Source organism: Coturnix japonica, chromosome 1 (assembly GCF_054131305.1).
Source record: "Coturnix japonica strain WE chromosome 1, WE-NBRP24, whole genome shotgun sequence".
In the NCBI taxonomy this organism is placed as follows: Eukaryota; Metazoa; Chordata; class Aves; order Galliformes; family Phasianidae; genus Coturnix; species Coturnix japonica.
The window spans coordinates 81,212,106-81,356,284 of record NC_140663.1 but is presented as its reverse complement, the minus strand read 5'-3'; the positions used below and the strand labels follow the sequence as shown (position 1 = coordinate 81,356,284).

General features: G+C 39.9%; 4 protein-coding genes and 1 long non-coding RNA gene across 19 annotated transcripts; 2 read left to right on the top strand and 3 right to left on the bottom strand.

The window, feature by feature from the left end:
- Nucleotides 1-57,924: 57,924 nt before the first annotated feature.
- C1H3orf38 (chromosome 1 C3orf38 homolog) lies at nt 57,925-64,226 on the bottom strand. The gene is made up of 3 exons (XM_015878610.3): nt 64,020-64,226; nt 62,061-62,281; nt 57,925-59,408 (listed from the first exon to the last, which is right to left on the bottom strand). Exons 1-3 carry the CDS (start codon nt 64,216-64,218, stop codon nt 58,836-58,838), a joined length of 993 nt encoding a protein of 330 aa, XP_015734096.1. The 5' UTR covers nt 64,219-64,226; the 3' UTR covers nt 57,925-58,835.
- A 358-nt stretch (nt 64,227-64,584) lies between these two features.
- On the bottom strand, nt 64,585-102,197 carry ZNF654 (zinc finger protein 654). Of its 4 annotated transcripts, none has more exons than XM_015878594.2 (9): nt 102,012-102,197; nt 92,855-93,000; nt 85,404-85,485; nt 82,588-82,723; nt 78,342-78,544; nt 77,421-77,560; nt 72,780-72,921; nt 69,119-71,417; nt 64,585-68,689 (listed from the first exon to the last, which is right to left on the bottom strand). In XM_015878594.2, exons 1-9 carry the CDS (start codon nt 102,141-102,143, stop codon nt 68,682-68,684), a joined length of 3,288 nt encoding a protein of 1,095 aa, XP_015734080.1. In that variant the 5' UTR covers nt 102,144-102,197; the 3' UTR covers nt 64,585-68,681. The 4 variants fall into 4 exon arrangements, with proteins under 4 accessions (XP_015734080.1, XP_085403059.1, XP_085403066.1 ...); XM_085546945.1 differs by having other exon boundaries at nt 68,548-68,689; nt 71,123-71,417; XM_085546933.1 differs by lacking the exons at nt 82,588-82,723; nt 92,855-93,000.
- A 428-nt stretch (nt 102,198-102,625) lies between these two features.
- CGGBP1 (CGG triplet repeat binding protein 1) lies at nt 102,626-108,932 on the top strand. 9 transcript variants are annotated; one of them, XM_015878574.3, is made up of 3 exons: nt 102,626-102,707; nt 102,922-103,279; nt 104,712-108,932. In XM_015878574.3, the coding sequence occupies exon 3, from the start codon at nt 104,741-104,743 to the stop codon at nt 105,242-105,244; it is 504 nt and encodes a 167-aa protein (XP_015734060.1). In that variant the 5' UTR covers nt 102,626-102,707; nt 102,922-103,279; nt 104,712-104,740; the 3' UTR covers nt 105,245-108,932. The 9 variants fall into 9 exon arrangements, with proteins under 9 accessions (XP_015734060.1, XP_085403021.1, XP_085403005.1 ...); XM_085546895.1 differs by having other exon boundaries at nt 102,922-103,284; XM_085546879.1 differs by having other exon boundaries at nt 102,922-103,342.
- Nucleotides 108,933-112,913: 3,981 nt separating this feature from the next.
- LOC107321527 (uncharacterized) lies at nt 112,914-124,258 on the top strand. Its single transcript, XM_015878524.3, has 5 exons — nt 112,914-113,114; nt 121,251-121,286; nt 121,798-121,932; nt 122,741-122,787; nt 123,906-124,258. Exons 1-5 carry the CDS (start codon nt 113,045-113,047, stop codon nt 124,230-124,232), a joined length of 615 nt encoding a protein of 204 aa, XP_015734010.2. The 5' UTR covers nt 112,914-113,044; the 3' UTR covers nt 124,233-124,258.
- Nucleotides 118,613-141,492, bottom strand: LOC107321533 (uncharacterized). 4 transcript variants are annotated; one of them, XR_001558589.3, is made up of 6 exons: nt 141,352-141,492; nt 140,582-140,656; nt 132,809-132,897; nt 130,206-130,460; nt 128,498-128,761; nt 118,613-120,215 (listed from the first exon to the last, which is right to left on the bottom strand). It is a non-coding gene; the product is annotated as an uncharacterized LOC107321533 (long non-coding RNA). The 4 variants fall into 4 exon arrangements; XR_014945901.1 differs by lacking the exons at nt 140,582-140,656; nt 141,352-141,492 and adding exons at nt 122,435-122,515; nt 128,308-128,398 and having other exon boundaries at nt 132,809-133,016; XR_014945895.1 differs by lacking the exon at nt 141,352-141,492 and having other exon boundaries at nt 140,582-140,769.
- Nucleotides 141,493-144,179: the final 2,687 nt, after the last annotated feature.

The window sequence follows — 144,179 nt, the reverse complement described above, 5'->3', positions numbered from 1 at the left end:
TGGAAATGCTGTAGATGATCCTTGTTATCTGACACCCCTGAAGGGGAATTTCTTTGTCCTGGGAAATACTCTCATCTCCCATTTGGGACTTGTGGATAAATGGGCTTGCCCTGCTGTTTTCACTGAATAAATCTGGTGGAGTTACAGTCCAGTGATGCCTCTTTTTATTAGAAGGAACAAGAAGTGTTTCTCATGTCACCCTGAGCTGAACATGTTCCCCTTTACCCCTCGCCTCCTTTTGGCAGAAGACAGCACTCAGTGCATCTATAGAGCATCCCCACACAGCCACCTGGTAGTTCACAAGGGACAAGTTGGGAGGGCAAGGCCAGATCTGATGCATGGACTTCACCAACACAGCTTGGTTCAGAGGTATTCATCCTTTTTGCTATACTGACAGAAAACAACAGGCAGTCACCCAACATTCTCATTGTTCATTCAGGAGAAAAACTTCAGAATGGCTACAAAAGGAAAAATATGTATGGGTACTCATAGCTCAACATGTGCTTTGTCTGGTCAGCAATACTGCCAAGAAAGAAGTGGCGTTTGGCCAAAAAGGCTCGGCACACCAACGAAACACACTGAAAGCTCAATTATGAGGTGGCAAAAATGGTTATGGGTGTTTGTGATGATGTGACTGAGCATGGTGATGTATGATATGAGCACACAGAGCTGCTCAGGAATGACCGTGTCCATCTGTCAGAGGGTTGGATACATGACGGGATGACAGGCAATACTGGTCAGCGTGACAGACCATGCTTTCAGCACTTCATCAGAATTGCTTTCAAAGTGCTGCCTAACAACTGTCAAGTATCACAGTATCGTAGGAGTTATAAAGACATTTTCAAAGGACAATAATGAAGTAGCTGTGCGAATTACTAGGAAGAGCTCCACTCAAGCATGAGGGGCTTGGCAGGGAGAAAAGCATGGAGAAGAAAATATAAAAAGCAGGTGATAAAAATAAATCCCATCCTTCTACCAAGGGGATCTCATCCTGAACTGTGAAGGAGATACCAAGCAATCAATGTGAGCAGCCTGTAGCAACAGAGTAAGTCAGAGATATCCATATATGTGGCATGCAATAACCACAGACCTGCTGGACCGTAGAATTTTTTCTAGTCACTAAGAGTGCTTTTGTGGGAACTGCTGGATTTAAATGTTTTCATTAACACTCAAAACTAAAAGAATGAATGCTGGATGTCCCACTGCCTGTGACGCTTGCATTGCTCAGCAGTAAGTCCTGCCCAACCTGGCCAGGACTGCAACACGGATAGTCTATGCCCATTCAGCTCAGAAGTGAATTTCAGCTCCAACTTTTTGTCACAATCCTAGCCTGCACTGCGCTGTAGGTAGGCCTCTGCCTGGCTTTGGACCTGTATCATCATTTGGGATGCACCAGCTTGCTGCACAGATGTGGTTACTACTGGAGAAACCATCTCACTCCCCTCACCAGCATGTTGCAAGCCCACACCCTGCCTCAGCCACACTACTGTCCATGCCTTTGCCAGCCTCACATCCCAGCTCACCTGCCACAGCTGCTCCCTGGCAGGGAGGGCTTCAGCCTGCACATGATCTTTGGGATCACAGCAAAACAAGTTCTGTTTCAATTGATGGATAGCATGCAACAGATGAGGAAGCATATCAGGCTTTATTGCTCCAAGAATACTCACAATCCAGCAAGAAAAAAGCCTAATGCAATGGCAGTATTCACAAAACCCTTTCGCCCCTATAAAGAATTGGCTGGTACAGCCAACACCTCATTAGTCATCCATTAAATACTTTCTACTATTACAGCCAAAGGTGAAGCAGAGCCAGTGATCTAGAGGTTAGCAGATTAAAAGCATTCTTAGGGTCTATAACTATCCATTCCTTCTATAGTTTAATTTCTCTACTCTATCAGCAACACATAAACCATTTCCATAACCTTATTTATTAGCTTCTTCTATTTCCTGTATGCATGTTTTTATTTCTTAAATCTTGCTCTCATTCTATTTGGTTACAATCTTTCAGATGACTCTTTTGTTACGTCTACTGAAGACAGGGAAAAAAAGTTTAAAAAAGCTATACAGGTGTAGAACTAGGGTGAAATTGCAAATCCATAAATTTTCCCATATAAATGCCATTTCATTAGGTGCATAATAAAAAGGTAGTCTACTCATGTCAAGCTGCCTCACTATTCAGGCACTACATGAAATTTACAGTTTTAAATGGTTCAACATATTAAAACATTTATATGAACACAACTATGTAAGGCTGGCCAAAATATCAGACCAAAGAAAGCATTTGATGATAAATATTAGTTTGATAAGTTGAAAAATCATTTCATACTGAGTTATAGATTGGGGCTGTGGTTTTTATATCTCTTTCTTCCCCTCCAAGTGTTGTCAAGAACTTCATAGCTGTCCCTTCTGACCAAGTCTTTAACCTTCTTGAAATTCACGTAATACTTAGGAAAGTAATTCAGCACCTGAATATGTTACTCTACCTCTCAAGGTGTAACAGAAGAGTCAGTTTGCCAACAACAACAGCTTTCACAAAATAAGTTACTACGTACTTGGAACAAAATGGTTACAGAGCAAATATTTGTATGTGTGCTGTGTTACACTATATTAACTACACTATATTAACACAAGTATGCACAATATATAAATATTCTTGCACACGTGAAAGTGAAGCTTAGCCTTGAGAATCTAAAAGTCTACCCAACAGCTTTGGCAGTTGAGTGGACTGTCTGTTCTAAGCTTCTGCATAAATCACATAGTCCTGACCTCTTCAGGTTATTTCTAAAAGCTTAATTTTCAAACGTTTCAAATGAAAAAGAACTTCTGTGAAGAAATTACTACATATTAGTCACATTCTGTAGGAACCTGCATTACTGAGTTAGTCTGTAGGAACGCTTAGTTTGAAGTCAGGAATACACTTCCTTTCCAGCTCATCACAGGATGGCTGTGAGGTGAAGAAAGCTAAGTTACTCAAGTTGCTACATGAAGAACAGCAACTGCAATTATAGATTGCCATAATGACATGCCTTCATCTGACTCTCTCCACCCAGATATCCTTGCATTGCAGAAGTTCAAATGAATCAGTCTGACTGTGGAAATGGAAAGGCAAAAATAAAACACAAGATCAACAGCAGAAACCCAAATAAAGATGGAGAAATAGAGGAGATTGTACACCACAATCTTACAGAAAGGAAATGAGACTATAGATTGCTTAAGAGTCTTGATCCACACTAGAATTCATCTGTGAATGTGCTGTGAATTAAGTCAGCATCCAATCCTAAAACCCAAAAGTGAATGCTTGTTAAATCAGCCATAAGTGCATCCTTCTTGAGGAAATAATACATTTTCCGGACGGAAGCATTACTCAATCTTTTCTGTGTATTGGGTCATTTCTGATCACAAGCCCTATGAAACTTCTCTCCCTAAGGAGAATTTAAATGCTCAAAAAAGGCAAAATAAGTTTTCTAAGAAAGCATTTGTTGTGGTTTAACGCAGCAGGTGGCTCAGCACAATACAGTTGTGTATATATCAAGTGATGCGCAAGCAATTGCTCATTACCCACTGGCCAATGTCCAGCCAGTACCCCCTGAGCAGCAGAACAGAGATAGGTGAACTCCCAACCCCTTGAAAACTCCTCTACATGATGTCATAAGGCATGTAAAATCTCTTTGGCCAGTTTAAGTCAGCTGTTCCAGTTCTGTTCCCTCCCAGCTCCTCAGGCCTTTCAGCAAAAATGGCCTCAGCTCTGTACAACACTGCTTAGAAGAAACTATAAACATCAATGTGTTACCAACACTGTTTTTCTCCTAGAACCAAACACACCATCATACCTGACACTGAAAAAAGTAATTCCATCCCAGATGAAACTAAGACAGCACTGAACACAGATATATCAAAATAACATTCCACATGTCTAAACCAGTAACTCCAGATATTATGTTCTCTCTTACTAGATCAATGTGCCCTACTCATAGTGGATGCATTAAAGGGAAAGATAAATCATCTAACATAACAAAATTAAAGTAACCATCGTAGCATATTGTCACTAAATTGGTGTCTACACAAGAAAGTGCATCACTTATCTCCAGCTTTGCCTTTCTTTTATTTTTATTAAAGATCTGCTGCATGTGTTCCTTTATTTGTCCAATTGGAATAAGTTGCTAATCTGCATGCTTACTTGATTCTGTACATTGGAACTAATCTACAAAGTTTACCATCATTTATTTTTGAAATAGTATGCCCTAAAACTGAAATAAATTTGTAATATTTAAGCAAATGCATTATTTAAGGAAGATAGTGTTGCTATGGTTTTGTGTCTCATACAGAAATCTTAGTGACATTTCCTTTTATCAATTTTATCAAGTAACTCCACAATTAATAGAGAAACCCTTAATATGGTTTTCATGTGAACTGGTAAGGTGAAGTGAACACTTCAGTGACATTTAAAGAGAATTCACCAGAAATCAATTTTAAGCATTAAATTGGCCAATGTATCATATAAACTTTAAATGAATTGATACTGAGTTATGGATTACTATATAATTCTGGCTTGACAGCCTCCAGGGATGTCTCAGAATCTTACTGTGCTTCGATGCTCATGCCCTGATATCATGTATCAGTGAATGTCATCAGAATGAGTGTATAAACTTAAAACAGCAAAGCTGCTGCATGGTAGACAAACTGAAATTATTATAGACAGTTTGTATCAATTAAAAAGTTCAGCCAGTTAACTAAATACCTGAGGCTATCTTTCAGCCTTCAAAGTTGGAGAAAAGGTCTATTTCAGCACTAAACAGTAATTATATCCAGTCCCATGATTGGCAGTTGAGTTTACAAAAAGGTTAAAAAAGCCCTACAGGTCAGCATAGCCAAATAACACTGAGGCAACCACACTGAGATAGCTTAGAAGTAAACAGTAATTGAGGAACAGAAATGTCAACACTTAATCATAGCTCTTACAGTTTGATGCCAAGCTACCAAACAGCTTCTGCAAACCAATATCAGCTACATTTTGAAGTGATGTACATGTTATAATTTTTGGAAGCGCATTTTTTTTTTTTTTTCTGCTTTCTGACCACAACAGCAACAGAACGTGATTACACAAGTAGCAAAGATTCCCAGGTGTATAGAACTTCTCCAACAAAGTTACCTTCTAGAATTATGTGAATTTCATTAAGCTTTTTCTTACAGGACCTTCAGAAAATCTTAGAGAGGTTAAGTCAAATACGGGATGAGGCCATATAAAAAATATTTATTACTTTGGAGCAATCTCATCACCTCAACAATCATTGTCCCCTTGCTGCTTTATCCTAAAGGAAAAGCCATACCCTAAATGCTTATCATAAGATTTTGGAGAGAAAAGAGATTACATACTGAGCTGAAAAATACAGGCCGCAAGATGTCGTCATTTCAGCACATCAAAAGCAGTGACTGGATAAAAAGCAGTCATAACAACACACAAAGTATGTTGTCTTTGCACTGCTCAGCAGATGAATCACAACACAAAATGTCCCCTTTTCCTTCTAGCATGTTGGCAAAGGGGCACAACACTTGCTAGATATCCATGTCATTCCAGAAGGGCCAAGACTGGAGAAGGGAGCAGTGGCTTAAATGATCAGTGACACTTTCAAAACACTGTTCACACAATCAGGAAAAATAAAAGTAGCCTCTTCTTGGCTGAGCAGAAATTATTATGAAGTCACTGAAACATGCAATCAGTACCATAATGGTAACAGAATCACAACAAATATTGCCTTTCACTCATTGAGATAACATGATTCTATCAGCCTCAGAAAGCTGAACAGAAATACATCACTGTGCAATTCTGGAAACAGGAAGTTCAGTAGCATATTGTCTGGCCTAGCAAGCTCAATCCATTTACAGTTCTGAAGGGAGGCAGGGGAGAAGATACCTTCATGCTAGATGAGGAAATTAAGCAACAAAATTACTATTAAAGAAATAATTTTCATCGATCCAATTCATGATAGACATATCAGTTTTCAAGAGTTTACTAACTGTGAATTCCTCCTTCTTTCTCTATCCTTCCTCATGTTTCTTATGTATAAGAAATGAAATTAAAGACTCAAAAATGGGGAATATATTTAACATTTCTCTTAAACTGACAATTAGCACTCCTCTTGGGTCTCACATTGTTCAGCCTAAAGTATCTGCTGGATAACAGTAGGAGGACAGCATCAAAATAATTCAGAAAGTCACTGCTGGTACAAGTTGCTGTGGTGGAAATAAGGCATTCCTTCCTCTTTATTGACTTTTTAAAATGCTTTGAAGGTATCTCAATCAGTTTTATATGAATACGGAACTGCTGAATGAAACAGTAATTATCAATATTAAGGTTTCATGATCTCTAATATTGATTACCTAAAGAATTTACTTTTTTAATCATCATTTTACACAAGTGATAGCAGTTGTTCTTTACTGACTGCATATCCAGAGGCACAAAAAACTGGCACCATCAACTTAATTTAGCAGGCATAAAATTTGTATGTAATACCTGAACTAAAAGCAGAGGTTTTATTCAAAACAGTTTAACTAATCTGTAAACGATGCAAAACGATGTGAAACTGTTGGATGTTGTCCCCAACATGACTGCATGCCCTACCAACAAATGCATTCCATAGTTAGTATTGTATGCACAACACATGTATGAAGAAACAGTTTGAATACGGTAATATTTTTTCCACATATTTAAACCCTGAGTTCAAGTAAAGCCAATAGAAAACCTTGCCACCATTGTTGTTTCCAACTAGGTCTTGTTAGATACCTATAACTCATTTTAACTTGCGTACATTGCCATCTTGCATTGTCCACCTTCAGATACAGAGGTAAGTCCACACGCATAAGCTAAAGAGTCCATTTCTTGATTCTGCATCCATTATTTCTAACACATGACATCAGCATGAATGTTTTCTAAAATTCTCAGCTCTTGAGAGCATAAAGTCACAGAATCATAGAATCACTCAGGTTAGAAAAGACCTTAAAGATCATCAAGTCCAACCACAACCTAACCATACTACCCTAACTAACAGCCCTCTGCTAAATCATGTCCCTGAGCACCACATCCAGACAGTTTTTAAACACATCCAGGGATGGCGACTCAACCACCTCCCTGGGGAGCATATGCCAGTGCTTAACAACCCTTTCTGCAAAGTTTTTCCTGAATACCTAAATATGGGAGCAAGGAAATCTTTGCCATACAGTTTCCCATTTTCTAAGAGCCACTTGCTTATTAATAGAGCTTGGATAATTCATGTTTATTTATAATATTTTTAGCCACATCTGTTTCAAAGAAGAGCTTCAAAATGTAATTCAGATACAATCTCAATATTAAAACAATAAAAATAAACGAAAAGAGATCATGAATTCTATCTATTTCATATCACCATTTCTGAATGGTCACTATTTTAGAGGAGGCACAGGGCTAGATCATGGGTGAGAGCTTTGGCTTAGTGAGCTTTTGTGTTTTATTTTGTTTTGTTTTTTTTTAAATCCTTCAGATTTAACTTTTTACTAACTTACTTTCATGAAACTTTTTAAAACTTTCTTTATCTTGAAGAACACAGAGGAAGAAATTAGTTTTTGAAGTTATAAGATGTATTAAATATACCTGTAAAGTTTCTTGCTTAAACATACACAGATGTATAAAATGCAGCTATGGAGCCTATTTGTACATAAGAATGTGAGGTGGTAGCAACAAAAATTTAGCATCACTATGGCTATGTGAAGACTTCAGACAGACTTCTGCTCTCCCTCCTAGCCTATTTTCATCAGAAAACATTGTGCAAACACTCAAAGGTCCAAAGCGTTAGTGGACAAGTCATCCACTACCTTGCTCACAGAAGGCACCAGAGTCCAGCACACTTTCTATATTGGCAGTTCTGATTGGGAATCTTCAGAAAGTAATGAGAGGCTGTATCCAGTGTGGAAAAATGTGTGCCTCACATAAATAACACATATAAACCCACTGAGGTTTGTAAAATTCAGGAAAGACTATGCCTAAGGAATGTAGGTTGTTTACTAAACAGAGCAGTGTGTTGCCAGAGTACAAAGAGATTTTTCAGGCTCTAGTTACTACCACAAGTTTTGTTTCTATGCTTACAGTTCACCTGAAGGGAGCCCTTCAGCACAAATGCAAATATAAAAAGATTTAACACTGAAAAGAATTCAAAACCATGACCTATGCAGTAGCTCTACCTCTGTAATGGACAAGCTCTTTTCTAATTTATCCAGATGATACAAAGAATATTTTAAAAGTTCATCCATCTTCTCCACAGCACATGAAGCTAAAAATAATAAGCCAAAATAGCAGGAAGGACTTAAGAATGCAAGAAATTTTAGACAGTTAGATCCCTTATTTCTATTTCCAAAATCAGATGCCCTCATCGTAATTATGGCGCTACCTACATAGATGTGGCATTTTAAAGAAGCAAAGAGCTCAAGAAATTATATGATCAAGCCCCTCTTTAAAGTGTCTGATGGATCCAACCTCTTTACTTCCCTTTCAGATACACACACATTTTTGCTTAGACATTGCCCACTTGCTGACAGACTGATACATCCATCATGTTTTCACTGTCAGACCAAAGATTAATTCCCAGGTTCAGCTTGTTGGATTTAACGAAAACCTGAAAGATTTCAGCATAGCATCAATACTTGGACCTAAGAAAATCCCTGATAAAGAATCACAGTACAGTTAAAAGTCAAGCTGTTACAAAGCTAAATAACATCTCCTTTCTGCTGTGCCTTCACCTTATTGATTAGCAGCATCCTGCACATTATTCACTTAACTTCAGATCACATCCTGTGAAAAAAAAGACATCAAGTACTTCACTGCTTCTGGTAGCATCACTAAAAGCAATGAGGTATCTGATAGACACAGCAGTTACTTCGCATCCAGATGCTTTCTGAGCTGAAGCCACATGAGACAAACTTCAGAATAGATCTCCCACTCTCCAAGTCCATGGGTAGGGTCCTCTGCATCTGGAGAACCATTTAAGGAAATTACCAATATCAGGCAAAACATTGAACCAATCATAAAAAAGGCCTCCAGTCATGCAGACTAATATGGAAGCCCTTCTCTTGATTAATTCTTCATTAACCAGCAGGTCCAAGCCAGCCAACCACAGAACAGAAGTGAACCTTTAAACACAGTTCCCTTCTCACTAGCTCCAAATCACTGCAAATACCAATTTGCAGTATAGAATCATAGAATCACAAGGTTAGAAAGGACCTACAAGATCATCAGTCCAACCATCTTCCCTCTACCATACCTACAGAAAATCACTAAACCATATCGCCTAGCTCTCTATCCAGACACCTCTTGAACATCACCAAGGATGGCAGCTCCACCACTTCCCTGGGCAGGTCATTCCAGTGCCTGACCACTATGAGAGAAAAAAATCCTAAAATCCTTCTTATGTCCAGTCTAACCCTCATCTGATACAACTTGCGGCCATTTCCTTGGGTCCTGTTTGTTGCCTGGCAGAAGAGGCCAAGCCTGTCTTCATCACAACCTCCCTTCAGGAAGTTGTAGAGTGCAAGGCAGGAGGTATGTGGCAGGAAACAGACACTCTTTTCAGTGCATCCTTACACCAATAAATTCATAGTGTGAAACTAAATTTGGGCAAAATAAGTTTTTCAAAGCTGCATCCTTATGGAAAATCATTTTTTGTAACACATTGTTTCCATGCATCAAACTGCTTCTGAAATAAACGAGACACATTATGAAACTGATGACATTTAAACGAAAAATATTGCCAGATATAGGGATAACAAGAGGTCATTTTGAGTATAAATTAAGATAGTTACCAATGTTTAAGTAGGATGGCAAAAGATCTTACTGCTTTTTCTTCTTTTTACTTTGTGTACTAAGGCAGTGCTTTAAGTGACTCACTTGAAATATTTGGTATTTGCTCGTTAGTATGGAAGCATTGTATTTGTACTTCTATCATTGACACAGCACATGAACTTCAAAAGTGAATCATACTTCACCATGACCATGTTTTAGATATGAAAACTTGTTCAAATTCCACACATTTTCTCCTCTATTATTTTTAAAACTGCCCTATTCCCTCAAGAATTCTTCTTGAAAGCAGTTTGATCTCTAGAAAAATAATTAGTGGAAATCCAAGTCTCAAGCGAGTGTGGAAAGATGTTCACAGAGTTCAGCATTTGAAAAAACTTATGAAGGCTGCTGCACATTTTCACCCTTCTAATAATAGCAAACAAAACAAAAGAAAACAAAAAAAGAAACAACCAATCAGAAGAAAATCACCAGTACCAGACTATTGGCTACCTGCATACCACATTCCATTTGGTACAGTAATGAAACTAATTGTATTCTGACAACCTAAAGGCTCCTGTGAGCAGAACCATCAGCTCAAGAATTTACTTCATGGGGTATTAACTAGGATTCAGTTTTTGCAGCAGTGGTTTGATTCAGAATATATATGTATACTTTAAAAATATTTCAGTTTCCTAAGAACCTTCCATGCCAAGGTATAGAGAATTTGCTATAATGGCTACATCTGTCTTTCCTATGGAATACATGATGAAATTATTTTAGTGTTTCAACCCATTTTAAAGCTCAGGGGGAAAAAAGAAAAAAAAAAAAAAAGAAAAAAAAGAAAAGAAAAAAGAGAAAAAGAAGGGTGAGGAAGGAGTAAAAGTAATAGGAGTGCCATATAGCAGATTGAACATTAACTGCCGAGCATTGAGAAGAGAATTACTAATTGTACTTAACTCACTGATGGTGGCTTTGGTTTCTAGTTCCCCATCTCTCTCAATCAACAGCAATTCTGTTCAACTTAGTCAAATTGACTAAGGCGTAATTGGTGTGAGATCAATAACCAACTCAAGAACAAATCAAACATACTATAGAGTTTTTGTAGGGCCTTTTGTTTTTAGGGAAGAAGGTCAGGATGGGAAAAAGTAGCGATTCCTTGCAGAAATTTAAGACTTGGCTCCAGTTCAGTCCTTTACCCATAAAATATCAGTAGAAAAATTGATGTCTCTTAAGGAGCACCATTTTTTCAATGTAGCTTTCAGGACTTCTCATTGAAAGTTTTTGTTATTGTTTGTGAGGCGGGAAGAAATGATTGTGCTGTTATTTTGTATAGAAACTCCATGATTTCTTAACATTTTAGATTGGAAATGAAATCTGAAGAAAATGTATTTTAGCCTGAGGGCTTAAAAGCAGTTATTGAAGAAGATTTTAATGCCTTAGCATAGGAAAAATACCATATGTTACACAACAAGCACATTATCTTCTCTTTGTAATTTTATGTATTTATTTACTGGAACAATTTAATGCATAGTTGGAAAGAGAAAACAGGGTCACTTAACATAAGTTTTGTGTTTGCAGTGCCAGAGTACTTCTGCCCACCCAAAACCACAGCAAACAAGCCTCCTTCTAGCAGCAGGGCTAGAACTAGATGATCTTAAAGGTCCTTTCTAACCCAACTATGTTATGATTCTATGAAATGCCATGGCTGGAGGCCCACCTATCTGCTTCACCAGTGTTTCCGGCAGATAGCCAGAATCTTGCCATTGCCAAGAGCTTACTATGTCTCCCAGCACATTAGAAAACCCTTATAAAGGTTGTACCAATATCTAGATTGCATATCTGAGCTAGCTTTAATGCTGCAGTGTGAGTGGCTTCTGAACACCTGGAGCTCACCAGAGCTGCTCAACCAAAACCAGACACTTCCCACCTAACAATGGTCTGTGACAGAAGTGCTCTTTCTTACCCACTCACAGCTTTCCCAGCTGTCCCATTTACTGGTACGCCCTTGAGGAGCATGCCAGTATGTTCAGCTGCATTTTGATTGCAGGCCTGGTTCAGCATGCACACCTCTAGTTGTACACACAGGACATCTCCCTTAACCTTTGCAGAAGGGCTCCACAGCTTACAGTTACATACTTTCAGATATAACTTACAGCTGGGTTTAGAAAGCTCTATTAGGCATCCTTTTAGCATATTCTAGTCTTTTCAGTGTATTCTAGCATGACAAAAGGAAAAAAGAAATAAAAAAGAAAAAGAAAAAAAAGTCACACTCTGGGACTTGCAGCTTCTTCCTCCCTCCTTCTCATCTACTCAAGTGCTCACAGCTCCAGGTGCCTCCAGGGGAGCACCTTGCCCATCCTGTATCCCAGCTGCCCACCGTGGCTGAGCCCAGATCCCTATGAGCCTGGCAAATGCCAATGCCACACTGAGACAAGCCACAGAAGTGTCACCTACGCAATCAGACCTGAACAAAGCGCCTGGAGCAATCATGAGCAAACTGTCATCTGTCTCTGAAGCCATTACCAGACAATACAATTACAGGAGTTGAGTCAGCTCAGCGGAAAAAGGTACCTAACAACCCAGCTGTCTAAAGGCCATTTCACATTTACAAGCACATTAATGTCTGCCAGTATGTCCATCTATTCACGCTACAGCACTCTGTGATCACTACATACCTTCCTGAAAATGCTCACTTTTTTCTCACGTACTGTGTCTCCTGTTTCATTTTCCAGTTTTGAAAAGACACACATCCAAAAAGTTCAATTTGCACCTATGCACACACACACACTAAAGCTGAATGTGCAGAAGATGACTAGAGACAGATAAATAATACTTTCACGCTAACTTATATAAGTACTCCTGGAGATACCCATATGTTTTTCAGACATATTTCCAAAGAGGTAATGTGATGAGACAGGCAGTGCTATTCAACATTGATATATTTTGATTCAACTCATACGAGCAATTGTTAGTATATACAGAAATTACTGTGTTTGCCAGATACACAGCCATGTTTCACTTGCATCAGAGTCTCTAGAATATCTAGAGATTATCAGAATAAGATGGCATGTCTCATTCTATGGCATCTCTTAGATTTATTCTAACATTAGACTATCATTAATGATAGATAAGAGATGGGCTGTCAAAAGAGGTGGCAAAACAACTCACTGAGCCAAACCTAGAGCTAGTAGCTTGAAAACACGAGTTGTGATGCAAAGGTGAAGACAGACTGCCTCATTTATCCTGGACAGATTACTTCAGCTCCCTGTCATCTTCTTCCTTGATAAAAACAACAGACAGCAGTCTGAAATATAGGTTCCTGTGAATCCCTCTTAAAATGGTAGATACAGTTACTTTCCCACATATATGTGTCTGGAAAACCACTAATTTCTGCTCTTTGGTTCTCCATAGAAAATTGATATATTTTCTAGAGGAATCTTGTTTACCAGGCTCATACTTTCCAGACAGTGGTCACTGTACTAGCATATAATTCAAAACCTTAAGAAAGCACTGAGGAGAGAAAGCACAGAACAATAGCACACATAATTCAACTACCTCTACTGTACATGCTTTGGTTATCCACAAGCTATCAATATTTTGATCCAAACTATCTTCAAGATCTAGGTATGCAAAATTTGGATTCAGAAAGTTAAATTAAGTCATAGATTACTGCTATAATAAAAAAGCAATTGAGCTACTCAACTACTCTGCATTGGATGACCCTACAGCTTGCTTGTTTTGTTGAGATTCAGTATGCTTTTTAAGCATGCCTCATGTTGTTGTACATGGTATGACTAATACTAAAAATGTCACTTCAAAGACAAGTGAGGACTTTTAGAACTTCTGACAGATTCTGACTACATTAAGTCCTCAGAGGGCAGGGGTTTCATAAATGACTTCATAGTTCTGTTTTATTTGTGGGTTTTTTTTTTAGATAGGAATGAGAATCAGAAATCTTTTCTCCTACAATAGTGCTAGGAGGGTGTATTTGTTAATGAGAAATACTGGAAAATACTATCATACCAGAGAGCTGAGTCTTCTCATTTTCTTTTATATAGGAGATTGATTAACATTTAGCTAATTGGCACATGCAAATAGGGATTAGCTGAAATTTTTTTCCCCTGCTACAACTTGACAACTATAATTTAGATACTTATTTAGATTAAAATCTGTTATTATTTTTGAAGGTAATCATCTGTCTGCTGTCAAAAATAAAGCAGCAAAATATATTACTAATTGTATCTTATTTATGCTTCAGAATACAGTTAATTAATATTACTAAAAAAAGTAAGCAGAAAATAAACAAGGATTATCTTCACAATATTGGAGTAGGGTCTCTAATAAGAGAATAGAGAAGGTGAATTTTATCTACTGAAGCAAGGTCAAATAATTAGAGGCTAAATAGAGATGCAATCAAATCTGAAGTCATGAAGATCACCAGTAGAACACATCTGCAGTACTGCTAGCAGTAGGTATGGCAGCAGCCTACCTTTTGATATTTCCACACTAGATAACGGATGGGCAGCATAGTTTCACTAGTGGTGATTTATAATAATTCAATTGTTCCTCCCTCTCCCCCCTTCCTTTCCTTCAGTAGAAGTACTCCAAAGAGCAGACTAAGAATTACTGAGATGGGGGAGGAGGGCATTTAAGGCATTTGGGGATTCTGAATTTTCCTTTTCTGTGGTTTTTGATGGTTTGAGTGAGAACAGGCAATTAAATGTCAGTGTTCAGAAAGCCAGCATTACAGGTGCACAGAGACTTCACAGCAGCAACTGCATGTGGCACAGTTCACTTTATGACTTGGTGAGCAATGCTGCCTGACATAAGCATTGTTCTGAAAAGCTCTCTCTGCTCTATTCCTGCACTATTACTGGAGAAAAATGTGGTGGAAGGCCCGCTTAGGTGTAAATCATTCCTTTTAATATTTCTTATCTCACACAGCCAAAGTAGCTAAAGCAAGTATAGTCTACAGATACATACATACGTTAGCAGATATAGATGTATAAATATTAGCAGCTCCCATGATTTATCCTAAATTTTTCATGCATATTTATCTATTTTAGTAGGGTTTTCCATTAGGTATCACAAAATATTGAGTAATGACCAAAGCCAACTCTACTCATCAGATTATAAAATAACAATTTAGAATTAAAAGCTAGTACAGGCAGCATATAATGTCAGTAGGACAGAAGAAGACAATGTAAAAAACAGGCCAAATTACATTATTTGAATGTTTGTGATATGTAGTTACTCTCATACCACTTTCTCACATGACATTTTCTACAAGAAAGCTCAGCACTCTGTCCTCCAGATGAATATATCCACCAGACTAAATGGCGACTATAATGAAAGCACTATGGGACTTGACTCAGATTATTTACTCCACACTTGACCAAACCCCCCCACAATGCCCTTCTCAAATCGTAGCAAGCAGCAGCAGAATATCCTCTAAAATTAATCTCCCCAGAGTATTTTTTTTCTCTGTCAGGATTCAAGCTATGGAAGGCACAATGGTTTTCACAAGCAGAGCAGCACACAAAAATTGCATTCTGCAGTTATCATTGCAAACAAGCTGCACATCCTCTAGCACACCCTTCACCACACGAAGCAGAGACTGCTCATGCTTGTTCCAAAGGCAAGGTTAATGTCTCACCTTCTGTCCTCTGAAATGAAAACTTCTCTGAAAATTAAGGGGGAGAAAGCTGAATGCTCTGTGTGTTTGTCTACCTTTTCTGCTTCATACCTTGTGTTTGTCTGGATACCTTGAAGATGGATGTCTACACATCATTCTGAGGCATACTGAAAAGAGAAATTAGCTCAGACTAAGCCACAGACCTTTATCCATCCCTTTCTCAGCAGGATCTTGTATTAGTAAGGTATAGCAGCTCGTGCAGAGTTTCTTGCAGCCATCCTGCATTTAACACTGAGGCTATTGGTATGCCATCAGGACACTGGATATACCTTTATAACACCCTCCTAAAATCAGGCTTTAAAAGCACAGTACTGAGATAACTAACTGGAAGTTGTTTTATGTCCAAAATAAGACTGGAAGGCAAAACGCAAGAACAAAGAATTGTACTTCCTGAAACAACTTCATAATTCCCTCTAGAGCTGTACTTCTCTTCCAAAGTTTAGCATGAATTATTTTCCTAAGAGCCTAATCTAGTAGTTTAAAGGGAATGCAATCACATCAAAATGGAAGCATCATCTACAAACAATGAACTAATTGAAAATGGAACTCATGCTGTAAATCAGGAACTACTGCTGACATTAGGAGTGGCTACGAGAGAGGCCGTGTCTGCTCCCAGGCAGAGCAATTCCTTGAGTGCTATCAAGTCAGAGAGGTTCCCACTCAACTTCTGCTCATACTACTTAATTTTCTCAGTTTAACTTAAAATTTCTGAGCTACAAGAATATAGGACAGGTCACAACCAAGTAAGTTCCACGCCAAATAGTATGAAAGGGTTTCCAGGAATGTAGAGGAAAAAAAGTATGCACATTCTCCATTAAAGTCTAAAATAATTTATAATCTTTAGAAAGTCAGCATGTGTCAAGAAATATTAACTCATATAACAGTGCAGCATTTAGCTTGCCAGACAGCTAGTATGCCAAGTTTCTATGATATGACTTCATGCTTTTCTAAGTGTTCTTACATGACTACAATAACTCAGCATGATTGAGACAGCAGTAAATTTTTTCCTGTTTAATTTTCACTTTCCATTTTATTCTACAACTGGACATGGATATATTTGGTTACACTACCAAAACTGTAATGTCTTACATTAAGAATGCTTGTTTTCACATTTTGAGACTAAGTCTTTAAGGAGTTGAACACTTAGGCACTCATGCAATCAAATAGTTCATAATTCTATACCACTAACTTCATTATACATAATCTTATATAAACCTTTGCACCCCTGCATGCCTTGAAAAACTAAACATCAAATCAACCACCTTCTTGAGGATCCAACTCCATAAGGAGTTCATTCTCACAAACACCTATTAGCAAATCTATGTGTCTTCAGGGGAGCCAGTGCCAAGATCATACAACATTTTTGATGAATACTACAAAAATAATGTGTTAAATGTGTGTTCTTTCCTCCAATGTAAACACAAGACTAAGCCATCTGGACCTTAAAACCTGGCAAAGATCAGACAGAATTCTATTAAGAAGAAAATATTTGTGAACTAGCTTTGATGTAAGAAAAAAATCAAGTACCTTGGCCACATTCTGCTTTTCAAAACCCATATAGAGCTGACTGCAATTCTGTAACCAATATTAGAAATAAAGTACACTATGCAGATCTATCCTTCCCATTTACAAAGACCTACTGTATTTTTAATTGTACACCATACGTGCTTTCCAAGCCCAATTTGAAATTTTTCCCTGTCTGGAAGGAAGGATGACTATAAAACAACCAAGCAGCAGCAAAGATTGAAAGAAGGCTCTATCTGAAAAGGCAGAACCTGGATAACCATCAATATCCATGGCACAGACACCAAACTCCTGGTGCCTGCCAGGATGATCGCTTGATAAGTCATGCTCTTTAAACCTGGTCATAATTTATGTCTGTTTTTCTGGGAACCTGAATCCTGTGGCTGCATTTTAGCTCTCATTAACTGCAATAAATTAAATGAATAAATGGATAGTTAAATAACTTTCTAGGAAGCCACTGAGGCCACTAACTAGATAGCAGGGTTTGCAACCTTTCCTAAGCCACTGGGAATACAATATTAAATAACATTTTTATTATCTCTCAGCTTGTTCGATATTTATTCAGCTTTAAAAAAAAAAGTGGTATTCTAAAGGCTGTCAGCAAGCCAGAAAAGCACAGTCAAAGCCAGCTGCATTCAATCCACATTCAGAAAAATATACAAGACCTAAATTCAATTGATTTTTCAAATATTTGTAGTCTTCCTTCCAAAGTGTATCAGATAATTAGATATTTCATATTTGTTTTTTAATGGGGAATTAATACAGTATATGTGAAGTAATAGCCTGCTACAGAAATAAATCCATCCTTAACTGAATTTTGCTTTCAAGTTACCAACAAGCAAAAGGTTGGAGACTAAGAGGGCAGAAATTCTTCTTGGCAGCGCTTCAGCTATAGGTTAAGTGAGGATGAGAAGTCAGAGCTAGAAATTCCAGACACAGCTGCAAGTGGGTCTGTGCAAGCTGGTGCAAGCCTATGCATGCAATCTGCTGCTGCTCTGAGGGCTGCTGGGTGGAAACAAATGGACAGATTTTATATTAGCAATATTTTTTTACACGGCAGCACAGCTACCTGCTTTCTGTGGAAGGCAATAAGAAGAAGAATGCTGTTTTGTGACCATGCAACAAAAAAGTGAACATTTATCCTGCATTTTTGGAACATGAAGGAAGCTGAAAGGGTGGATCAGGATCTTGAGCCACGAACCACCTGCAGGTTTTGTGGGTAGCTCTGGGCTCAGGACTGAGGAGGAAGGCTGAACCTATAGGTCTGCTGCCTTAATGCCTTGTCGTGTTCCTACACAGCACACCAGCAGGCATGTCATTGGTGTTTCTGCTTTTACTCTGAGCACCACTGACATCCTTTCTATTTTTGGGCTACTCTCTTCATTATTATTCATCAATACACTTCTTGCCCAGTGAAGGAACCCATGCATGAAACAATGTCTAGTATATGGCAACAATCATATTACTTCAAGAAACCATCTAACTTCAGCGTTTCTACTGCTGTCAAACTCCAACATTAAAAAAGTATCAGGTAGAGATACATGAAAATCTGGGCTCAATTTTAAATGTTTTTATTATTATTATTTTCTTTTTTCTTTTGGATTTGCTTCCATTCTTACAAAGAATACCATGAACCCAAACAGGTCTAGAAATCTACTTGAAGGAAAAGTAGAAAGAGCATCTTGCCATTCCTGGTCTTCCAAACTGGAATAGCTGAACCAAGTTAATTCACTCCTATGTGGAAAGATTTCACTTAGAATTTATTCCTCCTTCATTTTTGGGGTGCCTAGGCTAACGTTAAGGAAGGAGACCACAACTGCAGCCTGGCATAGTGCAAATGGGTCACTGAGCTGCAAGGATGGTGCATGCTGCTTACAAGTCGGTTAATAAGGGAGTCATTTGCAGTTCACAAGAGCAGCAGCTTGTTGAACCTGCATACTTATAAGCTATGACACATTTTCCTGTGCCAGTAGATTTCCATACAAGACAGATGTGTGTATGTAAATAGTTAATAGATCATGTCCTTTCTATAAAGGCAGCTCATCTGACAATAATAAACAAAAACGTGCAAACACAGCACATGAGAAAATGCCTGAAGATAGTCCAATTTACATTAAAGACAGATGTTCTGACCATAAACATATTGCCTTCCTAGGGACCATTTTTCTTTTATTCAGTAAAATATGGAATACCTGCACTTCTTACACAAAATAAACAAACTGATGAACATAGTTAGAACCTTCTATTTCTCATATATGAGACAGGGGGGAAGAGTAAAGTGACTTGACAGACCCTGATCAACACTGGATGCTTCAAAGAAGTTGTCATAAACACAACAACATTCCCATCACAACAATTCATTTTAGATACTCCTTTTAATGGGCAATTTCATTGTACTTGTACTATGCTCTCCTCTTACGAGGACTGTGCAGAAACCCTCAAACACCCATTCCGTGTATGTTTTATATTCCAGATATATTTGAGAAGCTGAAGGACAGGAAAGCCACCACAGTTTTTGCAAAACATTCATGTTTTTGGAAAATAACAAGTTGGGATAGTTTTTCTGGTTCAGCCAGTCCTACTGAATATTATCAATTCCTATGGTCCTGACCGCCACACAGAGGGGAGGTGAGCATTCCTGTGTTCCCACAGAACACAGCTCATGGGAAGCACTGATGCTGGAAGCATGCTGTATGCTGAAGGCTCCCCACCTCCCTCCCATGGCAGTGTCCTGATGCCAAAGCCATGGAGCTGAAGCCAGAGATTGAACGGAGGGAAGCAGCTGCTCTCAGTGGCACAGCTCCCAAGCTGGGAGCATCTTCCCAGCTCCTCCACCATTTTTCCTGGCTCACAGCAATGCACACAGCCTGGCTCCCAGAACCCTTGCCTCTAGCTTTCTTCTTCTGAAGCTCCTTTCCTACACCACCTTTCCCTCCTGTTCTCTTGAAATTTCCAAGCGTGGCTTTTCTCATTCTTTCCCCCTTTTCACTCACAGCACTGCCAGCAGCAGCTGCAGTCAAAGTATTCCTTCACACATCAAAACTAGGCTATATTCAGACACCACTTCACTCAAGAAAAAAAATAAAAAAGAAGAAGTTCAGAAAACTCTGTATTCAGGCTATGTAGAAGAAAATATGTCATACCCAACTGCACAAAGGAACCATATTATGGGCACTAGCACAGTCAGAGGTCAGAGGCACATTGTTCGAACATTTTATTCCAGAAGTAGAAATAAGATTTTTATACTCCTGGGCATATAACTTAGTTCACGTCCCCAGAAGACAATCCCAAGGAAATCCTATTGAAAGAACTAATGAATCATATGACAGCTCTTCCTATTTTGCTTCCATCTACAGTAAGTTGACCACATAATAACTCAGCTGTGGTGTGCAAGTTACCATTCATGCATTATAATTTTACTTTCTGTATGCGTTACCAGATCACATTTCCTCCAAAGCTTTTTACCCCTCCTCTTCCTGCAGAGAGGCAAAGAATGCTTTAAGAAGTTTCAATTTTCACTCTTAAAACTGTTTAGTAGAAATTAAATTCATCTTGCTACTTTACGGGATTAAATCTCACAATCTTTTTCAGATAAAAAGAGTTTATCATTTTGCACTTCAATAACAGCTGAAAGAGCCCAAAGCTAAAAAAGAAGTTGTCATACTGATGAGAAAATGATCCAGAACCATCTTAGACAAATATCTTAATAAGTAAAACGTTTCCTCGCTCGCTTTCGAAACAGAGATATAGAACCAGCCAGATCCTCATTAAAAATTTACTTCTGAGGAAGAAGGGAAAGAGAAGAGCTGAGGCATATAGCTGCAGTGATATCTCAAAGAAACTTCCAGGCGGCAGCTTACAGCCTGAGAAACATTGGCTTTCTCCCATATTTAAAAGAGAAGTGCAAGTTCTGTGTTCTAGCATGGATTTTACATCTGACAGCAAAGACCACACACAATTTCACAGGCATTGGCAGGAGTTCACAGGAGCCCACGCATTTCTGGTAGGGGGCAAGAACTCAGCATGTTGACCTAAAGAAGGAGAAACCCTTAAATGTGTTGTAAATGTGCAGGACAAACTTAGTCATGCAAGTTCTGAAGGTAGGGTATTTGTGCACTAAAACAAAATGAGGGAAAAATCTGTTTTATAACAGAAGTTTGGTTGAAGTGCCCAGGAACACTAGAAAACTGTGGTAGCAATAGAGAGTCTGCTTGGCCAAGAGCCTGTCAGCATAGAGGAAGCAAAATATTTCACCTATTAAATAGTTCCTGTTACATTTCTCTCCCTGAGCAGAACTTTAAGAGGTCTGCTACTCATTCCAGCTGCAGAATCTCTCCTTCTTTGACCCATTTTCAACTTCATTTCATAAACCAGCCTTATAGACATTCAGAATTATTTCTAGCATCACTTATATTTTAGTATTATTATTATTTGGGGGGAAGCCCAGTGACAAATTTTGCATGGCCAAAGGAGGAATCTACAAGAAACATACGCAGTTACATAAATTGTGGTCAAAGACTTCCTGATATTGAGTTCTATTAGACTGTGGAATATTCTCCCAAAGCAAGTGAAGGAGACTCTGCCATATGAGACCTCTGAAACATGTACGAACAGAAGAGCAGCAGACATTAACTCTGTAGTAACTATAGGACTATCACTTATAGTAGCTACTTCCAGAATTTAGATTTTGCCATGGTTACTCTCAATAGAAAGGTCAATTAAACACTGTAAAATCCAACAAAAGACCATATAAATCTATTTGCATGGTTTCCTCAGTATTTAATAGGTTTTTGCAGTGCAGGAACCAGATGTACTTTTATTGAACTGGGAACTTAAATATGGTATAATCCATATGGCCAGAATAACTAGGTAATAATAGTGAATTTACTAGGGGACCATAATAATTATAAGGTATTTCTCTTTATGACATGTAAGCAAAAGTTAACCACAAATGTCATTTACAAACTATTATTTTCATGTATGAAATAAGCTATGCAGTAAGTGGCAGTGAGACCGCACTGATTGAAAAAAAAAATTAAAAAAGAAGAAAAAAAACCAACAACCCTGTGCTCCAGGAAGAACAGATGATTATTACCGTGGTTGGGTTCTGGTTGTTTCCCAACTGAATAGCAAGGAAGAGACCTCCCTCCAAGCACAGATCCCCTTCCCGTTCAGAGGAAGGAAAAGAAATCCTCACCTCCCAGCATCATCCCTCCCTAAGGCTGAGCCTTCAGGAACCACTATGTTTTGTTGGAGATCTGCAGCCCAAGTGCTCCCAGGTTTCAGCTGAAAGATGAGAAACTCCTTGCCACGTGGAATAAGTCTACATGTGAAGCTACACCCAGGGCTGTTAACAGAAGCCTGAATAGCTGCCCTCCTACTCACATACTTAGCACAGGATGGAACCTGTTAGACAACCAATCCTAGTTTTTTTTGTCCCTTTACATATTTAATAAAAACTTTCCCAGCCATATATGCTTTGCTCCTTCCCCAGACTCTTGTCCTTGCAGCTGCCTCAAATAGATGTGTCTCAAATATAAAGAAGTCCGAGCCCTGACTGCTAGCCACTACTGCCTAGGGTATTATTATTCATTGTGCAAAGGACTGTCTGGGTAAATAATGCCTATCATTTTCTCCCTCGCTCCAGTTAACATTGCTTTTGAAGAAAACTGCTCTAATACAGAATTTCTCATCCAAAAGTAACAGGATGACACTTAAGTCTAATTGCACCATTGTCTCCTTTTGATATAGACCAGAACAAAATATGAGAACAGATTTTAGACTCGGCTAAGGGTAGCGAGTTGTGGGACATGCAGAGAATCTCAACATCTCAAACTTCAATATCTTCCTTTATGGGATATCCATAAAGTTAGCAGGAAGTTGGTACAACCACAATCCACAAATCCATTAAAGTTTTTCATTTGCATTTCAAATGATCACTAAATGCTTTTAGTGTTGGGCAGAGTTTTTCTCCTCCTATCCCTTTTTTTTTTTTTTTTTAATTTTTGGAAGGGAGGTGTCCTTCCTAGATTTTTAAAAAATTATTTTTACTTTCAGTAGAATTCATTTGCAGTGTATGTCTATGTAAGAAAGATCGAATTTGGCTCTCCAAGTTGTATTCCACAAAAGAACATCCAAGAATCATTTGACAACTTTAAATGAATTCAGTTTGAAATAATAAAAAAGCTTCTGCTGTAGAATAAGTGACAAGTAAAGTTTCTTATCCATATTTTAAATGAGATACTACAGTATGTTAAAGCTGTTTTCTTCATGATCATTCTGGTCCCTCTTCCAGTTCTCTTGGGTTGACATCAACAACAGACTTCCTTCTCTACAAATAGAAATGCTTTTTCCAAGGTTTGGTACATTTTGCCAGCAGACTGCTTGCAAACAACATTTTTTTCCCCACTTGTGGTTGCACGAATTCATATCTGTAGTCTCTAGAGACAACTAGACTAGAAGTGAAGGACTTGGAAGAGGAGTTGAGGAGGACACAGCTCCTTTATCAGCTCGCTCATATCAGCTGACATTCTTAGCTTCTAGCAAGTGTCTCTTCCAGGACATACGGATTATTCTCTTCTGGAAAGCTAAATTTAAAGCACGTACCATTCTCAGAAAAAGGGGATAAACTATAGTGACCCAATCCCTTTATTTAGACACAGAGCAGAGGATATGGGCTCAGTAACCAAAAACACATCTCACAAAAACAACAAGATCTTACTGTTGAAGACACAAAGTGTGCACCTCATTATGTAAAACAGCATGCACAAAGTCTTAGTGTCTGCAGTAGGAGTCTGAACAACGTTTGCGATTTTTAAGGCACAGCTACACAGCCACTGCATCTAAGCTTGCTGGCATTGAATCCGTTCATCGGCAACAACTTTGTCATCTCAACAACTCATCCAGCTTCAGTTTAAGAAAGTGCCTACAGGTGAAAGGCTTTGTACTCCATCACCCATCACATGCCACCTGCTCCTGCCAACATCCATATATTTAATTGTGCAGCATTCACATACAACAACTTGCTTCTTCCTCACCGTTCAAAAATCAATTCTGCAAAGAGCAACTAGACCTTAACAAAGAACAGCTAATAATTAATTATACACCAGCAGTCTTCCAGCAAGCTTGTATACATCACTGACTGTAGGATGCTTTTAATCAAAGTGCTTCATTATCATATACTAATGTATCATTTCTTTTTCTTTTCTTCCAAACACAGGATGACATTTTTATAGCAGTAACCTAAAACTTTCTAGCCATGTATCTTGTTACTTTAAAAATGTCATGAAAAACTACAGGTACAATAGCAAGCTATTCTTTACTTCAAAAGTGACATCCACACAGCTACAATGGGGAGAGAAAAAACAAGCATCAAATTGTTTTTCTCCATCAGGACAGTTATGAACATAAGCAACTTTATGTTAGTTTTTAGGATTTTTCCTCCCCACCATCTAGCTGAAATGGTTACCCACTCTGTTAGCAGGGTGTGATGCTAATGAATTCACTGATCCAGTGCTCCAGTCCATATGATACTCTTCATTAAGCAGTGTTATTCAACACTAAGAAATCCATTTTGCACATCTGTACAATGATCATTTGACCAATTTTCATGTTCTTGTCAAATACTTTAATGAGGAGGAAGGGTCAAAGGGAGAAGAGAGCACAGGCACCACAGCCTGGAAAGTTTAGTTATAAGATGATCACCAGTTACAAGGCAAGTATCATATCTGCCCACCTACGTCATTTAGTTTGAAATGCAGTTTCTTCTCTTAAAAAGCCCTGAGTCCTTCCCATATATTTTAATTATATAGGATTGACTAGTGCCCAAAAATGCATAATAAATGCTGTCTCAGAGAAAGAAAAATCCCTTTTAAGCACTCCCAGAAGTAAACCTCCACCCTTTCCTGCCTTCTCAAAGTTTACTCTTCTCTATAAGTATGTGATCTCAATGAGCAGGTCTACAGCTTAAAAATGTAGATAATTTCTAAATATATATATATTTTAAAATCAATTGATTTTTTTTTCTTTTGTTTTTCATGTATTCTTGAGATGCTTTTAATCTGTGCATTTTTATGGAATTTACATATATTATGGAACCTTTGTGTTTTGAGACACAGTAATAATCTGCTAGCCTTTAGTGGAAAATTAATCACACAAACCCTGATACATATATAGCCTGTCTTCTTTTAAAGGCCAGGAAAAATGGCATGCAAGCAGCAAATTCCAAAAGCATGTGGTCAATTCTATCTTGATTATCTAATTCCACATCAGTTCTCACATGAAGCAACATACAGAGCTTTAGAGATCCTAAACAGCACAGTGAGTAAAAAACAAGTCTCAGGCTAGACAGACATGATTTACTGGAACAAGGCAGGTGACACAACTTGAATGGTTTCTGCATGACTTCTCCCATCTCTTTCTCATGGAGGCAGAAGGCAAGGATAACTATACCTACACACAATGGTACATGGGTTAAAGATTGCACTGTAAAGGCAACTCATGATGAGGTTATGCGCAGCCTCCATCTGCTCCTGTAAGCATGGGGCCTCTGCAGCCTATTGGGTACCCAGTGTGGGTACTGCTACAGCAAGGGGCCCATGGAGCATCTATGGGGCACAGAGCAGCTCTTGGCTATCCTAAAGGTCCCAAAGAGCGTCTTGTAAAGCCTTCTAGATTCACAGGAATATAAGCCTTTGGCCCACTTCACTGCAAAGGTTTTAGGACTCAGCAAATGTATCATCAGGATACAGGTGTGTAACTATGGTATGAAGTTCAGTACTGCTTTTCTTCATTGTAATGCCCTAAAATCTCATCATTCTGGTTTCCTTAAAGAACGTCTTGGAAATCTATGGAGAAGACATACCATAGGCATGTCAGATAATTCAAAAGATGTATGGCTAATAAATGACAGAAAAGGGTCACAAACCTGCTAGCTTTTTTCCTGCTAGCTTTTTGGCTACCTACAAAGCATAAGAACACAAAAAAAAATAAATTTGATACCCTTCTCACAATATGAGAAATATTAAGGTCAGAGACTTGATTAAAAAGAATTAAAATCTCGTCTATCTTGCTTTTCTTTTCCAAAGAGTATCCTGGCTGTATCTGCAGAATGCACACCACATTAACATTGCTAGAAATGCAAAACATCATAACCTTATCAGATCCCATTTTCTCCAAGTTAGAACTCCTTAGGTGTTAGCTCAGTTTATCACTGACAAGCCCCTCCTCCCAAAGAGCTGCACAGAAATTGATAGATTGCTCCAGTGAGTGGTGTTTCACAAGCAAGAACAAACAGTTCTCAGCTCCAGAGTATTTTAAATGGTGTAAGGCAAACTCTCATTTAATGCACTTCTGAGACTGAATAAGCAGTTGACATAAATCTCCATGGCACCATACACCCTTGCTGGCACCAAGGCCGTAATGCTTTGCTGCTCCTGGAATGCAAGCGGTCACTCAGGCTGTTCCAAGAGTGATCTAGATGTAACATAAACAGGAAAATGACTTCATGGAAGCTTTTGGGTGTCCCCTGCCCACTGTGAAACACTAAGTTTAAAGTTGTCTTTTCAGCACAGATTATTTTAACACACAGAAAAATGCATGTAGGTATGAAGTAATAGAACAATAACAACCGGACAGCAGTCTGATGCTATGTTTAAATATGTCCAAGCATGCTGAAAGCAAACGTTTTTACCTTCCATCCCAGTGAAAGAAAGAACTGATACCATACAAGCTGATTTGAAAAACCCTTGCAGAGGTGTTTTTAATTAGTTCAGCTCTATTTCTCTTTTTACAAGTAATCTTCTTTTGAGTTCTTACAGAAGTCAGTGCTCAGACATTCATTTCCAGAATTTTATTTACAGTTCAGCTTCCTGCAGCACTAAAGCAAAGTGCAAGCAGCCCAGAAATATGCTTTCCACTAATGGACATTCAAATAGGAATTAAACAATATAATTAAGCTTGACTGCCTAAGCTGCAGCGTCCACAGCATTTCTGCGAGTGTGACAGGCAAGCAAAGTCTCGGCTCATTTGAATTCACTAATTGCCTATGAGATGCATCATTTCCTAAGCTTATGTTCACAGAGATGCTTTTATATAAAGATCTCACTACGTTTCATTAGAACTGGTCGGTAAACGTTGATGGATCACATTTGCCCAAGCACAGTGACTGCTACTAGCACAGCACACAGCATTATGATGTGTGTAGAACAGCACCCCTCTCCTCCAACAGCAGCAGCTGGGGCTGACCCCGAGAGGGGGTCAGGTCAGGCTGCATGGAACAGTGCCACTCAGCCATCCTCTAGGTGCTGGCTGTTGGAATGTTGTGGCAAGACATCTGCAAGAAACCCGGGGTATAAAGAATCACTTTCCCTCAGGCAAACATCCCTCTCATCCAGCATTTCAGTATTAAATTGTTCCATGAATTAGCAGATCTCACCATGATGAATCCAGCTGATGGCACTAAATCTGCCAGGGAGGGGAGGATGCTCCCTCCTTTGTTCTAGAAAATCAAACACAACCCCCCAGCCTTCTGCTCTGCCTGCTAGGTAAGCCATCCCACTTCTGCACCAAGCACAGACCTGCCTGCTTCCCCTTCCATGAGTACCGTTACATGATGGAGCAGCTGGCACAGGAGGGCACACAAGACAGGCCAAATCCCTGAGCTTCAGTGGCTGGAATCCATCTCCAAACATACTTTGCATCACTCAGCTCACCCAACTGACGCCTTCCCCCAGCCTGCACACTGTGACTGTGCAGGAGTCTTTAGACTTGAGATGTGATACCCTGTCTTGGGCACTTCATTGACAACTCTGGAAAATCCAAGTCTCTGGCAGTACGCAGTAATCCCTAAACATCATAAAGACCATTGGTTCCTTCTCAAAGAAACATTTGAACATTCAAGAGTGATGCAGTACTGTGCCAGGGCACACTCATGCTATAGTCACAGCTTGGGCGTGTATCAAGGCCTCAGATCACTGAGTGACAAGCTGTCTCAGACATTTCCACTCCAGGCAGAAATGTGCTTGCAGGGAATAGCCCAGTTCCTAAAAATGGTTTCCTTCAAGTGAGAGATCTGCCAATCTATAAATGTCATTATTCAGAACAATAAGCTCAAAAAGATGTGCGTTGATGGGGGGAGGGAGTGGAGGAAGAGGGCGGTTTCAAGCAAGAGTAAGAAGTTACTGCCACAAATGAAAGGTCATTTCACCAATTATCTCCTCTGCATATTTTGCATTAAATGCTGCATTATTCATAGCTTTTTCCAGGCTTTCTTCTGATTGTGATATGGAGAACTGAGTATTTACATAGAGCATAAGGTTAATTTACAAGTCATTTAGAAATTATGATGATGGATTGCAGTTTAATAAGCAGTAACGTAGGGAAAACTATAGGTATGTACATATATAAAGTAAATACAGTGTGTTTAATTGACTGAAAATGCTGCTTTACTATTCTGTGTGCTCTCCACACTGTACAAGTAAAATGGCATGAAGAAGGATTTCTGGTCTGAATAAGCATTGCCCAGCAATTAGGAATTCCACATTAAGGCAGCTTAAAAGAGTTTAATTTCCTTTCTGACTTGATGTTCTGACTGATAAACTTTTTTCTAATTACATTGTGCTAATACCAAACTGCCTCCATTTACAAATTTTAATACTGAACAGAAGCCTCTGAAGCCACACTTACAGCAAGCTCTTCTCCCCCCACATGCACAGCCCACCCTCTTCTTTCCCAGTACCCTGTTGACTCCCAGCAGAGAGGATCTGGAGGGTACCAGTCACCCTCTCAGCTACGACTGATGGAGTCTGGGTGGAGGCCAGGCGTGAAGCCCACGGGATGCTACTGACAGAGACAGATGCCTCTCAGAAACAAACGCGTAGCTGTACAGATGGCACCAGCAAGAGATCCTTGGCTTCTTCAACTAAGGGATGTGATCCCATGAAGAAGTGTTTCTGAAGAGATAAGAAGAGTATGATAGGAAATAACGGCTTGCCTATCAAGTGAGAAAGATTTTAAGTCAGATTGAATAACAGTGGATATCGAAATTCTTATGTTCAAAAAGCAATGATCTGGCCCAGAGGGCTGAAATCTGGGGAAGTGATAAGAAACTGTAATAGGGTCTATCAGATGATGCAGCAGTGAGTAACTTTGTGAAACTTATTTAATGTCTATATAGTAACTCTGAGTGCGACAAAGAAGGAAAGAATTCAAAGATCTAATATTTGAACCAGTACTACAAGAGATATTCCTGGACAAATTCTATATAGCTGAATGCAGATTATTTTTGAGGAAGACTGCAGAAGAATATTCAGTTAAGTTTCAAGAACATATATAAAAATCAAAGGAGAAAGAATTGTGATGTCTTTGTCACAGTCTTATTGTGCAGAGCTCAAAGATTAGATCAGAAAGCACAGCAGGAAGGAAGCCACCATTCCCTGGTGCACAGGGTAGAGAACTTCAGCTATGTTATGTTGGCAAAACAGCACAGTGCCACACAGACAGATTGGAATTCCATGGGGTAACCTCTTGAAGGAATCGCCTTCTGTTTACTCCCTCCAAAATACTGAAGGGAATCTATTTCAATGCTTGTCCTGACTAACAGGAATACCAATGGAGAATTTCACATATGGGGATAATAAATAACACTTTAGATTAGAGCAATAAAAAAGTAGGCGCATATATATACATGATTATTTTAAGCAAAACATCTCTTCTGATACAGAGAGGAACAGAATGCATAGCAAGACCACCAAGGCAGGCCAGAAGTTATTTAAGCACTTGAAAACAGAAAGGAATATAAATCATACGTCAAAAGCAAGTATACATGACCATGGAATACAAAAGAACCAACATCAATCATAGTGCATTAAAGACAAGATACAAAGATAACTAGAAACGGACAAAACACAGCAAGAACCACTTCATCAGCTTACAAGTAACAAAGGAAAGCAAGTGCTTCTTCCCAAAGAGAAAAAGATGAAGCTCCCTTGTGCCAAAGATTCCCCCAAAATCAAAAGCAGCACCTTCAGCATCTAGGGGTAACAAACGGAAGGAGGAACACACACACCACAGCAGAAAAAGGACTGGGTTGACCAGATTTTACTCAAGCTATCAGACTTGGACAAAATTCTCCTCAAATACATTAAAAGCTGCAGGCAGTAATCTTTAGAGCAGGTGAGAGAATCCTTACAAAACATTGGAGGACAGAGAGCCCAGGGGACTGTGCACAGCAGCTACTTTTGATAAGGAAAAAGCACCTCCTGCTTGCATGAGAAAAGTCAACTGCCCAGGAACCACCCTCACTTTATCAAAACCTGTGGATAAGATGTGATCAAAAGGGTCCAGTTTCCACAGGCAGACTCACGTTTGCCATAGAGGCGCATCACTTAGACAAAGAATGACTGACTCATCTGTCCCAGCCATTCATAAGGTGGATGGCTTTGCACAACTTGCATTCCTAAATTAATTGTGACAATAGGATAAAAGTCTCATTTACAGTCTTTCCTTCCTCTCTGCTTCTATATAAAAATATAAAAGGATAAATAGGTAATTCTCTAGCTCCTCAGCGCCTACTTGATCTCCATGGGAAGTTCTCCATTGACATGGGATAATTAGGAAATTTCATACTGCTCAGACCTGTAAGAGCACACATCTCTTTAGCAGTGAAGAAGTGGTAGATTTGCTCCAATAGAACCTAAATTAGGACAGCATTCCCCTATCATTATCTTTGACTTCTCTGGGAAACCAAATCACAGAGAGGAAATGCTTAACTGCCATCTCCCATCCAGCTGTGTTTGCACAACTGAAAAGGACACCAGGCAATCTCCTGGCTGTGCTCAGGACTGGGGCCCAAGCCCTGCTTGCCTCATAAACACACAGTATAGTGCACATCTGGAAAACAAAGAAGAAAGTTTTAAATGGAGCTGGAAGGTAAACTACAACCAGTAACAGTTCCTTAAGAAAGTTATGGTCATAGGGGACATGTGAGAATGCACAGTTCAAGAGAGCAAGAAGTTGCTTTGAATCGTGACCCTCACTGAACAGTTACCTGTTGCTCTGTTTATGCACTGCATGGCCTGGGAATATCCTGTAAGGATTTCTGAAAGCACTCCTTAAATTTTCAAACATTAAACCCTTTGCAAAATGGAAATGACGGTGGGTTTTGCCCGCACTTGGTGTTTGGAAACCTTAGCTTAAGTCAGTTTTCACAAGGGAAATATACTTTCATGACAGTAGACAGAAAATAAAGGACTGAGTTTATGCTTTAAGCATGCTTAACAATATTTACTGCATGACCGATGCCAGAAGTGCACTGGAACAGAATTTCTAACCATTCACAATTTAATAAATTTTAAACCCTGATTACCAAAACGATAGCTGCAGTCTCTTTATACATATTATAATTGTCTATCTTTTTAGATAAAATATTTCATTAAAACATTCTAGCTTCATTATTTTTGAAAACGTATTAAAAATTATTACATCAAATATCAGCCTTTCTTCTGCACTTGAAAAGATTTATAAAAGGCTCTTCTTCTGAAGAACTTTTGCTATTTATTCTTTTTTACCCAGGAAGGTACAAATAAAGCCTTGCTGTGAACCACAGTGAACCAAGGCCCCTAGGCCACTAAAGACCTGTGGCCTAACATGAGCATGCTAGACAAAAACAAACACTCAACAGATCTCAGCCCATCTTCCTGACACTTTTCCACTACTCTGGGACTAGGGGAGGTTTTGCCATGCATTTCAACATTCAAACCAGTCTTAGAGAAACATGTCGTGGCCATCTTTCACATTTCTACTATGGGATAGCATATGCACAATTCTGAATGTACAACAGTTCATGACGTACATAACACTGCATCATTTCTGAACAGCCCCTAAGAGTTGTCTCATGCAAAAGACTTTTCAGGGCACGTGGTCTATGCATTTGATGACAGAAACACACAAATCAGATGCCAGAATAGAATACCATAAAAACAAGAAAAAGCTAAAAAGTCAGATCAAACATCCATCAAGGATTATTTCGGTATACTTCATTGCACTCTCATGGACTACGTTTTTTTTTTTTTTTTCCCAGGTATTATCCAGTCTTGCACTTCCATCAATCTGTCTCAATACTTAGAAATCAAGCATGAGATGTTACGGCTGTAAGCCACTATTAGGCATGAGAGTGGTGACATATGGGAATTGCTCATCATTATTTGATCTCAAATGATTTTCAATAATGCCTTGCTGTCGCAATAATTTGCATTCTTATTAAGATGAATTAAGATCATCACGTTGTATCATGACACACATCATTAATACAAAGCAGCTTTGTGCCGTTATCAGTTATACATGTTTCCACAAAAAGCCCACAACGCCTTTGCACTATAAAGCTTATAATGTTAAATGACCTATTCTATACTTTCCCCACATGAGCAAGACAAATCTTTTCTATGGTTTCTTTGTATATTATGAAGCATTGCATATACACTGAGGCAACATTTTGCCTGACGTTGAGTGGAAACACACATATTCCATTAATATCACCCTGTACTGTTTCTGGCTTTTATACCCAAGTTCAGAGATAACACACGCAGAGTACATTAACACACTCCAGTGGATTTAGGTTAACAACCGAGTAATGAAAAGATAAACATTTATAAAACTCGATATGATATTGCATCCAGGTGGACCAGGACCAGGTGGTAGATGCCCTACATGAATGAAAGGAGGAGACATTCCTTTTATCCCTACACACGACTTTATCTTGACTTTAGAACATGATATAATTTAAAATACATGCTCTTCAAGTAGCATGATGGAAAAATTTTGTTTCTTAAAAGAGGAAGCTATTTTTCAAATGCTATCTTTTAATTTTGAAAAAGACAGCATTCAAGCCAGACTATCAGATACCAATATTTTTTAAGCAAACTGAAGCATAGAAAGCTTAGCCAGCAACAGAAAACCCATACAATCTATCCTTTATTGTCTGAGGGTTAATATGGTTATACAAAGCCTATTACTTCTGAGTCTCCTAATGAAAAATGTTCTATTTAACAAAGTGAACATCAACATCCTGAAGAGGTTCCTCAGCTATCTGTCTTCTACCTTTAATTTTAATTAACAAAACAAATGGATAGTAAATTCAAAGCAAAGAATCAACATTAATCTCTAAATCAAAAGGATTTATATTGAGATTACAATTAATCACATGCATGAAATATCTTATTTAATAGGGTGATGCCCTCAGTTACTTTGTTTAATCACTAAAACAATTCAATTTCCAAAATTAGAATTTGGAATCATTCCAAGCATATCCCATTAAGATTATCAATCCAGTAAGAACAGTGACACTGAAGCTCTGAAAGAAATAAACTCTTCAAAAGTTTTTCTTCATATACTGAAGAATGTAAAGTATGCTCAGAGTGACCCTCGATTAAATAAAGGAGGGGTAAAACCCTCTAATTGAGGCGGCAAAACCAGGACATCTGCACTAAAACTTACTGAAATTATTCAATCCTTTTTCAAATAAAGGTCATTGAGGCCATATTTTAGCAACTCAACTCCACTATACTCCTAGATTTCTCTCCAGATACACTGCCCACGAGTTTGGCTAATTAACATGGAAATGATATTGCCATCATCCTTAACAAAGAGGAGAGAGGACACAGTCTTACATTTGCACTCAGAATTGCCAACTGCTGCGTGGGATTATTGCACAGACATCAGGTCATGGCCTAGATGCATGGACATGCTGTCATCAAACTGCAGGCTCCTGGGCAGATGTCAGCTACAGCTTCCACAGCTGGCTGCGTCTTTTATTCATGTCAACTTTAAACCTGCTTCTTCAGCCATCATATTCAGGCAGATGTAGCACAGTTGTTTATCATGTCCTTCTGTTGTCGATAAGGGCAATCAAATAACCCCTAAAACACTAGAAGTGGTGGGATTTAATAAGGCTGGATCTACCTCTCAGCAAAGCACTACAGTTGGTCTGGATTTAACCCGGCCATAATGTTTTAGCACTCACATCAAAACACGGCAAGAACGATTCACTGAAACATGAATTTACACACACACGTCTTTCACCTCAAGTCAAATACTATAACTCTTCGTATATTGCCTCTGCAAGATGAGCACAACACTATTTGTAATATGATCAATAAGCCTGTCTTCCTACTGGCTCTTTCTCACTTGCCCCACTCAGCTCCTATTCTGTGACAGGGTGGATTTCTTTTAAACTAAGGTACATATTAGTTGAAAGTTGCCAAATAATTTCTATTTTTTCCTATTGCACCCTATCTTCCTCCTTAAAAAAAAAAAAAAAGGGAAAAAAAATAAAATTGAGCTGTGCCAATTTGAAAAGTCATTTTTCAAGTAGGTTTCCTTGCTCTATGTGCTCAGAATTGTGTTGCCAAGACAGAACAAGTCCTTCTGGCTCTCGACCCCCTCCACCTGCCAAACCTCTTCAATCACCTTCTCCCTTCTCTCTTTTCTCATGGTTCTAGTCATTTATTGCTTTTCAATCTCAGAAAAGCAAAGCACCTGCACTGGAGGGTCTTGAAGCCAGACCTGTCCCCGAGAGCTCACTACCATGCTGTGGTTGGCAGGAGCCACATGCAGGGCAGTGAAAATCATCTCCCCTTGTTCATCCTGTCTTTAACCCCAGTCCGCATCTCCAACCTGCACAGAAACCTTCGGTCAACACCCACAGGCCTGGCTGCCAAGACCTCTGCTAGGAGACACAGATCCACAAGACAGAGCAAAATGTAGTGTTACCCCTCAAGCTCACCTTGCCACTCTGGACAGATAAGCAGCTTACCTCCTTCCTTTAGCTCTCAGGAAAACACAAGCACATCCATTAGAGCAAAGTGCTGCAGGACCAGCACCAGAGAAAACAGATATCAGCATGCAGGAACACACTCAGCACCTTACCTAAGCACACAGTAAAACTGGGGAGGTGTGATGGAAGAATACGAGGCCAGGGCCACCATGCACCATCACAAGTAGTGTCATTCTATCCATTGTGATGGAGGAGGCAGAATGAATTGCACCAGGCAACTCTTCACAGCCCCTGTGGACCTCATGCTCAGCAGCTGCAGCTGTGGAGATAGTGGCTGAGGACAAAATATGCCGAGTAGTGGAACAGCCTTCATAGCACAGCTCCTCTTGGGCAAGGCAGCAACTGAAGGGCTATGCAAATTACGAGTGCAAGTCTTCACTGACTGTGAAATTGGCTCAATATTAACAAAATGCAAGCTCCATAATTATCTAGATAAAGCTGCAGTACAGTAAGAGACATGACAACAGCCAAGTGAAAGCTTAATTAAAACACAGACATTTTGCTGTCACGCTCAATATTTTAGTTCTGTATGGTACTTTGTGATTTTTATGAAGTTTTTTTTTTTTTTTTTGTCTAGGTCTTTTTCTCCTGAAGCTTATTTAGGGAGAAATGTTAATTGGTTAAACAATCTAATTCTCTGTAGAAGTTTGCTTTAAAAGACAACATTTGCCACATGAGGGATTGAAATTAAGACTTAAACCTTCTCCAACCTATTATTCCTATTCAAACAATTTCAGAAAGATGTAAAAAAAATCCAAAGACAAAAGATAGTGATGAGAGCCACACCAAGCACCTGGTCCTGCTGACCACCTGTCCTGCCCACTCTATAGGCATATACCACACACTTGTGCCAGCTACAGTCTGCACAGGGCAGGGGCATGGGGCTGCCACACAGCCTGGTGGTCAGCCTTCCAGACCACTGCCACCCTGCAGAGCATCCTTGGGCACGTAGAGCCAGGGTGGGCTGATTGATTGCGTTTAATGGGGGAAACAGGAGACCTCAGGTTGGGGAAAACTGATCTTTCTCCATGGCAGTAGAGGCCTGCCCAGCACGGCACCAGTGCTGAGCAAAGTGAAGTGGTTAATGGAGAAGAATTGATCCACCCAGTCCTTGTCAGACAGCCAACTGCTGCCTCAAACAAAGACGCCTATGTGTAACACTACCAGGCAGTCGCTTAAATCATGCCACAGTTTATAATTCCTCCCCTTATGTCCCCCACCGAAATCCACCCTTCCTTTTTAACAGCTACTTATGCCCTGGACAAGCTCCTTTTCTCCACACTTTGAGGACTGATAGTGGAAAAACACCCCTGAGGCAGGGCAGCCTTACCCCTCAGATCCCCTCAGGCCACTTGTGCTTTCTGTCAGAAGCAGAGCCAGAAAGCACCTTCAGAAAAGTCAGAGAAGTCAAAACTGAAGAATCTCCTCCAAAGAAGATGAAAAGATGGAGGGAGACCTTGTAAAGCTTCCCCCATTGATGCTGTAGCTATCAAAGAAAGTAGGCACATTACACGTAGCCTTCAGGGCTGAAATATGTTACACCAAAACCTAGCTTAGATACACCGAAGCATTACCTTTTGGCAGCACATGTCACATCTAAGAAGTCTATTTCACATCTTGAAACATTGTCCCACATTAACTCTTTATTTAATTCCTTAGTGTTTTGGAGCAAGAGAGTCACGCCTTCCCTTTGATGGATAGAAGTATACCTCTCCTTCAGATTTGACCCTCAAAAGTCATTAATTGCAGCAGCGTCAGTAAGGCTCAATGTTTGACCTTAGAAAGAGAAGGCAGGAAGGCAATCCCACCCACAGCAAGCAGACATCTGCTCCACCCAGCTCCCTTCACCCCACTGCAGAAGCCCCCAGGGCAGAGCTCTGCTAACAGCACCGTAGCTGAGCGCAGTTGCACATTCTGGTTTTGGCATCTGTTTATCATTAAGGATAACCTCACCTGAATGGCTGGGGAAATGGCCCACCTGTTTTTAAAAACAGGTTTCAACTCTTTCTCACGGCACTATGCCTGTGCTGAGTGATGCTTTAAAAATATACCAAGACACAGTGTTAACACTGCAATGTTTCCTTACTCAGCCGGGCAGGGATACGATCTGCATCTCACAAAAGGCCAACATATGGTGCTGATAGCTCCCTGATTATGTCAACATTTATTAGGTAAGTAAAAATCTCCAGTATTCTTTAAAGGAAGGAGCTCAAACGCCTACAATTAATACTTCTCCACCCCACTGAAGAAACTAACGTAACGTAATTCCTTATGTCTCTACTTGAAAAGGCTCAAAACTCACAAATTGTGTCATTAGAAACAGCAGCGGCTAACAAGAGGTTCGGTCTAATGTATTTTCATTAGCTGAGGCTAATTGGAGCCAAATGAGTAAAACAATGCTGTAAGGGCAAGCAGAAGAAATCCTTGGGTCTTTAGGAGACGAAATAAATGAGGGTAATCAGTGGCGTATGCAGAATACGGCATGTTCAATTAATATAAATAGGATAGCAGTCAACTGCAGCGCTCCACCGAGGCGCAGACGAGTGCTGGTGGGCAGCAGATGTCTTATTATATTGTACAAACACGAGCAGTATGGCAGACAAAACCAGTGAAAACACTCGGGTTTGAGGGACAACCAAAAAAAATTAAAAAAAAATAAAAAAAAAATAGAACTGGGGGGTTTAAGAGAAAACATAATTTGCCACAAGGGGAGATGCTGCCAGGCTCAGTGCAGCATGCACTCGTAGAAGCCAGCACGGTCGCTACTGCAGGGAGCCAGGGAGAGGATGGAGAGCGGGGAGGAGGCAGCTGCCTGTCACATTAGAGACAAGACAGTCATGGCAGCTCTACCCTTGGCAGCTCTAGCACTTGCCACCTGCACACACAGATATTTTGTGGGGGTGGATTATCTGAGCCATCCTCCTCCTCCTCCATCTTTTCATCACGTCAGTTTAATTGTTACAGTAACGATAGTAAATTGATTTTGCAATTTCAGCTTTCAGACCCTCCTGAAGTGAGAACAACCAACCTTGTCTTTCACTTCAATCTTCTTCTCAATAAGATCAAGGCTGCTGTCCCTCAATTTTCTCTTCTTTTACAAGAGGGAATAATGAGATCCCTCTTCAGCTTTCACCTCTGATCTGATCTGTGGAAGAGCCTGATTTTTTCATTATTATTATTTGTATTTTTCTCTCCTCACTAGGCAACCTCCTTTCTTAATCTTATGCTCTGAAACATATGGCCTTAGGGATTGTTATTTCATGCATGTGCCTTTTTTTTTTTCCTCCCTTTTTTAAAGTTACTGGTATTTAATTCCTGGTTTGCCCGAGGCTTTCTATGCAACTCCTGAATAGGAGTTGCCAGTAATTCTATTATTAATCTCCAAACACAAAGCTCAAAGATTCATTCCCTGCACAGCCAAGAAAGACTGATAGGTACCATACAAAAACTACCAAATTTAAGTTAGTTACATCAAAACTTAGAGAACCATCATTTGAATCCAAAGACATTCTGCAGAACACTAACGACATCCCACAGCCATTAATAACATCAGAATTTTATGATTAGGTCCACACTGACTTGGCTTTCATCATCTAGCATCACTAGATGATGCTTCAGTGACTAAAGCAATGAACAATAAAATCAGTCTTTGACTGAAAGCATGCATCTTCTACCAATTTATTAACTTGTTTTATTATTTGACATAGGTTTTGGAGTTCCTTGTCTTACTCCCAAGATCTCCCTCATTGTTCTGCTCCAGAAGAAAGTAGCCTTCGTGTTAAAGAAACTTACAGAAAAGAAGGATGTTAAACACCAGGAAGCTCAAAAAATTGTTTCATTATGAAACTGAGGGCAAGTTAACGTTTTTATTTTGTGCTGCACTGCATGGCTCTTGTCAAAAGATAAAGGCATGCAGCAAATTATGCAGGAGCTATTTATGCAAAATGGCCACAAGAAAGAAAGTTTGTCAAGCATACAAGATGGCATATCAGGAATGGCTTAGGAAAGGATTGCATGCAATAGCAATGAATTGGAAGTGAAAAACCATAGTAAATCATGTAAATTACCGATGAGCAGTTGAACACTCATATCCATGAGCTGTTAAAATACTTTCTAAGTTCCTGATATTTGCCCAGACTTTTGTCTCCTTGCTGGATTCGTTGGTGCCAGGAACCCACTTCCTGGGGACTCATTATCTGTAAGTTCTCATACTGATTTTCACAGTTAACTTCTCAGTAGCAACCCATGCTCAGCCTTTGGGATGGCTTAGACATTGATTATTTCCTTCTTTCAAAGAGTATTGAAGTATAAGACTCAGATGTTTGAGGTACTTTGTACCTTGCTTGAATTTTGTGAACATCTGATCATCCTTTAGATTCACATCTTACCTAAGGCAGGTCTCAGCCATAGAAGGGTCTTGACTGAGTATCCATTGAGCCTACCCAACAGACTAGAGCTATTTGGCTTTTTGCAGTTACGGGACAATTGGTATAAACAACACTTTGACAAACAAGTAAATACAGCAAAATTTGTTGTCACAATTGGACAGGTGCACACAATCTTAATGGAGGTGGCTCCAGGACTAAACTAGGTGTCTTTCTAACACCATTCTGACAGTTCTGTAACAAAAATGCCTTACAAACCATACCAACATAAGAAGATGCATACTTCTAATTAAAAATAAATAAATTTTAAAAATTGCTGGTATAAAATCAAACTGCCCTAACATTTGTAACAATTTTTAGGAGAGGCTTAAAGCCTCCAAACAGTGCTTTCAAACACTATTAGAGGCCAACTTACAGGTCCTGCTATTGCTGGATCTAGAACAAGTACATGAAATCCTCTGCAAAAAGTCAAGCTAAAAGAATGAATCCAAGTAATCCACTAAATGCTTCACAAGCAGCAGCTGCTGGCTAGCAGCCTCTCCTGATGCTATTTTATTTATTCTGCACTAGGCAAATTGTGCTGAGTTATTAACTTTTCTGCTGTCCTATGTGGAGGAAGTAGAATGAGTTCAGGCAGAACACACAGATTACTTGAAATTAGTTAAAATGCATGTCTGAGCTGACAAAGTTTGTTGGCAGCTCAGACAGAGAAAAGACCAGTTCCATGGATCACTGGCAGACTCTAAAAAGAAGCCTGATTCAGATTTAGTACTTTTTGATTAAAAAAAATAAAAAGAAAAAACAAAACAAAAAAACAAAATCACAGCTATCTGTGGTAACTCTGCACGTCTTTTTGCTCCTGAAATTGTTTTACTGCCATTAAAAACAGAATAATTCTGCTTCCTTCATTGCTCAGAAAACTGCGGCAAGAAGATGCTTGGAGAAAGAATCCTTACACTAGAGAAGAAGTGCTTAACTCAGGGGTTGTTTGTTTGTTTTGTTTTTAAATAAACGTTTCCTGAAAATTACCACATAGAATTAAAGCAGACAGTAAAATTGCTAGAGTGCATACTTTCAAAAGCATACTCTAGGGACATCCATTTCTATTTTAGGAATTAATTAGGGTGTGTATTCTATCTATAAATGTATACTTCAGGTTGGAGAAAAACTTCTAAGATCGCAGGAAGAACCACAGGAAGACTGAGAGGGAACCTAATCCAGGTCTATAAATATCTAAGGTGTGGGGGGCAAAGTGGCGAGGCCAGATTCTTTCAGCAGTGTGTGGAGACAGGACAAGGGGAACCAGCCAGAAACTGCAGCATACGAAGTTCCGCACAAACGTGCACAAGAACCTCTTTACAGGGAGATGACAGAGCACTGGAACAGGCTCTGTCAAATAGGATGCCCAGGGGGGTTGTGGAGTCTCCTTCTCTGGAGATATTCAAGGCTTGCCTGGACACCTACCTGTGTGACCTGCTGTAGGGAACCTGCTTTGGCAGGGGGATTGAACTTCTGTGAACAGAAGTCAAAAGGTGTTATTCACAAGCATAGTATCCAAACCATCTCCAAAAACAAAATCATACAGGTTTTGCCGTTACCTCAGTATTTAGCTTTCATACAGAATAGTGAGAGGATGGTCAGATAGAACGAGCTACACATGCACAGCTGACCCCTACCTTTGTAAGCCCACTATTTTAGAGGGTTAGGAGAGGTTTAGGGGAGGTCTGAAGGGGTTGGTCAAGGTCAGGAGTCATCCAGACTTCAGTCCCAGCAGCCTGAAAGATCTCAGCACGCCTGCCTTGAGACCCAGCAGCAATGTCCTGGCTGGAAGCCACTCCATGCTCTAAGGCCAACCAGCTTTGCAAGTAAGAAGTAGGAAGTGAAGAAACAAGATACAGTAAGCAAAGAGAATGAAATTTTATGTTTCAAAGCTTACTGCACCTTCTTTAAATCTGACCATAAATCCTGTTCTGGAAGAGTACACACAAATTAAACTCTTAATTTTTCATTTAAGTTGTTCCTCAAAGAAATGCAAGATCTTTTCCGAAATAATACTAACAGAAACACTACAGGTTTTTTCCCACAAATAGAATTTGTTGGGAAAACAAAACAAAACATATAAATACGGCTTTCTCCACATTATATATACACGTGTGTATAATTAACTTGGTTTAGTTTTTACTATATAGGTCATGTTATGTAGGGCAGGTAACTTGTGAGCCAGAACACTGTGACACCAATGAGACCATCCCAAAGGTTTATCTGATAGATTGCTTAGGTTAAACTCCAGTACCCCATTTCACATTAATATAATTGTTCAGGTATCAGTGTAGAAAGGTCCCTTATTTCCCAGTAGCCTTTTCTCCTCAGCTTCCTCATTGCCCTATATTGACTTGGCTACAGGGGCAGAAGAAAACAGAGTCTTTCAAATACAATAATAGCGATTTTCAGTTAGTGTGCTCTCTTCTGCTTTGGGCTCAGATATCAGCCAAGGAAACTACAAGTGCTGACCTAGTGACCTCTAACAGCCATCAATAACAACTAGAATCATGTAAATTCTTCTTCACTGAACAAAACACTCAAAATACAACTATTAAACCCACAGTGCCCTGTATTAGTATATAACAAAAATAGGTGTTGGCATTTTACCATATTGCTACTTCAGTGAGACCAAACTATCTGTTACTGTTTCCATTGCATCAGAATTGGAGAAGCCTAAGCCACTGGACACTTACTAATTATATTTTACAGACAAAGAAGATTAAAACACTTAGTTCAGCTGATGTTTACTTGACAGACTTCAAACTGAGGGGTCACCTCTGCAGTGCCTAACTAGGCAACTTAAAAAGATAATGCTGAATTATATAATAATTAGGATAGGAAAAGACTTCTAAAACCCTCTAGTCCAACTATCAACCAATCACCACCATACCCACTAACTACATGTCCCTAAGTGCCACATCCACACAGCTCTTGAAAACCTCCAAGGATGGTGACTCCACCCCACCTCCCAGGGCAGTTTGTGCCACTGCCTCACCACTCTTTTTCAGAAGAAATGTTTCCTAATATCCAGCTTGAACCTCCCCTAGAAGACTTGAGACCATTACCTCTAATCCTATTGTTAGTTACATGGGAGAAGAAGCCCACCCCCACCTCATCATATCTTTTCAGGCAGTCGTAGAGAACAGTAAGCCCTCCCTCAGCCTCCTCTTCTCCAGACTGAATAATCCCAGTTCCCTCAGCCATTCCTCATTCCTTGTTTTCTAATCAGGAATCGCAGCAGGGTAACTCTGCCAGGCATAGCAGGCTATCCTGGGCTTTTGGTTTGACTCACACACCCTTCTTTGCCAGTGAATACAAAGACATATGGAGACTGTGGGAAAAGTTCCTTTCCCCAGAAGAAAGGCTTGTTGTATTTGGGAGTCCCACCACTGATATTTCCAAAGAGGAATATTTCATTCTCCATCTCTCCTCCCTGGAAATAGTGTCAATCATCCACATTTTCCCCGAGAAGAGATGAGAGCTCAACATGTTCCCGTCAGCATTGCACGTCTGAAAATGATTTTATCCATGGTTCATTGCTTTACTTTGACACATTTAGGATTTCTCCCCACAGATGTAAATTCTCTTTAGGGGCAGGAAGAGACACCACGATTTCCAAGATTGCATAAATGGTTTGTTTAAATCTGTTTACTACAAACAGAAGACAGTTTTCCTGTTACCATTTGTATGCCACCCTTTTCCTGATGTCTACTTTAAACTGCTAAATTTACCTTGCCTTAACATACCAGTAAAAACAAAGTCCAGAACATAGCTAAGATGATCGGTCTCAATGTTAGGCAACGTAAAACCCTGAAGGGGATTTCAGTCACGTATACAAAAAGCTATATTCCATCCACTGTAAAAAATATATGCACTTCAGTCACTGTTTTCAGTTTTAACCAGAAAAGAAGTAGATGAAGACTAGACTAGTAGAGGAAGGATTCTAACTATTCTGTTTGTGTGCAAGATTCAACTCTTACTTCTCTCACCTTTCTCTTGCACAATGAAGTGTTTCCCAGTCCCTTTTCTGTTTAAAACACAGATTGTTTTGATCTTGAGCAATACCACTAATAATTTAAAGATACAAATGGAGTAGAGAAACTAAAGGATGAGAGCATAGGGAGAGAGAGAGCCAAGACACTACAAATGCACTTCTCATAGATCATCCACAAGAGACATTAAGGTTTTAGAAAGGTCAGCAGCCGTATAAATGCACAAGCATAAAAAGAGGCTATATTTATTTCCAAACAAAGCACACAGCCAAGAATGCCTCATACCCAGCAATATTGTGACAATAGCAGAAAACTGAGCATTCACTAGCTAATAAATGCAGAGCTTTATCGAATTAAAGAGTCCCACAGCAGGCTTTACCTCCATTACTCCCAGGTAGGCATCTCCCTGAAGTCTCAAACTCAAACAATTTTAAAGACAGTTTTAAACACAGTATTCTGAGGAATACAATAGAATTGAGCAAGACTTCAAGACCAGGTTTTCTGTCTGTAATTTTTAATAATTTCAGAATACCTTAACTCAGTGTCACTAGTTCAGATACCATTTTTTTTCCCCTGCAGATAGGGGAAGAACAAAGTTACTGCATCTACTCATCACCAGGCCACTTCCCCAGGGGAAGAGCTTCACCTTGACAATGAAGACCAGCTCAGCAATGAACACATTCAGCACTCATTAGTTCACTGAGCCACCCCTTTTAAACTCTCCTCCCTGCTCCTCAACCCAACTGCAGCCTCGCCTCAGCAATCAGCATAAAGCATTTGGACACTCTCTCTCATTATTAGCTTCAATTCTAATTATATTGTATTATATTGCATTATAGTGTGTTACCTTGCATTCCAGTACCTTATTTAGTAAATTAGTTTGTTTCTCCACAGATCATTGCCACTGTTTTTAATTATTTGGGGTCCCATTTCCCCTTTTTGAAGGCACAGATTCACGAATTCCTCCACCCCACTCATCACAGAACTGGGCCAAACCAGCTCATAAACCATTGATAAAAGGATCCTGCAGAAACATTACTACCTTAAGCTTCTCTTCCCCCAGTCTGGGTTCAACTCACACAAACCATGTAGGACAACATTTTATACCACTTGAAATGAGACACGTGCCATGGGACAAGGGTGTTGGAAAATTCAACCCGTGATTGTCCCTTACTCTATAATTTTCACTTAGACCCTCAGACATCATTCTCTGACATAAAACAGCGCAGAAATAATTCTGGTACCCTTCACAAGGGGACTCACTCATCGTTTCAGCCTTCTTTCCACCAGGGCAGGGAACATGCTGGGGACAGGCAGGCTCCATCCTCTGCTTGACCTTCTGTCCAAATGGGGCAGCTTCTGATGAACTGAAAGCATCCAGAAAACCACTTTCTACTCTGTGAGAAAGAAAAGACTCAACTTTAACTGCTGCTCAATTTTTGTATTACATTCAATCATCATTCACTGCTATTGACATCAGCTGTGATTAAAAAGGCAGGACGGCATAAACCAAAACATTCTACAAAATAATAATTAGTAGGTTAGCATACACCTGTAACTTTGCACTTCACAAGCATTAACTAATCACTGTTACTTAAACTTCTTTCACCTGTCTCTAGCTCCTTTCCATTTTCCCTCATTTGCTCTGCCCTTGTTTGTTTGCAGGGAAACTTCTTTTCTCCCAGCTGTACTGTGCCCTTCCAAGCTACACCTTCCTCCATGCTTGCTCCATCTTCTTCCCTTTCCTTCTTTTTACCCTTGGGCAAACTTGTTCCAGTTAAAAAAGAAAACAAAAAACAGATGGAGGAGGCCCAAATACCCCAATGAACAGCAAGAAGTAGCAAAAGAGGTATTTGCAGCCTTGTAAGGTGAGCAACAGAGAATAGGATCATGCCGTCAGCCTGCAAGTCAGGACAGCAGAGAGCTATGGGAAAGAAAGAGTTTGGGGAATAGAGAAGAAAAGCTGTGCCCACAACATTTGCCTTTTCTTATCATCAAGGTTTCAGGTGCGGTGAGTTCTCTTGTTACTGTGCCCATGGAGACTACAGAGCCTGTAGCAAAGATCCGAAACTGATGCTGACAAATTTAAAGTGCAACCAAATTCAATAGCTCAGGTTACATTCTCTATCAGTTTCCAGACATCCAGAGAATTTAAATGAGAACGCTTTTTGTTCAAGAAGGAAGGAAAGGAAACCCTAAAATATATACCTGTGGTTTTTGGTTTTGTTTTCCTTTTTAAAGGCTGAATTTATTTTCTATTCAGTACAAGTTGAAAAGAAAATGGATGTTTCAAGGAGAGAGAAGAATCAATCTGATGGCAAAACATACACAAAATCAGACCTTTATATATTGCTTATGAACAAATTCTGATAATTTTTCAGAAAAAAAATAAAGTTCTCAAAAAACCTTTCAGGTAAGATGAGGAGGGGCCTCTGCAGCACCAGCTCACGTTTGAGAACCCAATGGAAGGGACTGTACAATAGAACAGAGGAATCCACGGAAGGCAAAGCTCAGCCATCCAAACCAGACCCCAGAGCCACCGAGGAGGTCTGGAAGGAAGTGGGTCCCCCTTAATTTCCCTTTAATTACACTACAGCAGTTCCACACATCCAGGTGCACTGTGGCCAGGCACAGGGGCCAACATAGATCATATTTTTTCCCCTGATACATAAGTTGGCTTTTTCAAGAAAAGATTCAGAGCTCCTGTGATGTGCTGAAGACAGAGCAGACACGTAAGGCAGGCATTTCCATGTGCTCATAGCACAGGCTCCTGCTGCTTGGTGCCTGGCTGCAACATCTGAGGTCTAAGCCTTCCCTGACGGTACCAGAGAAGCACGTCTGAAGCCCTCCCAGTCTTCCACATGGGTCTTCTCTGTTGGAACGTATTTCTAGAGATGCCCATGGCACACAGTAGCACTAACTGAAAGCCAACACGTGAGACATTACTCTGGGAAGGACTTCCGACTTGCCGGTGATGGTAAACAAAAAAGGCATTGTGGTGAGGCTGGCTCAATAAATTACGTGCAGCGGAGGTAATGCAGGTGTTCTTTCTTGGCCAGGACTTTACGTGGAGCAGGCGAGAGACTCAAGTAGCAACTCCAAGGCAGAGAAATTTGAGATCAGTGGTTATGCCTTCAGCAGAAAACTGATTATTTGGAATTAATGCTAATAAATCTAGCTTTCTTTTCTGACATACACACCCCCCCTCCACTACCCCTTCCACAAAGGCTCCCTGCGTGCTGCCCACCGATTGCAGCAGCCAACACAAAACGAAGCTCTCTCCTTTCCTACGTGTCACGTACACCCAACTGGTGCACAAAACCCCAGTGTCTTTTGCCATGGCTGACATGCCAGTCAGCGCCAGCAATCTTCACTTGGCAAGAATTTCCATGTGAAAGGAATATTCTGAAGAAAGCCTGTGGGTTGGAGCCAAGGTGAAGGCTCCTTGCTCCTCTGGCAAATGCTGCTTTTCCAGTGTGAAAGCACAAGGCTCTGCCCCTCAGCCGCGTTCCCATGGATGTACCCCAGGTTGAAGCTTGTCATCTTCACAGCAGGGCTTTGCAGTGGGATGTGAAGTGCCAGCGGCACCAATGTTGTTTCTCTGGGGAAAAAAAGAAAAAGAAAAAGCCCCACAAACTTGGGGCTGAAGCTTCAGGCAGTAAGTTCTCTGTGGTGTAGCACATGTTGCTCTGCAGCACAGGAGCCCTTGAGGGGAGGCAGTGCCATGCAGACACTGGTGGATCAGCCCAGTAGTGGGGAAAGATGTGATGGCAGAACTGGGTGTCGGGTTCAGATGGGTTAAGATGTGACGCGAGTTACCCACTTTTAACAGTTACCCACTGGATTTTACTGCCGAGGGATGGGGCTGGGCTATTTGGTTGGTTGGTTTTGATTAACATTCGCAGGTGGAGAGTTGCTGCCCCTCTCTGTGCCAGTCACTGTGCATGGAGGGAAAGCAGACCTGAGTAAGACTGTGAGAGCTGTAGACATCCTTGCATGGGGTAAGGTCTTCAAAAGAACACTGCAGAGACAGTTTCAGCTGCAATATTAGCAGTGAACAGGATTGGTCTTTCAGCCTGGGCCATTAGTTGGATATGGGGGCTTGTCCCGACACCTGTCACAGGTTCTGCAGGAGGGAGAGGAGGAGATGCTGCCTGCATCCTCCCCTGCTCTGTGCCATAACTGGGGGGGAGCAGCACAGGCAGGATCTAAGAGCACTTGCCCTTACATGGGGATGGATAGCACCCACTTCCATTTCCTGCTCTTCTTATTTATGGAATAAAACTCAGCTTAATCAATAACCATAGGTGGTGGATGCTGTAATTGCATTGCAGATATAATTTATCCTTTCATATATTAATTGCAACAATTCATTTTATCTTCATTATATTTTTTCCCCCCTGTAGGACCAAGGCTGAGAGAACATTATACACCACCTACAGAGCTCACCTCACACACCGGGGCTGGGCTGTGTCGGAAGCATCATCAGTGGAGCGGCGCTGTGCGGCAGTGGCAGCTCGGTGCCGGTGTCACAGCCCCGGTGCCGGCAGCCCGGCCGCGGGACAACACCGCCGCTCGGCGCCCGCTGCCGGCACTGCCCGCACCGCTCCTTCTCGGAGCGGTCCAGCTGACGGCCGTGGGGGCTTCCCTTCCCCTGCTCAGCGCCTCCTGATGGGCTCTGAGCTGCTCCTTGTGCGAGGGGTTATTGAAAGCTTTCTGCAGGTAGTTCCGTGCCCGTTCTTCGGGTGCGAACTTCAGCCGTGCAGGGCATTGTTCTGTGTTGGTAATGATGAGCCGTGCGTGGTAGCTCACCCACCCAGGGAGAGGTTATGAAGTGTGCTTTTATGGATGTTGGTTTGGCGTAGCAGCTCCATTGCTCACATGGACTGAAGGACCAGACTTCTGCCTTAATGGTTTTTAACTAAAAGAGAGGAGATGTTAAAGAGATGAGGTTAGATGTTAAGAGGACGTTCTTTCCTCAGAGGGTAGTGAGGCGCTGGCACAGCTGCCCAGAGAAGCTGTGGGTGCCCCATCCCTGTAGGTGTTCAGAGCCAGGCTGGATGGAGCTCTGGGCAGCCTGATGTGGTGGGTTGGCAGCCCTCCCCATGGCAGGGGGTTGGGGATGGATGGGCTTAAAGGACCCCTCCAAGCCAAACCATTATTCTACATTTAACAAGTAAACATTTAACAGTCAAATCTTTTTTTGCCAAGGCATTCTTGTTGGTAGGGCTTTTCCTTACTTACGAACTAGTGCAGATGAACGATCCCATCACGTCATGTATGCTGTGATTTCAGTCCTCATAATATCTGCCAAACAGAAGGCAGACAGTTACAAGTACACACACCTCACTCGGATACACACAAGGGCAAGTTCCCCACAACCACCCTACAAGTCCATGTCATATGCCTTTTCCCATCAGCAATCAGCTCAGCAGAGTGCCAGCAAAGATAGCAGATGGCTGGGTGAGGAGATGGATCAGTGCCCCACATCCTGGGATCCCCCACACCCTGCTCGCTCCAGTCAGGGGAATCCCAAGGGTTCCTCATCCCCATGGCCTTCTGAACTGCCTCATGTCTCATCTGCTGAGATCAGCTGCTTTCAGGAAAAAAAAAAGGGGGGGGGGGGGGGGGGGGGGGGAAAGAAAAAAGAAAGTAAAAAAAGAAGAAAAATGAACTCTGGGAATAATAAAGAGCTCAGAAAGCTTTCAAGTACAAAAATAAATAAATAAAGAGCAGGAGGGAGGGAGAACCGCCTGCTCCTTCTGATTAATTCCCTTCCTTCCCACCCCAAAAGACTGTGCGGTAAATAAAATGGAGTGCGGCTCTGACAGACACAAACCTGGACTGTCTGTTTATAGACGGCATGAGTGCCAATGTTCCAGCGGGACTGTGCAAGGCGAATCTGTCGGTGAACTGGAGCACATGTTCTGGAGTGTGAAGGTACATGCTTCACATTAAAAACAAATCCCTCAGAATGTGCAGACTACCCTAAATCTACATCTGTCACACTAGTTATTTCTATTACGTTCTTAAAATTCACCCTGAATTTTATTTTCCACATCTTGGAAGTGTTAGATCTGCAAAACTGTGTTATAACCGCAGCTGTTGTGAAGCAGGGCTCTGAAAAAGCATCGAGCTGAAGACAGGCCAGGATCCTCGTCTTTACCTCAGAGTATTTTTCCAATCATCTCTGGGAGTTGCTCTCTTTAAGAAAGCCATCCCTCCTGCCTGCCAGCACCACACCTACCATAGGATGAAGTGATGGGAAGGGGCCCCTTATCCACACCCAGCTCTCTCCCAGCTTCACCATCATCTTCTCCCCCAGTACAAACCCACTGATGATGTTTCTGCCCCCAATTACTTTGACCAAAGCCACAGCCATTAGAATGAGCTTCAAGAAGCAGAAAGAAGCCTGATGTCACCAGGCAAATGGCTACGTTATCCCTCCATTCCCTTCTGTCACCAGCACCAACTGCTGACAAAAGGGAGCAGGTTGGAGGGTTGTTTATCCCTCCTGGCAATTTACAGTGTAAATTTTGTGTCAGGCCTTTGATCGAACCAGAATTCATTCATCTGCATTACCAGGCAAATACAACTAAAGGAATGCATCCAATTATGAGAGATGTTTTAGTATCAGCTAATAACCCTCTGCACTAATCCTTTTCTTAATGAGTTACAGCTACCTCCACGCAGTCACACACGCCAGATTGCAGTTTGGTTTTCCAAGCCCCGTTTTTTCAGGCATGAGATTTTTATGAAAGCTTTCCTCCCGACACCACCACACATTTTCTATCGAAATAGGATCGCGGTGAGCTTGTCTCCACAATCTGACAGCAAATTAATACTTTTTTTTCCCCTTCTCTTCACAAATATGAAGCAAGTGGACCAGAGCAAAGCCCTTTGCTGCTGAGAGCTACGGAAGAAGCCAGTTTTGTCCTTCTGATCCCTATTTTACTTGGAGGTGTGGAAGAAGGGACCTTTCTTCTCTGCACCCACACACCAGTGGAGCTGGGAACTGCCCCTTCCTCTGGCTGGCCCTTCAGACTGAAATGGAACTAAACGTTTGAGCTCGGTGCTCCCGTGTGAGCTCAGCACTCCTAGATCACAGCTCTTCCAACAGCACATCACCTGAAAAGTGCCCATTTCCTCACCTGAAAAGCGCCCATTTCCTCAGAAAACAGTACAGCCCTCACCATCCAGCCAGGGCCAGCACCAGTGTCCATCAGCCACGTGCAGCCTGCATCTCTGCAGGGTACCACCATGAGGCAAAACCTAGTAAAGACATAAAAAAGACACCTCCTAACATACGTACACTGCTCTTTGCTTCCATGGGTGACGAGAGCCCACAAAGCACAGGGTTTGAGTTTCCCCCACACAGCAGTGGCACAGCAGCGGCCCAACCTTGCCACTGCAGCCTGTGAGGATGGACTCCTTATAGCAGCTACCGAAAGACCTGGTCACACAGACAGCACCAAGTGATGGCACTCCAGCATTCAAATGAGCATTTATAGGTTGGCACACTCCCCCACAAAGCAGCTTCTTTTCAGAAGAAAAGTGCAAAAGCTCAGGAATAGAAAAGCAGACAGCAAGCAAGTCCATAAGAAAACAGAAGACCAACAGAACAGCAGGCTGCATGTACACCTAAATAAAAGAATGACCTCAAGAAATTGAGAACTTGAAATTAAAATATATTAAATGCCATACACTGGGGTGCACACAGTTCATCTGATAGCTTCTACATGAGAGAAGAGAGATCAAACTACACCCTAAAAAAAACCCACCCATTACAAAGCAAAGTTCAACCCAGCAGCCCTTTACTTTCTGGGATCTGAAGCTGTACCCTGCTGGTCTAATTTTATTTTTGTTCAAAAACTGAAACACTGCAGAGAGCAGTTCTCTGCAGACAACAGTACCTGCAGTGCTCACCTCTGTACCTGGCAAGTCTACCTAACCTAGTTAGGATTTGCTGGGTTAAAAATAGACATCGAAGACTGAGGAGCAGCAGGTGACTTGAGCAACCACTGTCACTCGTACAAAACTCCTTACAGGTGAGAGGAATTGTTTTTCCCCAAACACATCCAGGACAGATATCCAAGGCATTTTCTTGCTGAAATGAACTACAGCTCGTGGTGCAACAAGGGAAATTCCGAGCTCCTGGTGCTGTGCTGCCGTATGCAAACAGTGCACACCAGCAGGAGATGCAGAGCTGTGCTTCCTTCACATTGAGCACAAAGTTAGCTCAGAGAGGCAAAAACTTTCTTCAAACACACCAAAACACTGGGCATGGGACATACTGGAAGTGTTAAAGTTTTGCAAAGGAATGTGTCACTGGCTTAGGGTGGCACTGGGAGCAGAAAGGTCTGTAAACAAGGCAGAAAGCTCAGGATTTCCAGGCAGTAAGTACTGGAGTACTGTGTCCAGGTATGGCGCCCCCAGTACAAGAAAGACAGACAGCTGTTAGAGAAGGTCCAGAGGAGGGCCACAAAGATGATCAGAGGGCTGGAGTACCTCCCCTATGAAGACAGGCTGTGGGAGCTGGGCTTGTTCAGCCTGGAGAAAAGAAGGCTGTGGCATGACCTAATTGCAGTCTTTCAGTAACTAAAGAGAGCCTACAAACAGGAGGGAAGCCAACTCCTTGAAAGGGTGGATAACAGCAGGACAAGGGGAAAGTTTTAAATTGAAGGAGTGAAGATTTAGGTTGGAGGTCAGGGGGAAGTTCTTTACTGAGAGAGTGGTGAGGTGCTGGAACAGGCTGCCCAGAGGAGTTGTGGATGCCCTGTCCCTGAAGGTGTTCAAGGCCATGTTGGATGGGGCCCAGGGCAGCCTGGTCTAGTAAATGGGGAGTTTGGTGGCCTTGCCTGGCAGGGGGTTGGAGCTTCATGATCCTTGAGGTCCTTTCCAACCTGGGTTATTCTGTGATTCTGTGCTCAAATGTGCTCAAAAACAACACACAGCTGCCCCAAAATGCCACCATCATTGCAGATATCACTAGAGACATGCTCAGAAGGAGGAGCTCCATGCCAAAGGGACACAGCTGAAGGACCACAACCCACAGACAGATGACCAAAGCAGGAGGTGCAGAGAGCAGGAAGGGGGCAGAAATAGTGTTTGACTGAAGCTGACCCCAAGGAAGGGGGAGGAGGAAAGGGGCTCCCTTACTTGCTTTTTGTTTGTTTTCTTTCTTTTCCACACCCAAACATGTGGTTTGAACTTTGCATTAGTTGGCAGTATATTCGGTTATATACAAATTCCTTGAAACAGTTTAGTCCACAAAACTCAATGCTAAATCACATTTGCCCCCACCTTAGAAGACTCCCAGCTTCTCTTCTTCTACTGCTTGTGAATCTTTTATGGAGGTGCAGTTCTAACAGACACAGACCTACATAACATCAGCTGCTGACAAAGCAGGTTTGCAGCGTTTCAGCCTGTTCCTATGTGCCACCTTAGTAGTCAGTGCCCAAAGTGAAAACAAGTTCTATCAGTCCTTCGCTGCCCCCCAGCTGAGGCATAAAGGGTGCGTGCATTGCACGATCCTTGCTGAAACTGGGGCTGAGGAGGATCTATGCCACTATGTCCCCTTGCAATAGGAAGTAAAGAGAACTCATAGACCTTGCAGTTTAGTCTCTATTGATCTGTCCAAGCTAAGACAATGTGTGCCACAGATGAGAATGTTTGCAGTTTCTAATTTCATAAGAAGAATAAGAGAAAGAAAAAGGCTATTCACCTGAGCTTTTTCAGATGCATGTCATCTAACGAGTAATTGAAGACAAAGTGCTTTCTTTTAATAAACCTCCACAATGAAAACACCGGAGTCAAATCCTAAAGTTCAACTCAATACATCACACTAATCTTCAGAATGGGATTTTCTCACCACTAATCTTGTTAGAGCTAGAGTACTGTGTAACTACATCTAAACCCATAATTGCTGCAGAGATATTAAAGGATCAATTTATTTCAATAAAAGAATGCAAACTTCGAGAAGAATTCATTAATACCCAAAATCTGGCCAGGCAATAAATAATACTAATGAACTGAGAAAAGGGAATAGATGAACAAGAACTGACGTGATGTCTTATGCTTATTGCTGTTAAAGAAGAACTGACAATTACTGCACGTGAAATGTAATTCTAGTGAGGGAATGTTATAAAGTGCGAGAAAGGCTTGTTAAATATACATACGCACACATTTTAAAAATGTATTATGTTGGAAACTAATTTAATTTGGTCCTAAGAAGGCTATAATACCATTTTCAACACCCTTAAGCTGCGTTTACATTAGCAAACAGTGCTGTGCAACAGGAGCATGAAACAGCTGTCGCTGAGATTCCAGCAGCATGCAAAGTACTCATAAATGTGGGGGCTTGCTGCCAGCTAACTCCATGCTGGTCCTGTGCAAAAGGGAACTGGAGTACATGCCTCAAGCATCCTTTGTAATGAGAATGAAAATTTGCTGATTGTGTGTGTGGCTGCAGTTGTGATATTTGCTTCTAAAGCAGCCACCTGACTTGAACTAAATCCTTCTTACGGTGGAGGTACTCAGTGCTGTACATGGTTTGCTTTAGGACAGCAACTGTGAGAAACGGCAGGAATGTAAATGCAAAACTCATCCACATCACAATCATAGAATCATTGTAGAATCATAGAATGGCTTGGGCTGGAAGGGACACCAAGGATCATTAAGTTCCAACTATCCTGCCACAGACAGGGCCACCAACCTCCAGATCTGGTACTAGACCAGGCTGCTCAGGGCCCCATCCAACCTGCTCTTGAACACCTCCATGGATGGAACATCCATAACCTCTCTGGGCAAAATACCAGAAGACCAAAAATGCCTGTCAAGACAGCTAAGGTACTGCAAGCTGATGAAGAATGAGAGGTAAAGAAAGTAAGTGGTAAAGTGTAGAAGACATATTAAAAGAGGAAAAACACAGAGACTGATGACCTCTCCAGGCTGGGAAATACAAGTCTACTCACTTATTACTCTCATAAAGGCTGCTCCTGACCATTTTTAAACATTTGAAACTGCTTTCCCTTTTGAGATTCTCAAGCCATCCACCAGGCATGTGGTAGGGTTCATAAACTCACAAGGGAGAAAGCTCTGAGATAAGAGATGAGCTTTCTTTTGTTTTGTTAAATTGCAGTCAAGTTACTCAAAAATGCTATTTCCTTTCTCTTGCTAGTCTCTTGTGGAAACTGGCAAAGCACCAAAACCTAATCTAGATGAGAAGCTTTGGCTTTTATGTGTTTTAAAATGAGTGATTTACTGCTGCACATGCACCATGATGTTATTCCCCCTGCAAGTATGCACTCAAGCACAGAGAACTGGCGGGTGTGCACAAGTTACATGTCTCTTGCTCTTTGCACCAGATGCCTGCCTCATCCAGAGCTCAGTCCAACCAGACAAAATACAGAAGAGGGATCTGTCTTCAAGGCTGTATTCCAATCTCCCTCTCTCTTGCAACTACTTAAACCTGCCTGGCCAACTCAGCAACGGCCTACATGAAAAACACCTATGGCTGCTTTAACAACTAATGACAGTCGATTTCTGGGTGCTTTTTACTTCAGTTTTACAACTGAAAGCAATACAGCTTGAACCATAACCTCTCCATAAAAAATAGGATCTTCACAGACTAGCTCTTAGTGAGAGTGATCTTCTTCCCCTTGGATCCAGGAGGTGATTAAGATTTGCAGTCACAGGCAATAGTAAGAAACAGCAGCTGTGCTGCCTTCAAGATCCCAGGCACTCGAGGAAGACATTCTAAAAAGAAAACAAACAACAACAAACAGTGTAACAGATGCAGGGAAAAAAAAAGAAATGCACGCTAAGTCAGCTAAAATCTTATTGCCAGGAAGTCTTATCACCATAGTATTTCCCTCCCCGGCTCTAGAACAACAGGTTTTCCGAGTATCACAACTTGATATTGCTGATGAGCTGAGAGCTTTAAAACATGTGCCCTTTACTGAGGGCCAATGAATTGCCTTCAAGCCTTCTCTTTGATCAAGGCAACCAAGCCCCAGCTAATGTCCAGCATCTAAAATGCCAGAACAGGGATAAAACAGGCACTGTTCAGAGGAGCTCTTCTCCTTTCTCTACAGCAAGTCTTATGTGGCTGTGCCTGCAAGGCTACACAGATTTAATGTACTAACTACAGGCAAACAATGAATCTGCCACCAGATGTCACCAAAATGCTATGAGACCTGCAGTGAAAAGCCTGACTGAATCAAGCCGATGAATTTCCTGGAGACAGGACAAGGATTACAGCACTGTTTATTAACTTAACAGTTGTAAGAGGTCATTCCTTTCTAGTACTAGCAGCTGTGAATGAGCTTGAAAAAGAAGATCCTTGCAATTAACTGGCATTACTGTGCATTCCAAATTTACTTGTGTAACATACGTGCTATTAACCTTTGCGGAGAGAGTCTGAAATTCACATCAGTCACGAGCTGAAACTCAGCATCTCAGACTAAGGAGTTTAATGCTAGCAGCAATTCTGTCGTGTAAATAACATGCTGCTCTTCAATGTTTTCTCTTCCTCCATTAACAAGGCACTCCAAGATCTGCTGTCATCACAGCTGCTCAACTCTTTCCCTCCAGCCTTCCTGGACACAGGCCCATATAAATTGTCTTATTTACCTGCATACTGTCAGTCTTCACAGGTGGGCAGACTAAATGAATTTACCTCTCACCTGCTGCTGGGTACACAATCCCTACTCTCAGCAGTGTTAGTATTGTCAGCTTCTCTATAATGATGTCAGCCTTGTACAGAAGGTGGGATGGTCACATGTCCTGCGTTGGAGAATCAGACTGAAAACAAGAGCCTGACAGTTCAAAATTAAACTTATTTGGAGAAAACTGTTTACAGCAGTTGCTGTTAATGTTAAGCTGTGGGAGAAACAACACATTTAGCTTAGGGTTTTTATTTTGTTTTCTTGAAGTGTCCTATTTCTCTTTTTGAAGTGTCTGCTTCAGTTCAGACTGAAAAGATCAAGCAGTCAGTCACAAGCTAAAAAACGTGGCAGCAGGTGATGCCTGAAGACCGATACAAGAAAACAGTGCAGTTCCAATTAATGTCATGCTGGGAAAACAGCAGCGTTTGCACATTATATGTAATGTTAAGCCTCCATATTGAATACTGTTATACAGTTGTGTTTCCTTTCCAAATGGAAAGCATGAACCATCATTCCAAAACTGGTAACCTTTTTCAAAGCAAAGATAAAATGCATTTAGAATGGGTACAGTATGCTTTTGTAAGAGCAAAAACAGGCTTGGGGGAAAAAAAAAAGTGTATCATAGGATAAAAAGTCACACCAGTTCATAACTGCGAAGCCATAATTACTCACCATTGCCCAAGTGTCAGTGCCTACCAAATGCACAAGTGGTGAGACTGTAAAGAGCAGACATTGTGCTGTTTCCTGTGTATTTTATGGCAGCAACCTGGAATAACTGAACAAGATCTTACCAGCTTGATCGACAACCACGAGAGCATTCAGCTGCACCACCAGGTCATCAGTAAAATGCACGTCATCTATTCCACTCTGCTACAGAATAGAAATTTACAGTTGTCTGACCACTCATTTAATTCCAGAAAAGTTCAGGCTGGCACCAAAAAAAGGAAATTCTCTGTTCCTTACACGGGCACTGGTGTGACCAGCCTTGTCACAGCTGGTCAGCCAGAAGAGTTGCTGAGGATGCTAGTTTTAACTTAACCAGTCCTCACTCCCTCTTGTTCAGAGGAAGCACTATCAGTAATGCCAACAGAAAAAAGCAGCGAGGACACTTACCTGAGCAGAAGAAGAGGACAGCTCACATCAAATCTACTTACAGCAGTAATGAACAACTACACCCTTCGTCACGTTCATATTTAACACAGACTAAAGTTACTTTGCCAGCTAGAAACTACAATCCTGCAAAAGACCAAACGTTGTTATAATACAGATCTGCATTCTGAATGTTGAAAAAGTGCCCGTTTAGGCCTTTGGGTTGGCTTTAGTCCTCACCTTACAAAGAATGCAATTCTCAACACACAAGGAAACCATTTCTTCCGAATTTTAATCTCAGGCTGGTGTTTATTTATTATAAATTAGTAGCTGAGTAAGTCATAGCTCAGCTGTTAATCAGGAAAGAACATTTCCAACACAGTATTTGAACTTTTGCTTAGAAAATAAATTGTTTCAGATCTTTTTTTCCTTCGGTTGGTGTTAAAAACAACTTTCGATTCAGACTGTTTGCAAAAATCAGTTCTGGGTATTTCTTGGTATATCGCATACCTGAATCTTCTTGTTTTCCCTCACCCACTTGTCTTCTTTGACAAACACATCAAAAACAAAAGAAGTGTTCTTGTGCTACATGGAACATTCCCATTTTCACTACCTGTATTGCTAAAGCTATAAAGTAAAAACAAAACTCCTAAATAAACCAAATGAGATGCTAGAAGTTTTCATCTACTTTCACCATTTATCACAGAACCACAGAACTGCAGGGGTCATAAGGGACCTCTAGAGATCATGGAGTCCAACCCCTCTGCCAAAGCAAGTTCCCTACACCAGATCACACAGGTAGGTATCCAGGCGGGTCTTGAATATATCCAGAGATCACATAAAAAAAAGGGGGAAAAAAATGATTGTAAAAAGCAGTCGAATTCTACAATGGCAATAATTTCAGTAGAACTTAGATTCTTTATTTTATGTCACCACCTGTTGTAAATTCCCATTGTCTGGACAACATATTACAGCAGTTAGGAGTAGACAGAAATTCCAAGTTTGAGAAAACATATAAAAATTACCATTATTATATTAGAAACTCTGTTGCAAGTATATACAAAATAATTATCAAAGCATTTGCTTCAGACACTATGTCTGTAAGTCATAAACATCTAACATTCGATCCAAAAGAAGCAGTGCTAGAAACAGATGCCTGGGAAACCATCTCAGTGGTGGAACTGTAAAGTGAAAGAAAATGAAGGATACAAATTCCAACAGTGCTAATCTCTGCATTGTCCCAGTAAACTACCACTGCTGGCTACAGAAGAAATCACATTCAGAATGAATAGGCAGCATCTCAATTTGTTTCATTTTGCCCGTTCCCTCCAAAATTTCCCAACTCAGCAGATGGTTCTCCTGGGAGTTTTAGGGGACCATTCAGGCATTCACCAGTCCCAGCTTCAAAAAGCCATTAGTAGGGACGTTCTCTTATAACTCAGGCAGGAATTTAAAATGGTTTCCTGAAAAGAAACAACTTGCAGCTTGTGATCTCAAGGTCATCCAACTTGACAAAAAACTTCCCATAATCAGACATACCCTCATTCTGTAAGTAACTCCATTCCCAACCATAGTTACAAAGTCTACATATTAATGTTTAAATGTTTGTTAACTGTCAGAAAGGTAACCCCAAACCATCACCTGTATGAATACTTTAGATTCTCCATTTCCATTTGTCATCCAGCAAATCTGACTCAAGAAAGAGACAAAACCACATTGCTGCAATCATTCCAACCTTCAACTAAGCACCATAAGTGCTGTATGGGTTTTTTCCCCCCACCATCAGTCACTCAGTTTTGAAAGCACTGCTCAGTATCTGTGAGGTTCAAGCACTGCCAATTCTCTCCCATCGCACCACTCTTGCAGTTGATTTGATTCGTATTTGATGGAGGGTTTGTCAATCTGCATTCCAGGTTCCAGAGCATTCTGTCCAACTATTTTAAGATCCACAATTTTTATTTTCCAGGTACTCCCACTAATTGGACACCTAATGAGTCCAAAAATCTGTTCAAAGATACCCAAACAGACGTTGTCTCTATGTACTGTGCCAGCCACTGCTACTAGTACCAACCCATGTCGAGACATGGCACATTTCAGTCCATTGGCAGTCAAGTTAGGGTTGAATAGAAGATATTCTTCTTTAACCAATGAGAGCAGACGAAGGCTCACCATTTCTGCACCATTATATTCTTCCATGTTTTTTTCTACTGTGTTGTAACAGAACTTCATTTTGGCATTCTCCCAGAAATGCTGCCGTCCCCACGTTTCTTCAGATTTGACTCCCAAAGGATGCTGAGAATTCAGGAGTTCAAAAAACCATTGGCAGAATTCTCTTCCCAGATTATAAACATCATCCTGTGCCTTCTGCCTCTTTTCATGACTCTGCAATTAAGAATATTTTTTTCTTAGTATTATTTAGTCTTACCATGTGAGTTTAGCAGTTTGAACAGTCCAAAGTCATTTAAATTCTTACTTTAAACATTATAAATCTTCAAGCACTCTGAGACAGAGTACCTCAAGAAAACAACAAGGAAAAAAATAATTAATTCTTAAGATAGTCATCACCTATCAGCTAAAGAATCAGAGTAGGTTCTTTGAAACGCAGTTCTGACTTGGTCTGCAGTTCATAATCCAAGAGGGAAATCCTGGCTCTACCAGGAGGTGGTGAGGTGCTGGCACAGGCTGCCCAGAGAGGCTGTGGATGCCCCGTCCCTGGAGGTGATCAAGGCCAGGTTGGATGGGGACCTGGGCAGCCTGGTGTATTGTTAAATGTGGAGGCTGGTGGCCCTGCCTGTGGCGAGGGCATTAGAGCTTCATGATCTTTGAGGTTCCTCCCAACCTGGGCCATTCTGTGATTCCATGATAACAAAATAATGGCAGGAGAAATTTTTTGGAACCACCCCTGTGAGATCAGGATTCTCACAGTGCAAAAAGTACTTTGACAAGTAACTTTTCGCTGGCCTTTACACTTTGAAAAGAAAGTGCTATCATTTACCTTGTTTGACAGAACACAACACTCCTAACATTCATCTAAGACTTAAGGATAAAAAAAATACTTCAGAATAATATCTGACCTTAACGTTCAGTTGCTGAAACTGAAAATTAAGAGCAGCAGGTGTAAAGTTTTGAAGACAAACTCTCAGCTAGTAGCAAAGCTGAGTATCAATTAGGAACCAACAACCATGTTACAACATCCAAACCAGAAGAGGGCGGCAAACCACACCAAGAGTTCTGTCAGTATTTAGTCTATTTTTTTTTTTAACACCATTATGGGCCTGGCTTAAATAAAAGAAACACATTCTTTGCAGTCCTTCTTTCTTATGTCTCCAAGTGCACATAGAAAAGTAAAAATGAAGTGCAAGAAGATTGGCAACAAGTTGGTCAGAAGTTAAATATTTATAACAGGTTTTTAATTTGGTTATAAAGACAGTTCTTTCTATAGGAAAGGCAACAATTGGATGTTCAAGTATGGTTCCAAGAGTCTATTTAATTCCTACAAATAGGCAGAAAATCATTCAAGACTTCCCAATGTAGCGACACATGACCTCCAAGTGTAAGGTGAAAAAGAACTGAATGTGAAGTTGTTTTGTAGTGTTTGTCAGTCAGTCTATTCCTAGAACTAAGTATGATGAGTTTGGAGGCTTCTATATAGAAATCCTGTAACTATCAAACAAGAAACTATAATTAATTTCTAATTCTGTTATGTAAGTTTCTGCTACTCATGTCTTCAACACAATGAGGACCAAAAGGATTAAGTGAAAACAAAGGCAAAGAAAGATGTTTTAGATCCATTCCAACCCAAGCCTATGATTCTATCATATGTATACAATAAGGAAAACGTTTGAACTTCTCTTTCTTCATGAATGTTTTCAAACACTTTGAACTGTAAATGAGAACTTCATTTACCTATCTTCAATCACAAAACTCTGCCATAGGGTGAATACCTGGAAGTGTTCTTGCAGAAGCTCAATTTTCTTTCCAAACACACACATAAAACATTGTTTTAAAAGCAATTCTCAGCTAAATCTTCATTTTAATCAGCTAACCCCAGAGGAAAGCTCCCTGCATTTAATTACCAACAGCTACAGAGCTCAAACAGTCCAGCTGGTGGGGCTGTTGCTCATTACGTCGCTGATATACAGTTCTTATGAGAGCAAGGCTATTGAGAACTGCATGGTAGAGATCCAGGAATAATAAAACTCTGAAAGTTCATTACAACACAGAGATTTGGCTAAATGTGGTAATTTGAACTTCAAATTAACCTGAGTGTTACTAAAATTTAAGGCAAATCAGCACAGAACTGGCACTGCTACAAGCTTTACATTTCAATGACAAAATCCTCAAAAACGTGCTCTCTATAAACTGCAAGACCTAAGAAGCAGCACTGCTTACAGATAATGCTGTTTTGATCGCACCATCTCTAGAAACATCGAGAGCACTTTCTAACAAGCCCTTACAAATGCTAATCCCTGGCATGGCCGGCAAAAGACTTAAAATCCCAAGCACAAAGTAAAACTTCTGAGAGCCTTCATCACATTTAAAGCAAGCAAGGAACTGTGCAGGGTTTCCAACCACTAACACTGCTTCAAGTTATCCTCAAACCTACAGAATTATCTGTCAACATCCCCTATTTTTAGCTTGCAGTTCAACTTAAAATTAAAAGCATGAAGAATACTTGAAGGGAGCATATAAACAGGAGGGACAACGGCTGGTTACAAGGGTGGACAATGATAGGACAAGAGGAAATGGTTTTAAACTGAGACAGTGGAAGTTTAGGTTAGATATTAGGAGGAAGTTTTTCACCCAGAGGGTGCTGATGCACTGGAACAGGTTGCCCAAGGAGGCATTCATACTACACTCTGCAAGTGACACACTGGCACAACACATTAAATGGCTTAATAAGAGCAAACAAGCAAACAGAAAACAGAAAAAGAAATTCAGTACCTTCTCAAACACATGCAAAAAGCCTCACTTTGGACTTACATTAGAATTTCTTGTTCTGTATCCTCAGGTCTTTCAGAAAGTAGCACTCACCTCTGCATGTGTTGTTCTCTCCCCTGACTCTGAGACATGTGATGTGAGCTTCTCGTCCCAGTACTGCTTTACACAGGCAATGAGTTGATGCTTCTCAGAGGAAGGAGGCACTGCAATTCCTTGTACTGCCAAATACTTAAAAATTATTTCTCGATACACTTTTCTTCGTTTCAAAAGTTCTTCTGCACTCTGGCTGTAAATCAAGATGGCCTGAATGGCCTCTGCAAGTGAAGAAATGGATGTCAGCGGTTGTACCTCTTGCAATTAAAACACAAACCTCTGCTGTTTCTTAAGCTCTTGATAGGCACCTCCCAGCATATCTAATGCTGAGTGAACCACAAATAGCTACAAATTTGTTTGCAAACTGAAATCTGAAGTAACTACATACAAGTCATGTTACAAGAAGATACCAAAAGCCTTGTGGAAGACATTCAAAAACCAGCTCTGGTTTTACTGAAGACCTACCGACCTTGTAATCCCTGCTACCACTATCATAACCATTTGGAGCCATGTCTTATTTAAGTTTGATGAAGTGGATGCATATTTCTCTTCTGAATGAAACTACCAATATTTTGCAGGTAGGCTGAGATGTTCAACTCCAGCTGCCTTCAGAAGCATAAGGATCCTCGTTCACAATATATTTCATCCACAATCCCAGAGACACGGCTTGCCACCACTTCAAAATAAGCTGATTTGATTCTAACGTGGCAGAGTGTTTAAGGCTTGCTGCTTCATGCCACCATACTGTACCTTCACTCAGCAGTTGCTCCATTTCATTTTCCATTCAAAAAAGCTCTAGGATATTTTGAAATAAGCCTATTAACTACCTGTCTTCCTGAAAGGAAGATTAAACAGAGAAAGAAGAACCAGACAAATCTTTTCAGGTTCTTCTGAACATGCAATTTGAGTCTTTAATTTCTGCATCAAGTGAATAGTTCATGTGACCTGGGCAGAAAATATTGCCGTTCTGAAGTACACACAAGTATTCAAATACTTCCTGAGAATAAACAGTTGACAGAAAATAGGTCATCTCTGATTTCTCCTACACTGAAAAACAATCCTGTACCAGAAGTTTACACTTTTTCTTAGACACTGCAAAGTAGTTTGAGAAAGGGGGCAGGGTGGGGGGGGGGGATGAAGGTTGAAGAAAAGGGCATTGTATCAGTTTTACCTCCATACAAGAAAGCATAAGGTGTAGCAATACAATGACAGTGCACCAAAACACAGCATTCAAATGCTCAGCTGCAAGGTTCTGCGGCACAATTAGGAACTCAAGTTGAATCTTTACAGTTGCTGTGGCAGCCAGTTTTCACCCAACCCGAAACTGGGTTCTCAGCAACTTAAATATCCACAAACACTAAGATCAAACATGAAATGGAATCACAGAATTATCAAGGTTGGAAAAGACCTAGAAGATCATCCAGTCCAACCATCACCAATACTTCCCGGCTAAATCATATTCCTCAACACAACATCCAAACGTTTCTTGAACACTCCCATGGTCGGTGACTCCACCACCTCCCTGGGCAGTGCATTCCAGTGCCTGATTACCCTTTCTGAGAACTAATACTTCCAAATGTCCAGCCTGAATCTCCCCTGGTGCAGCTTGGAACCATTCTATGGAGCATAGCTGAAGAACAGAATGAGTGCCTCATTAATCTAAAATCACTATGAATAAAAAAATAAGAAGGCTGAAGAAAACCCGCAGGCACACGCACACCGGTGCTGCTGGCACGGATGCAGGCCCCGAGCCGCTCCAATCTCACCAGTGTCAGCCCCGTTTCGCCTCCGCCGCTGTGCCGGGTGCTGCCATCGGCCAGAGGCCAAGGGGAACACACGGGCCCCACGGACAGCAACCCCCGCCGCCGCCCTCAGGCACAGGGACAGGGCCCCACTCCCCCGCCCTGAGATGGGTGCAACCGAACAGGAAGGCCGCCCGCCGCAGGGGGATCCGCACACCTTGGCGGTTCTCCGGATGTACCAGGCGGTTCGTGACGGTGTCCGTCAGCGCCATCAGCTCCTCGGTCTCCAGCAGCTCCAGTATCCCGCGGCAGCCGGCTTGCTCCCGCTCGCTCAGCCCCAGCGACGCCATCGTCCGGCCCGGCCGAAGCTCTAGCAACCGCACAACCCTAGCGACACCAGCTTCCCAGCGGTCCATTGGTGTATAAAAACCAGGCGGAAACAGCGGCCGATACTTAAGGTTCCGCCCCGGCTCACAAGCAGAGCTCAGGCTCCTCGGCCAGCCAGCGAATTCACAGAATCACAGAATTGTAGGGGTTGGAAGGGACCTCTAGAGATCATCGAGTCCAACCCCCCTGCCAAAGCAGGCTCCCTACACCATGTCACACAGGTAGGCGTCCAGGTGGGTCTTGAATGTCTCCAGAGAAGGAGATTCACCAAGAGACTTAGTATTCGCAGTGGGGTTGGTGCTTATTAAGGTTCAGAGTGCGCTCGAAGCTTTCGCTGCTCGACCAGATATTGCAGTGGGTATTTACAGAGCAGATCCCCCAAAAGACAAGCTCGCTTTCTATCAACAACAAAGACAACGTTTTATTGAACAAATCTATGTACAGTACAAAAAGGTTTTTTTCTTTAAAATGAAACACTACTGTCGATTTATTGCAGTTTGATGGCTCAGTTTTAATTTGTACTCTCATAGAAAATGCAAAGGAAAATAATTTAACATTCAACAAGGAAGCACAAATCTCCTTTCTTGCTGAACCTGTAACAGCTTGTAACAAATTAACAGAGTCCCGAAATGCATACGCTGCATTTAATCAGAAAGGTGTTATACAGTACCAAATAAATTAAGAAAATAGTAACACTACCACCCCCCTTTGAGTCTTCCGTCCATATCGCCGGTGTTAAACAGTAAAAGAAATGAGTACAGCTGAACCTTCAATGTGATATTAAAAAAATCACAGAGTTTAATATTATAAATTATCCAAACTATACAATTTATATAGTTTCAATGAATATGGCTAAAGAACCAAAGTACCAGTGACCTTTTCCCCCACAGATATGACCACTTTTAATAATTATATTCTTTTGTGAAAGGTGCCCAAGTGGCAACTCTGAGAATAAGAGCTTGCATGACCTTTACAGTGAACTGTCAGCAGGTTACTGATGTTTACAATGAAACTTCAAATCCAATTTGAAGCCACCTGAAGGAGCGCTATTGAAACATGATCATCAGCAATACAATGCACAAACTTTGATCCAGTGAAGCTACTAGGTCCGTGTGTAACTTGAGGCCAATTTTCATAAACATCCATGCTTACGTTACACACATACTCCAGCATTTACTGAATCAAGTCCTGATGAATTATTTCCCATTATATGTTTAACGCCTGGGACTAAACCTTACAATTCTAGACTCACAACCTTTTTCAGACCTAAAAGTTGCAGGCTTAGTATAGGATAATGCTCAACATACTAAAGAATCCTAAGAAAATATGTGGAATTATCCCACACATATTAGATCTTTTTGCTTGTAAGTGAATACTGCAGCTATCTGAGAACACCGACAGGTATTAGAAAACAGTTTAAAGAAAATACAGTGTCTTCTGAAGTAAAATCTTTACTTAAAACAAACATTTTACCACCCACTTGCAGTCAATTTGAGATATTTCTGATAGGCATTAAGTGACACCTAATGCTCACCTACATCAGAATTCCGTCTTTCAGTTCTCTCGTGTGAATATTCTTAACACGTGGTATAAACAAATGGTGGTGTCCAAGAAAAGCATCTTTGAACAAAAATGAGTTTAATACAGGTACAAAAAATTATGGTCACAGTTTATGCACATACATAGATGCATTTATCTACACACTTTAAACCAAAAGAAAAAACCACAAGTTTCAGTCATGTTTTTAAAGCATATTCAAACACACGGAGCTCCAGGAAAATGTAAAAAGCACCAAAGATTCAAGGTACACTTAAAGGACTTTACACAAACATTTGTCACATCTATTGACTGAGTTCCCAGATTTTCAAAACTGCTATAGTTTAGAATTACCTTTCTTTCCCCCCCCCACCACCACCCAAATATACTTCAGCAAATTTAACAGATGTTAAGCAAAGAACGGGGAGTCTGGGAACATTCAAGATGTTAACTGGGTCCTTATAAATTACTCATAGTTGGTAGCTTGAAGCAAAAAAAAAAACAACAAAAAACAAAAACCAACCAAAAACGTGAAAGTGCATTTTGCTGATACAGTCCCTTGTATTTGAAATGTTTTAATAGGTAATAGTCTGGTGTGGGTTGGAAGGGACCTTAGAGATCATCGAGTCCAACCCCCGGGATTCGAGCCTCTGTGCTGCAGAGCGGCACTTCTACCACTTGCGCCACATATGTATTCATATATGTAAATATACATATAGACTGTGTGTATTCAATATATATGAATGACACATTTAAACTACTTTTCCGCAAATGCAAAAATAAAAAATTCTTTGGTGCCTCAAATGTCACAAGGATCTCTCAAAGTGGGCCAGCCATTGATATCAATGTAATGTACGCATATCTGTGATCATAATTTTATACCCTTTTATGTTAATCCAACTTAAAGGAAAGGCAAAGAAAAAAACACACCAGAATTACAAAAAATAAAAATAAAAATAAATCTGATTTCGTTTTCTTTTTTACCTCTCAGGAAGGAGGAAGCAGAATTAATGCAAATATCTGCACCTTTACAGAGGACTATTAGCAGAGGCATTAATGAAACTATTAAGTTCCAGAACTATTTAAGGGCTTATCTTTCAGTGAAACCCTTAAGTTTGCAAGTGTGAGCCATTACTACAATGAGCAAATCTTTACCTCGTGTGTTGTTTCTTTTTACTCATTAATTTTTATGCAGCTCATTTTAAGCAAGCTGATCATCTTACTAAGTCATACAGATGTTGCGATGAACTATTCAGGAAGCAAAACAGCTGAGCAGGAACAGTTGGTCTTTGCTGTTCTACATTTCTCTGCTGATTTCATTTGTACACACCATTTTTCATCATTGGACCTTCTGTGACCGTAATCACATAAATATTTTCAGGTAACAACAACACAGAGTATGACTTCAAAAATAACTTTTATGGCAAGATATAAGAGAGTTATTAGAAGATAAATTAACACACTAATTAGACAATGTGCTTGTTTGCAACACCTCTGGAGCATGGAGATCAAAAACTGTAACAGTATCTTTTTGGTTTCACAGAATCAAATAAACTGATTTGGAATGGAACCATAAAGATCATTCGCACCAACTCATGCTTCCAAACATCCTGTCTTTGGGATCTAGGCAGGTGAAAGACTAAAAAATCCTTACCTTCACAAACTCTGTGATCGCTTTTATGAACAGTCAGTTGCTGGATAAAGTGCTTAACATTAACTTAGCTCCTTCACTAACTTCTGGGAAAGGCTACCTTCTCAAGAGATGCTGCTAGATACGGTTGTACTGTATCTTCAGGTTGAGTTGATGCACATTTTCTCCCTTCTTTTAGACAGCAAATATTTTATTACACTATTGAGTTGTGACCTACCACCATTAGGTAATACCACATGTGCGAAATAAGCTCTTCCTGATCTTTTTTCTACCTTGACACACATCCCCTGGTTTCGTCTGTCATTATTTCTTTTTTAAAACAAAGAATTTAAAAAACAAAACAAAACAAAAAACCTTTTCAAGTTCTCTTTAGTCATAATAGCAACTGAAAGATCCCTGTATTTGCATAAAAACAAACTCTCTCCTGTAGTGCAAGCCTAACCCTCTGCACTTGTTAATATTCACAGAACTTGTGCATGTACTGCTTGTAATAGCCTTCCTGTATGTAAATCAGATGTTTTATGGGACACCCTACATGTACTTTAACCACAGACTTGTAAAGGCCTTCTCCTGCATGCATCTGATTTCCGCTTTGCATAACTTACTTAATATCACACCAATGCACTTCTTGCTTGCGTGCTCTGTACCTCAAGGGTTGGGTTTTCTTTTTGCTGTTAGAGCTTTCCATCCACGTTAATTTTTTTTTTCTGCATTGTTCTTTTCAGATTCCAAGTATTGGTTTATTAAGTGAGCTCCACTTTTTAGCAGATAATGGAATCACATACTTAAACTCTGAAAAAAGAACATTTAGTTCCTCTACACATTTCAGCATAAAGTGACACATTCTTGAATGACTTCCTCCAAGCTGAGTGGATGAAGAAAACTCTAACCATGTTTCATAACTAAAGCAGCTTACAGAGCCAGCTGTTTTACTTCTATAAGGCAATTAATGCTTTTGCTTTCTCTGCCTGTTCAGCTGTATGCATTGTTCTCCTTAGACCTTTGTGCTAGAAAGACTGTGCCGCTAAGCTTCAATCACACATTTGGAATGGATGTGGTTTTTTGGATAACTGGTACTTTGGGGATTTTGTAGCAACCTTCCTGGATTCAAAAGCTGCAGAGCTCCCACTACTCCTCTGTGAGTTCTGTCTAGAAAATGTGCTTTGTCTTTATCAAGGTCATGTTTTCTTTAGTAATTTGAGACTGCTTTATGATTTAAGGCCAACTGGGAAACAAACTCCTGCTTCTTCATGTAGTGTTTTCTTACACCACTCCTCATTCGATACATTTTCCCACAATGTTGAATCAGGCACCTGCAAAATAGAATACACAGGTTAATCCTTGTTTCGTTCTCAATGTAAATCATTCCTACACTGGGAATATGACTCACATTTTCCTACATGTGTAGCTTTGAACTTGCATAAAAAAAATAATAAAATATATAATTCTTTTCTCTGTTTTATAGGAAGTCTTTTCCATAAAAGATGCCTACCAATTTTCATCACCTCTTTTTATTGTAGACAGCACATATAATCTGAACTTCCAGTTTAGTGCAATATTGTGCTCCAAAGTTCAGGTCACTATTGTCGTGAGTGACCTTCCTTGCTCTAAATTCTATCATACTACAACTGCTTACAAATGGTATGTGCCATTTCTGGTCCATCAGACAGCCTGTTTACAAGAACCACTATCTGTTTGGTATTTGCCTCCAAACAAACAGAGCCAGAAGAATTGTAACTTACTTTCATCATCTGAATCGAATCCAAAGAGCGTCTGACATTTCTTTTGTGCAAGATGAGCCTCAAGTGCTTCTGAATTACAGTAGATGGTCAAGCAGTTGCCACATCTAAATCTTTCTGTTGTTTTACTACAACATTTATCTTGTTCTGAATGAGCATCTGCTTTATCAGTCAACATTTTTCTACGTTTTGGCATGCTAATGTATCGTTCATCAAGATAACTTGGAGGCAAGGGTCTAACATATGGTTTTGTTAAGATGACACCATATGAAGTGTTTTCCGTTGTCTGATTTGGTTTAGAAGGTAGTTGTGACGGAGCAGCATTATTTTGTGTTGTATCGTGAGAATTCTGTAAAACGGGTAACACCGACCCATTCTCTGTCCTTGTTTCATCTACCACTCTGTTCAAAGGTGTTTCTGATGACTTTGATGACGTTTGATTTGGGTCACTGTGCCCATTGACTAGTTGGTCACTAACAGTACAGTTTTCAGAATTTGGCTGTAAAACAGGTGCCTTTTGGTCTATCAAAACCGTTGCAGTGCCCTCAGATGAACTTTCATTTCCATTCTGCATTACATTAATTGCTTTCTTCTCAATACTTTGAATATATGTCTTTGGTTCTGTAGAATCCTTCCTTGACTTCCAAGTTGGAATCGGTAGATCTACAGTTTCTTTTTCATTAACAGATTCATCATCACCATGGCAACTACCATGTTCTGAAGGGTCATCTGAAGAATCCTTTTCACTGGCATCTTCTGAACACTCTGACGCTTTACTTAAGTAATGCTGAGCCTCATGTTCATACAGCAAAGGAAGCTCCTCAAAAAGCTCACAACACTCTGCAAAATTGCACTGAGCTTTAAAAACATTATGACTTTTTGTATGCTCTGCTAGCTCAGTTGACAGCTTAAATCTCTGATTACAATTGAAGTGTAAACAAAAGTAAACATTTGGATACACATGTCTCTTCAGGTGGTCTATAAAATGTTGGGAATCAGCAAATTTTCTCTGACAGAACCGACATTTTCCTTTATTCCATTTCATTATATGTTCCTGTACCTTCAAATCAGTTGGATGAGCTTTTCTTGCATGCTTATTGAGAAATCGAATCTTTTTAAACACTCTGGCACAACCATTAGCAGGGCACTTCAAGCTTCCTTCTTGATCCATAGCATCTATATATTTTTGGGGAGAAAAAGCTCCATTCACTTTATGCAAAATAGGTGACTCTTTACTGGAGTTCTCATCATCTTCAGGCAAGCTTTCTGTACTTAAAGCATCAGGAGCATTATTAAAGCAGCTGTCACAACTACTATTTTCAGTAACATCGTCCTGGTCACTGAGATGGTTTTCCACTGCACTGAATACCTGTTCAGCCTTCTCCTGTTCCACGTCAGCACTTGGAACTGTTGCAATCTCTCGTTCATCCTCTTTAGAACCAACAGAGCCCCCATTTTCAAGGGAGGGACAAACATCAGAACATTCTAGTTCATTACAAATCTGAGCCTGCTTACTGGCCTCAAGGACTGCAGCAAGATGTTGCCTTTCTATCTTTCTGACATGGTTCCTTAAGTGCTTTAGCATAAGTCCTTTCTGCCTGAATTTTCTGTTGCAAAGTACGCAAGAAAAACTGCCCTTTTTCTGGTGAGCTTGTGCATGTTTCACAATGTGATCACCAAAGAATTCCTTGTTGCATATCACACAGCGGTGTCTTGGTACAGTATTATCTAACATTTTAGATGCTTCATGAGTTTCGTGGTTCTTTTTGGCATTACCTTTGGACTGGGCTTCAGAGAGGTCGTCAGTGTCAAGTTCCCCATTGCCTACATCTGTTGAACAGACATGTTCCTCACTCATAGCCCTATACTCTGTTAACTTCTCTACATTTGCAGTAGAGTTTTCCAGTGTAGTTTCACTTAAGCCAGCAAAGGCTTTATCCTCCAATAAAGCTAAACAGTTCTGCTTGATCATCAAGAAATTCCAAAACTCAGGATCAAAAAACAAACCTTTTTTCAAAATAGGAAGCAATTCAAAACGTACACGGTTTTGAACAGAACTAGTGCATTCATTATATTCCTCATCTGCACATTTATATAAATGTTCAACGGTGTAGTAAGATTCCAAAGTACGCTCAAGAAAAAAGATCGAAAGCGCACAAATTCTGAGGATCTCCAAGTCATTTGGCAGAAAGTGAGCAATTGCTTTGTAAATAAGACTTTTCATAGTGGGGTCTTCACGGAGGTCCAACTGAAGGGCGCATCCACATATCTCAACACATATCTGAAGACCATCCTCACCAACCTGCAGAAAAGAAATAATTTTACATAGTATCATAATCTTCCTCATAGGCGCATTGAAGTCTACATATCAAAAGTCAAATCTAAAGAAGTCTGACGTACGGTCGGTGAGTGTGAGGGGGAACTAGAATAAACAGTGCCCAAATACCAACAGCAGAGTGTTAAGCTGTAAAATATTGCCTTTGATTTTCAACAGCGACCACCAAGGAAGCTGTAACAGCCCATACTGAAGCATTTTACAGGCCTGAATTTTCAGAATTGACAAGATATCCTTCCAATGTGCAGAATTCCCTTTCTATACTCTAGGCTGAGGATCCCCCAGAAGCTTACAATTGTGAGGCATGGTCAGAAAACATACTACACAACATATGGCATACTAGTAAGAAGAGCTGCATTAAAGCTTAATATCCACCCATATATATGTGTGTTAAAATGTACTTATTTATATATATATATATATATATATTTTTTTTTTTTTAAAGTCAACTTTCTAAAACTACTACATCAAGTTATTCGTGTCACTAGCAGCATTTTAGAACACATAGTAGGATTAAAATCTTGAATAACAGCAAATCATTGCATTCAGAATTTCAGAACATTAACCCTGATGAAATAATTTATAATTCATTTATGCAAATGTTTAGGGAACAGAATACAAAGAAACTGTGTTCAATCAAGTATATGATAAAAAATCAGTGTGTTTAGAATTAGCTGAGACTCCCATGCACAAAGGGTTACACATTATGCTTTCTCTTTTTTGTTTCCACAGGTGTTCATAAAGAGCACAAAACATGTAAAGCAAGAAATATAGCATATTTTTCTGAAACAAAATCATGTTTTCTCCCATCTTAGTCTAGCTCTTCCTTCATTTTTGTTATGTTAAGCATTACTTCACATTTGGCTAGAAATTGTGGGAGGATTCAGAACTTAACAAGAGTGAAAGGCAGATACAATGGCATAGAAGTCCTGTTTCCTGGCTAAAAGAAAAAAAACAAACAACAATACACAGAGTGGGAAGAAAACAAAAAAACAAAAAAAACCACCACCCATCTTTCACATTTATTCCATGTATTTCTAAGCAGCTTCCACGTATGTTTATACAGAACACCATTCCTCAAATTTTCTGAGGTCTAAAAGGAAAGAAATCTTACTTGACACAATTGAGTCAGAAATACGTCATGAAAACACACAGTAGATCAAAGACAAAATTGATGCTGACACATTTGAGAACCTGACAAAGCTTTTAATTTAATGCCCTTCCCTGTCCCTTCTTCACATCTACAGAAACATCAACATTACTTCTGTTTACTTGTAACACAAAGCATAGAGGGAAAGAGTAAAGAAGTAAACAAAAAACAGAACTTACTTCATCCTTAATTACTTTCATGAAAGGGAAAATTACTCTGACATTTGTAGCAATTCTTAAAAGCTGGTAGCACTGGTCAACAAATACTTGTTTTGAGGGGTTAGATTTCAGCTGCAGTTTACTCCAAATGAAGATCAGGTCCCTATAAGCACAGAACAGAATACTTCAATTACGCTGAGTATTAAAAGAAGCCCATCACTAAGTATGACAGGTTGCAAAGAGCAATGAGTTGCAAATTCTGCACCTAAATTTGTATTTAAGGGCTTAAAACCAATCTAATTGACACCACGACTATATACAAAGTGCATAATGGAAAACAAAAGTTAATTACTTTGTTAAAGCATTCGGGGTATCTCCTATCACTCAGCCAATTAAGTATGCAACAACATTAATGTATTCAGTATAGTATCAGAGAACTGCAGATGCTAATCAGATGCTACAGTACCCAGCCCTTAACACCACAGGCAGCACACATCAATCTGCACAGTTTATGTTTTGGGATTAAATTATGTTCACTGCAACAATGAGGAATCCTCCGGGAAAGCAAGTGGAATGTAAAATGTGGAAAACAAGACTACTGTCAAAATGCAGTCAGTAACACAGACTGTTGACAAGAAATGTCTTCTCCAGTTATTTACAGTAAGTTTTCTTTTTTGTTTGCTGTCATCAGTCTTCCTAACCAATAGCAGCTACAGGGAAATATCAGGCTTCATCACTATTCACACATCTATCATTCAAGTCAAACAATATTTCTAACTGATACAAGGAAATGTAAGAACATATCATTAGACCCCTGTAGCAGAGCTCTTAAATAGGTAATGTGTTCAGTCTATAAGATAAAGCTGACTGAACTCTACATCCTGTAATTAATTCTACATTCTTTAATTCAGAGACTTTTACAATCAAATCTAGCTCTTAGTTATATGGAAAGTTGGCACCTCAAAGATTTCACACAGGACCTGATGCTACACTGAAATTCCCATCATAACGTTATGATGAAAAAAGGCGAGCAATTGACTTTCATCCTCTGAAGGAAGATAACTTCTTTCTTTTATCAGCCTCCTCCCTCAAAAGATGCAAACAGTCACTGACAAAATCCTTGGCTGATATTCAAGAGTCTGTAGTCTGTGTCAGATATAAATCAGACACACTTTTTAAGATTAAGCTTATCTTAGAGTGGTCAACATCTGCCTGTAGAGAAGTGACAGAACTGACTATGTCAGAACACTGACTTTGTTTTTAGATTAAGAACAGCTCTATAGTTCTGTCTGACATGTTAAGCAGTATTTGCAGATCAAATCATCCATTAAAAAAAAAAATATCAGTCAAGTCTCAACCATAAGTACAAGAAAGAACATATTTGCTAAGGATGCTGTTTAGTAATTATTTAAACTCGCTGTTTATTAATGCTGAACTGAATTAGCAGCTACTGCTCTTGACTCTTCTCTGCTTTGTTTCATACCAATTCAGAGTAAGCTATTTCAATATTAAATCCAGGGAAAACTCAAAACTGCTTTTCAGACAGACTAGTGGTTTAAGCAGCATAGGATTTGTTCAGACAAGCATGAAGGCCTGACACAAGAAAAGAACTGAAAAAGGAATGGAGAAAACTGAAAGAAGGAACAGCTCCATAGGTTAAGAGCAAGTCATTATATCAGTTTTACCATCGTTTGGCCAGATCGTGATAAGGAATATTTTAGACTTATTCCTGCGTAGACATGGAGGCTTCTGCTTCTCAGGCACATTTCTGACTTTCATAATTGTTATGGATTAAATCAGTCCTGAACTTCTGATTGGACTCCATTTCAACTACTTATATACTTTTCATATGAAGTTTAATTAACACTGAAATCAACAGCACATGGGACATTTCTATGGCACTGACGACAATGCAAATGATGTTACAAAGTAGCGAGGGCAGGTTTTGGGTTATTTTTATTACTTGCTTCTATACTATATATATAATATAGCATGAACAGTTGATGACATTCTTGAAACTTTTAGGCACGATAACCAAAATAGCACTACTGCCCATGCCTAAACTGTTATTAATTTGCCTAGGGCAATTTAAATTGTCATTTTCACAGATCAACTGGGTATTCCAGACAGTCAACACACTATACTATACCAAAAGCACTGTGTGTTTCCATTAGTGACGTAAGAGGGTGGCTGAGCCTGCCCTACTCCAGCTAACCTAAAACATTTTCCACTGTTGGTAAGTGGAAAGTCTGTCTTTCCTTGAGTATAAATTGCATATTTTACCAAAATGAACATACTGAACAGTTAGGCAGTTTTAGTGATTTGGATAAAAGCCATAGACTGAATGAAAATACAGAAAAGAGTTCCTCAACTTAATGAACATGAATTAATCGTAAACAGCCAAAACAGGATTTAGAGACTGCTTTGCAGAGCATGCAGGCCATTCTGCTATTCCTATCCCAACAAAATTCTGTCTTCCTGAGGGTACATCACTTTTTGATACAAGAAAGCCAATCGTGTCATTACAGACTGATCTCTGATCAACAATCCTATATACAAACAATTCTAAGCAAGACCTACCACAGTTGTTTTGTTTTTTTCTGAGCAGCTTACATGTATGCTTTCACTTCAGAAAAACATTGATGACATAGATCATCTCAACATAGACAACAGTAGACAGAGCTGTTTAAAGTCCATCTTCATCTGTGAACTAATGGTTTCAGCTCAAAGATTATACAGAGTACATCACAAGAAGCAATAGCAGATACCTGCTATTTACAGCTTTCTAATCTATTTTGGTATCTTATCTCTGCTGGCAGTGATTGCTGTTAGATCTGCAAGACCTTCAGTTCCAAACAAAGTAAAATGACTTGTGCTAAGCTTGAAGACATGAATCTCCACTCTGGGGAAAAACACATGATGTGGGTTAACCTGACTCCAACTTTTTCCAAAACTTGACCAACAGTTCAGTCACACTTAACTGCTTCATAGCTTTGTCCCAGTTTACATTAACCATTAAGCACTAAGCAGTTTTCTCTTATTTTGTATGCAATCATTATAACTCAACATCTGTAGAGAACCAGTTATTCCACCTGAATAGACACAACTGCTCAAAACTCATTGTAAGATCACTATGTTTTATATTCTGAACAGAAGATTAAAATACTAGAAGAAGCTAGTATTGGTTTTTTGATAAACATGTTCAACAGTACTGTAGCCTACTCTTGTTCAGAATTTCATTACTGATATCCACTTTATCTAAGGTAAAGACCAACATTTTGTTTTTAATTTCCAAAACAGATGTTATAAAATCTATAAATCAACTAGGTAGGAGCAAGGCTAATGTGTTTGTTCTGACAACAGAAGGCATAAAAAGAATCAGGCTTAGTGCCAATATTTACAATACATTTCTTAAAAATCTGAATTCCTGAAACTGAAAGCATTAACCATGTAACTCATAAGTTACGTGCAAAAATTTCCTAATAAAGATTCAGAGGATGCAGCATTTGGGCAGCAATCAGCAATGCTGTATTACATTTTAAACTTTAGCACTGGGTTCAGACAAGCTAAACGCTTATTTCTGATTTAAATTCATCTGCCCTACAGGGATAGCCACAGCCAGCTTTTTCTGGACAGAGATAGATGACAGAGAATAACCAGGTATTGCCAGTATATTATTAATTTATGTCAACAGTTTCCAAAGGTTTTGATTCAGTGTAATCGACTATTTATCCAGTAGCTTCAGTAAAATTAATGAAGTAACATTTGTTTAATCATATCTGGTCTTCATTACTTCTTCTAGAAAAAGATGTATCTTACATCTCAGTTCCCTTACTTCTGGAAGAACAAGAAGCCTTTATAAATTCTAGACTCCATTTAAACATTTGTTACGCAAATCAATAATTTCATCTTCTTTGACTGAAAACTGTAGATACTTGTAGACTAAGCCTTTTTGTTTCAACTACACAGTCAGAAAAAATGTCATACAGACATTACATCAGGTAAAGAAATTGTTCAAACTAAGCATAAGAGTTACCTTCCCTCTGACATCTTTCATTTCTGGGAATGATAAAATTAGTTTTGACTCTTCTTCAGAAAATTCTCAGTAGCAACAAAAGTATTCAAATATCAAACTGTAGTACTGAATACAAAGACATTCTTACTCAAGCCTTTCTTAGAAAATTATATTACATTGTGGCTTTGTTTTTGAAGTACAACTTCATATAATCAATAGCACATTTTCAGAATCATATATTCTTTTTAGATACAATTGTGACATACCACAATTTAGATACTGTAAGCATTAACTGGCATCTAACTAGCTGGACAGGAAAATACTTGCATCACCAGTAGGCTGAATACTATTACACTTTGCCAATAATAAATGCCATATTTGTAGGTATTTGCAGCCAAAAGAACCTGAAGACTCATCTTTCTGTTCTTTTGAAGCAGACAAGTGTTACACGCTATGTAGAATACCACTGTACAGGACTGCATGAAAAGACAACAGGAATAACTGAAGTACAAGAAACATCCACAGGTCAAGTTAGAATGTTTTTATCTGGTATTTTAAACCTGAGCTATAAATCAAAGTCAGACAAATTTCATTTCAGCAATAAGCATTTATCTGCTGAGCGGCTTCACCAGAAGTAAAGTATTTACCATATACAATACATGTCCCCATTTTGGAGCTGTGGGACTAGGAACGATTCACATAGTTGTAAGGCTAAGGTAGTCTTCCCTTCTTTTTCAGTGTTGCAGATGATCTCAATTCCACTCTTGCAATCAGTCCTCAACAAGTGCTATATAATTAAAATAAAAACCAATTCAGATAAATTTGCTAACACGAAACAAAAACCTATCAGACCTTGCTATATTAAAGAAGCCACTAAAAGATGCAGGCACTATTATTCTTTGGAGTAGCTTTCCTTTAGGCCTGTGAATAGAGAGTCTGGGGAGATTTAGAGCTGGTTCACATCTCTTAAAGTAATGCAAGACAGAATTTATCAGAAAAATTTAAAACTACACAAAAGCTTTTTTGTTTGTTTGCTTGTTTTTTAACTGCATGATGGTCGGTTGTTTTTTAACTTAAAAAAAGAAGGTTAAGATAAACACTGCTTTCCAGAAAATGCTATCAGTGGTACGACTACAACCACACTTAATTAAAGGGTTTCATTTTACATATTGGGGTAACATTAGAGAAACTTTAAGGCTAACAATGCTGTACAATGCATAAAACAGTGGACCGATACCAAGTATGTTCAAGTGGTTTTGATGAAATAATAGTCAACTGTAAAATAACAGTCAATACACTGAAGTTACACAATGATAGTGACTTAAGATAAATAGGGAATATATATACATAAGTAAACTCGACCAAAAAATGCATTTAGGTCAACAAGATTTCTAGACACCTACATATATCTTCTCAAAGCTTAAACCAGCTCTAAGTTAAGCAATACCAGAATAATTGCTGATTTTATGACATTTCTTTCTACTAAAATAAAGAGTTCCATATGCTCCTTTTGACACTTTGTGCATAACAAGTACCACTTCATTAAAAACAACACTGACAAACAATACCTCCTGGAATAGCTGATCTTCTAATGGTGACATATAAAGACAGGTGAAAAGTGCTTGATGGAAATACAGATCTTTACTGATATCTGGATGATTTATGCAAGATTTGATAAGAGCCATTGCCTCAGGGATGCGTTCGCAGGCAATAAGGTATCTGGCACGTAGTTCAAAGAACAGTGGATTTTCAGAGCTTAAATATTTATTAACTGTACAGAAAAGAAAGATTTAAAGGTAATTAGAACATAAAGTCCAAACACCAAATATGTTTAAAATTTATTTCTATTTTTAACAGTGCAATGTCAATAAATAATATAAAGAAAAAAACCTGCTAAAGTAGCTATCAAATATTTAAGTAAATATCATCATCAAGAATCTATCCTTTTACTTGGAAGCAGAAATTGTTATTTTTATTATAATTGGTTTTGTTTATTGCAATTGGTTTTGTTTTGATTATAACACATCAACTCAAACTGCTAACACTGATTAGTAGAACACACACAATTCAACAGCAGACACAAACATTTTCAAGAAAAAAATATCTTTCTCAGCACTGGAATTGGCTTATTGTCTGAAATATGGGATCTACATCACTTCCAACACTAACTATAAATATTTAAAGCAACTTGGGATACTTGTTACCCATTAAAATGTAGGAGCTTAGTACGGAAAAAAATTATCTGCAATTCACGTGCTTTAAAACTTTGGTTATGCTCAGAGAAGCAGAATGTAAACCCTTACTTCCTCTAAATACACTCCTTTAAAAAACAAAATAAATCGAATTAAATTTGAAATATATATATTACATTTTAATTAACACCTAAATGTTGACAAATTTAAATAGCTTGATCTCTAGAAATTGTCTTTTCATACTTAGAAGCTAAAGTTCAAGCTAAAAATATCTACTGCAATAAGCATTTAATTAACTGGAAAATAAATAAATAATATGACAACTTTGCCCTTCTATTTTAAAATATCATGCAGATTCTAACATTAAAGGTTAATAAGCCATTCGAGCATACAAAAGCCATAATGTTTCTTTTATTCTGAGAATTGTTTGCATCTTCTCAAGCAAAGGCACTCTGAGATGTCAACTGTGTGTTAATGTTAATATCTTAGAAATCATGGCCTAATCTTAGTCTTGCATTCTCAGCAGCTTACTTATTAAATAGAGAGTGAGAAAAGTCAATTTTTAGTGCATAACCTGTACTACTACAGTATTTCATAACTTAAAAAAAAGACTAATTTCAAGTCCTTTAAGGCTACAAGTAAGCATGGGAATTTTATACCTTAAAAGAAACCAGCATGAAAAAAGTTATAAGCAAACTAAAGGGACAAAGGGACAAGAGATTTAAAATATATATGTGGTTACTGAAAACTACTAACTGAACAGCCAAGAGAAGATATTTCCCAAAATAAAATATTACTTGTGCAAAAAGCTTTAATTTACTCTGAATTTTTTAAAGGATCCTTGGCTTGAAAAAGCACACTTTATGCTCAGGAATAGGATTTCTTTGCCATTTGTATTTTACAAAAGCTAATGCCAGTACATGCAAGTGAACATATAAGTATGCAATCCAATGTGATAGAAGCTTTCAGATCAGATTTCTTAATAGATATACTCTAAGCTCTACTATTATAGACCTTATTCCCACTACCCATCAGCACTTTTGGGTATAAATGTTATAAAGATGAAGGTGTAAAGAAAAGCCAGTGGCTAACAGTGGTCATATAACTGCAGAGAACAGTGATTATACAGAATAATCCTTAAGGTTGTATAAAGGCATCCCTTTTTTGGATTTCATATACTTCAGATAACAAATCCAATTATCAGTTTCATATACAAACATTATTCCACAGATTACTGAATATTCACATCGAAAATCTTAATCCAGAAACATTTAGCTCATTTTATCTGCTAATTTTAAGAAAATGCTGTATGTATAACTGGCTATAACATCCTTTTCCCTCAAATAAGTAAGGACTGCAGACTACAATATTGCTTGTTACATCATTCTCACTTTCTATGCGATGAATCCTTAGCTCGGTATGCTCCTCCACTTTGTAAGTGAGAATTACACTTTTGACACGAACTCCCAGTGAACAACTCCTGTACACTAACACTGCTTTTAAACAGACTGAGCTTCCACTATGCAATTCACAGGGCTCTGCTCCCTCCCTGTTGTGGAATGCCCTCTTTTTCCAAGAGGGTATTTACAATGCCTCTATCTCTCCAAAGCAGAAGACAACTGTTAACTATATTAGCATTTAGGCAAGCCTGCAGTACATTAAAAACAGTTTGAAGACAACAAATCTATTCTTGTCCAGGCAGCATGTGCAGCACTTTGCTTTAGAGCAACAGATGCCAGCCGTCAACTTAGAAAATAATTAACTGCTTTCATCTGAACGCTCCTCTGTCTACAGTATTCTCTTTCAGAAGTTCACATTAGGTTCTCTTATCCTTTCTCATCCATCAGAAGTTTATCGCTCCTAAGGTTCAAGAAAATTACAACTCAAATCAAACCCTGCTATTTTTATTTAAAGCCAAAGATTGCTTTCCTTTGCAGCCATTTCAGTATATACTGCAACACCTTCAATACCTCCAGGTACACTACAATGGATGTAAGGACTGGCACAGGAAGGTTTGTCTGAGCCTAACCTTGCATGTGCAACTAATGAGTCTGGGACAATACTATGTAGTTAACACAGTACATGTTTACTTCTCTATCTGACTTTCACAAGTGACAGTTGATGATTCAACCTCTTCATTAATTGGCAGCTTCCTTTATTTAAAATTGTGAACCCTGAGGGTACTATATGGCCAAATATCAAAACATACTTCAAAAACTGCCATCCTATAAAGCAGCACAAAGTATTTGCTTTGTGTAAGAATTCACAAGAATCAGATTTTAGAAAATGAGACAAAAAAAAAAAAAAAAAAAAAGATTTTAAGATACTTTCTAAAATAAAGTGCTTGTGATAACAGGTGAGAGGATATCAAAAGATAAAGGGAGAAAGAATACCTCTGCAGAGGGTAAGGAGATGCAGCCTGCAACAAAAAGAAACAAAATGATCATCTAATGATGATAGGCTGTCTCATTCTTAAATTTGCCAAGTATGATGAACTGCTATTCATCATACAAAGGTGCCGTGCTGATCAAGGAAATCAGTAAGAAAAAGGATTCAAATAATTCTTTGCTAGACAGATGGATATTGGACAAAATATTTCAAATTGCTATCAAGTCTTACATGCTTTCATTCTTCCCTGAGATATGTTCTACGTATGTATGTTAATCTTTTAGGATTACAACTTTGTCTTCCATTTGACACCTAGCTTCAGATTTTAACCACCAAAGCTTTTAATCAGTCATGAGACTCAGAATAAAATACATGCTTACATTACAAGAGAGAGAACAATTGAGCACTGCCCAGTTTACCAGACTAATTTGCCATCAAATCACTTTCTGTGGTTAAGACAACAGCTCACTGAACTGTCCTGACATTACAGTTCTCTTCATATCTCTATGGATTGCATATTTGTTTGTTGTTTTTTTTATATAAAAAGACAATGAATTTGAATCATTAATTGCACCATAGTAGCAAGAACTGCATCTTCAATCGCTATCAAATGAGAACAACTTTCAAGAGGTCCTCCATGAACATTGTTAGAAAAACATTATCTAATCTAGACTGCCATTTCTATCTCTATGGCTACAAAAAAAAACTTAACAATAATTCTTTCTTCTAAATCCAACATTACTGCATACACTACCATAAGTACAAAACAGCTATAAGATGTAGTTACAAGTTCCACTCCTAATAGAGCCAAAAAAAGCTCCAATCCCAAGCATTTATAATTCAAAAGAAAAATTAAATGAGTTAGGGTACCAGGAAACAATATTACACATCAGGACTTCCCCTGATCATGATGCTTCAAAGCCTAACTAAAGTCAAGCTTGTCTCTGTGCACTTCCAAGGTTAGAACACACCTGTACTTTGTAAATGCATTTTATAAGTGACTGCTCAGTAGTCTCACGTATCTGATGAAACTGATCTCTACACTAACAAATTAGACTTAAACTATTAACAAAGACATTTAGCTTCCTAAATAAAACAAAACACAACCGATACATTTTACTACAGAAAAAAAAACTGCACACAGTGCAAGCAGACAGCATCTAACCCTAATACCAAAAAGGCGTAACTTAACCATTTTTATTTACTGCTGGAAAATATGTGATAAATTGAGTACCTAATTCCTGTGATACAGGCTTTGCTTTAAGAATTGCTTGTAATACTGGATCCTCCCAAGGTCCACCATCTCGAATTATTCGAGTCACTAATTCCAGGTTTATATTTCTGTATTTATTTAGAAGGTTCTGACATTCCTACAAGTAAAAAGAAAACACAGTTGTAAAAATGAAAATCAAGTATTGTTTAAAAATACAATTAGGCCACCCAAAAAAATCACAAAGCTAGAAAACCCGTTCATGTTCCAATACTTCCCCAGTCTAAGTCTACAAGGTCTTATACTGATGAGGTCTACGCAAAGACCTAAAGCAACAACTTACATTCTGTAAGACTGTGGAAGCCAGAATATTTTCTGATGGTACTAAGCAAGAGTCTGCCATCCGTATAAAAATGAAAACTCCATTTGTTGAATTAGAGATATTAACAGCACACTGTGGGACAAGTCTTCACCTGATGCTAGTTTGCACAGATTCAGACACACTGACACTGCATTTGTGACACAGGGATGGAGCATAAACCCTTCTGAGGCTTTAGGAGAAAAACTGAATTAAGATGTAACAAGATTTCCTCCTGCTGTTACTTACTGGTAAAAGTGTCAACATGATTAGAATTTTACGGTTCAGTAACAATATCATGAATAAAGTATATAATTGAATTGAAATCAAAGCAAAAAGGTGTCTTATGTTTTTTGTAAAAGAGAGCTGAGATGACTATAATAATGCATCTGAAGAATAGCTTCTATAAACTATACAATTATCTTCTCCACATTCCTTTACCTGTGAATTCTTTTAGTTTCAGTTCCTCGATGCTTTCTTTTATATTCAGAAGAATATTTATGACTGTATAAGAATAGTTAAGTAACTGAAACAATGGCTTTCCTAATTCATTTGATTATACAAAGGCAGCTCCAAAGTAATGTCGCCTGTTTTATTATGTTGGCCCACGATATCAGCAGTGGATGCAATGGAAGTTTGAACCCTCCCAAAAATATTCCCTTACACTTTGTTGCTGTGTGACACATGGCAACAGAGGAGCAGTCCAAGAAACTCTAGCATGGATGAAGCAAAAGCGTGCAATTACACAGAATCACAGAATTGTAGGGGTTGGAAAGGACCTCTAGAGATCATCGAGTCCAACCCCCCTGCCAAAGCAGGCTCCCTACACCACGTCACACAGGTAGGCGTCCAGGCGGGTCTTGAATGTCCCCAGAGAAGGAGACTCCACCACCTCCCTGGGCAGCCTGTTCCAGTGCTCCGTCACCCTCACTGTGAAGAAGTTCTTCCGCACATTCGTGTGGAACTTCCTATGCTGTAGTTTAATTCCTTCATGCAGGAAACAATGGCACCAGCTAACATTCATTGACACTTATTGAACATTTACAGAGACCAAACAGCATATGTCATCACAGTGAGGTGATGGGTGGTGCACTTCAGCAGCTGTGATAGCAACATGAAAGACAAGTCACATTCCAGATGCCCACACAAATATTTTTGATTATTTTTTTTTTAAAACACAAGCACAGCATGCAGGCTCCTGCTCATCCCTGACAAAAATGCATATCTAAGGGTGGTGCCAAAATTAAAAGATAGCATTTTGTAGCTGTGAATTTGCTCTGTCAACTAGTGTTATTGTGCTCTTAGCAGCTGTTGTAGATTCCTTGGAAATAAATAGGAGGCATTACTTTCAGAGTGACCTATATACAGGGGATTCAAAAATTATTCATCAAGTTAAAATCCATTTAAATACATTCATTGTTTAAAACTCAAAGTAATCAGGAATTATAATACAAAAGCCCAACAAATAAATTTCCATATATCACGCTGCTAGATTCTTTCTTGTTCATAGACTGTTTTGGATAACTATTTATTACTGCACTACCAAAATGCATCATTACTCTTACTCAAGAAGCCCAGTCCACTCCTGGGGCTGATAAGCCACTCTTTGACCCCACTCTTCCACTAGTTCTAATAGAGGATATAATTTAAAACTGTTGCTGTTTTGATAATTTAGCTAAGTATTGCTGGCATTAATTTGTAGCAGCAACAAAAAACAGGTATTAGCATAAAAATTACAAGAGGATAGTCATTTCTCAAACTACAATTTACTGATCAGTATTAACAAATTAAGCAACCATATTTTCCACCCTTTCAATCCATATCATTAAATTTATTTTCTCAGGATTAGCACAAGTGCTTTCTTTCCCATGCACTGAACTCAGCTCTTGAAGCTGGCACAGGGCCCAGAGAAAAACATCTTATTGGGCAGGAAAGAGAAAGGTGGCAGCTGGGAGGCGTATATTTTAAATCCAGGAACATTTTTCTTAAACAGCTGTAAGTTACCGTACAAAAAAAACCTGCCCCAGTCTAGTTGAGAATATAATCATTTTACACAGTGCCACATGCTGACCTGAGAAGTTCACTTTAGTTCACAGTTTCAATTACAAAACTGCTGCTTAAAACTGCTGGAGGGAAACTTGAGGTTTCATGTCACGGACTGGTATAAAACATTGGACAACATTAGGTGTAGTTTGACACAAACAATTTCCCAGCATAAAACATGTCTTCAGACAGAAGAACTAAAAAGAAAGACATTCTAACCAGTCCAGAAAGGGTCAAATAGCTATATGACAACAAATAAGAATACATGACTTTCCTTTCAAATATCTTTTTAATTAATTAGTTTATATACGTCATTTTTGTACTATAATAGCATGTTTCCTTCAGGTCATATATTCACAAAAATAACCACCCAACCAAAAAACTGTCTTAACAGGTACTAAAAGAGTATTAAAAGTTTATATAAAGTAGGCAACACTACCTGGATTGAACCTAAAATATCTTTCAAAGGATCTTCATAGAACTCATCCTTTCCAAAGAACAGCAGCAATTCAAAAAAACTCCTAAAAAAAAAAGAAGTAGTGACAAGTCAAGCAAACTGAAAACATTCATTCAAGAAACTAGTGTAAGTTCACTATTCTCCAATGGTGTGATATCCTGCACTGGATTTTGGCAGTTAGACTCCACATCCCAAACACATATTTGTGACCTGATCCTTGATGCAGAATAACATATGAACAGCTACAGATAAGCTATTTTACAAACGTGAATCGGTAGTAAAACAGAAAAAATAATTAAGAAAAAGTTAAAATCCCCTCTGTCGTGCCATTTTCATAAGTTGAGGACACCTAATGCCTGCCTACTCTTCTCTCTCAAGAACTGCTGCTCTCCATTCACCATTAAGAAAAGAAACACCATGCCAAAGCATTTGTCACATATGCAGCAATTTTGAGTAAATAGAAAAAAGATCCAGCACTCCTCCACTTACAGGCTTTTGACTTAGAAATATTACTGACAGCACTTTCTTTCCTCGCTATTGTGCTCAGTCTTTGGTTGCAATATCTCTTTAAACAAATAGGCAGATATTCACAAACTGCTGGACGAGGAACTATTTTGCATAGCAATTAAATTCACGGCAATTATTCCTAAATTTTAGAGACTCATTACTTCAGTACATTTGAAAGTATATCCACAACAGTTTTCACTTTTAATACAGCAGAACCAAAAGTTAAGGAATGGATTTAAAGCAAAGTTTCCTCTCACATTCAGAAATGCTGAGGACCAAAGAATCTTAATATTAACATAAAAAGAACTTTCTAAAAATTTCAAAGAACGCCAATAGGGATATTTATGAAAATAATGGAAAAGTGTCACAAAATTAGGCAGCCTTTAGATTATACTGCAAAGTTTATCACTGGCTAGGAAAAAACATGTCAGAAACAGACCTAGAAAATCTGAAAAGCAAATTCATTAAGTTCGGTATGAGACATACCTGCAAGCCTTTAAATCTCAGTTAAGATATGGAACGGAGGGGAAAAAAACAAAAAAACAAACAAAAAAAACCAATAGCTAAATAAGTACTTTATTTAGAAATACAGTATCTCATTCCACACTGATAACATTTTTGCTGTATATTGACTCTTAGGAAAGGTCAAACTTGAGTCATATCATGATCAGGACAGCAAGACAACAACTGGAACTTTAATATTTGGCTGTAACAAAACTACTTACAGCAAATGATATAGGCATAAGTTTAATTCGTTTTGACTGATTTAAAGAGAATAAGATTTGAAAAAAAAAAAAAGAAAAAAACCACCATGGGAAACTAACAATGAAGATGTGCATACCACAGTTTTATTCTGTATTGACACATCTGCACCACAGTCACAGAAGCATATAACGGCTCCAATTGAGAGGGACCTTATAGATCATTTAGTTTCAACCCCCTGCCTTGGGCAGGGCTGCTGCCTACCAGCTCATGCTGCCCAGGGCCCATCCAACATGGCTCTAAACACCTTCAGGGATGGGGCACCACAGCTTCTCTGGGCAGCTGTGGCAGCACCTCACCAAGCTTACAGAAAAAAAAAACAACTTCACCCTAATATCTCATCTAAACCTACCCTCTTTCACTTCAAAACTTCACTTCAAATCTATTACCCCTTTTCCTAACATGCCACTCCCTGATGAAGAGGCCCATTTTACAACGAATGTACTAGACAGCAAGCTGGTGAGGCTCATCACCAGGGCTTTAAACTAGATTTGGTGGGGAAGGGGATGTAGTGCTGAGGAACAGAGGAAAGTCAGGGAAGAACACTGCTTCCTAAACTGACATTGAGGAAAAACCTCAGATTTTTCCCAGAGGTTTTTAGCAGGGCTCTTTCAAGAAGATAATGCAGCCAAAAACCCAGCTCAAGTGCCTGTGCACCAATGCAAAAGGAAAGGAAAACCATGATGCAATTGTGAAACTATGATTTTATTGTTATCATCACAAAAATATAGTGGTATGACTCACATGATTGGAATACTATGATTGAGGGTTACGAGATTTTTAGAAGGGAATGGTGATATAGAAGAGGTGGGGGAGTCGTCCTCTAAGTTAAGAAATGGATACACTGTGAAGAGCTGCCTCTAAGAAACAGTCATGGACAGGTTGAGAGCTTAGGGGTTAAACTTAACTGGGCCAATAAAGGGTATCTGGTGCTAATGGACTGTTACAGCAGCCTGATCAAGGGGAGCCCATTGATGAGGCATTCTTGCTTCAGCAGCATGAGGAGTCACACTCAGAGACTCTTATCCTGGTGGGGGATTTCAACCACCCATATATATTCTGGGAAAACAGTGCCATGAGCTGCAAAACATCCAGGAGACTCCTGAAGTTCAATTTCAACATTCTGGTTCAAGTATCAGACTCAGCAGATTGGGGCAAAGAGGGGAGTCAGGATCCTAAACTTCAGGAGAGCAAACTTAAAGGCTCTTTAAGAAACTGCTGGATGAGATACCCTGGGAAACTGTCCTTAGGGACAAAGGAACAGAACACAGCTGGCAGCACTTTAAGGATGCCTTTCTGAGAGTGCAAGAGCTCTCCATCCACCAGAATAAGAAATCAGGCAAACAAGGAAAGAAAACAGCATGGTTAAGCAAGGACCTGTTAGTCAGGCTGAGAGAAAAAGAAAAAAAAGTATAAGAAGTGGAAGCAGGGATGGAATTAGGAAAGCCAAGGTGCAGACGGAACTGAATTTGGCAAGGAATGTGGAAAAATAACAAAAAGGAATCCTCTGATACATCATGCAGAAGAGATAGGCAAAAGAAAGCATACAACCCCATGATCAACAAAAAGGGAGAACTGGCCTCCTCAGGCATGGAGAGGAATAAAATACACAATAAGTTCCTTGCCTCAGCTTTTGCAGCCAGTCAGGCTTATCATGCTTCACATGCCCCTGAACTTCTAAGCGGGTACTGGGAAAGCAAAATCCATCCTGGACTCATTCCATTCTTAGACCATGATCACCTCATGCGGCTGAATATGTACAAGTCTTTATGGCCAGATGATGCACATCCCAGGGTTCTGAAGGAACTGGCTGATGCAATTGTCAAGCAGATCTCTTTCATATTTGAAAAATCGTGGCTGTCAGGCAAAGTCCCTGGTGACTGGAAAAAGGGAAACATCACTCTGATCAAGAAAGGAAGAAAGGAAGATCTGGAGAACTACATGTCAGTGAGCCTTACATCTGGGAAAATCATACAGCAGATCCTTCTGGAAAAGATGTTAAGGCACATTTGAGATGTGAAGATGATACAAGACAGCCGGCACAACTCCAACAAAGGCGGACTGTCCCTGACTAATCTGGTGACCTTCTGTGATGGAGTGACAGCACTGATGGACAAAAGAAGGGCAATTGATGCCATCTACCTGGACTTGCACAAGCCTTTGACATGATCCCACACCATGTCCACATCCTTATCTCTAAATTGGAGAGATATGGATTTAAAGGCTGGACTTCTAGCTAGATAAATAATTGGTTGGATAGTCCTAGCCAGAGGGTTGTTGTCAACAACTCTTTGTCCAGGAGGCAGCTGGTCACAAGTAAACTCCTCCAGAAATTTGTCCTAGGAAAAGTACTCTTCAGTAACTTATTATCACTGTCTTTCTCACTGATAAAGTATAACCTCATCAAGTTTGCTGATAGCACCAAGCTGAGTCATGCAGTCAAGAAAACAGAACTGAGGGATGTCACCTAGAGGAATTTGGACACGCTCAAAAAGTGGGCAAATGAAAATCTAATGAGGTTTAACAAGTCCGAGTACAAGGTGCTATACATTGGTCCAAGCAATCCCAGACAAAATAAGAGACTGGAAGAAGAACTTATTGAGAGCAGTCCTGCAGAGAAGAACTTGGGGATCCCGATGAATGAAAAGCTGGACGATGAGCCAGAAGTGTGCTCTTGCAGCCAAGAAAGCCATAAGCATCCTGGGCTGCATCAAAACAAGGCCCTTCCAAGGCCCCATCTGGAGGCCTGTATCCAAGCCCAGGATCCACAGTACAAGAAGGATTCAGGTCCAGAGTAGGTCACAAATATTATTAAAGGTCCAGAGTACCTCCCCTATGAAGAAAGGTTAAGGGAGTTGGGCTTGTTTAGCTTGGAGAAGACAATGATCTTAGAAGGCCCTATTGTGGCCTTCCAGTAATTAAAGGGAGCTTACAAGCAGGAAGGGGATTAACTTTTTACATGGTCAGCAGACGGATGCTACTACTTACGTAAATTGTAACTCTCAGTAGATGCCTTTTTTCAGCTCACTTAATTCTCTTTAGAGTAGCGTAGCTACATAGCATCCTTACAGAGAAGAGATACCATATCATGGTGTGAAAAACTCTCTCCTCATACATGGTTCATGCTTGCCAACCTGATTTGGTGTTCCCCATCCACTTGTCATTTCTTTACAAATTCAAGTGTCCCACTTTAATTCTTGATCCTTACGTGGAATTTATTCCACTCCTTAGCATTTGCTGCCTTACTTCAGAACTCTTCTGGTCCTTCCTTCTGCACCGCCTTTTGAGATGGGAACGAGCAGGTACACCAAAACAGCATGGAACATTAATGATATTGTGATGTACTGTGATTCTGAGCAGTTAGCTCTCTGCTTTGTTCCATCTTACTAGTCTCCTAACACTCTGCATTGCTGAGCATTGTGATGCACACTGAAGCGACATTTTCATGAAGACATTCAGGACAATAACACAGTCTCTCCTCAGCTATAACTGTCAGTTTGAAGCACACCACACTGAACATTTTGATCATTCTGTTGTGTCTTTTTTTATTATTATTATTTGTGTTACAGTTTGAAAGATTAGTGCAGTGGAAGGGTGATACAAGAGTGAAGTGGTAGAAGGGACAAAGAGGAAAATGCTCACCCATTTCTGAGGATCTTACAGGGAAAACCCCATGAAGGAGGTATCTCCAACCAGAGATCCTGCCCCAGAGGCAGTCAGCCCTAAAATGGGGTCTAAGAGAGGCACGGCCAGGCTCTACCCCTCCTGGTCACACAGATGAATTGCTTTCATCTGTGCTCCAGGGGCAGAGCTGGCCCTTTCCCCAGGTGATCAATCAGTGATTCAGGCAGTGATTTAACAGTTCCTATACAGCTTGTCTTCATTTTTACCCAAGTACTACTGCACCCTTGCCTAAGCTCAATTTTATCACTCCCTGTCATAAATCTTTTCTATAGTTATTTGCAGTTTGTCCTTTACAATACCAGGGAAAAAGTAGTACCATAACCAAATGTATCTATCCCACCAAATGAAATAATTTACAATCATATCAGTTGCATGACTGTTGGACACGTGGTTGAGAAGAGCCCTCCAGACCCCCAAACTAAAGCTAGTCCACATTCTTCTGCTTCTACTGAAGCTATGCTGATGCGATGGAATAAAAATAATGAGAGACCAGTAAATGAGCCAAGGGAGCCTGGCTGTAATGCAGTGAGATAAGCAACGTATCAGAGCATGGAGCAAGTATGCTTTTTATGCTTTTTCTGTCTCCACTCAGTGCTGCCTTATTTTAATGTAAAACCATTCCCGTTAGTTTTATCACTATCAGATCACGTATGAAGTTCTTCTCCACCTCTTTTTTTTTTTGTAAGTAAACTCCATTAAAATAATAAAAGCCACAATAAGATCTCCACAAATGCCTTCTCTTCTCCAGACAGAATAATCACAGCTCTCTCAACCTTGATTTGTAGCAGGATTGCTCCAAACTAATAAAGGAAACGAGCCAACTATTTATGTTTCCTAATCATTAGTCTCCATTTTGTTAAAAATCACTATCTGCAATTCCATTCCAGCTTTGTTACCTTAAAACACAGTCTGCAATATAGTACATCCATATTTATATGCATAACAACGGTGCTTCTTTACTTAAGCTAATCACTTATTACATATTACTGGAATCAGAAGTTTGCCTAAGAACACTGACAACATTATTAGAAATCACAAATACAGACACCGTTTCATTTATGATTAATTTGTGTATCACTAATACATACAAGAAATAACTCTCACTAATGCTAAGAGTTTATCATCTGGTCACCCACAAAATCTTACTCTAGTATGACAACACAGGCAGATTCTTGTACTCCAAAACCTAGGACTTGATTAAGATTTCCCAGTTAATAGCACCAAGTCCTAGAATCCACTCATGATATGGTCAAACAAATTCATACAAAAACCCAACAGGACATTATTCACTAATTCTAAAATTGAAAGAAATGTAAGGGGGGGAAAAAAAAAAAAAAAAAAAAAAAAAGACATTGCCAGGAATAGCCACCATCCAAAATACAACAAATATCTGAGTTTCTAATTCCCAATTCCCTCCAAACTCTGCTATCTGAAGGTATTTAGAAGTGTGATTTGACATTCGAAATGAGTTTTTCCTAAAAACTAATAAAAAAGAGAGGTCACCAACTTTTGATTCAACTGCTAAGTCATTTTCCGAGCTTTCCAGTTTTAGAAATAGTTATATTTTGATTCCATAAATAAAGCAATGTCAAATAGTCCCCCCAAAAAAACTCAGTCTCTTCAGAGAAGTTTCACATCACTTGAAGATAGCAGATATTCTGACAAGTGCACAGAATAAATCTTTAAGTTTTACTTAATTATTACTAGCAGGTAAAGAACAGTAAACTGTTCCACCAGACCAAGTAAACTGAGAAAGGCTATGAAAATATTCAACTCTGAAGACTAGACAAAGCACAGGTGAGACATTTCCAAAAGAATTTTTAACTGAGACATAGAGTTACATTCAAAAGTGTTGCTCAACAAGAAAGCTGGACAAATAAATCTGATCCAAGCAAACTGAACCAGCAGATAGAGATAGCACTCTGATTTTTATCTCTATCTGTTGATGAGAAAATCATATATGTAGGATCCCAGCTAAGTACACGTCATTTAAAGTACTGAGGAGTTTTCTGTTGTGATTTTTCTTTTATGTTTTAATCTTCTGTCCAGAGCAGCAGTTTTTGAGATCTCAAAAGTTCAATTTTTTTTCCTTTCTCTGAGAACCTTTACTTATCATTACTCTCACACTGTCAGTCTTCACATGGGAAAATCAGCACCGCATACAGGAAACCATACAGCAAGATACATGTTCTAGCATACTGCAGTACTCTGTCAAATTGAACATACACATAGCTAGCCAAAAATCTTAATGAAGGATCAAAAATGATTCCTACAGGTATTTACAGAACTTGAACATAAAAATTCATTTTAAAATTCATTATTTTCTTAAACAGTATAAGAAATTTGTCTTAATTATTTTAGCTCATTACATCAACCTTAAAACCTCTGAGGATCTCTGAAACCCTACTGGCTATTATAAAAGTACAACACCAACATTCTACATTGTAAGGGAAATAGTAAGAAAAATATGATGTACTTACAAAGCTAGGCTACTCAATACGTATTGTACGTGCTCACATTCAGCTGGGAATGATACACAGGCAGATGTGAAACAACAGAGAGCTGTCTGAAGCACCTGAAGCTGAGGCAGAGGAACCTGCCATCTTCCAGCATAGTCTTCAACAACCTAATGACAAAAACATTGAAAGCCATATTACAAACCAAGAACATCCTCTTTTAATCATGAAACTATAAACAGTTTGTACTGTACCTGCTTCATCACCCCTCCTTCCTTAGAAGTAGGGTTAATAACATCAAATAAAAATCTCAATCCACAAAAATAGAAGCCTGACCACCTTCAGTCATCAGCTAAAGAAGAAACTTCATTACTTACATTGTAACACTAAGAATACTTAACTGATCATTTACAGAGAGCAAGGCCAAGAAACATATCCATCTTATACAGTAACATAGTAGTTATAATACTACTACTATGTTACCACAGTACCACATAGAAGATGCATTTAAACATAAGCTTTTATTTTGCAAGTGAATACAAATTATGGAGTCTGTAGCAATTCAGACAGACTACTCTAAACTAACAAACAGAGGAAAACGACCACCCTGCATTCTTCCAGGCTTCTCACTAGCAGAACAGGGCAGAGACAGTCTCTCTAACGTATCCAAATAAATAAATTTGGCCCTTTTTATGTGTATGACAGACCTTGAAGCTAACTACACCATCATTTACAGTTATGAAACTACATCACTATTTTAAAACAGTCTCTGTATAAAGGACAGCATTTAGTTCAGCACAGCATTAAAAACACAGATTGGTAAAGCCTAAAGACTGGTCATTGTGCTGCTGCCCTAGAGAAAGTAGGAGTTTAAGGGCTTTGGATCTCTTCTACTCCTTAATCAATAGCTAAGATGTGAGTTATATGCAACACCAAGCAGACAGAAAAAGCATATTTGTTCTATGCCTTGGCACATTGCTTATCTTATTGCTTTACAGCCAGCCTCCCTTTGCCCATACACTGGTCCCTCTTTTTTTTTTTTTTTTTTTTTTCTCTCCAATCACACCAGCACAGCTTCAATAGAAGCAGAAGGATGTGGACTAGCTCTAGGTTAAGGTACAGCATACCCTTCTCTAGCTGAGGGAACTTAACTGAGATCTCCTATATTTGTAGGAAGTGAGAAGCTGGTGGGGAACCACAGTGCCATCAATCTACTCCTTAGTGGACATATGGAACAAGCAACAGACCCCAAGAAACCTGTGAAGTGCCAGCCCTCATTGCAAACCTGAGCAGCTTAACTCGAGCCAGTCTGGCTAGCAAAGCAAAGTTTAAAGCAAAAATCAAATGTATCGTTCCGCAGATTTTCTTTTAGACTGGAAATCTGTGAAGCTCTCTCAGACCTGTCCACTGCCCTTTCAGATACATAAAAGATTTCAAAATCAAGTTGATTAGCCTGCGATTTTAGCACCAAAGCTATACACCTAAATTGAAGGTTCTACAATCTGAATGGGCCAGCAACCCATTCCTGACAGTCTGATTATACCTGCTCCCAAATAAAGTAGCTACTGATAATGGGAGCAATGTTATTTCTTGTTGTTATTTTAATTTTCATTTAGAATAGTGGAGATTGATTTGTATTTTGAAATGGTATTCTGCTTTTCTAACAAAACAATTTTAATAATTTCTGTTTCGGAATCAGTTAGTTTAATGCAGTGAATATCTAGGTCAATTGGAAGAGAATTAACTGACTCGAGGATAAATACTCTTCCTGTTACAAGGAATAATAAGCACTTCAGAAAATTGTACTGACACCACCTATTGTGGTCTCTCTGAAATACTGCATTAGGAATAACAAATGCCTTATAAAAACCAAAGCAGACCAAGAAAACAGACTCTACTGGTTTTAGCTTCTATGAGGTAAAAGAAAATAATAATAAAAGTTTCAGTTCCTATCAGGGTGTTCTATGCAATGTAACCTGGCAGCCATACTACTGACAAGTCGGTAAATTATTTCAATCAGTGAGACATTTGGTTACAACACTACTTTTTCCCTGGTATCATAAAGGACAAACTGTAAATAACCATAAAAAGGATTTATGACAGAGACTGATGAAATTCAGCTTAGTCAAGGGTGCAGTGGTAACTTGGGTGCAGCAATTGGACAGATCAATACAGTGTGAAAGATATTACAGAGATGTGATGAGAGAAGGACCAGAACGATAGAAAGTTGCTATAAAGGAAGGGAAGAAGATTGCTCACCTGTATCAGAAGATCCTAGGTTTGCAGGTGAAAGCATCACCAAGGAGAGATCTCCAGAAAGAGATCCTTCCCCAGTGGCAGTCAGCCCTTAAATGGGGCCTAAGAGAGGTGCAGCCAGGCTCCACCCCTTCTGGTCACACAGCTGAATTGCCTTCACCTGTGCTCCCAGCGCTGACCCAGGTCCTTTCCCTGGGTGCTCAATCAGAGGTTCAGGCTGTGACTCAACAGTTACCATACACTGGGGAAAAATGAAAATGAGCCAAAAAGAAAAAAAAAACAAAACAAAACAAAAAACAATCAAAGCAGAGAGCTATATGCTCAGAATCACAGTACATCACAACATCTTTAACATTCCATGCTGTTTTGGTGTCACTGCCCACTCCCATCTCAAAAGCTGGTGCAGAAGGAAGGACCAGAAAAGTTCTGAAGCAAGACAGCAAATGCTAAGGAGTGGAATAGGTTCCACATAAGGATCAAGAATTAAAGTGGGACACTTGAAATTGTAAAGAAATGACAAGTGGAGGGGGAACACCAAATCAGGTTGGCAAGCATGAACCATATACAGGAGAGCTTTTCACACTGATATGGAGCTATGGATCTCTTCTCTAAAGGGATACTGTGAGTGCAGAATGGCTTCTTTACTCCAAAGAGACTTAAATGAGCTGAAAAAAAGGCATCTACTGAGAGTTCAGTTTTGGAAAAGTGCTATTAAAGCACAAATAATACTAGATATAGCATTCTTTCTGGAAATAATGAAAACTTCCTTAAAATTCTATTCAGTTGATGGCCTGTATGTTGTTACACATCCCACACATCATCAAGATAAATGCATCTTTATAAACCAGATTCAATTATTCAAATACAGTAGGAAAGATCTTAAGATTCCAGGGCTACATAAGACATTATTTTAAATATCATCTAAAATAATTTCAAATCAGTATCTAAAAAAATGGATGTAAGCAATTCACATGAATATTACATAAGGAATAACCAAACATAATCACACTTCTGGCAAAAGAGAAAAACATCACCAAGCAACAGCATGACACATCCTGTAAGACAAGTTTCTGCCAAAGTTCTATCTTTAAAGCTAGATACTTTCCTCCACTCACAGTTGCTGCAATCTCATGTATTTGGCTGAGTTTGCTTTAACTGTGAACAAGACCTAAGGCAGTTCCATATTCTCATTACATTTAGTTAACCAAAGAGCAAGTTTTCAGATGTATTTACAGTCTGCAACTTGTTGTACAACAGTGAAAACTATTAATCCTATCAAAGTACATTTGACTACTAGCAGCACTGCAGTTAATGTACCTGTTAAAGACACTACTTGATGACTGAAATAATTATTGAAAAGATGTAACATTTCTTCATATATTTCAGTTAATCTCCCCTAGAGTGAAAACTGACTGACGTATAAAAATGGTTTTATTTTATATGGAAGGGATGGCTGACAGCACGTGAACTGAACACAGGAATAGCTAAGTGTAGGTCACAAACAATGTTAGCAGAATACAACCTAAGGTGACACTCAAAGCACAAATAGTTAATACTGTCATTTGAAGAACGTTAACCTAAAAACATCAGTATTATCATCATAATAATAAAACACATCTAATGTTCTGCCTTTTTTATTATTCGAAAAGGCCTGAATAGCAAGCAGCCTATAATCTACCAGACACACTATGGTACAGAAGTACCTTTCCAACATTCTTCTTTTTAAGCGTACAGAGGTGCCACTCAAAAGTTACAAGGATCCTGACAGACTTTTCCATGCAAAACTCAAAAGCTTAATTTTTCATACAAAATCAAAACTTTGAGACAAGGTGTTAAGAGCTGGAAAAGCAGCAATATAAATAAGCTCGCAATGAAGTCATACAAATTTGCAGAGAATTGAGAGAAACACAACCACAACCCTGAAAAGCATGAAAATACAAAGAAATGAAAGGAAGATAACAGCACTGAAATCCAAGAAATCTATCCTTCTTTCAAAGGATGAAAGGGGTTAATATGTACGACAAGGATGTGATTTATAAGATAAAGCAGATATAAACATTAAAGAGAGCAGAATACGAATAGAGAACTGAGTATGCAAATAAGAAAAGACTTTGTTTTAATGGCAAGACCAGAGCACTGACAGACTCCTCCAGTCTACAAATACAATCTGCAAATTAAAAACCTGCTCATTAACTACTATTAAGAATTCTCCCTAAAAGTTGACAGAAAACAGACAGGTATCCTACAAGTACTACAGTGGCTTATTAAGTTTCCCATCAAGTGTCAAAGGAACCAGTGTCACTACCAAAACTTCAATACCGTTCTCTGCAGGCATGAACTGAAAGCTTGCAATTGCCATTAAACTCCACAGGAAACAGTGCTTATCACTCTTAATTTGTAAGGACTTCTTTTCAAGCCTGAATATGAAACAGCATAAAAAAGAAAGGAAGAAGAAAGAAAGAACACAAGAACAAGTTAATCTACAAATGCAAATAGTTTAAATGTCTAGGTATTCCTTGATTCACAGGTAAATTCATCTATTAAATTACATTACTCACCCTTTGAAAGTTTTCATTTAACTAGTAAATTCACATTAATAAAATTAAAAAAAAAACACCTAAAAAAGCCAATCAAATAAAGCAAATGAGACTGTAAAAGGTGCTCTCAAAGCCACAAACAAGTCTCTAGCATTTTCATTCAATAAACTGCAAATATACACACATATATATATTATGACACCAGAATTAACTGCAAGAGAAAACAGTTTGTTCAGTACTAGAAACTATTCCTTTCAAGACAGAAAAAAGCTTCAAAGAAACAGAAGCATTCACGTGACCAAGATTTTTGTAGCTCCTCTTTAAAATGTATGAATAACAAAAACATAGCCCAGTAGTCAGAAAAGTAATAAAGGACTAGTTTGGCATGACCTGAAGTTGTTCTGTTTTGTACTGAATACTAAAGTAACTGAACAAATATTGACTTGAAGATTTAAGTGAGAATCAAAGCAAGTAATCGCAAATTTGAGCATGTCACAAGAAGTGTGAGAACGCATCAATCCCCAAAGGAAGAACAATCTAAGATGTGTATATTTTTCTACCTTAATTTATACAAAGCAGCAGATACACCAAAGCATGAACAGACAATTAACACCTAAACCACACATTACTGAATTTTTATTTTTATTTTTTTGTTTGCTAAAATAGATCTAGGAGCCGTCATCACCCCTGGCGCATTACTAAGTTTTATTTCTTAGCTCCCAAATACATAAACCCAAGAATTATTTTCCTAGCAGCAACTGGTAGATACTGCTCATTAACGAAAGCCAACCAGGCAATCATTATTTCAGGAAGTCAGATCACACTGGAAGGCTGTAAACTGATGCCACAGCAAGAGAAGATCAAGAAGTGTTGAGCTCTCACAGTATTACCTTAGACCAGAATTATCCTGTGCTCGAGTCAGTACTGAGTAATATATAAATAACACCTAGTACAGCTATGCAGCCGTGTGGACAACTACAGAAATGCTGGGTGTAACTTGTAATATTTTGATAGTACTTAATGATACGAGAATAGACTGAAAAGAAGAAAAAAATTCAAGGTAGTTGATAAAACTACATCCACTTCAAATGCAACAAAGTAAGCTATACTCCCTTTTCATCTCCCTATTAAGGTTTGTCTTCAAATTCATCCTTCTAATTATAGATCCACTTCCTTCGCAGTTAAATGCTGCACTACTTTGTCTACCCCTCGTTATTTGTACGCACTCACACAGGAACCTCCCAGGGACACTGGTCCTAGAGGTGGGCAAGGAGCCCCTGAAAAATCTCAAAGCAATTTCAATTTCTGTATCTGACACAACAAGCTGAAGCTCAGGAAGCCCTTACAAACGTTTAGATCGAGGGGGTTCTATTAGATACATCTTTCCATTTAAAACTACAAATAGTCACAGATGCCTTTTCTCTTGCTTGCCAAATCTGGAAACAGTAGACTTGTTTTTTCCCAACACATAAGTAGCTTCAATGCACAGCGATCTTCACAAATGTGAAGAAATGCCAAATCAGCAATTCTAGAAAGAAACACAGATACATAAACTAGACACTTACTTCACTTTCCAGCTGTCTCTTTTCGTTCCCGGCTACAGAAATCCTGATTTTATTTCCCCATGTTATCAACCTCAAATAACTGTTTAAAAATACATTTTATTCCACCTTGGAAGGATCAGGGTGTAACGGTGCTGTCACAACACAACAGATCCCAGAAAATACATATAGCTTTGCAGTCATCGCACTCTGACTTGATCTTACGTCACTAAATCATGATTATGCATGTATTTAAGAAAACGACACGATAGCCCAGTCATCTTTCACAACCCTTCTTTAGTCTACTGTCTAAAAGCTAAACTCAGCTGCGATACTCCAGGCCTCCAGAGTACTGACCCTGTTTCCAACCCTCTTTTAACTTTTTTAACAGAATTCTAGAATAAAAGACATGCACATCATTGCTTCTTAGGGTCCTTGCCAGTCTCTCACCCTAAATAAAGTCAAAGAGGTCTTTGCTTCCATCTGCAGTAAACAGCTCAACGGGCTAAAAACGGCTTAGGCCTTGCTTCACTTTTGCTGCAGCTCTTACAGTAGAATGTGGATGCACACACACTTCAGACAGCGAAGTAACTAGACACAATCTAACATATCCCTGTATTATTTATTCTGAAGGACAAATGGGTGTTTCATTCAGATAGTCCAGAAGTATGGTATTACTGCCAAGCAACTCTCTCTACAATTGCTGTTCAACTTTTGACACACACAAAAAAAGAGGAACACAGTAGGGAAACCAGGACATTCAGAAATGCCAAAAAACCATGAAGAGAAGCAAAGCTATGTTATCAGTGTGAGATGGAATGAGGTGGAGAGGCTTGATCTGTGCAATAGCCAGAAGATCCAGCTTCAGAAGCTCATGATGGAAAAGTACAAAGCAACATGTTCTGACAAAAAGTAGAACCAGAGAGAAAAACCACGCTAATAGAGGCACACGTGAAAAAACATATGCCACAGCTAACAAAGAGACATGGTATTTAAATGAGAAATTATCTTTAATAATAGATGTCCCAAGAAAGAGGTGACTTAAACTTTATGTGTACACTGATACTTTCTGGAAAAAAAAGTAACGGAAATATGTTTCATCACTGAACTGACAAGGCTGCGGGGCTATGAGCCTCTGTGTGTACAGGTATGGATGCACCGGGACAACTGCACCACTGTCAGCCTAACTATAAACAAGTCACTGTAGAGCACTCAGCTTTATTTGGTGTCACACCACAAAAGGTCACTGGTCCTTCCTACCAGTACCTACACCACCTACACCTCACGTCTGTATAATTAACTTGGTAGAAGAGTTCTTCATTAAAACTAGGCTTGAACAAAATGTAGAAGACTGTATTTTGAGCAAGCACACAACATCACCAGGCCAAATTTAAACCAGGAAAGTGCCTAGAGACAAAATGTTACTATATTACCTCACTTTCAACAGGGCTACTTAAACTGTGCATCGTTTAAAAGTATTAAAGAAAAGAAACAGAATAACTGATACACTCAAAACATCGGCTGTCCATGTGGAGAGTTCATAAACTAAAAGCAAAGCAAAGTAGGGGAGAAGACTTGGCTACTTTTCTATACAAAAGAAACTCCAGGAGAAGTCAAGGTCAAACGATTTAGATACTGTACCACTGATAACTGTGATACAATCATTTCACAGGGAAACTCATTCCCTGGTCTTGTCCTGTTCTGCTCCCTACTCATCCCTAGTTTTGTATGGGGTAGAGGATTGGTGTTAGCGCAAAGTACTGCCCCACCTTCACTTGCTTCATCAGTTATCACTTATCAGTTCAACAGATACTAAGTGTAGCTAAAACATTTGAAGGTAAAACTTTCAGCCCTGTCAAAAAATTTGAGCAGGATTCAATTGAATACAGCTGTCTCTTCTTCCAGCTGTGCTTTATTCCATACTTTCAAGGCTGTTCGTGTCTCTCAACTGCCTTCAGAAATCTTTACACAGATGTACTAAGTTCAGTAAGTTACCAAACAAAAGCAAATACAAAAGCTACTGGATAAACCCAAGCAGAAACTTACGGGCTCACTGAGCAGTGCTTTTTGTGCTAATTTCAAGCACATACTGTAATAAACAACATGTAAAACAAGTCAGGAAGCACTAAGAAACAAACAAAATACAAGGAGAGCACTCTTGTTGAAATGGAGTACTGTGTAAACGGAGCAAGACAAGCAGAGTGGAGAGGTAAACAGCCAACAAGTTCATCAAATGAAGCAATTACACCGGGGGGAAAAAAAAGGAAAGAAAGGAAGAAAAAGAAGCTTAGGCTGCGTTTCTGTGAAATACAAGTGCTGTGCTTGGGATCTACCGACAACAACAACAACACGCTTCAATCAACACCCGCTGGGCAGGGAAAGCAACCAACCAACCTGTTGGCGCTCGTTACTTAGCAAAGAGGACATGGGGTGGAAAGAGCACGGAATTAATCAAGAGAATTAATTCCTGACTGTGGCCCTGCGTGCAGATACGGTACTTTATAATACATTATAATAATAGATAGATAGATAGATAGATAGATAGATAGATAGATAGATAGATAGATAGATAGATAAAAAGTACACGGCTCTAATTCAGCCATCCTTAAGGGCACGGCCCCGCGGTGTCCCCCTCCCCCCCCACCATCGCCCCGGCGTCGTTCGTCCCGCCGCACGTGGCCCAGCCCCGCTTCCCTCCCTGCAGACACCTCCGCTCCCCTCCAGCTCTGTGCCCCAGCCCCGCTCCGGCGGCCATGAGGGGGTCGCCGGGGGTTCGAACCCCACCCGTCCCACCGCCGCCCGCGGGGGGGAGGGGCGAGGAGCGGCGTGGGGCGGGGCGGCGCTCACCTGGCAGAATCGGCGGCAGTAATACTGGCTGTGGAGCAGGGCCGGCAGACCGACGGGAGGGCCCGGAGCCGCCAGGGCCTCCAGCTCCTCGCTGAGCCGCTCCGACTCCTGGTCGCTCTCGTCTTCCGCCATGCTGCTCCGGCCGCCCTGCGCGTACCGAGCGCCCCCCTGCCCCCGCCCCTCCGCGCCGGAAGGGGCCGCCCCCGCCCCGCAGCCTCACGTCCGGCCACGCCCCCCCACCGCGCTCCTATTGGGCCAGAGCGCAGACGGCTCGCCAATCACCCCTGACCTCCGGCTCCTCCCTTCCGCTGGAGCGCCTCGTGATTGGAGCAAAAGTCTCCTCGTTACTTTATGGAGCTCTTCTCATTGGCTGCTCTCGCCGCTCATCACACCGCCCTCCCCGTCCACTAAATGCGAAGGTTGCCTTCGCGAGCTGCGATTGGTCTCCATACGCCTCAATCACAGCATTTACTCCCGCCCCCAACTTGCGATTGGTCTAGCGCGCCGTCCGTCTCCTCGCGGCCGGGTGGGGAGCAGCCAATCAGTAGCGGCTTTCCTCCCGTCTGCCGCTGTGGGGCGGCGGTCGCTAGGCTGGTTGCTAGGGCCCGCCTACCGCGGCCGCCAGGGTGGGTGGGTGAGTGAGCTGTGTCTGGCGGCGGCGGGGAGCGGACGGTGCAGGCCGTGCCGCCACAGCGGGTAACGGAGCTTGGCACGGGGCAGCGGGGCCGCGCCTGTCTGCGCCTCATCGGAACCAGCGGCCTCCGGGAGGCGGGAGGCTCCGGGCCGACAGGGTGTGAGAGCGCTGGGTTAGGCGGGAGGCAGGGCCTGGCCCGCTGTCACCGCGCGGTGCCCTCCCGAGTGGAGGGGCGGAGGGATCACGCGTTGCTTGTGTCGCGTATTCGGGCTGCAGGGACTTGGCGTCGGCACCGGGAAACAGACGAGTCGGTGTGTGACCTTACGGGCTGCTTCGCTTTGCAAGAAGACGGCTACACCTATGGGACTGCTGCAAAGCTGCCTCCTCCTTTACCTTACCTGCTCTTCGCCCGCGGATCCTGCGCACGTGGAGCGGTTCCTGGTAGCGGAGCTCGCTTATCAGCGCTCCCAAAGCTTCAAAGAGGCTTCATCCCTGCGATCTGCAAGACAGAATTACTCTGAACGATCCCTGCCGGAGCTTTGAGACGGGAGAAAAGAAATCCCGTGTTTTCATCGCTTGTCCAGCTTCACGGAATTATCGCCTCCAATCCTGATAGAAGAGCGCTTAGTTCTGTGTATGGTTCGTTTTGATGTTTCCAAGTCCTGTGCAACACGTTGATGTTGGGATAAGACTTGTTGTAAGTTTGGTTTCAGGAGGCTTTCAGCTGCTTGTGAAACTCGTGGGGGATAGAACCCATAAGGTAACAAACAGGAAGAAGTGCCATTGATACCAACAGGAAAATACCTCACTCCATAGGGTTGTGTGGGATCATTGAAGCCTGTAGATCTGGAAAGAGGCAGATGATAATTCAAAAAATGGACTGAGAAAGTATCCAATAACAAGATATTCATCTCCCACATTGTGTGCCCCGGTGGCACAAGTGGTAGGAATGCCGCGTTGCAACACCGGAGGCCCGGGTTCAAATCCCCCCTATGGAGCAAGTGGTAGAAGTGCCGCTCTGCTACACAGGGGCTCGAATCCCGGGGGTTGGACTCGATGATCTCTAAGGTCCCTTCCAACCCGCACGAGACTGTGAGACTGTGATTCAAAAAGGATGTAGGGTCTTCATGTGGCCATGTGGTTTTTGGAGACTGAATTCTGTTTGATTACTCTATTTCCAGAGTGAGTTAAAGGCATTTTGGGCAGCACAAGCTCTATTCAATCCTTACAGTTGGACAGGCTCGCCTTACAGCTAGTTGGGAAATCTGTAGCTTTTAAAGGCAAATCTTTTTAAATGTTACAACAGCAAACAGCATGTAACTTAAGTAAATATAGTCACACATCTACAGTTAGGCAGATCACTCTTTCTTTGTAGTAGTCAGCAGAGGTAATGCAATATTCCTACAAGTCATCCATCCCCGTAAGTAAATATCCAGGCAACCTGTTAGATTTTCTCGAAACATTTGTGAATTATCATTTTGCTCAAAAACTAGCAAACAAAAAACCACCCCAAAACCCTCAACCTGGACATAGGGAAGTTTTTCAGTCTTTTATATGGAAAATGTAACAGAGTCTGGTTGATTTTAATATGCTTGATTAGATTATTGCTTGCTTTGATAAAGGCCCAGTCTAATAGCTGAGGTCTGGGGCAGGGATAAAAGTGAAAGATGTTACAAAGTGAGTAATAATACTGACTCAACGTAGCTAATAAATTGCCAGCTATTTTTAAAGTATTAAAAAGGCAGACTAATCTTCAAGATTAAACTGCATTTGTGGGGTGAAAAAAAAAATCAACTTTGTATGACTTTCAGTGATGAACAGATTGAAGAATTCAGCTGGGCTTTGCAGCTGCAGAAACTAAATGTAGTTTACTGTCACCCATGAGGAGCTTCATTCTCCAAAGGAAGACTTCAAGATGCAAAACCATTCAGTGATAGTTTTGTGCATGTATCTGACACGTAATTGGCTTTTAGATGGCACTTAGCTCCGTGCTGGATACTGAATAGTCAGCACTCAAGACGGTTTGATTGAAATCATTTGCATGTCTTAACAGCATTTTTCTTCAGCTTTCAGGTACAGCTCACTGAAGGCCACAATGGAACGGTTTGGAGTGAAGTCCACTCCGTCACGTAACCGCTCGAAGACTGCTTTGTATGTAACTCCTCAGGATCGGGTAACTGAGTTTGGCAGCGAGCTGCATGAAGACGGCGGAAAACTCTTTTGCACTTCCTGCAACGTGGTTCTGAATCATGTCCGCAAATCGGCAATCAATGACCACCTCAAGTCAAAAACACATACGAAGCGGAAGGCGGAGTTTGAAGAACAGAACGTCAGGAAGAAGCAGAGGACTCTGACTGCCTCCCTTCAGTGCAACAGCACTGCTCAGACAGAGAAAACCAGCGTCATCCAGGACTTTGTGAAAATGTGCCTGGAAGCCAATATTCCGCTTGAGAAGGCTGATCATCCTTCTGTGCGAGCCTTTCTGTCTCGCTACGTCAAGAACGGAAGTTCGATACCTAAGTCGGAGCAGCTAAGGAAAGCATACCTGCCCGATGGGTATGACAATGAGAACCAACTCATCAATACTGAAGATCGCTGAGAAGAAAACTGTTTTAATCATCGTTGTGAAGTTTTATTGATGGTGTGGTTTATTTTTATATTCATGCATATATACAGTGTTACATATTGGTTTTACAAGCTATTTTGTATTGTAGAAATGACAATCTATTTGTGAACTAAGCGCTATGCCGGAGACTGTCGCTAACCCTGCGGTTGACTCGAGAGCTGCTTTGATGTAGGACTCACACTGAGTGCAGGGAACATGCCTGGCGTATGGCCCATCTGCGTTCAGTCCAGCTGTAACTGACGCTAAGAAAGAGGCACTTGGGTGGAGAACCTCCCTTACCTTTGTGCATCTGAATACACAAAGACAACGATGCAGTAGGAATTGGTCATCGTGTCAGTGGATTGCTTTGTCCAGAATCTTGTCCGTGAGCGACCAAGAAGTACTGCACGTTAGAAGTGGAAGAGGCTGTAGAATGGTTAGTTTAACATGAGTGATCTGTTGGGGAGGATGATTGCAGTTTCCTAATCAAGTTGGTTTATTTTTTGAAAGAGAAAACATTTTTCTTCTAGAGTACTCTAATCCTATTTGATGCAACTGTGGATGCACTCGTTACCTAGCCTAAATAGGTGGCCTTTTCTACCAACCTTTGAACTCCACTATTCTTATAAAACCAAAAGTTCTGAAGATTTGCTATGCCTGGTTTTTTTAATCTCCATATCCTTTTCTTGGGTTAAAACGTTCCCTCCAGTTTCAGTGCCAAACTTTGAAAGCTGAGTGGACAAACTAATAATTACGTGTGGTTTACAGCACAGCTGCTTGCAAATGAATCTTACACTGGACCAAGATCATAGTAGTAGGGGGAAATAATGCCTATTTCTCACAACAAGAAAAAAGATGCTGAATTTAAACTGGAGGTGGAGAAGGAACAAAATAGTGGAGTTGAGCAAGCTTTTCACAGCATGCAGGGGAAGATATCTCCCATCTCTCCCTGCAGGTCCTTTACTTCTCGCCTCAGCCTTTTAGTCAGAGGAGGTAAAATGATTAAAATACTTTTCAAAATGGTTCTTGCAAAGGCTATTCAATATTTGTAAGAACAGCTAGGAAAGCCTGTATACTTCAAAGCTGTAATGGAATTACACCACTGGTGTGATTCTTACTCTGTGCCAAGATGCCATCTATTGAACTGACAAGTTAAATGTAAGTTAAAGAAGTTCAGTCATGTTGCTCTCTCCCAAATCTAGTAAACTGTTACTAAACTAATCCAAATTATTATGCCAAATAGTCAACTTGATGCAAGTGTTGCTCTATCATGTTTTTCATGGAGTGGTGGAGCATTGTAAAAAGAGCTTGATTTTCTTCAGATGTTCTGAATTTAAGGAGGTATCAAGCGTTTCCTAAGTTGCATAGAAATGCTCCACTCAATGGATATAGTGATGCAAGCATGCTTTAACTCCCTCAGGAGGAGCCAGTTTTTTGTTCATCTTCCTTTCCCTGTAAAGTTTGACAATATCGCATTATTTCTTCTATTCAGGATACTTACAGCAATACTACGTATTTGCTAAAAGACTGAGTAGCCTCCTTATTTTGTTTCTGTGGCTAACTTCTAGAGAAGAGTCTCTCTTGCTGGATTAAAAGAGATTTACATACTTAGTAACAACTGCTTTTTTGTGCAATTCCTGCAGAAATGCAGTTTATGTTACAACAGTGTCTTCTAGCCTTCTGCTATGGAAAGTGCTTGAATAAATGGACAAAAGCAAAAAGCAGAAGGCATGTGCCAGTACATGGGTACTCAGTACATTGCTGCACTATTGGTCCCTGTCGAAGCTAGTGGGGTTTCACGCAGGTGTAGCAGTCCTGTCAGTGATATTAGTTTCTGGTGTAGAACTTCAGACAAATAACATAACAATGGTTTGGTTTTGTTTTCCTCTAATCCTGTATATCAAAATTTGCCTTCCCAAATACTCACTATTGCAAGAGCTTGGGTTTTGCTTAAGCTCATGAACTGCCTTGGGCTAGAACTGTTTTATAAATCTTCTAAAGCCAAGTGGAAGGTACACTGCCAAGAGCCTTTTCTATCCTGACCATAACAGAACGTGGGGTTTTTGTTTGTTTGCTTGTCATGGTTTTTCTGAGTGTTTTTTTGTTTGTTTTACAGCTGCTGTCTTATTTCAGTGAAATGAAAAATCAAAACATATGGTAATATTAAGTATAATCTTGCACAGCAAAACAGAGAAAACCTTGAAAATGAAAGTTAGCGATAGTTACAGCTTTTGTTTAAGAGCAGCCACTCATTCATTAAGGCAAAGCGCCCAGCCTATCAAAAGTTTACTTTCTACTTAAGAAGCAGCCTGAATTTAGGCTCTTTGTGCAGAATTAACACAGTTCTGTGACTATCTTTTGTATCTTCAGTATCAAGTATCAATCTATTTTTAATGCAGAATTACTGCAGAGGGTATGAGCCTGGTGAGGATCCCTTTCAGTGTGATCATACCGTAACCGACTTGCAACAAAAAGGTGACCATCAGGATTTTGATTGGAACTGGCTGAATTCCAACGCTCAGCAATCTGTAAGACAGTGATGTCTTAATAATAGGATTCTTATAATTAAGAAAAAAAGTTTTTTTCTGAAACTTTATGAAATCAAAATCAACATTGCAACTGAAGGTAAAACAATGGAAAAACAAAAACACTTCCAGGTACCTAAAAAGAATAAGAAGTTTGTATTTATGGACATAGCCCAGATCACAAACAAGACATTTACAGTTGTTTTCTTTTAAAGTAAAAATGGTTCCACTAAGTCTTGGAATCAAGTCCTGCAAGCAGTCAAGTTTGTACCATAATTTTGCTGTTGTGGCCATAGTTGGACAAAAAATATCCTTGTTTTAATTGCTATCGATTTTAAGGAAGATTTACAGCAGAGGTTTTCTGGTATTTCTAAAACTAAGTAATAACAAATTCCTGGAACATGGGCTGTGGTTGCGTTGTTTAGCAGTCTCTATGGGGTTTTGCATTTTTTTTAATCATTTTTTTTTCCTCTTGCAGGAACACTGCATATTTTTTTTTTAGCAGTACATTTGAAATTACATGTCATTTAAAAAAGAATGTACTTTGACCATTTCCGTACATTAGCTTAGCCAGTTCACAACTAAGATGACTCTGAAACGCATTTCTTAGAACACTTTCAAAGAGTAAAATACTGGACAAAAGGAATATTCTCTGTTCTGTGAACTACATATATACACCACATGAGTTTCAACTTGCATGTTCTTGAAAAACATGAGCCATAGTATTTTTTAAGAATTTTCAAGCCTTTAATTTGGCAGGTCCTTATAGGGAACGAAACACAGGATATAATGAAAGGGAAAGTGGTTTTTCAACTGAGAGAGAAACTTGGTTTTGCAAAGTATGGGATATTCTCATGATAGAAGGACTATTTTTAGTTAGAGCCCCTTTTATCAATTCTGTTGAACCGAATGACGCCATGCTCCCCATTAAGTTTTGCAGCATCATGAGGGTTTTGGGGAGGGGGGAAAAAAGAAAAGCTGGAAGTTTGGTAAGGGTTATCTCTACTTGTATTTACATATGAAGAGAGGCAAGACTCACCACTGTTGTGTTCACATTGTACTCACTGCTAACTTCTTGTGTAATTTGAGTGCTTGTTGTCTTTGTACAATTTTAAGATTGTATCTAACTTTCAAAATAAATTTTTTTTCTAAACAAAGATTCCCATTGTAAATAACGGTGCTAGACTTCAGTTGTTTTATAGTTAAGGATGGTTTTGCTTCTGGTCAGTGGTCACAGAACCAGTTTCAATGAGCTGACAAAATGATGTTCAGATGTTAGAGTGAGGCTGAATCTACTTGGGTTCAGTTTCATGCAGTGCCACAGGACTTCCTGTTAGAACAGTAAGACCACGGTAAGTGATTAAAGTTTTTACATTAAAATACAATTGGAAGAGAAATACAAAGTAAAATTTTCATTTAGTAATGGAACAAAAAAAAAAATCCTTTTTTTTTTTTTTGGAAGTGGAATTAAGTTTATATCAACTGCTTTCAGTCCAAATTTATACTGTTAATTAGGTGTGGCATTTGTGAATGATACAGGCTGGAGAGCAGAGACTAGAGGATAAACAGTATGTGGAAGTTCTGCTTAGGTCAAGTAAGGAAGATTTTCTTTTCATCCTTCAGTTTTCCTCAGACCACAAAGGATTTGGAATTTGTGGGTCTTCTAAGTGCTAGAAGTCTACTTCTTTCATATTCAAAAGCAGATCGTACATCTCAGAAGTAAAATGTTCAGGCTGAGATGGGATACAGAGAGCTACAGCAACTGTCACTCAGGTACAACCAATTCCAAATTTCTTATATTGAGTGTAAAATAGAAAAAGTAGAAAATAAACAATTCCTAAGTATCTATTATAGTCTTCTCTCCCTTTGAGATAAGCTGTTAAACCTCTCTGTTCTATGGCTCACTTTAAGCTTCAGAAAATAGAAAAAAAACTGAAGATCCAGTCTTGTAAAACATCATCCGTTCAGTTAGAAATGCTTCTGAGGCTGTTAAGATTTTCTTAAACATTGGTTTGTCTCAAGTGTTTTTCAATCTGTCCTTTAGGGTAGAAAACAGCTCCCATATATGGTATTAGATTTCACTACAGTAAATGAGACCTCTTCACTTTAATTCTTCTGTAATTAGCCTTAAATTGCTTCTTCCCTCCCCTTGTTTCTGAAGCCAATCATGACCATAAAAGTAATCAAATAACTAGAATAGCCATGCTTATAATTTGCAAAGTGTTTATACGCAGTAAAACAATGAGCAGGCTTTTAACCTACCCTTCATTGTATTCAGAGGTCCTTGCTCATTCTGCACTTCAGATGCAAGGTAGATACTTGTGGATTTATCAAGACTCAGCTCATCTGATTAAACTGAAATTGCTCAGGAAAGGCTGGGAGATGCGAAGAACTTCACTGTGATAAAGGAAAGAGCCTGTACAGAGAAGAAGTAATTGACTCTTCCTTTAGCAGTGAGTTATGGTAACACAAGATGGGAATAGGCTGCAGCGACCACCCCATGGTCCATGGGACAGCACACTGCAAGCTGTGTGATCACAAGTGACAGGCAAGTCTCTCATCCAGAGATGTTTGCTGAGAGACTAGATTATTTGATAAATTCAAGTCAATAAAGTTACACATAGTGTTAGGAAGGTAATTTTCAGCAGACTTGAGCCCACTTGTCATTAGAAAGAAACTGGGACAGAGAAGAAGAAGGAGCATTACATAGATATTTCCCTCATTTAAGTCCATTAAAGTTAACAGTAGTCATATGATGATCACAGAATCATCAGTGTTGGAAAAGACCACTAACATCTCCTAGCCCATCACCACCATGCCCACTAACCAATGTCCTTCAGTGCCACATCTACCCTTGTACACCTCCAGAGACAGTATTTCCACCACTTCCCTGAGCAGCTTGTTGCACAGCCTCACCCTCCTTTCAGAGAAGAAAATTTTCCTGATATCCAACCTGAACATCCCCCAGCACAACATAAGTTCATTCTCGCTTATCCTATTGCTGTCACCCAGGAGAAGAGTCCAGCCCCCACCTCATCACAACCTTCTTTCAGGATGTTGTAGAGAGTGATAAGGTCTCCTTCAGCCTCCTCTTCTCCAGGGACTGCCCAAACTTTGCTCCAATACTTTTGGAACCGCTTCCTTAAAATAGTTCCCAACACACCAAATTATGCTAGTTGTTGCTTTTGTACTGCACTGAACTCTTAGTTCTTTAAAGAACTGGGACCTGCAAGAATTCAGCTGAGGCATGATTTGCACTTAGCAAAGAAGCTACCGCACTGCATATCGTAAAGGTCAGTGCCACCTAGTGACATCTCTTTTTTGCCATCTTCAAATGCTCTCAAGTCTAAACTAAAAGTATAAGGACTTGAATTGATGCATAATTTTCAAATTAGGACTGTGCCTTGCTGTTTTGGTAAATAGATCTTTTATATTTAAATATATTGATAGCGTATTCATGTTTAGTTTTAGTCTTATAATTAAGCTCTAATTATTTTACATTTACTTAGTGAAGTGCTTTATATACAGCAAAATCTTTAAAACATTTTTAAAGCAGAAGGTCCAAAACCATCTCATCACCAAGGTTGGAAAAGACCTTGAAATCATTTAGTCCAACCATCCACCTACCACCAGTATTTCCTACTGTGTCCCTTAGTACCATATCTATATGTTCCTCAAACATCTTCAGGGGCAGTGACTCTACCATCTCCCTGGGCAGCCCATTCCAGTGCCTGACCGCTCTCTCAGAGAAGTAGTATTTCTAATGTCCAGCAGTGTAAACAAAATGCCTTAGAACTTTGTAATAAGATGATATTGACCACATCAACAAAATTCCTCCCCATTTCCCAAGTTTATTCCTTGTGCTCATCAAATCAGGAGGAACAAATGTGAAATTTAAACTCTATTTACCTATTTTTGAGAGATCATTTTCCCTCTCATTGTTTTGCTCTCTAAATAACATTTCAGTTTCATAATGAGGATACAAACATGACATATCAACTACTATTATGACATTCCTGGCATAAACTTCAGGCAACTCAATATTAACACGAGCAGAAATTACAGTGCCCGGAACACATCCCTTTAAACATTAGTTTTACTGTGTATGCTGGCTCTGGACTCAGCCACTAGGTGTCTTCACTACTCAGAATTATAACGTGCAGTCCCAGTATTTCGTCTTCAGTGGAAGTTTGTTATGTGGGTGAATAGTTACACTCCAGTAGTTTTTCTCTTAACTGTTTTCCAGTTATGCTGGTTTACAGTATTTATAAGGCTATATCCTCACAAACATCTATATGATACTCCCAATACTGTTGAAGTGGGTCCAGAAGAGGGCCATGAGAATGATCAGAGGGGTGGAGCGCCTCCTCCATGAGGACAGAGCTGGGGCTCTGTAGCCTGGAGAAAAGAAGGCTCTGAGGAGACCTTATAGCAGCCTTCCAGTACCTGAAGGGGCCCCATAGGAAAGCTGAGGAATTTCTTAACTGCATTATTTTCTTTCCTGATTACTACCTGTAGCTGTTGCATTTGTATTATAATCAGAAGTGATAGCTGCTCTACACAGAATTCCTGCTTATCTCTAGCTTGCTTCTAACTTTGTGAAGAACCTCTCTATCTGTTAGAATTTTGGAGGAGCAGATCCAAATCCAAACCTAGATTGCCTGTCTCTATGCCACAAGAAGGCTAAGACTTGGAAATTGTGCAGACTATTGTAAATTAATGAAAACTGAGGCAGATTTTTCTGATGTCTAAGAGCCTGCAAACAGCTAATTTGTTTGGCTTCCTAATTTTGATCTTCTATGTAACTAAGGTTAAATTATAATAACACCTAAGAACTAAACAATTTTAAAATACTGTCTTGCATTCTGTTCTTGTTATACTGCTGCTTATAAAAATCAAATTCTCAAATGCAGAAGAATCTTTCTAAAAAGAGCATGCAGCTGTGATGCATAGTAAGCAAAGCCAGGGAATTGTGAAAAATGCTTTACCCTGAATTGCAGAGCAGTTTTTACATGTTGTAAAACAATCAAGCAGTTCACATTTCAGCTACGCTAATGCTATGGCATAACCTACCAGATTTTTGCATGTTATTTTGCTTCCCTGCCCCTTTTCTCAGCATTTTGTTAACAGAAGAACTAGAAAAGGAAACCAGTTCAGATACGTACCCTGGGTGAACCTGACAGGATGCAGGAGGCCAACTGAGCTGCACTTTTCAAACCCACAGGAACTCCTCCTCTACCATGTCCTGAGAACAAAGCCTCCTCCAGTCATGTTGATAAGATGGATCTTCTTGTACAGCCTTCTAGTAAGGCTGGCTCAGAGCAACAATACAGATTCTGGTAAGTTGTGGTTTAATTATTTATTGTATATATAGTTGAATATTGAAAGGAGGAAAAAAAACACAAACAGAAACCAATTCCTAGTGTACCTTGTAGATTACTTACGTCTTATTTCTCAGTTGTTGCCAGAATCATCCTATTCAATAACTTTAGGAGTCTTAGGTATGACAATAAAATATTATGTACCTAGTCTAGCACCTGAAGACCAGACGCGTCTTTCTTTGTGGGTTTTGCCCCTAAGTGGGATGACAGTACTCAAAGCCTCTGCTTGAAATCTAGGATTTCTACCAGCTCCGACCTGGTTTGCAGTCAGACTATCCTTACTGCATAAACAAATGCATCTTCCATCATTTAGCTTATTTCAGTATTAATTTTCTGTCCTGTTTTCAGCTTAGACCCTCCATAGATTTTAAACAGAGAAGCCCTCCTAGTTCAAAGTGATGTGAGCACACTACACTGCTCTCAGTTCACCCCTATTACTAATTTTACTGCAGACATTATTTTGTTTCTAGATCTTCCGTGCTGTTCTCATCCAGGAGACATAAATGTTAGTATTGAAAGGAAGGTAGACTTATGTGATGGGTAATAGCTATGGGAGTGAACGTTCTCATCTGCTCTTAGTATATTTCAGGTATTTCAAACAACACATTTATCCAAATAACACTTGCTACAAGGCACTGCTAAAATAAATTCAGTATGGGCTATGCAAAGCTTAGCTGACGTGAATGACCAATTCTGCAGATCTATAGCATCAGATAGTGTTTTTACGAACAGAAAGCATCAAAAGTAATTACAGGAAAGGTTAAGTGATCATCCAGAGTATCTGAAAAGGAAAGCTCAAATACTTGGCTTAGAATACATGACTCACAAGGTCAATTAGATGCAGCTGTTTCTTAATTGGAATGTGACCTGAGCTCAGCCAGGCTACTAAATCGCTTTAGTCATTTGAAAATCAAATGTAAACATGCTTTTGAGGGTGATATATTCAGCAATAACCTTCTTCATATTCAGCAAAAGTCTTCTTATCTCATAAGAGATAACTGCTACTTCTGCTCACTTCATTATGACTGCATGAGCTATCAGGTCCTCACAGACACCTTCCTCCATTGTTCAGCTCATCAATACATGTGTGAACCCCAAGACTCATCCGCCAGGCTCCTAGATAATGTCTTCAAAACTGAATACTAATTTTATTTCACTTCTTACTGTACGAATCCTGTTTACAAATAATCTATTTCACCAGATTTTATTCTTCAATCTATGCCAAAATTACCTGGGGATCTCTGAGAGCAATACTGTTTCCTTCTACAGCCTTACATTACTATCAGTATTAGAATCATGTTTATGAAAGCATTACAGACAGAAAAGTCTTAGAAAACCAGTCTCTACAGAATCTTGATGTAATTTTTTTAAATGTATTTACATTTTAGACAAGTTTTCCAAGCCTGTTCAACTTTTTTTTTTTTTTTTGCCAATCTATCTAAACTTTCCTGAGCTCCTAACATAAACAGTTGATGCTGACAGATTTTGTATACCAAGTTAATGACAAACAAATCTTTGCTAAATTAGAGAAGAGGTAAACACAAGTTTTTTGCTAAGTTTACACATAGACTTTCCCTTCCCCACAGCCCCAATAATTTCAGCTCAGTCAAACCCTGTCTCCTTTGAAACAAGACAACATTGGCTATTCCCATCCAGTTGGGCTGACGGTGGTTGTTGACATCTGGAATGTATAAAGTCGATGCAGTATTTAATACTGATGAAAATAAAACCTAGCAAGAGAATCCCAGCCAAACTCTACACACTTGCACACTAGTCCTACAGGCATCACCTTCACCATTAGCCCTCCGTGCAGCACAGCTGGCACATTATTCAGCTATACTGAAATTTGCCATCTTCAAGTTTCAGGCATCAAATCATAAACGCATGATCTCTCTCTGATCTTACAGCACATTACAACTTTCATCAAGGAACTGTATTGAATAAGTAAAGAAAAATGTAGTTCTGGCAGCTGCCTCAACATACAGGTCAGCTTCACAAATGTTATCACCGCTAAGAAAAAGAAACATCCACAAAGCAAATATAAAAAGTACAGGACTGTATTTAGAACATGGGGAAAAATATGCAAAAAGGGCCAAACTTAAGTTTTTATTAGCTATGTGACAAATTGATTCATTTTAAATATAACACAATTTTTTGGTTGTTGTTGCTAAATCCTACATATGACATACTATTTCATCTCTTGGTCCTCTTTAAAAGGTCAAAGAAGAAAACAAGCTTTCAATTAATAACTCTTAATTTACTGGAATACGTTCAAGTTCTTAGATGAGGTGCAAACGACATCATTTAGAAATAGAAGACTAGAAAGTTCAATTTTTAGCTATTATTTTTCTCTGATGAGTCGAGTCATAAATAGGAAGGTGTCTCCATTATCCATGTTCTCTTTGCTTAATAAATAACACCATGACTGCTACGCCATTCCCTTGAGCATAAGGATAAAAAATGTTTTTGATAGAATTACAGTATTGTCACGAGTCTTTCATAATTGTATAAGTTTAGAATTCACTTTCAGTTGAAAACCTTATCCTAGCAGTTCACTAAAGTTTTCCTTACCTGTAGATTAGTTCTAGGTGCAGATGAGCTTGGCTTGCCACGGCCTATCCAGGAGCATAGTCCAGTGACCTAAAAGAGAATTTGCTTTTATTTAATCTGAATCTTTCTAAGTTCCTTAAGTTTGAAAATGATCTATAAAGCTTTCACATAACAGATTCTTTTACCCTTTTGAAAACTGCCCATTCAAATACTCATCACAAACACTCGTATACAGACACTGAAAATTTCAGACACGATGTTGGTTTCAGCTTATAACAGCATTCTAGAAAGAACAACTCAATTTATTTTGGAAATCATATACAGTCTTTAATGGGAAGATAACTACCCTGAGATTGACTTCTCATATGCCATAACAAGATAGAAAAAAAATCACTTAGTCAGGGAGAAGTATTCAGAGCCATGTTTACTCATTTACTGAGGTTTACTGAGCATATCTTTCTAATAGCAACCAATAAATAGAAAAGGTTACCTGTTAATTAAATGTTGACTCTCCCTACACTCCCACTGCCTGTTAAAGACATCCCTTACTGTCTAAGAAATGTTTTTATATTGTTATTTAAATCCCAGATCTCCACTGAGACCTATTCCTTTTCAGTGGTCCTTAGAGCTATAACTAGGAAAGATATTTTAGAGCTTGCATTAAATATCTTATTCTGTATAGACAGTCCCAAGAATTTTGATTTTAGACTTTTTTTTTCCATTGCTTTTTAATCTACTTGCAGGGTTTTGTTGTTGTTATCTTTAAAAACTACATGTGGGATGATTTGTGAGAGAGGAAGCTAATGAGATAATTCATTATGAATTCCCACACTTAGTTGTTGAAGGTGGTAGATTACAAAAAAGAGGTTTTGCAATCCCAATTTTTACTGAGTTTCAAAACAAATTCAGCTAAGAATTTTCTAAAGGCTGAACAAATGTCCTTTTAAAACAAATAAATAAATGATTTCTTCAAGAAGGTCCTCAAATTTATGACTTACTTACAATATATGTAAAGTACAAGGTTTGTTTCTAGCAAAATACTACTAACAAAACAAAACAGTTCAACTGCCAGTCTTTAGCATGTCACAGAAGTACAAAAAAGAAACCAAACAACTGAAGTTTTTTTTTTATACTCCAATCATTGCTTTGTAACTGAAAGGGGAAAAAAAAACAGAAGACTTAAAAGCAATCTAAAGCCCAATCATCTTATATTTTCTAAGAGGAGCCCTTTGTAGGGCAGCGTACCATCTCTTCCATGCACCAAAAAGCAACTAGTAGCTTGGTTAACAAGCTCAAAATATTCCTCTTTGACTGACAGAAATTAAAAAAACTTAAATCATTCCATGAAGTAATAGCATTTACCTCATATCCGCAGGCTGCTTCTAAGGGATTCCCTTCTAAGGGATTCCTTCTAAGAGATTCACAAACATTAACTATGACAACAATATCAGTTTACAGTAAGCTAAGCCTCTTCTCCCAAGAACATAGCTACACTACTCAGACCACTACTCCTTCTACTCCTCTATCTACTGTGGTTTCTGACCCTCTAAGGAGAAGGGAGGGTGAGGCTTTATTTGCTAGGGTTAATCAGCAGCAGGTAGCCAAATGCTTTCACCTGCAGCAGCAACTGATAAAAAAAGACTAAAAAATCTTTTACACAGGTGACTGTGAAAGAAAGACAGAAAATTGGATTCAGGCCCAGTAGTGGCTGGGAATTTTCTTCTACAAATATAATTTTAACAAATCTAATTATGTTGTAGTTACTGTAGTATTATGAATGTTCACCATCAGATGGTAAGGGAACACAATTTTGGCATGGGCTGGCATAGGTGTTTGGGGAAAAAAAAAGAGGAAACGTTAATCAAGTTAACCCAGCCGAGAAACTGACTAGCATATGTCATTTGAACTCCCTTGAAAACATACTGTATCAGCAAAAGTGGTATGAAGTAAGTTCAATTGCAGTGGAAGATTATTTTAAAGTCAAATTGTCATCAAGGAAATCCTTTGACAAGAGCGGAATTAGCTCCTTAACACAACTGGTGGCAGCGTGACAAATAATAAGGAGGGAAATTTCTTGTGATATCAGTGCAAGAACATGCATAAGTGATTCCAGTCCCCAGTTAAGGCCAGAAGGTAGCCTCAGCCTTTCTGCATAGACAGTAGAACCCTGATATCTCTGAGAAGGAATGTTACTCTAGGTTACAATGACAATCTTTTTTTTTTCTTGAACTATCACCTGTCTTTCTACAAAACACCTAATTTATCAAGATCATACAGAAGTCAAAACCTGTCCTTTAGTGCCTATATAATTTCTGCCAGCTTTCTAATGTCTGTAAATCTAATAGATATTTTCTTCAGCTGAGTCATTTCTTAAAAAATAATTTCAAAACCAGACTCAGAACAATTCAATAAATAACCTCCAATGGCATGTCCTTTCATTTTTACTTTGTTCTGGTCTAATTATTTAGAATTTTGCAACTACTGTATGTTCAAATATAGCATGTTATCAAAATGCATCTAGGTAATAATTGCCAAAGGCAGCCTCAAAAATACCACAGAAGTCAAGATATACCACAGATAGATAGATAGATAAGGCTGCTTGACTCTTCACGATGTCTGTTACTTGGTCATGGAGGGAAATCAGACAAATTTGCTTTCATTTGTTGCAGATGAATTCATTCAGGCTGTTATACTCGCTTTATCTTCCTGAGCCTGTTTGGTTTGGTTAATTGTTTCTTCTATGCCCATCAACTGGAAGATACAGACATACTTAGGATTTCTTTCTCTGAACTTGCAAGCAATCACACTTCATTACATAAGCACTGTACTTTAAGAGAGGGTAGGGGAGTAGGAAGCTCTTGAGTGCCACATACTTTTTATTACTTAGCCAAAGAAATCAGGCACCATAGGAAACAAGAATCTTTATTAAAATGTCAGGACATTCAATGATAAGACCCAAAGTAAAAGTGATATATTAGAGCTTGAACACTGAGTTTAGCGGAACTTTACAAATCTGAAGAAACGGAGATAAGATATAAATATATATAATTATTTTCATTATTCCAGTTATGACAAATCACTACCAAACAAAAGCCTTTACTTCTGTAAATTATTAATGATTGTGAAGTAAACAATAATCTGAAATAAATCTAAAAGTAACAGAAAATGTCCGTGAGAATGATAACATAGGAAAATCTTCTATGCATATTTTATGTATTTTCTCTCTAAACTACAATTCCAGATTTAACTGAGATATAAACTGATATTCATACCAGAGGGAGAAAGTCAATTTTAACAAAACTCCTAAAAATGAAGAAAGCTGTATTCTTGATTTATCTGCTATCAGTGTCCATGCAGAGATAAGACCTGAAAGTAGACAAAGAAAGCCTAGCAAAAAATGAGAGAAAAAAGAAACTGCGATTAGCGGCTTTATGAATATATAATCAATCCCCACACATCAAGATTTTTCTCATGTTTTTCTTCTCTTCTTGGATTTGGTGCCAGTGATAGTCTAGTTGAAACTAAAGTTCAAAGAAACTCTGAGACTAAAATCTGTATTGTTAACTACTTGGTTATACACTTGTCTAGTTCATTACTGTGAGGAAAGACCGGTCAAACAGTTGTTCAAGACAGGGGTGTTAGGATGAATGCTATTGAATGACAGCAAAGCATAATCAGAGTCCAACATTTTCATTCTGGAGCTTTTCCTCATTACCAGAATGACAGTGAGACCAGTTGGACTCTAAAAGTTGGGGTTTGTTAAAGTGCACGGACAATGGGTTGAGGGAGGTGGTCCTCCCCAACTACTTTGCCCTGGTGGGGCCACATCTGGAGTACTCCATCCAGTTCTGGGCTCTTCATTCAAGAAAGACAGGGATCTTCTTGAGAGAGTCCAGTGGAAGGTCATAAAGAGTATTACGGGCCTGCAGCATCTCCCTTATGAAGAAAGGCTGAGAGACTATTCGGCCTGGAGAACATTGAGAAGGATCTCATTGCTGCTGATGAGTATCTAAAGGGCAGGAGTCAAGTGAATGTGGCCAGTCTCTTTCAGCAGTGCCCAGTGACAGGGCAAAGGCAATAAGTATGAACTGGAACACAGGAAGTTCCATGCACACATGAGGAAGAACTTCTTTACTGTTAGGGTGGCAGAACACTGGCACAGGGTGGCCATAGATGTTATGGAGTCTCCTCTGGAGATATGCAAAACCAACCTGGACACTTTCCTGTGTGACCTGCTGCAGGGAACTGCTTTAACAGAAGAGATTGGAATCGATCCTCAGAGGTCCTTCTCTACTCCTAAACTCTGTGATTTTGTGATTGTTATTCTTTAAAGAGAGTTCCACTGAGTCTCAAAAAGAGCCCTATTAAACAAGTGGATTCCATATACAGGAAAACTCAATCACAGTGGATGACAGCTTCTCCCAGCATGTTTTTCTGGTAGTACAGTACAGTCCAAAATCAGCTGTATGGGTAATTGTCACCTTCATACTTCTGTCCTGTCGCTTGGTACTGTTGAAAGAGAAAAAGAGAAAAATAAAAGGAGAATCTGGAATAGAAATGCAAAGCACCACTTTAGAAAATTATTCAATAATTTAAAGTTATCAGCTGGAACGAAGAAAGACTATGAAAGGACAGCCTTGTTATATGCTATATAACTAGATAGAATGCCAATAGCATTTATTCATAGTTGATGAGGCATCACAACAGTAAAGAGAACAAAGCAATTTAAGCCTATTGTTGAGAATGATCTTGCAATAAGGACTCATACAATGGCCTTAGCTTGGAAGGGACCTTAATGATGATCTAGTTTCAGTCCCCTGTGAGTTGCCGCCTGCTAGAGCAGAGAAAGTATAATTTTGTACCCAAGAAGTTCAAGAACTGATCACTGAGCTTTAAATACCCTCAAGGAGTAGAGAACAAGTGATACTTTCATACTAACTTAGCCAGTTGTGAAGTCTAGGTTATGGTGAACCACATCTGCCCTCCTCAGCATTGTTCAGCTGCTAGAAAGCAGTCTGCACGTCTCTAATGTCCAACTAAGACTGTGTAGTTATAAAACCATTCTGTTGCCACTTCTTCTCCTATTAAGTTAATGGACTTGTAACCAGTGTTACTTTTTTGCCACAGGAAAACCTGCAGCAGAAATAAACACCAGAGTTTAAGGCTACAATCTGCTATCAGGCACAGAATTTTTCCAGATTCCACAGTACAGATTTCATTTTAAGCAAGAAGAGTATATTCACAAATATCATACTATGAATAAATGGTGAAATAGATCTCAGTGTATGTGCTCTATTAATATATTTCTATGAGTACCACGGACACCTGAAACAAAGAATGATTTTGTCAGCAGAGGAAGACCAACACTTCATTCCCCCCTCCCACAAATCACTGCAGCTTTTGTTTGCTGTATTTTGTTCCCTCTTCCATCACCAGGTTGAAGTTGAGGTTTGTTGACACTTTAGTTTGTGGAGCAGAGAATACAACTGCAGTGCAAAATGCCAGGTTGCAGTTTCATTTCCCCATCTTATTTTTCTCTTTCAGAAAAGTCTGCAAACACCACCACACCTTCATCTAAAAGTAAGTTCTGATTTCTTATCTCCTCTTTAAGAGAAACGAAGCAACTGGTACTGCTATGAGTTTCAGTCTTAAAGTTAGACCCCTAAAATTATGATCTTCTTAATGATGCCATGTGCATAAGCTGTAGCAACATTCTTTTCTAGACTGTCCATTACATACAAATCAATCAGAAAGCTTTTTAGTTGTTTTTGTCTACTGAGCAAATACTACAGAAAAAGAAGAGGAAGAAAGACCTTAATCTTCGAATGCACTGGACGTTTAGAGCTATGCTTTAATTCTGACCCTTTATTTCTGTCAGCTTTGTGCTATATAGCATTCCTCAGCAACACTTTTCCACACAGTTTTCATTCCAGTACCTTCATACTTGCTAATAGGTCCCTGAAGACGGTTATCTCATGACATGCTGTACCAAAGAATGTTTTAATTACATTAAGAATCCAGTTGCATCAGAAAGAACAAATGCTAAGATCTCCAGTCAAATATTACCCTATGCTAATGAATGTTAATACAGTTCTAGATGCCTCTACTAAGTCAAAAGAACATGGAAAAAACAAGACATTGCACATTCTTTATGCTTCAGTACCTGTGGGTCTATGTTGTCCATTCATCTTCATATGCGTGTTTTGGAGTCTAAGGAGGTACTATGGTGAGCAGCTTTATAATATAATATTCTCTTACTGTGTATCTGATTCCATAGTTTCATTTAAGGCTTAATGAAAATCCACTAGTAATTATTCCAATTAACTGTCCTTGTCAAAATAATGAATCTTCAATAAGTTTGATTTATTCCATGTTTTGTTCCCTTCCAGAGAGAAAAGTGTGAAAGTAAAGAATAAAAAATACAGATTTTATAATAGTTGGAATTTTTTTCTCCCATTTTTTGTTTGTTTGTTTTGAACAATCAAGTTCCAAATGAGCAGGACTGTCAGCCACGCAAAATGCTGTCAAATTCTATTCAGTTGCATTTAATATTCCCACTTTTCCCTCTGAGCTATCAAATAGTTACAGTATTAATCTTTCCTGTTTTACAGGAATTCTTACACAGCTGCCATGCTCTAAGTGAAGAGGGGATCCTGGAGTCCCCCACATCTTATTAAGTGAAGCAATCAGTTGTTTTTTTATGGGATGGCTTAAGGATTTTTCCATACCTTTTCTTGCCGTTTCACTGCATAGATAGATAGCTAACCACAAGTACAGCAGGAATTTATCTGCTCCTATTCAAAGAAGCTCTGGGGAACACAGAAACACATTCTATAAGAACATCATTTTATGCTGATTATCTTTTGGTAGTAAATTCCCAGTTTGGAGACAAATTTTTATTCTTTGAGGGACACTCAATAAGGCAAGGGCTGCTTTGGTAACCTATACGCCTCTGCGAGCAAAAAGGTCGCTGACACTTCTCAATGCTTCTCAATGCTGATTGATTGATTGAAACTTTTTTTTCTTCTTCCTAGGAAAGCATAAGAGAACTCCATCAACACCACAGAGACAAGAGAGCTGGGTATGCTTAAATTCTGCTGCCACTGAAACCTGATAGTGTCCAGTATAAACACGTACTGAAAATAAATTCTTGCATAGTGTAAAACATGGAATAGGATTGGAGACAGATTTGGTTGTGGTGTCTGGAAAAAACAGCTTCCCTGGCATGAGATATCATCTTGTCTGAGCCGAAGGGAAAGAACTCAGCATTTTTGACATGAAGGTACTTTAAGCATCTAAACTCCTTTTAAAATGCATTAATTTGTAAAACCATTCCAGTAGGAGTTTAGGCACCTAAAGCACCTTTGTTGACCTGGTTCTGACTGCAGAAGACAAAAAGTCACCCACAGGGTCAGTAAAATGATTGAGAAGAGCTTTGCTATGTGGCTAGCATGAATTCACACAATTCTTGCAATTGGTTCCAATGAAATTAGATGAGCAGAAGGCAGAATGCAAAAGATTTGACAGGAGCTGGCAGCTGTCACTCGCAAGAAAGGCTGTGGTAGGGATCAAAGGGCACCAAATGGACTGCAGTGCGCTCAGAAGACAAGATGGGGGAAAGAAAACTGAAAGCAGTGTATTGTAAGTGGCTGGAAAAAATGGATGCCAAAAGAGGATTTCTTTAGAGTGAGATGGAGAGATGGGTTTATAGAGGAACTCGCATATTTGGGAGGAGAAGGGAAATTTATTTGGGGAATAATTTAAAAAAAATAAATAAAAGAAAAAGGTAATAGGTCAGAGATCTGGAAATAGGAGAATAAGGGCAATCAGAAAGATGCTTTGGGGTTTGGAGGTGAAAAGGGGGATTTAAAAGCCTCAGAAAGAAGAGCCTTGGTGAGCGGCATAGAATATCTCTCGTGAGGATAAATCAGTTTTGCCGTAAGTTGAAATCATGGAAGGAAAGACATGACTGAGTTTTGGAAGGGAAGTGGAGGAAGACTGGAGACACGAGTATGATTTCTAGCTTATTTCAAAGATCAAAAGAAAATCCAGTGATCAGGTGAGTCCAATGCACCCGTCTTCAAAAGCAGTTTTAAAAGGCTACAACTAGACCAACAGAATCCTACCCACTTCTGATCTAGCAAGAGCACAGGCAATAATCAGACATACACAAGCTGTGCCCTGTTCTGTCTTTTGCAGGTCAGAAGTCCATCAGCTCTTCCATCTCATGCTCCTGGGACAACTCCAGCTACAGATGAAAGCTCTTCACTTTACTGCTCCATGTCTAGCCCATCTCAGCTCTTGACTGTCAACAGGATTTATGACAGTGTTCCTCACTGTAATGCTCAGGAGACAGCATCTAACTCACCTTCTAATGATCCTTCCACCCCAGCTTCACTTGAAAGCCAAGATGTCCTGATATATGCCTCACTAAACCATTCTGCTTCTACAAATAAATACCAGAGAAGGAAACTCTCTATAGAAAATGAATGTATAGAATATGCTTCTATTAAGCTAAATAAATAAATATGGCAGACTTCATCAAACAGCTATATTGTGTGCAGTCTCAGGTTTATTTTCCATCCAGAATACCTTTCTCTCCCGGAAGAACTTTCCTTTTGTTTAGAAGAACCAGTGGATGCTCCCCCCACTACAGACAGGAATGCAAAACACAGCCTGCGTCATGCAGATGGCTGGGTAATTGCACTGGGTATTTGTCACTTAAGTGTAGAAATAAAAGGAAACACAACCAGCTTTCCAATTCCTCCTTTGCTCAGGATTCTGCTTCCAGTCTGACCTTTTGTTGTGGTTTGAACAGAGGCAAAGGGGAGGAGACGGGAGGGCATTCTCAGGTCATAAACATGCAAAAGGAATCCATGAGGAAGATGCTACTGAGCCAAATTAATTCCTCCAAAGTAAATACTAAAAATGCGCGGGGGAGTAGTTTTCTCTGAGGTTCTAAGAACACTCTTGCGAGGATTCTGTTTCTCATTCCAGTTTATCTCCTTGCAAAGTTCCTTAAACATCACGAATGCATAATCCTCTTACTAACTAAAATCATGTAAATACTTCCGCTTGTTTGCTTCTTGTGGAGAACAGGCAAGAAAATGGAAAAGGTTGTTTTCCTTTTATTAAGAAGTCACACAAATAATGTGTGAAAGTACCTCCAGCATTCTCTTTTTTCCTCCTAGTGCGATAACTGGTAAGCTAAGTTAATGCATATTGCTTTTGTCCATAATGAGTCCATGGAAATAAATACTGGGAAGTGACAGATCACAGTCAAAATAAAAACAATCTGTTCATGAGTAGCTGTGCACAACTGTGCCAGGCCAAGCTTTCCTTCCAGCACTGGCACAAGAACACAGTTATGCTGCTTGCTCAGGTTTGTAGGAAAGAAGATAAAAAGGAGTTAAGGACCAAAGTGCCTTTTGAACTCTTAAGGGGAATGCCCGTGCCCTTCTTTTGCAGCAATTATTTAATTAAAGTTTGGATATCATGCATCTGCTCCTACAGCTCAATACTCTGAAAAATTACATTTAACAATGTCTGCACCAAGAGGTTTGCAGAAGCAGAGTCTTCAGCATAGTTAAAAATACAGATTATAGTGGAAGAGTGCACCAGTTCTCAGCGTGCACATAACGCATCAGACGATCTGCAGTTAATGGAAGGAAGTCAAGCTTCTTCATCTCTTACCCTGGCATAGTTCCAGTTAACACCAAAGTTTTTATCAGATACGCATTAACCCTGCTACGTTGATAATGTAGGTCATTTGTTATGCTTGTGTAATACATGTCATCCACTCATCATGCACTCTACTCTGCCCCAAAATGATGTCCATATGATTGAGAGCTAAAAGAGATTGAGCACAACTGTGAGAAGTACTGCACAGCCACCAGCTGCAATGCTAGAGAAATCTGAACATGTCGTGTTCCACTCTCAGATCAAGGCTGAACCGTGGCATAAGAAGAGGTCTCCAGAGATCAAGGTTTGGGTTGGAAGATGAGATTTTTGTAGATAAACAGGAAGCACCTTGCCACCTCACCATCAGATGTGCCAGCACAGAAAAGCAAAGCACTGGAGCTTGCAGTTGGTTCTTTTTTTTTTTTCTTTAAATCAAAACCACTGAAAGTCTATGTCTTTTGAAAGAGGGAAACAAAAGGTGCTGACTGAAACTGCCATTTAAGGTGCAACATCTGCCACTTAAGGTACAAATAATCCAATCAGGTCAAATGCAGCACCAGTTTTCTTAGTCTTCTGAAAGAAACAGAAGAGTTGTTATTTCTGCCAATGCAGTTAAACCACTCAGTGGATAGAAGTTCAGTGTAACTACAGCTAGTGGGCATGGTGGTGATGGGTTGACGGTTGGACAAGATGATCTTAATGGCATTTTCCAACCTTAATGATACTATGATTCAGTAATTTCAATCAAGGAGTTGCATGTTCATCCCCATCACCCAGTGCCCACACTACACATGAGACATCACACCTAACAGCAGGTGTGTTAAGGTCCAATGGATGGCCTTTGCATGCTGCAGAAAACAAATAGCTGTGACCAGCTTTGTGGGGGATGTACACCACCTGTGTACCCTCTTAAGACATGGTCTGGTGACCTGCAGCTTTTACCAGGTGATCCGCTACTTCTTGATTCTCTTTTGCTATTTTTGTACCGAATACGTTACATGGGTACAGTCATACAGGAAACCCAAAGAATACAATGCTGGGTGGCTGTCAGTTAGATGCACACACCCACAGGGGAGAAGAGTGAAATCTGTGGAGCTGAAGTTCTGTTAAGGCACATTACTATGCTGCATCACAATCCAGCAGCATTCTTTTTGTATGGAAGGCAGATGCAATTGTGCTACCCAGTTCCTTCCTCCCAAAGTAACCTGTGCAGTACATAAGCCTATTACAAAATGGGCTCTTAGGCCCTAAATACATCAACTCTCCTAGTTTCACTTTCTTCGTTTATACCCTCCAGCTCCAAATCTTGCTTGCTTATAAAGCAAAAATAAAGGTAATTATGTGAGGCTTACTCATTTGCCAGCTCTTAGTGCCTAAAATCTATCAGATGAGACTGCTCTTGGCAAACCCACACTGCACCATACTGCCAGATCAAACAACAGCTTGTCAAGCCTTGCTTCTCCAATTATCTGTTTTTGCAGTATTTTTACCCATATCACCACAAATATCCTAAGGCACATTTTGCATCATAAGGTCAGCAGGCAGTAAGTTGAGTACAGAAAGAAGAGTTACAGCTATAATTTTGTGAGAACTGAAGTTTGCACCTCTGTAAAAAAGGCATCACCTTGCATCACTTGTTTTCCTGCTGTTTCCTCCCTAAAAGAATGTGCAGGCTGTACGTGGCCCTAGGCAGCCTGGTCTGGTGATTGGTGACCCCCTGTGGCAGGGGGGTTGAAACTAGATGATCATTATGGTCCTTTTCAACCCAGGCCATTCTATGATTCTATGAAACGGCAGTCTACCCAATACCCAAAGAAATATGACATAAATAGTGTTTGTTCCTTGGTTCTCCTGGGTCACTTCCCTTAGGGCCCGCTGTGACTGCACCATAGGCACCACTAAGGCAGTGCCCTCTGGAAGAAGAGGTATTGCACAGACTGATGGCAACATGGGTTATTTTGAGATACAGCACCAAGCTCCACACCAGGACACTGCTGTCAGCTAGAACCTTCCCACCTTCCAGACAAGTGCTAATGTTTACTGGGTCTCCCTCTATCCCACATCCTTGTAAGAAACAGGGAACATAGACCTAGAGCTGAGCCTTGGCTCCAGCCCACACCACCAACCCATATGCACAAGAAGGTTGAGGGGAGAGGCAAGTTTCCATTTCCATGCCCAGTCTGCTCCCCACTCTGCTCCTTGCAGCAGGTTCCCCATTCTGTGATCTCTATAGCTCTGTTTCTGCAGCCCATTTCAGATCAACAAATGCCATCCCAGGGATAAAAGCAACCAGAGACAGGAAGAAATGTTCAGATGGTGCCAGGGATGAGTCTGGAGCAGGTTTTGGAAAGCAGAAGAGGCAGATCTGAATGAGTGCACAGAAAAGGGTTCCACCAGAGCCTAGAGGACAGCAAAGCTGGCTACAGAGCTTGATACATAACCTGCCTCATGCCCCTCAGTACAGACAGTGATTAGCACAGTTCTAGAGTAACATTTCTGCCTTAAGTTAGTGATGTGACAGCCAGGTTTACATCCAAATGTTTTTTACTACAGGTAAACTTAATAGGTAAACAGATTTCTGGGTGTAGTCTCAGAGGCTTAACAGATCACATCTGTTTTGGTTGTTTTTTTTTCCTCTAACCCATACTAGAACAATTCCAGCCTTGGTAGAAATAATAATAATAAGATAGGTTTGTTGACTTTCATTGTGCACTGAGAAACTCACCTATCTTTTGGCATTTCTGGATTACAGGAAGGATGGTGAAGCAGAGGTGACACCTGCTAAATCACTCTCTTCCTTTTTAATGCTGTTCATTACTAAGAAATCTCCCACCTAAACTTCACACTGGGGACCTAACATCATTTTTATGCATTTTCACAAATTTGGCAGAAAGTCCTAAAACCTTACACAACTACTCACAGGCAGGTGTCAGATAAAGTAGCTCCAGGTTTTCTGAAAGAAGTGGTGATTTCAGTAGATACTCTATTTTCTCAAGGAAATCATGAGGCCTCTGTCACAGTAGGAGAGTGAGAAGAAAAACTCAACTTATGAGGATTGTGGTTACAGTAGCACTACCAGCACCCCAGATGGGAAGATTACAGTTGCCTACCATGGTTGGTTATCTTTCTCAGAGGCTGAAAAGCCTGGTGATCCACTGAGTTTCCTTTTCTCTGTAGTCTGGCAGCAGACTCTACTAAACCACTGGTCTCAGATTATAAGTATGTGATGGGAAGTAACATGTGCTTTGATTGTAGACACGCACTTCTCTCAATGAAACAAAGGTTGAACAGATACAGCATTTGGTGCCTGTGCAATGCTCTCATCTTCTAGTTTGGTTTCTCTTCTCTCTTGGAAAGACTTCAGAGCTGTAAGCCTGTGAAACAGAAACAAACGACAAAACAGTCAAGAAAAACTGCGAAAGTACTCTGGCTGACCTCACATTACGGAAGAGGGTGCCAGGAAGCAAACTCGGAACAGAAGTGAACAAAAGTAGAGGAAAAATTCTTCCCTGAAATCCTTTGGAACTCGTGTTGCTTCGCAGTCGTTGCCTAGTGATATAGCTCTTGCTGAAGGACAGAGTTCCACAGAGATAAGCAAGCTGGTAAATGCACATGGAGAGATTTTAACTGTGTCAGAAAAAGGTGCAAATTTTCCTTTTCTGCTATTCTGAGGAGTTTTGCAGCATCTCTCTATTTGTAAGAGTAAACTCGGTTATCAGAATTACAGCTGCATCATTCACCAGCACAGAAAGCCCTGGGAACTTTTTCCCTAGTAATAAAGGAAAGAACCGTAGCTCATTCTTGAAGTAACTGTTGTAACACATAGCCCAGTGTGTACAAAAATGCACTCATTTAATATATAGGAAAGGTGAGTATGAACTGCTTGGAAATTAGACTGCTATCAGTTCCAATAATTAAACAAAATTGCCTTCCTGAAAGCCATATGCATACATTCTTGGCTCCTACACGAAGTATGATACATCTATTCTTGAGAAAGTCACTGAGGTCTATGCTTAGGATCTCACATCTCAGTGGCAAGAGGCCCTTTGGCCAGCGCTTCAGCAGGAGTCAACTTTAGAAGCACATGAGGATGCTCAGGGCTGGGTGCTTTTAACACTCCATCTTTACATCTCCATCTGTAAAATTAAGGTAAACACTTATAGAGTAAAAGAAAAGAGAAAAAAGTATAGGAAAGAACACATGACCCAAATCTGAAGACACTGCAAACAATGCTTTCTCTATCTTGCTTTTCAAGACCTTTGGTGATGGATATTCCTTTGTCACTCAAGCTCATCTATTCAGCAACTTATCATGACAATGGAAACAGACTTTTCCTATCATTTAGCCAAGAACTTAAAGCCATTACCTCTTAACATACTTCAAGCTGGCACAGAGAACATTTACTGCCATCTGCTCAACAGGTATGCATTTGAAGACATTACATCTCACACTAGATTAAAACTCCAGATCTTTCAGCCCATCCTCAGACCCACCAACAACCTGCCTTCTGTTCTCTGCACTCTCAGATTATTTGATGATGTTCTTCAGGCACAATGCCTGAAAACCCAAAGTTGCTACCTTGTAAGATCCTATTTCCCTGGATCTGCAAACATCTCTCAAATAATTCCTTATTTATTTTATACATGCTAGATAAAAGACAGTGAATTCATAGATTTGAAAACAGCATTCTTACTCCAGAAGACAGGTGTTATGTTACTAAGCTTTGACTATAGTATATAAAACCAATTTTAGTGGAGATATGAGTTGTGAAAATCCTTTACACAGAGAAGAGCCAATTTTCAAAGAATATACATTTACTTTGTCATGAGTTGTGACCATCCTGGATTGATACAGGCAAGAGGTCCTTGTTCTGGCCACGACAGTCCACGTCCTCTCCACCTCCTGACAGGTGCAGTAAACACCTCTGCCTTGAACACCTGCATGTTGACTCTTCACAGGCAGACGTCCTGTCCCTAGAGAGGTGCTAAATGCTGCCTTGAAATGAGCAGGGGAAACCACTTGCCTTTCCATGCCTCTGTTGCTAGATGTGCTCATTTTGCTGGGAGTGGAGAGCTGGGGGAGCAGAAGACAACATAAGTTAACAAGACACGTCAGACTCCTGTTTTTGCTTTATGTCATTACTATGAAGTGTAAGGTGGAAAGTACCTGGCTTGTAAAGAACGCTATTCTCTTTCATTTTCTGCATGGGTGGAAATTTTGGATGAGTGTGTCTAAGCACTTAATTTCCTCTGGGAACCCTTCTTACAGTATTAAAAACCCTGATAATCTGAAATGGCTTGCAAAAACAACGCCCTGGAGACTGAAATTGGGTTGGATTGCTTTCTGTATATATTGAATAGACAGCACTGAGTGTCAATAGCTGAATGCAGATCAAAGTCCTTCCAGGAAAATAAAAAATAATACACTTGAAACCCATTCAGCATACCACAAGTCTAGACAAACAACAGCTTACTCAGTAACAGTGAATGGGTAAATAGGAGACCAAGGGATTAGGCCAACCCATTCATCTGCATTTGTGAGCCAGATTTCCTCATATAATGTTCAACAGCATCCAAGTTCACCATCCTAGACTAATAGTTATCCCCAGACAGCGAGGTGAGGGTAAAGCCTCACTACAAAGGGCAAGAGCGCTGGGGTCGCTTGGCTAGGAGGGGGCAGAGTGCTTGTTGTGCTTCACCCATTTTTGCCCCAGAGCACACAGCGCCCTGCCTGTCTTCTGACCTTCTTTTCTAATGCCACAGTCTGTAGGGTAGAAGACTGTCTGGCAGAAGACTAACCACTAGGTGGCAGGAAACGGCAGGGATTGAGCACAAGCTGCGTCCGGCTGGATCCCCCTCTCTCCCAGCCCTGAGCCCGCTGCCAGTCAAGAGGTCCTCATCTATCTTCCTAAATTCAATGGGTGCAACTCTCACCCAAGCGCAGGAGCAACTCCCCCTACACTCAGCAACCCTCAAAATTAATTCCCTCTTTAATTTAATTTAAATTAATTTTTTTGGTGGGTGGAGAAGATATTTTGGGTTTTTCTTTAATCTGGCCTTATGTTCTCAAACTGCTCCAAAAGGACACGACACTTATTTTGAGGTGGAAGTGGCACTGAAGTGTGGCATGGCAGCCATGCATGGACAGAGCTTGATCTATTGGGGAAGAGAGGGTGCTTTTCTGCAGTTCTTTGGAAGACAGGATGATGTGCCACCACCAAAAGTGGTTTTCATTGATTAAGAACAAAACAGAACCCATGTCCCCTAAATTACATCCTCAGTTGCTCACTCTTTTGTGCCATCTTCTCCTTCAGGACTGTATGTCCAAAGAAAAAAAACCTTAAAAAAAAACTGTTAAAGATTCTGGGCTAGACAAGTTTACTCAGATCAGTTTTTAGTACTATATGTTGGAATATCATTTATATTTGAATTTTTGACACAGCAGAACACCAAACACAGACAGTGGAGACCAAGGCATTTTACAGTACGGACTGAGTTTCAAATCTTTTCTCAAAGTCTATGCTCTTTAATTATTCTGGTGTTAGTGAAAGACCATGTCAACTATAAGTTTATAATCAAAACAGAAAAAGAACAAGATTCTTCTTATCTGTATCCTTGTTAACTTCTATCTTTCTTAACTCAGAGGATCCCCACACAAGGAAGACAGTTGCCCCCTGTACCATCACTATCACTATCCCTGCTTGGGCCTGGCCACAGGAAGCCAAGACAGTGGGCTGCACATCTTCCATTTTGGTGACTTGCTGGTTGCCTTAAGTCCCAACTCCTATCCTGTCCATGGGCTGCCCTCTCTGCAATAAATGCTTCCACTCAGCTTTCTCAAACTGGATGCTAGCAGAACAGACTTTCTTTTGGTCTTCTTAGAAGGGAAAACTGACTACAGTTCTGTCCAGGACATTTCCTGCTCCCATTCAGATCCATCTATGACAAGACTTCAAAATGTGCTCATTTTTACTCAGCTTCCTTCTCCTTAAAAAAGCAATGAAAAATAATTTATTTTTAAAATCGTTATCTGCCACACAGGATATAATTAAACACTCCTCAAGAAAGTTTGTACCTTTCCCACCTGATACAGACCATTGCAGACACTTGAAGTAGAACACTACACGAGCTAATCAACTCAGGAAAAAGAAATGGATCATATCTCAATTCACTTACTGTTATGTGGACATTGGATGGATCACACCATAAAGTGTAATGCACTCCTTGAATGTGATGAAAAACTCACACACACAGAATGGGAACTCAATGTCTTTGCTTACAAGTTTCACCAGTGAGAATTTTACTTCCTCTGGACTGCTGCTATATGCTTATTTTCTATTGCTCACAAGCCTCCTTTCCAACAGCAGCTAAGTACATCTACTTGGATAAAACAAAGCAGATCTAAGAAGGATATCGGCTCACCTGATCAATATGCTGGCTATGAGTCTGATCCACTGAGCATAGATCCAAGACTGAAGATCCTCAATTGGCATTAATTTGTGCACATCTTTCTACAGCAATGAATAAAAAATGAGAGTACAGTTACCATAAGCCACTGCACAAAGTATCTGTTTCAGACACAAGGGAGCGAAACTATGCTGCAGCGTGGTCCACAGGTGTTCAGAGGTAGCAGTGAGTACAGTGGATGAGAAGAAGGAGCCAGTGTGAAAAGCAGACGAATCCCCTCCGCGATGTAAAGCAGAGTCACCTTCTTCCTGCTGAGCATGAAGGTAGCAGTAAAGGGAAACCAAAGAACTACAAGACTTCAGTCTAGCCCTCAGGCTTCAGTTCCTCTGATCCCTGTAGCATCTGCAGCACAATCACAGGCTTTCAGACAAACAGGGGAAAGGAGGATGTGTCTGACATAACAGTTTTATCTTCTATGAAAAGTGAGTACAGAGGTTAGCGGCGGTGAGAGACTGGATCCCAACTTTCTTTTTCGTCACACAGAAAAACAGTTCAGTTACAGTTTGTCCCCAGCATATTTCAGGATAAACTCTTCCTGAAAAGAACTCCTGGTAGATAAACCAAAAGGAAGAAAACTAATGATAAGAGAGTACTTATATGGTATCGTGTTTGACTAAACAAAGAACACTCCAGGGTAGTGGAAGCAAGTGGAGCAGACATACCACACAGGCCATTGCAACTGCTATTAACCCCTTTCCATCATGGAAAAGGACAGTTCCTTTATAATATGTGTGGGCAGGAAGGTTACATTCCCAGGCCTGATTTACTGTTAGAGCAGCTCTGTTAAAGTCACTGAAAGAGAACCATGACAAACACACAAGTATCAGTGTAGATTGTAAAGGAAAACCATACCAAAGCTTGAACTATGACTTCTCTCCTTCCACAGCCATAGACAGAGCTCTTGCCATAGCCATCAGAGCAACATCCACAAAGTCAGAAGATCACTCAGCACAAGTCCCCTTTTTTATACAAATTACGGAAAGAAAGGTAAACAGTGAGGGAAAAAAGCAAAGAGAATAATTATTTACTCAAGGTACACCAAGCAGAATAATGTGAGCACAGGAAAGAGGGGCCAGGCCTTTGGTTTGTAGTGGGCATTCCAGATTAGCAGAGGAGCTGAGAAGGACTGCAACATAAAAGATCCCACCCTGAAGTTACTATTTTGATTCTCATAAAATGCCTTACCCAGAGGACTGACATCACAAGTCATCACATGAAGTACAACTTTCCATAAGCAGAAAATATACTTTTGGCATTTAACTATCACTTTTCTTCTGAAGAACAGAAAAATAAACATACCCTACAGGGCCTCGGAGAGCTGCAATACGCCTAAATACAAAAGAAGAAGGCTTATAAATTTGAGCCTGGATATTTTAACAAGATGTCTAAAATTAATCTTCCTAACATTCTCATAATTCTTTTTCCATAAATAGACATCTTTCTATTAGTCCTCCAGAACAAGAGCAGTACACCAGTTTATGTGACCTTGATTAACAGCTGCATGAGATTAGACTATCCTTCAATTTTGGCTCTTTCTTTCTCTATTTTGTCATCCTAAAATCATAGACATGCTCTCTAGTGGGTTAGTCTCTAAGTTAAATGCAGAAAAGATTGATTGGAAACAGGCAGTGTTTTAATAAAGCTCCTGTTTTTTAATTAGGACTTGATTTCTTACTGCTTGAATATCGTTACCGCAGCAAATCTTCCATTACAGGAACTATTTTATACCTTAGAGCAAATTGCACATGCAGAGAAACTGCTGTGACCCCATGCAAGATTTGGGCTCTGCTGGCTGAGGCCTGCTGCTTGCCAGAAAGCCAAGGCAGCTGGGCTTGATGTGGCCACCTCCAGCAGCATCTCTGTGGATAACGGCAGGCAGAGCTCACTGGAAGACTCAAGAACTCTCATTGGATTACTCAACTCAGCACACAGCTCTGGTGCAACTCTGTTATTTCCTTCAAGTTTACTAGAGGGTCATGAAACCTACAGCAACACCAGAGCTATTAGAGTACAGTGGGAAGGGTATCAGAGCAGGGAACAGGGTCATGGGATCCCTAGGCCCCATGTCTGGACTTCCAAGACAAACAAATCCTCCTTGGAGTGGTTACTGCCATATAAACTTCCCCAGAGAGGAAGAATTAGGATAAGGAGAAATAAACATCATTAGTGCCTTCTGAGATTGTCCAGAACTTGCAAAGGTCTTGAGGATAGCAAGCAAGAACAACACAGCTTTTGAGGTACTTTAACATTCATCATTACCAAAAAATATGTATTTATTCTACCCTCTCATCTATGTTTTCTCTGAATTTGCTGTAAATGCATATTTATTTCCAACAGGAAAGGTGCACGTTCGGTAGATGAAAGGTCTACATTCAGAGTGTGATGTGCACAAAGCAATGCCTTGTAATCATCACAGCATCAGGGACAGTGTGTCACCTCACAGTGATTGCTTTACTTCTTTGAAACCACAGGCTTGGGCCCTGCCATCAGGCAATAGCAGAGAATGAAGATGCAAAAGGACAGCTGGCACTGTCACTTGTATGAGATGGCTGGGGCACAGGAAATTGTTACCATATACCTTGGGCCTGAGATTGAATGATGCACCTCAGTCTGATGCTGGCCAGCTAAACTGGGCTCAGCTTCTCAGTGTGGGGGGAGCTTGGAAAACCTCCAACAGCACAGAAATAGCATTTTTGTCATCACAAACACAAAAGGCACCTGCAGACCTGTCTTGAAAATGTCATGCTCTGGAGTAGCCCATAGGATGTTCAGCTCAGTGGCATCTACCTGCAACATTTAATTCAATCATCATAGAATGGCCTGGGTTAAAAAGGACCACAATGATAATTGAGTTTCAAACTTGCTGCTATGTGCAGAATTGCCAGCAACGAGACCAGTATAAAGTATATATTTAAAAGTACACTTTTTTAACTTAAAAAGTAGGTTTATGCTTTAAGCGTAAAAATATTTCTGAAAGATTGTAGGAATTCATTTTGCTTTTATCTCGATAGATACTTTACTAATTCATTTGAAAAAGTTTACTGGGGTTTTTTTTGTTGTTTTTTTGTTGTTGTTGTTGTTTGTTTGTTTTTAACTCACATACAGGTTTCTTTTTTGCCTGTCATCACTCAGGTAGCCCACGAAATCAGCTAGCTGTTATTTTAGGAGTGATCGCCTTGGTTAAGGAACAAATGAGAACTCAAGGGAAAGGACAGGGCACACTGGGCTGTGTTTGGTGAGCAAGGAATACCATTTCTGCATCATCATAAAATCTCCGACTTGCTCCATGACCACTCATGCTCCTTTAAGAAGAAGACAAATGTAGGAAGCTCTCTCAATCTGACTGCATGTTACTCATTTCCTCAGGCCCTTCACAGTAGCACAGCAAACACCCGTCTCTGTTTGTCCTTGAAAGGAAGTGGAAAGAGGAGGAGGTGGAAGGAGAGGAGGCACAGGACCGGAAGGCTTTAGAAGCACTTGGAGCAGTGGAAATCACTAAAAACCACATCTTGAACAAACAAAAGTAGGAGTGCTATCTACAGCTAGTCTTTGAATGAGGGAGAGTCTCTAGGGGAAAAATGCAGACTGAGACTTTTACTCATTCACATACTCAAGGAAGCCAGATATAGATTTTTATTTCCTAATCTCTGCTTATATAAAGCTAATTTTCCTATTATTCATCCTGTTATGTGGCAGCCTTCTCTTAGGAGCCTCCTTTCCGCTTTTTAATACCAAGGGCAGATGCCACTAGTGATGCCTCAGCCCTTTCCTTCCTCTGTGCGATTAGTTCAAACCCTCCGTGTGCAGTGGGACTTAGCACACCCTTTTCCCCATGCATTGCTCATTGACCTCCCCCCTCCCAGGGCATTCCACACTGCCCGTTCCTATTAATCTCTCCAAGAAGGCAACCCAAATCACTGTTAACCTATTCAGCACAGACATCACCTTCATGGGACTAACAACCTCTCTCACACTGTCCACTGTGAATAGCTTCCCCATAGCCCTCTCAAGGCAGTGGGCCCAGCAGCTCCACAGTCTGCATTTTGGGCCTCACTGAACATTTTGTGATGCCACCAGACTAATTCTGATCTAAGCAAGGCCCAGAAAACTAAGTAGCACCAAACATAAATACAGTTACTTGCCACCTGGCACCTGAGTTTGGACATATTGAACACGGCTTTCAGGAAGCCCCCATTCCATAGTCATCTAACTACACTTCTAAGAATACTAATTTTTGTCTTTAAACAGGGTACAGAAGAGAAGATGTCCTTGCTGCTTCCACTTCAGCTCAGACTGGGAAATACCATCTGTGCAGAGTGGGGGCTTTCTGGCCTAGAAACGATGACAAGTGACAAATTACAAGCAAGGGGGAACTAGAAGAGATTTTGCTAAACATTAAGTGCATTAAGTCAACAGTTTTTCTTGGACAGTAGTATGTCATCAAAGTTTATAAATGCTTGCAGGACAATTTAGAAAGTGCTAATGCATGAGTTTTATTTGGTTTTAATGAGGTTTTTCCATCTTAATGAGGTGTGTTGCAACTCTGTTCTTGGTCATTGTTACCACAGACATGGCATTTGTGGGTCAGAGAGGCTCTTACCATGTAAACATGGTGCATTTTGCATGAAGTAGCTCAAGTATGCATTTCAATACCCCCCACAAAAGTTATTCTTCAGGGTTCTTTGAGGCTGAACATATTAACACTTACCTGAGCATTTAATGAATAATATATTTTAAAATCATAAATGTCTTAGGTGAAGATAGTTCCAGCCAACAGGCAAGAAAATCCTTCTCTTTGGCAGCTGAGTTAAAGCAGGAGTGAAAAAATAGGTCTTGCTTCCTTGCATCTTCCCATTCAAGCACAGAAAGAGCATCTGCTCCGTCTATATAATCACACACAAACACAGCTTTCCCAAGAGTATTTTAAAACAAAATCCCTGAAGATTTCTACACTGTTTGTCAAAAGGTTGCATAATTGCTCTAAAAGCTCTGTGCTTTTTTTAACTAAGAACTGATGCTCAGTCTGCCTGAGCTTTGTACTTTTGAAATTTAGCCTCTAAGTGGAAGACCTACTACAGTGGTTGCTGCAAGCAGGTCCATGTTATCAATTTGCTTATAAGGCACTAGATGTCCAGTAGGTGTTCCTGCAAGCAGACACAGTGAAAGCCTTCAAAAATCATTTATCTCAGGTAAATTCAAGAGCATAGTCTCATAGGATCAGCTCAGTACCTCTGAATCCCAGCCTAAACCATACTGCACAGCTATACAGCAGTACAATAGTCTCTCCACCAATGCCTGTCCTCGTTTATGTACTATCTGAACAATAGATCCAGGTAACATAATACCACAAAATGAAAAATACATGGCTGTTTTATGCCAGGAATTAATACTTACTTTACAGACAAAAACTTAGCCTCACCCCCACATTAATACAGAACACAAACCAGAAATCTCACTGAACTAAAAATGTCAGTTTATAACCCAGCAACCACAAGCTCTACACAAAATGAAACACCAGGAAGGCAAAGGCTTGAATTGATCAGCTCCTCGGAGCTGAGAGATTGCTTGATAATACATATTTGTACATGTTCCTACTATCATGGGATCTACAGATGTCTCTGCAGCTTGACTTACAGAACAAGACAGCATCTTTTACAAGAGAAGCCTCTGCTTTCTCTTTGATGTAGCAAATTAGAGAGAGATTGTAGCTAACCTGAGGATCCCATTGCTCTCTTGCTATCTAATATTTGGTTTAATTATGCTACCACTGACAGATCTCCTTCCAACCACAGTTTCTCCTTATTCACCATCAGGCAGACACTATGGAGGGCATGAGGCACTCCCAACATAGACCAGTCCCACTATCAGGAGGTCAGTATTCCTGGAAGAAGGTGGCTGCTGATTTTCTGAGTAATAAGAAGTAAGTTTACATCTTATCTAAATCAATATCTGATGACAACAAATAGTAACAGTAAAGCTACCATTTCTAGCTACAAGTTGAACATGTCTGTAACTTTGGCTAAACACAGGGACTCATGCATCTGTCATCTCCTTAAGATCCAGTAAAATGCTAGCTCTCTCTGCAGTTTCCTGTAATCCATCAGTTTGACATTCTTTCCTGAAATATCACTTTGATAATATCAGCCTGATATTTCTGGAGGCACAACTCCCAGATTAGACATTGACCACCTTTGAAAACAACTTGTTGAATAACTTTCCGGACTAAACTGAAAAAACTATCTTGGATTGGTGTTATCGCGAACTAGTATGAACTAAGAACTTCCTCCAGGCTGGCAGGGCAGAACACCCAGTACAGAACACCCACATAATGCAGAACAGATGGCACCACTGAGGTGAGAGACCCCTCAGCCTTGGCTGACAGCAGAGGGCTACTGCAATACAGACACTAGGTAACCCGTCCTCTCCATTTTGCAGCTCTCCCTCCTCACGGACAATAATGATGTCAGAAGTCAAGAAACTTTTGGAAGATCTAATACCTCTGCCTACGTCAATGCGGGAGCTTCCTGTGAGAATACAGAAGGGGATGTACCACATCACTGCTGCTCCAGGTCTTCAGCACAGCTGCACTCGTAATCAAAAGAAGAATGCGATACTCTTGCAAATCTCTGAAAGTACTTTGATCTTTCTGAAAATCAGTTTTCTATAATTATTCTCTAGAATGAACCTCAGTGAGTACCGGTGCAAAATTTTCCCTTGTATCTTAAAAGCCTTTGAACTCCTCTCAGTACAAAACCAAGATGATAAACTTCATATATTTCAGATAAATATAAAAAAAAAAACACTGGAAAAAATAACAGGGAGAGTCTCAGCTTATCACATTAATCTCCGTACTGAATGTAGAACAAGATATTGACAGTGGAATGAATAAGCTTTTTAATTTGAGTCACTCAAATAAAACTGCCTGTGAAATATCAGGATTTACAGACTGCAGTTGTTTCTTTTATAACTGTTCTGCTTACTGTAATAGGCACTAAGAAAACGGGACTCCCTTGATTTTTGGGGATTTTTAATTGTAAAAATATTTTCTGACTGACTTATCTTTTTTCCCCCAAAGTCCTCATTTAAAGGGTAGGCTGATAAGTTAACAAAAGCAATGACATTTACAGGCCACCCCTTCACAGCCTGTTTGTCCATTGACAAAACACAGCATGAGGCCTTCCTTTGACGCTCTACATCCCGGTTCAGTTCAAAGCACTGCTTTCCATTCACAGTCACGGCTGTACCAAATCTGCCCATAAAGATCCATAGGCATCCCAGCAGTACCGCCAAAACACATTTAATCTGGAGTCAGAATGTGCTGCTCTTTCCATCGCACTGTGTCTAACCTTTGAGCATGACAGTATAAAGGCAACAGGCAGTGAACAGTCAAAAGGGCAAAGAAAAAAAGAGATGGAAAGGAAAAAAGAAAAAAAAAAAAAAAAAGAGTATGTGGGTAGTGAGAAAAGTTAAGACAAGAGAACAGAGGAAATATGAAATACACAGAAGGTGTAGAAAACCTGTGAGTGTATGCCTGTGAACCTGCCCTGTTAACGCTGCTGTTATGTTCTCGTCTCACCTACACCAACAGGATGCTATGGCTGTCCTTCCCCTTCTGTCCTAATTGTTTCTTGTGAGCTAAAACTCAAGGCTGTACATTTTGCTTGGATCTTCAGACACTCAAGCAGCGAAGGTTACAAATCAAGAGAAATAACTCAGTGACCAACTCACCCCCATGTGTACCACCTCATATCTTCCCTTCTGCAGTGACCTCCTGTAGGAAATCAGTGGCAGCTACCAGAAACCCTTAGGAAAAACAAAGGACAGGAATCAACCATTTAAAATCAGTTTTGCTATGCTACAAAAATAAAACAACAGTTCAGCCTTTATCCTCCCTGTCTGAGCTGGGTCATTATATCAACAGCATTGCTCACAGGGAGCAAGGCAAATTGTGAATGGGTGGGTCTCACCTCTTCCTGCACGACTGCTTGGAAAGAGTAAAAGATGTGGTGTGAAGAAAGTGGTTTGAACTTTCTCAGGATGTGGAGCTAAAGGTTCAAGGATTGCTGCCAGCTTGCTCTGTGGAGACTATGAAGCAGAAAGAAAACATAGGCTCAAAAATAAGATTCAGTGGGAAGTTTTAATTCCTACTCGCGTGGGACAAGTGAGTTGTTTGCTTATTTTTGAAGTTAAGGCAGAAGATCATGATTCTTAGGGTTTTTTATTTTCCCTGCTCTACACTACTTCAGTCTTACATAGGGTGTGCTGAAAGAACTGCTTATTTGTTTCCATGGGAATTACATCAGATACAAAAAGCAAAATAACACAGTTTGGATAGAGCAAATTCTCAGCTACAAAACACTATTTTTCAACACAGTCACCACCATCAGCTGTGTTTTTTCACCATCTATACACAAAAGCCTGCATGCTGTGCTCATAAAAACCCTCACAAGTGGAGGTGACCACTGTCACATTCACCTCTGCTAAAACACACCACTCACTGCCTCACTGTGCTCACATCCTCTGTTAGATCTCCAGAAACGTTCAGCAAGCATTGATGTCATTGGTGCAGTGGGAGCAACATCTCTCTTGGTGTGCCTTTTAGGGTTTTCTGCTTTCATTTAGGTAGCACATGTCTCTAGAAAAGGAGAGATTAGTTAGCACTTGGGAAGGAGGAAAGAAATCCTTTACTTCTTGGAAGTAACTAAATCTGTTCCAGAGATGAAAGCTGCAGCCTAGAAGCTATTATGTGGAAAGGGTCCCAACTAAGTGCACTAAAAGGAGCTGAGAGCAGATGAGAAGTGGGAGTATAAATTTACACGTGCTAGAAGGTACTTTGCCATCTTTTCTGCAGTGCAGAAAAACATCAACTTGTCTGGAATCAATACTAGAAGCAAGAGCCAGTGTACAGGGACACTGAGAGGCAGCAACAGTTAACACTTCTGCTATGTCAGAGCTCTCTCAATGTCTATCAGCAAACACATCAGCATCAGACAGAACCACAGAATTATCAAGGTTGGAAAAGACCATTTAGATCAAGCTGCACAACCATCAGTCCACTACCACCATGCCCACTATGTCCTGCAGTGCCACACTGACGTGGTTCTTGAGCATCTCCAGGGTGGTGTCTCCACCACAGCCTGTGCCAGTACCTCACAATTCTCCCAGAGAGAAAGTTTTTCATAATATCCAACCTGAACCTCCACTGATGCAACTTAAGGCCATTACCTCTTGTCCCATCACTGTTACATGAGAGAAGAGGCCAAACCCCAGCTCACCACAACCTCCTTTCAGGTTAACTGTAGAGAGCAATGAGGTCTCCCCGTGACTCCTCTTTTCCAGACTGAACAAACCCTGTTCCCTCAGTCACTCCCCATAAGACTTGTGCTCTAGAAATTCCACTAGCTTCATTGCCCTTTTCTGGACACTCTCCAGAGCCTTAGTCCCATTGCTAAACCATGTCCCTTAGTGCCACATCAGCACATCTCCTAGATATCTCCAAGGATGGGGTGACCACTACTACTTTGGGCAGCCAGTCACAATGTTAGATCCCCTGTTCCACTAATGCCCAATTTCAGCTCACCTGGTAACAGGTGAATTTGTACATGCAACAAAACCCAGAAAGGCCTCATGCCAAATCTGTGCAAGTGTGGGCCCTTTGTGGACAGAGGTTCTTTTACAGTGCCTTGAATTGCAGCTGGCCTCTGACCTGCACTCCTGTCAAATCACACAAAGAATCAGCCCCTTAAGCTTCTCTTGACAAAGTTAAATGCCTCCCTGTAATCCTATAATCCTTCATTAATCCTGTAATCATGCTTGCTACTCCCTGTAATCTCCGGCAATATCCTAGTGCTTTTTGGCACCTCCGTCATGCAGGGCAGGCTAAAAACCTCAATTAAGCCTGAGAACTACCACCCACTGCCAAGTGCTCTGGTGTTAAGGATGAAAAGCAGATACCATTTTCTGCTCTGCTTGTCCTTTGAGATCATTCCTCCTAACAACTAAGAGAAACTGTAGCAACTTAATTTCTAAATAGTTGCTGGTTTGGAAATACCAATGGAGAAAGAAATTCATATGAAATACAACATGTACCTGAAACCTCAGCACAGCTTATTTGGTTTGCTGGACATTTTAATCACTGTAATTGCTTTCCATCAAAACAAGGCAGCCAGTGCTAATGTAAAATTCTGACTCTTAGTGTTGTTTGCAAACTATCCTTTAACACAAAGCATTTTCATAGTAGTTTATAAAGGTAAATGAAAACACTACAGAACACTTCAAAATGAAGACCTAGAAAACCTTGAAACACTTCCCACAAGGTATTTGTTAGCAGCACTGAAGGTTCCCTCCACCATTTGAGTGGGAAAGGCAAAAGATGCAATTTTTTTTTGCTTTTACCCTATTTCTGGAAGCAAACTTCTGGCAGCAAAGATGATGAAGTACTGTTTTCTTTTTGACTTGTTATTTATACTGTAAGATGACTATAAATGCTTTGTTTTGAAAATAAATACACTGATGCATACCACATATGTGCATGCCAGAACAGAAAAATGATTTCTAAACATCTAAATCTCGCAACATCTCAACGAAGACAGACAGTGTTTTGGGGCAACGGCTGCATTAACAACCCCACTTCTCATGAGTGCCTGTTCAGAGGCATTTCCTCTGGGAGAAAGAACTCCAGCCTAAGTATTTCCTCAAAAGAGCACAAATTCCAATTGTCTGTTCCAAACATAACTGAAAACTACCTCCCAAAGGTTTCAAGAGGAATGATTTACGATTAGGTACCAGCAACACATATGAAATCTGTACCTGCCCATATCCATTCTGTAATGGACTGAATTATACATACACAATTAAAACAGCCTTTCTACACATACTAGACACAAATGAAACAAGGGCATGGAGTTAAGTCTACTTTCACTATCCCAGGAGTGATGTAAATCCACTCAGCAGAATACTTGTCAAAGTTGCTGTTGAAGAAATCATAACATCCACATGAAACAAATTAAGACAATAGAAAATATTTCATGCCTATTATTTACCACTTATCCCTCTAAAAGGTTAGGAGGGGAAGGGAAGGGGTAACTGCGCAGTTTCTAGGAGAATCCCCTTTCTTCTATTAAAATACTGATATTTCAGCTAATACAAGAAAGACTGAGGAAGAAAGACCTCACAGCAGAAACTTAACTTCAAAGACAACAAGAAACATCCTGAAGAGTGCTCCCAGGAAACAAGAACTCTGTCCTAATCAGTGAAGTTATTTTCTTGTACCATTTGAGACTTCCATGCCTGATCTTCTCAAACGACCCTCTTTCCCCAACACTCA

Bases quoted from the DNA above. Each gene is read 5' to 3' on its own strand.
- ZNF654 (XM_015878594.2), bottom strand. From the start codon at position 102,143: ATGGCGGAAGACGAGAGCGACCAGGAGTCGGAGCGGCTCAGCGAGGAG. The intron at 78,545-82,587 runs GTACTCAATTTA...TTTTCTGTACAG, and splicing joins GCCTGTATCACAGGAATTAG to TTAATAAATATTTAAGCTCT. The intron at 72,922-77,420 runs GTAAATACTTTA...CTGTGCTTATAG, and splicing joins GGGGACATGTATTGTATATG to GGACCTGATCTTCATTTGGA.
- C1H3orf38 (XM_015878610.3), bottom strand. From the start codon at position 64,218: ATGGACCGCTGGGAAGCTGGTGTCGCTAGGGTTGTGCGGTTGCTAGAG. The intron at 62,282-64,019 runs GTGTGCGGATCC...CTTCACTTGCAG, and splicing joins ACATCCGGAGAACCGCCAAG to AGGCCATTCAGGCCATCTTG. The intron at 59,409-62,060 runs GTGAGTGCTACT...TCTTAATTGCAG, and splicing joins AGAGAACAACACATGCAGAG to AGTCATGAAAAGAGGCAGAA.
- CGGBP1 (XM_085546903.1), top strand. From the start codon at position 104,741: ATGGAACGGTTTGGAGTGAAGTCCACTCCGTCACGTAACCGCTCGAAG.
- LOC107321527 (XM_015878524.3), top strand. From the start codon at position 113,045: ATGTTGATAAGATGGATCTTCTTGTACAGCCTTCTAGTAAGGCTGGCT. The intron at 113,115-121,250 runs GTAAGTTGTGGT...TTTCTCTTTCAG, and splicing joins GAGCAACAATACAGATTCTG to AAAAGTCTGCAAACACCACC. The intron at 121,287-121,797 runs GTAAGTTCTGAT...ATGTTAATACAG, and splicing joins CACCACACCTTCATCTAAAA to TTCTAGATGCCTCTACTAAG.